Here is a 134,865-nt window from a genome sequence, read left to right on the forward strand (position 1 = left end):
ACAACAACACTGAAGATAAAGGAAACGGCATAAATAAAAAAAAAAAGGTTTTCAGATGCAAAAAAAGCCAAAACAATCATGTTGGTGAAATAATCGCAAACTATGCACGAAACCAAATTTTCGCAGGATTTCTATGACAAATGTCACGCGTGGCACGTGTGACATTTGCGTAGGGGACTCATTGAATAGTAGACAAACCCTTTCTTGAAATCTGTCTGGGGATCTGACAGGATGGTCTGTCCAGAAACCGAGAATCGCTGATCGGCACCTTGTAATTAAAGCCATTTTACACGCGTGTCGCTCGCGTAGCACGCGTCCAGCGCGTTTACATATCAATAGTTGTTGTCACTATACGTAAAAATGTGAAGCTCGATTTTTATCAAATGGCTTTAATAACAAGGTGCTGTTCAGCGTTTCTCGGTTTCTAGACAGACCTTCGCGTCATCTGCAAACAGATTTGAAGAAAGGATCTTTCTACTATGCCACGAGTCCCTTACGCAAAGTGATCGAACAGAAGCGTCAATTATTATCGCCTGCAATTTTACAAAGGAAGCAACCACAACCCTCGCGTGGTACGCAAAAGCCAGATCGTTTTAATGCCGAGCTGAAGCTTACATCCCCCGGGGAAAAATATTATGGAAGAAGCACATCCGCCGCCCCACCCCCGCAACAAATTTTGAAGACGACGACGTAGGTGACGCATTTTTCGTATTTTTGATTCCCACGTTGCTATGACCACCGTGACGTCTTTCACGAGCCGCGTTTGATTGGCTGTCCGTCCCCTTCGCAAGAGCGGCCGTTCGCAAGGAAAGTTTGGCAAAATACGGAGTTGCGAATTAGTCGAATTCGCACCGCAACTGCGTTGTGCCGCAAGAACGGCGTCGCAATTGCGAAATCGCAGGCAAATTCGCACCATGTGAATCAGGCATTACCGAGATTTTGTCTGCACGTCGAAGGACTCCCAGCTGGTCCACATTCAGTGGTGAAACTGCTGCGCCATTTGCGGCAGACTGCGCCAGAACAAAACTCCCACTACATGCTGCTCCAAAGGTTGTATTTGTGCACATTTTGCGCCATGTCTGTACCAAAAAGGAACTGTTCTTCAAGAAGGAAACTGAAATGTTTGCAATGACAGTAAATATTAAAAAATAAGTTTTTCTTTTTTTCCAGGATGATAAAGTACTATGTGCGAAGAGTAGGGCTGTGGGAATATTCGAATTATCAAATACTAGTTTCAAATTATACGCTATCTGACATTCGCTTTAAAATTAACTGCAATGTTCATACTTTTCGAAGTGTTGATCGCGGCCGGTTAGCCTCCTTGAGTGCGCTTTTCGTCAAGCAACTATGCGCTACGGAGAAGCAATACCCACATAGCTGACACCGCGATCTTGCGACTCGCTTTGCCGCACCGCAGTCACGCACTTAGGCAAAAAACACATTTTCAAAGTTTTAAAACGCGATCGCGCGCGCCTGGTGCAATAAAAAAAGAAAACGTTGTGATTGTTGATATTTATATTGCAGTAAATTCTTCAAAATTTAAATGTGACTTTTATGCAGGGGTGTACGTTAGACACCGAGGCTTTAACAACCTGGCTTTGTTTTAACTCAGAATTTAAGAAATTCAAAATTTTTAAATCCCCTCAATTAGGTAGGGCGGTGCTTCCTTATAGGTTTAATTTTATGTCAAATTTGTCATTTACTTGTCACACTAATGTAGGCATTGGACTTCCTGAGACCACAGTTTAAAAATATAGCTAGATTCAATTTAAACAGAGCTCATAAGTGGGCAATTAGAAGCTTGGGAACAACCTTTGCGAGGTCAGCTGAATTTTTGTTTGAGCATGGTGTAACAGTAGGGAAATGCATGGAGAAAGGCGCAGGAACTATTCAATATTGTATTAAAAAATATTCGACCAAAACCACTCTTCACTTTGAATTTGCTTTCAACCCAAAATTCGTTATTTGCACATTATTAACGAAGAGTTATCGGTTTCTGTGAGAACGGTGCTCACATCGATTGCACGAATAGGTAGTGCTACTCGTAATCAGAGAGCATAGCAATTTGCTCCGCTTAGGCGCTCTAAGAACAGTAGCAGGTTGAATACACGCGAGGGCAGCGTGAGACACATTTAACGCAAAAGTGTCTGTTTGATGTCGAACTCGCGACAATTAGCTCACAATAATGCAAACCCTACAAAGTAGCCAAAGCTGTGTTTTTTACATCAACCACAAACCAAAGACGCCGTCGGTACCTTTAATAGGTTAATTGAGACATCTAGAAAATTACCAGCGTATGATTTTTCAATAAATAAATAATCTGTAGCGGCCAGGTCCCCTGAAAGCTATACCTTAAGTAGTCTCACAACACTCCAGAAACTGAAGATTTTCGACAGGATAGCTTTTAAAAAGACAGTATAAAATATTTAACATGAAAGCTCAATATTGTCTGCTCCAAAAGTGGGAATTTCTGCTCCAAAACTCGTTCTTTCGTGCTACAAGAGCTGCTCCAAATCACCATCTGTCATTTCCAGCACTGCACATTAATTGTCAGCCTTCAGAAGGGGTTGCACCAGATGCCATTCGTTGGTTTAGCGTGTAGAGCCCCCAATTCGATTCATAACAAAAATGACAAGAAAAATTGTGCCCCATTCTTAACAACCGAGTGAACTAAAGAGAGAGTTAGAAGATAATTAAAAGAAATACCTTTCTGAAAAAAGTCTACTTGAAGTATCTAACGATTTGAGAGGTTGGCAACCTCGAATTACATGTTAATTTATTTTATATTGTTTACATTCACGATGAGAATACTACATGATAGCCTTCATTTACAGCTACCCACCCGCATGCGTTTTATTGCTTAAAGGTTGAGCTCCATGGAGCGTATTATGCGACGAATAACTGACGAACGTCGCCCGACGGCACGCTCACTTTGCGCGCGACGTAGCAGCCACTGCTGATTCCGCTTGCAGAGCAAAAGCCGCCGGGCAAACTTGGTCGATTTTTTGCACCATGTTCCTCCCATGAGGTTCAGCCTTAAAACAAAAACCCGGTTCGCATGGTGCGATTTTATTTGTGATTTTGCAAGTGCGGTGGTGAGCGCTGCAGCTTCCACCACGGTTTTGATTTCTTTTTTTTTGCCGCACAGGCAACTGCGAAATCGGAAGTAACATCGCACTATGTGAATCAGGCTTTAGCAGGCACTTTTGTTTCGCCGTTAAAATTTAAGGCAAAATTGCTCTGGGACGAAAGCATACTCCACTTGTGCAACTAGTGAAGCATATCTTTTCTCTATAAGGGCTTATCTAGTAATATTTTATTGTCATGTCATGACATTTATCTCTGCACAGCTTGTTCACGCAAGGCGAACATCGAATTCAATTCGATGCGCGTAATTACCGCACGTAATCGACTCGGGTGTTAACCTTTTTTATTGTTGATTAATTTGTGTTCACTCAACTTTATGTGTTTTTTGTTATCACGTGATACTTCAGCGATTATTCTAATACAGAAAATACTCTCCTGGCAGAGCTCGAAGTATGAAGTCTGGCTCGCCACGGTCGGTGATTAGGGGCAACCTTAGTGAACTCTTTGTAACAGATCACCACGGTCAGTGATTAGGGGAGAACTGAGTGCACTTTCTGTAACAATAGGTCTAATGTGAAGCACAAAGTGATTCATATTAGCCCGGGGTGATGTTTTGCGGTTCCATCTGGGATGCTATGAAACACATAGGAGGGAATGCGTCATGGTAAAATACTTTTTTGACACATCTACTGTTCAACAAGTTCGTAGTGAAGCAGCCAGGGTTCACAAGTCGAATATTGAGATTCAAGTAAAAATGCGCCCTATTTCAATGGTTGTTCCGAGTAGAAAACAAAAAGGTCATCCAATGTTTAGCTAATAGTTATTTGCAACGTTATAAAGTGTCAATACAGAAAGCTAGGATAAAATTAAGAAATACCTTTTTGAACAAAACACAACGCCTTACAGATATTGACATAAGGTTTTTTAACAAGTTGGTAAAAACACACAATTTCTTAATATGTTACCAATACGAACAACGTGCCATCGGATAGACTATGTTTGTACCTATACGGTCTGATAGCTTTTTTTTGTCATAGTTTTTAACGGTTAATTCTGTTCATTAATCTGGATGTGAGGCTGCTAAAACAACACGTCTAAGGTGTTTGTTAAAAAACATATTACACACGTTTTTTTTTTATTTCTTCTAAAGATTGTGTGTGAGCGGCAACGCCGGGGCGCATAGCCTTCGATACATGCTGCGCTCCCTCGAGCCTGACAAAACAGTGTAATGGAGATGGGGGCTGCGAGAGTGCGCACATCGGAGTAAGCGCGTACTCCTTCAGCCCCCTCTCCATTCCACAGTTTTATCAGTCTCGAGGTAGCGCAGCATGTATCGAAGGCCATGCGCTTTGGCGTTCCCGCTCATACGGTTTGCGATAGTACGGAAGAAAATACTAGCAGCTTGAGTAGAGTCGACACTTAGAATAACGGCAAAATTTGCGAAGGAAATCAAAATTTCCCTACAAAACTGTGAACCTCAGACTTCTTTAAAGGGGAGTTTTTTTTTATAAAAATATTGTGCTGACACGTACATTTTTTTTTGTTGAAGTAATTAAAACAGGTAGACACTGTTGGTGCCTAAACCCGGAGGTTTTTTTTTCTTGGTGTTTAGAAACATAAAAATTTGAGTTGCTGGGCGACGAATTTTTCCTTCACAGCAATCTTATTTCGTTTCTTGTGCCTTACTATATTTTTTGCCTCATTGAGATCATGTTATCAGTAAATGATTCGAGTAAAGTTTGCGAGTAAAAATCATAAGTTAATTGTAAGAAGAGAGCGACCTGAAGAGAGAGACTTGACACGATCAAGCCGTCCTGTCTGTTCTTATTATCTCAACGCCACGTTATCGCACCTTATGGGAAACACCGACGGAAGGATATCGTCATTGCATCATGAAGTGCGTGTCCATTAAGAGGGTACGTATTTCAGCGACCTGACACAGGCTATATCTTAAATAACCTAGATGTCTCTTTCACTGAGTCACTTCGCACCTCATTCTATTGCTTCATCGAAAGTGTCGAGCATACTAGACAGACTGACGAGTATTTCTCTAATTTGGTTCACATATTATACAGCTATAAATATGTACGTACTCTTTCTTACGAACAGTTAATAATAATAATAATAATAATGTTTTATTTGGTGCCCAGGAACGGCCTTGTGACCTTGGTACTGGCAAACCCAAAACAACAAGGTACCCAGAAAGTACAGTAAAAAAAAAATCAAAATTGAACGAGCGTAGATATATGCATCGCCGCATAAGAACATTAAAATGATAATAAAAGAAAAACGCATATCAAAAAAGAAAACATCAATAAAAAATAAACGCGCACACTTCAAAACAGATATAATTTGCACATAAAATATATCAATGCCGACGTATTTCAGGCCACGCACAATAAATATAGTTGGAAGAAAAGTCAACGGAAATAACATTTTCAAACTGATGAGCATCATAGCAGTGTTATGTTTGAGGAGCCAAATATAGTGTGGATAGGTATTTGATGAAAATCGCTTGGCACGCACCAAAAACATCTGACTCCAGCATGACCGTTGAATGCCCTACATATGTGACAGAGTGGATCATGAGTACGCGAACTGGGAACACTGAATGGTGTTGGAAAGCGGATAGCCACGCATAGGACTCTGAGTGATAGTTGCGTCAGCAAGTGAGGACAGTCAAAAATACCGTGAAAGACTGAACAAAAAGTGAAAGCCGTTTACAACTCCCTGTAACGCCGAATTAGAGCGCAGCTCTTGAGGAGGAGGAGGGAAGGGTACTGGGGGGGATCAACTGACCTTGGTGGGGGTCACGTGACCTAGGGGGGGTCACGTGACGATGACGATGCTGATGACGTCATCAGTAACGATGACAATGCGGATACCGACGACGTCATCAGTGATGATGACAATGACGATGCGGATGCCGGTGACGTCATCAGTGATGATGACGATGACGATGCGGATGCCAGTGACGTCACTGATGACGTCATCAGCGATGATGACGATGACAATGCGGATGCCGGTGACGTCATCAGTGACGTCACTGATGACGTCATCAGCGATGATGACGATGACGATGCGAATGCCGGTGACGTCATCAGTGATGATGACGATGACGATGCGGATGCCGGTGACGTCCTCAGTGACGTCACTGATGACGTCATCAGCGATGATGACGATGACGATGCGAATGCCGGTGACGTCATCAGTGATGATGACGATGACGATGCGGATGTCGGTGACGTCATCCGCGACGTCACTGATGACGTTATCAGTGATGATGACAATGACGATGCGGATGCCGGTGACGCCATCAGTTATGATGACGATGACGATGCGGATGCCGGTGACGTTATCAGTGACGTCACTGATGACGTCATCGGGGGTCACGTGACCCCGGGGGTCACGTGACTTGGGGAGCCACGTGACTTTGGGTGTCACGTGACCTTGGGGAAGGGGTCACGTGACCTTGGGGAGTCACGTGACCCCCGGTGACCCTTGGGGAGGGGTCGCGTGACCTTGGGGTGACCTTGGGGTCACGTGACCTTGGGATGACCTTGGGGGTCAAGTGACCTTGGGATGACCTTGGTTACGCCGACGGCGACGGCGACGGCGACGCCGATGCCGCTCAAGCCGGGAACGGGCCCCTAAGAGCTGCGCTCTAAAAGAACAAATTGGATTTGTTACCGAGATGATATAGACCTTCCCAATGTCTACAGAATCACATTCCAGCGTGCGATCTTCACAGAACAGCACATGCGCGTTCGTCGCTTCGGAAAGCGAGGAAAGCACGCGCCGTACGCGCGAACACTCACGATGGCACCGGCCACACGCTCTTTTAGAGCGCAGCTCTTAGGGGCCCGTTCCCGGCTTGAGCGGCGTCGGCGTCGGCGTCGCCGTCGGCGTCGCCGTCGGCGTAACTGCAACCCTCGTAACCCTCGTGAGGGTTACGAGGGTTACGAGGGTTAATCTCATGAGGGTTACCCTCACGAGGATCACGAGGGCCACGAGGGTTACTTACCCTCGTAACCCTCACGAGGGTTACGAGGGTTAGTTACCCTCAAAAGGGTTACCTTCACGAGGGTTACCCTCACGAGGGTCACGAGGGTTATGAGAGTTACCCTCAAGCGGGTCTCGAGAGTTACCCTCACGAGGGTCACGAGAGTTGCCCTCACAAGGGTTACTAGGGTTACCCTCATGAGGGTCACGATGGTTACCCAGGTCACGTGACCCCCCGGGGTCATGTGACCTGGGGATACCCCCCGCGGTCACGAGACCCCCGTTGACGTCATAGCCACTGATGACGTCATCAGTGACGTCACCGACGACGTCACCGGCATCCGCATCGTCATCGTCATCATCACTGATGACGTCATCAGTGACGTCACTGATGACGTCACCGGCATCCGCATCGTCATCATCATCATCACTGATGGCGTCATCAGTGACGTCATCGGCATCGTCACGTGGCCCCAGGTCACGTGACCCCCGACGTCACGTGACGCCCAAAGGTCACGTGACCCCCCGCCCCCCGAGGTCACTTGACCCACCCCCCCCCCCAGTACCCTTCCCTCCTCCTCCTCAAGAGCTGCGCTCTAATTCGGCGTTACAGGGAGTTGTAAACGGCTTTCATTTTTTTTTAGAAAGGTCTCTAGGCTACACAAATTCAAGTTACACATGACAGATTTATTGCGCAAATGATTTCGAATGTCGGAACAGTAGCGATATCGATAGATTGATAGAACTTTGTTCTGCACACGAGTGCGACCGAGCGCGACTGCAACGGCTTGCGACGTGCGGTTTGCTATGGCAACATCTGCGTGGGCTCCAACAAAACGGGGTAAATCCCGGTTTTGTTTGAATCAACGAAGCTGTTGCCATAGCAACCCGTACGTCGCAAGCATTTGCAGTTGTATTTGGTTGGATTCGACGCAAGTGTGTGAATCGCCCTTTACTGAGGCGGCCGTTCCAGACTGTGGAGGCATAATCTACAAAAGAGGTAAAGTGTCCGAGTTGGAAAATTTTTGAGTCACTCTGCAGGCAGCAGCCAGCGTGCGAAAGGCAAACAGGAATAATCTAGAAATATGTGCTTCAAAGCGCAGGGCGAAGTCACTCCCAGGTCCCGAATATCGCTGACACAACGCAGGGCCCCGACATAAATGTTGCGAGGAAACCATATGCTGTCTGTTTTACGCGTGTAAGACATTACCTTTATTTTAGATTTATTCAAGAGCCGATTATTCTATAAACACGAGTCACTGAACGCGCACACACCCATCATAAGCATCTTGCAATCGCCAACATTCTGAATCTCACGAAATAACTCAATATCATCTGCAGGTTGTAAAACTTAATATTCAAAACGACCTTGGCAGCCGTCAAGTTATTATAATGTACGCTAAAGGTTGAACTGGCGCTTGTGTGCTGTCTCAAATTGAACCAGAGAGAAACCAGACTGAAATTGGCTTCCGGTAAAACATTTAATGTATTTTAAATAAAATAAAATAAAAATAAGAAGGGCAAGTATCACGAATAATTCTTACTTACTAGTAGACGAAAATAATTCCTGGAGGAGGGTACGAGGGGGGCACAGGACAAACACAATTTTGGAGATATTTGTGCTTGTCCTTTGTCCACCTTCTTCCCCTACTCCAGGAATTATTTTCGTCATTCTTGTACGACTCACTCGCAGCTTGCATTGAGTTGCATTATCATTCACGGCATTGAACACACTGCTAAAACAGCTTCATACGTGCATTTATGTGCACTGTCGAACACTGTTAGCGCGAACACGGTGTTGACGCGTTTCAGCATGGGGGATATACGTCCCAAACGAACGCAGAATACCTTGAAAACTGAGAGACGGCGAGAACTGCGCATTAGGACGGCATCAGGAACTCTTTGCGCATGTAGACGATCAAAATAAATCGAAGACAACAGTCCGATTCGCAATAAACAAGTACTGCTTTACTCTTTCTACTCATGAACAAGTAAGAAGATGCTTGTTCCATATTCAAAACTGCACCCGCACGCTTGAAATCTTTGAAAATATGGAGACGCCAGAGAACAAGTACCCGATAAAACCTACCAGACATAGTAAATAATAAGAAAAAACATCTTTCATAGCCTATGTACTTTATTCTTAAAGTCTAAAATGTGTTTAACCGCTCGTAGACATGCGCGACGGAGTCATTATCATATAGTGACGGGACGGGCACATCACCAATATATAAGCCACCAGAATGCTGGCGAACATTGAACACACTCTATATTCCTTTCGATTGTTATTTTGCTTAGAATCGTCGCTCCTTTTTGCAGATCTGCTATGGAAGAGAGGTTGATCCTGAAATATAGCTAACATCGTCCACCGGTAAAGAAAAACACTGTAACTAAAACAATTACACCCTTCCAGTGATAATAAAGGCACAAACTATTCTGTACGGCCGAAATAACCAAAATGAGTCATGTTATATTCCGGCGAAGAGACAAAATGCACGCGCGTTTTCTGATATGAATGCTCAGGAGCACCGGAAAAGTATACTGGTTGCTGTGTGCTTCAAGTTGCATACCGGAAGTCGCATACAGCGATTTCCCTACACACTTCCTAGGGGGATGTACACCCCCCTCCCTCCATTGTTTTTCTGAAGGCACCTCCTTAATTCGCAACGACTCCTCCATTGTCAATGCCCCTCTAACCCCCCCCCCCCCCCCCTATTTTCAATTCCTGGGGAAACCCCTGGCTGCAAAGACACGAGCGCCAGTTGAACCTTTAGCGTACATTAGAATAGCCCTATGTTAGCAGCATGGTTCACAACGATGGAAAAGTGGCCCCAACACTGACCCCCGAAGAACACCCGACGTGACTCCATACCTCACAGAGCACGTGCGTTCACGCGAACGAAGAATTCTGTGCACGTCAAGTAGCACTGTAGCCTTTTATACAACGTCCTCCAAACTCCGCATTGACACACTATTGGCCCACAGATTTCTCTGCCTAATAAAAGCAGGGAAAAAAGGGATGATTACTACATTGACTATCGATCACCGTAGTCAACGGCCCGCAGATTTGTCTGACTAATAACATCATCAAAAAAGAAAAAAAAGACGATTACTTTACTGACTATCGATCACCGTAGTCAACATATGTAGCAGTAGCAAGCGAGCTGTCATGGCGAAAATAGAGCGGGCCTCAGCGGGCCCGTCAAAATTGGCGTCGGATAGTTGTCGGTCTCTTCGAAACAGTTAGCGTCTGATAGCTTTACGAGGGCCGCCAAATTGCTTTGGCGATCCCTGAACCAGGCGACAACTCTTGCAGTCCCTTCAATGGATTTCAACAATCGAAATCCTCATCGAATATATATGTGCTCGTGCTGTCGAACACAGCATTTTTGCCTGCCTGCAGGCATGTAGCCAGGGGGGGGGGGCATGGGGCCCGGCCTCCCCCCCCTCCCCCCCCCCCCCCCCCCCGAAATCTTCTATTTTGCTGGGACCTCCTCCACCCCTCCCCCTCATACCGCATTCTGTCATAGGCGCCCTCCCCCCCCGAAAACAAATTCTGGCTACGTGCCTGCCTGCCTGATTTGTATAGTTCTTTTTTTTTTTTTTTTTTTTGTTATTGCCTGTTATGTTTTAGAAGGGGAAAGTGGAGAAAGCATACATGCAAGTTGCAGATGACCCCCGACGAAATATAAGAACGGAGATGAGAGATGACTTTTATCAGAAGATATTCGAAACCTACAACTTTAAGGGACTCCTTATTGAGTAAGAACTCCTATCTAAACAATGTTTTAAATTACTAAATAAAAAGAAAATACCTGGCACTTTCACCCCACCTGCTTATTTTTTCCCGCAACACTTATTAAAATAACATTTGAGAAAACCTCACTCACTTGTTCCAAATTAGCAGGTCTCAAATGTTTATCAATTAGATAGACAATTGAATGAATATATGAAATATACAGGTCGAATCTGAAGGCGGCCACACTCTGAAATTGAGAGCCATATCGACTTTTTAAACAAATTTTGGTGTAAATAAGCACAAAGGTAAAATAAGGTGTTGCATCTGTTAAGTAAACGTATGGAATGGTTGGTTCACTTAGTAAAGGAGCATAGAAACAAAAATCTCTATTTTCTATATTCCGATCGCGTGTAAACAGCAAATGATTTTTGGGTCACTGCCGTGTTTATTTTGACAAACTAGGGAGGATATCTAAGTACATTTTGTTTAATTTCTATTACATATTTCGCTTTCTTTATAGACGCCACAATGGTCCAATCTGGCTATTGACGATTTCGCACAAAAAGGCTCAGCCTGGATTCGTTCAGAGGCAAAAAACAAAGACAAAACAATCTCGAGCGTTTTTTTGTTTGTTTTTTTGCTTGAGGAAGTTTGTATTTTTATTCAATGAATTCTGTTCTTTATTTTCACTGCAATCGTGAGATCTTTTTTTTTTTTTTTTTCACCTTACACTTGGGACCAGTTGTTCCGGGAGCATTATCTTCTACACCCGCTTTCACTGCTTCAGAAAATAATAATACAGATGTGTCCAGACTAGCCATAATGAGGTATTGGCGACCGATCGAAAGCGTTGCGGTGGTCGGCCCCCCACGATTGACCCAATGCTGACTTTGACGTCAGCGAAGGATTCCTCATCCACGGAAATAAGAGTAATGGAAGAACTTCATTTTCCACGGTGCTGGCAGTATTGGTTTAAAAGCGCAATGATTTCCAGCTGCCACCATGCTCATTAGAAACACCATCGGACTTGTTGTTCACCGGGGAATGACGTCACGAAAGGTCACCATAGGAGGGCGCCACCCAAACATCTCGCCGCTAATAGCGTGTTCTCACAAATGTCCTACACTCCGATGATGACCCCGAGTGAAGTGAGCAGACTGAAATTCGGAAAGGTTCCAACTCGTCAGGCAGAAATATCTTGTTTTTTTTGTTTTCTCCATCCTACCAACCTTCGGCGTCAAGTTAAAAAAGAAAATCTCGGGGGGGTTTCAACTCCCCCTCTTCCCTCTGTCGGTGCGCCACTGCTCTCGCCTCGTTCAACTGGACGTGGCTCGGGATACAGTGTTTTAGAGGGGATTGTGGTGGCAAGAACGGCGGCCGCTTTGTGAAGATTTTGCGCGTAGACGACACCATGGCGCTGCTGTTCTGTGCCCTAGGAGCGCGCCCCAGTCAGCCCCATCATCAGCGCTGTTAGGCGCTTACTACTGTGGTTTGACTGGAGCTTTTCGCGGTGCGAAACAACTGCTAATGTTGTTCTGTATACTCTGTTTCACCTTATGATCTACCGCAGGAAAGGCTACAAGCGCAAGCTCTTTGCTCTGGGGCACATCTCGGCGGCCCACGCTCTCGTGAATTAAGAGCAGCTGCCAACGCTATGAGCTCGCGCTTCTAGCCTTCGCTGCGGTACAACATAAGGTGAAACGAAGTATTAGCGCCGAGATGTTTTGGTGGCGCCCTCTTATGGTTTCCCTCCGTGTCGTCACGACTGGGATTTGCCTCGCCGTGACGTCACCAGTTGTTATTCTGGCTACTTACCACCGGGTGCGACGACGAGTTCGATGGTGTGTTTAAAAAGCACTGTAGAAGCTAGGAGCCATCGCAATCCGAAACTAACACCGTCAAAGTTGACAATATGACAGTGCTTATATGCCCGTGGTTTGGCCAATCGTGGAAAGCTGACCAAAGCGACGCTTTTGGCCGCGTACATCGCTAATAGTAAATTGTAGTTCTGCCTTTGGACTAATGCCTCTAGAGTGTGTGCTATCCTCTACTTGAAATATTCCCGTGTTTTGAGGGAGATTATTTAATTAATATCGACTCCCCCCCCCCCCCCTCCCCTAGTACTGACACATCGTTCAGCAACGCTATCACTTGGGCTGCAGGCTTAGTAGCTGCGAAAGAAGCTCTACGGTGCTACAATTCGGAGAAGCGTACCGCGTCACCCTCGTCGTCTTCTTCGTTCATCGCACACGTGCCATTAATTCTCCTAGGGCACAGAACTCCAGCGCCACTCGCGGTATCTACATCGACCGTCTTCACGCGCTTCATTGTAAGCGGGCGCCGCTTTTGCCACTACACCCTCTAGAACACTGTACTCGGGAGGCTCCGTGTAAGCGCACCATTAAAGGGGCCCTGCAATGACTTTTTGACTGGTTTTTAACTTGCACTGAACCTGAGCGGACAGAACGTAGTAACTTAATCCAACTTTTCTTTTCTCAAATTTCGCTTTATTTTAAAAGTTATAGGCAAATTAGAATTACAAAAACAAGCAAAAAATAACCTCCTTCGTGACGTTGTAGGTCCTGGCTTGAGTTGCCTTGAACTAGAGGAGGAGTAGTGAGCTGAGTGAGCTCATCGAGCGCACACGGCTGCCGCACTCCGTGTCGACGCCTCGAGAGGGCGCTACTAAACCACGTGTTGGATACACTGTATGAAGCGGGCGGCTAGGGCAGCTCGCATTGCAATTGCTGCGCGACTAATCACTAATTCGGCATAACATTTCATTGGCCACAAACTACAGCAAACAACGGGGTAAAGATCAATTCAGAACGGGAGCCACTTCGCGCTGACGCACCGCCAAATGGCCAAATCGCCAGCAGGGCCCGCGCCGAAGGCCTTCGAAACGCTCGGAACCGGTCGGATTCTTGAGCCGGTATATGACCACAGCGCCGCCGCGTACATCCGGGACCTTTCTACGCTCCTTGTTCGACGTAGCCTCATCCCACCAGCCTTTTCTAGTATGCGCCGTTTTTCTCCGCCGCTTGGTGGCGGGTATGTCGACGGGTCACTTCTCGTTTCCGTACTTTCTAAACTGCATTTGTTTCTTTTCTGATCTAAAATAGTGAACAAAAACTACTTTCATACACAATTGAAACGGTTCGCGACACTTTTATTTTGTATCTCGACTAAAAAAAAGCTCTTAGCGGCTTTGACCAGTGACAAGCCCAGGACCAAAGACGTCACATTTTGCGCGCTTTCGGTAACGTGGGTCGCCCTCGTCGGTGGAGGAGGTTTCCGCGTCGTCCGGTTAAAATATGACGCACTGATATTTAGTTACTCTCTCCGTGCCCGCTGGCTTGCCCGAACCCCAAGAGACGTGGAAACCGGAAAAAAGGTAGATGCTTAAATATGATTGCAGGGCCCCTTTAAGCCGGGGTCACACTTTTCATACATCATACAAAGGACAATCTTCAGACACGAGTCACTGCAATATCCGTCGTTCGAATGCGACGTGCTAAGTTTTTTTTTTTTTTTTAAACTCATTGCCATGCAGCATTTGAAGCACGAATCTCGCGGTGACTCGCATTCGAATCTGTATGCAGACCGTACTTCGTACGACATAAAAGCAGTGTGACCCCGCCTTTAGGCTCGTTACGGCGCCTACGTTTGACTCTATTTATTTAATTCATTTTGGTAATCTTATATATTTTTACATTCATCGAGGGTTCCCTAAGTTTAAAGAATAAAAACGAACGAAATGATTTATTTTCCTCGTTCCGTTGTTATAAATAATTGACAACTTTGAAAAACGTCGAAGGGAAACATTAAAACAAAGGAGAAGAAAAGAGGGCTAAAAGATTTCAAAATGGAGTAAGGTCCAATCTAAAAAAAAAGTCCGTTCTGAGCGATAAAACATACCGAAAAAAACTATAAATCGGAATAATATTTTCCTACAAAAAAACAACAAAAAGGCAAAAGAAAAACGTCCTTGAAAAACAATCTGCCTTAACATATCAAGGCAAAAAGCAGGAATGAAAAACTAAAGAAAAGAACGTTTTGTTTAATGAAGCCTTAGTATGACTGACCTCGAAAATGATATTTAAAGAAAACTCTGTTTGTTAATAGAAAGTGGATGTTCATCGACCAATGGAAATAAATTTCCGCATACATCACTTTACAAGGACTTGAAGGTTAAACTCCTTGTAAAGCTAACTTTTCTTAAAGCTAAAAAAAGAAAATGTGGGAGGTGGAAGACGACACGGAATGTAGGAATGAAAGAAGGTAAGAGGAATTCCGACGATGAGAGCGGCGCTCCTGTATCTGGCCTGTCGGGCGAGCCCACACTAGAGCGGAAATATTTGTCCGTGGAAAAAAACCGGGGCCTGTGTCGCGACGCCGCTGATATGTAAAGGGCCAGCGCCACGTTCACGCCGCTCACTCCTTTCCCTCTATACCAGCCCCTTTCCCCGTGATGTCACAGACGGCCTCTCGCACGCTCGCGTCGCCCTGTCGTTTACCGGCAGCACACCCCAGACAGTAAGGCCGAAGCACTGGACTTACTACGTCACCTGCAAGGGACAAGATCGAGGCACACATCAAACACGGGTGTGGCGTCAGCGGAACTTGGAAGCACCTCGACCGCGAAAAGCGGACAATTGTCATTCTTAATTTTGGAAAAGTCATAGAGAAGCGGGCTAGGCTGTGCTAACATTAGCTCAGATGGACACACACTAAAGACACAGATAAGAACAAATACAGCATCCGGACATCTTGTAGAAGAAGGTCCGCATTAAGGGGGGGGGGGGGGGGGGTGCATTTGTACCTTGCTTTTAATGTTTTTGTCCACTCAAGGTTTTGTTTTAGTTTTTGTTTTTCGGAGAAAAACCAGAGTGGGCGGGCATAGCTTTGATGGGCGCTCAAGATGAGGAAGCGCACCAGCGCCCATAGCTTCGGCTGCATAGCCAAATAAAGTTATCCAAGAGTATAGTGCGGTGACTGTGGCTTGGAGCAACCGCAGTTAACTGTGCGTGTGTAACTATATGGCGTATACATGGCTTGCACGTGACGTCACTCTGCCGCTTTTTCTGGTGACCAGAAGCCTCGTGAACGCAGCAGAAGCTACGTTCACACGTGCCCTTTCCCCCAAGTCCGCCCCTCTTTCGGGTGGCAAGACGCGCCTTGTTAGCGAGGCGGAAGCTACCCTCTCAGGCGCCTTTTCCTCACTTATATCTGATCAAGTGACGTCAGTGCAAGCTATGTATTAGACAACTTTCTGTAGCTATACAATGAAAGCTGGTGGTCGCACGTGCGCTTGCAAATTTTGAGCGCTCATCCAAAGCTGTGCACGCCCACTCTTTTCCTTCGGAAAGAGCTTTGTGGTGAAGCGCAACTGCAGTTAAGTTGAGCTTACGGAGGTATACGGTTTAGAGAAGCTCGTTTTAGCGAACGCTATTTTACCGACCGCGGTTTATCGAATGCCTTTATAAAGAACACAGTTTAGAGAAAATGGCGCTGAGTCTTCTTTTAGCGAATTCGGCCGCCGCGAAGCGGCATTTACCGGTAAATCAGGTGAGTTAACATTTTTGTAATGAGCCGCCGCAGACTGCCGCCGCGAAGCGGCGGGAACGCAGCGGGGGGCATGGCTTAACACGCGCACCAGTGATACACGCGAGAAGTAGAAAAGCCTTTTTTTTTAAAAAGCGTCCCCTTTTCGATAAACGGCGTTTCTCTAAACTGAGGCTCTGCTTTCTTTAAACCGTGCTTCGATAAAACGTGCCCATTCTCTAAAACGTGCTTCGATGAAATGGCATTCGATCAACCGAAGTAAACCCACGCTCTTATACAGGTTCGTAAGTGCGGCCATACGGGCGCCGCCATCTTGCTGCCGGTGTGTGTAGATCGTCTGATAGTCAAGCCTTTCCAAGGCGTGCCCACGGTTGACAGACTGGCGACCCGACTTAGTCTTTCATCCAGTATGGCCACATTAGCGTTCGGAGCGTGGCTGCTTGCAAACGTATACAGGTTGCTTCCGTTCCATAGCTGGATGTGCACAAGCAATGTGTACTTACCGCTACCAACCAATGAACGGTGAAGACGAATCTGTCTTATCTTGCAGTGCATTCATTTTTATAGGTTCAAGCTGGTTTGATTTGTGCGGTTTCAATCCTCCGTCGGTTTATGGTGGCGTTTGTCAGTGCTCATGGTCGCTTGTTTTTATTATGCACTCGGCTTCACTTGGCCAGATGCGGTGGCACTGCTTATACTGTATTTCCGGATTATAGTCTGCGGGCTATACATGTTTGAAAGTTGAAATGTTACCTGATGCGGTCTATCTACAGGTGCGGAATATAAAATAATTTGTTTTTTTTTTCTAGATCGTTCACTGTGACAGGGCGGGAAGAATTGTATGAATAACGGAGTAAAATAAGGTTGATTTACGTATGATACAAGCTTATTTGTGAGCTAATACAGCAGGCATTTGTCAAAGTGTGCTGCGTATGATAAGTTTTAGGTTCGGACTAGGCGCTAAGTGCTGACTATGCACGGCGTGCGGGCTATGTATCGGGTGCGGACTATAGTCCGGAAAAAGCGGTACATGTTACCTGGTGAAAGATGGGGGTCCTTCTTGATTAAAAATATCCCGTGTCTCGATCATACCCAACTAAGAACGCACCAACTAATGCAATATTTAATTCAATTATAATAATCATTAAAATTAGTGGGAGGGCATGTCTATCAATGACAAAGGTCAAATAATTTTCGGGTCCAAAAAATGCCTCTTGTCCTGTGAAAATCAGCCAGACTTGAAGCTACCTTAAATATTCTACTCAGGACATTTTACTTAATTTTTGTCAATATTTTTGTGTCTCGAAGATATGTTCAGTCAGGAATTTGCTCAGGAGATAACTAGTTTATAATTCGGTCATCCCAATCGAGGAATGGACAATAGTAAAGGCCCGGTTTCAAACCGAAAGAAACATTTGTCGTTTTTAAAGGAAAAGTAACTGTTACTTTTGTGAGTAACGTCCAATTCCTTTTGTTCTTAAGTGATTAAGTAATCTGATTGAATACTCTCTAACCAAGAGAAATTGCAATTGTAATCGACTACTTCCTTCGAGTAATGTGTACAAGACTAACATAGAAAGTTCTCGCCAAAGGCGGTGCAGCTGAAGCTCCTTCATGGCGTTCTTACCTCGTCATAGCGTCTTTCAATGGCTATTCTTTTGCGTAGTCTTTCAAAGTAAACTTTGGAGTAACCAAGGCGTTTCAAAAGTCATAAAGATCAGCAGAGGGAGGGCTTTCCAGCGAAGTGACCACGAATAGAGCACCGCAATTTCTCCATTTTATTCATATATTACCAACTTGATTCTTTTTTAGAAGTATCTTCAAATGCTATTCAATTATTTCCCGAAGTACCCGCACTTTGCTCAAGATGCTTTCTAGGAAGGTCAACTGGAATTCTTCCCTAAATGCATTTTCGACTGGACATTTAGTGTTTGCTGTTTCACCCGAGATACTCTTGTAGATTATTTCGCGCAGCACTATAATAAGCACGACTCACAGAAGCGTCCCAGCGTGAAGATCACTCATTGTTAGATAAAATATTATTTTTAACTTTGCATTCGCTAGCTTCGCTAAGCACCTCCTGTAAATCGTAATGATTGGCAAAACATGGACTTGGAGTTAACAGCAGTAGCAGCAGCGAAATTGTAATAGCCTCGAGGCGTGACCGGTCTTCTTGAGAAGAGCAGAACAGGAGAGGTACATATATATCTTAAATATTGGCGAAAAATAGTTTTGCTATTATATTAGGAAATGAGATAGAAAAGGCTCTTTCAGTGTCGAGGGAACGAAAAATTATATACATTGCTTTGGCTGTATTTTCTCAGGTGCCACGCGCGACGAGCTAACTTATCTATTTTACCACGAAACCGTGCAAAACAATAATAAAAACAGTTACGAAACCCGCATGCGAGTTTTGTGGGTCGCTCTGGAAGGACAGCAGCGCTGTTCCTTCCACTTTTTTTCATTACTTGGTTTTGCAATTAAGAGATTTCTTCAAAAGGAAACGGCCGCATGAGCCCGTTTGCAAACGTCCTAGCAAATGCCGCTATTCCCAAAGGCACGTATGTGCCGAGAACATTCCTTTAACAAACAAAATAAGTACCACCTAAAGTCTTTTTCTTTTTTTTTTTTTGTGGCAGCTATTCAAGTTTCGCAGCTAGAGCGTGATGAATGACGCCCATACAAAAGCATGTACACTTGTGGAGATGTGCGTCATTTACATAAGTAAAGACCCTAGATTTAAGAGAGAGAAAGAGAGAGAGCAACTCAAACCACGTAAAGCTTTTGCAATTTAATGGCGGACGCCCACACTTACCATTTAATGAAATATAAATGAGCGAAGATTAAATATCATTCTTTATTTGTCATGTTTTCGCCCTGATACACTCTTTACAAAGTCTACTCATTATTGTCATTTAAAAGTCGAAGCAAGCTAAAACGTTTTTTTTTTTTTTAACAAAAGTGGATTACTTGCAAAGTCGAAGAAACTTCTCTATTCGCTTTTACCGTTAACACCAGAAACGCATAAATTACTCGCATTCTGGCTTTGCAGGGCGAATCTTAAATTTCGTAAAAAATCGCGTTTTTTTTTTTTTTTTTTTTGATGTTGGTTAAGTCTTTTTTTCTAAGGTATGGGAAAATCTAGGGTAAAGACCCTAGATTGAAGAGAGGGAGCAACTCAAGCCACGGATAGCGTTTGCAATTTAATAATGGACGCCTCCGAGGCAGCAGATTGGTCGCAAGTGCACATGCGTTGTGCTGTCACGTGGCGAGGAGGAATGGGGGCGCAGAGGCGGAGACACTTGTCGCAATGCCTACAGGCGATCTACATTTTCGTCACCTCCTCCCGGCTCGCGCTGCCAACGCGGCCTGTAAACTATGTGATCTCGATCGAGCAGGTGGAAGCACTCCCAAATCTAGGCACACCAACAAAAGGCGTTTCTGCCAACGCCCTGTTGAGCGGATGCGTGGGAGGGAGCAAATGGAAAAGTACTCGCCGCGGCGGAAGATGGTCCCTTTCCCTTTTGCTTCGCTCGTGCAGCCTTTTTTTATTATTATTTATTTTCATTTTGCGTCTCATGTGCACGCGCATGCTGTGTCTGCTGTGGTGCGGTCTCTGTTCGCGTAATTCAAGACAGCGACGTAGCGCGACTGGAAAAGCCCCGTCTCGACTTGCTGTTGGTGCCTGCCGGGGCAACGTCTTGGAGCAACCCGCGAGCTGCACTGGGTTTCCGGTTGCTCCCGGAAATTGAAGGAAGTCGCGTTGACGGGGCATCCCGAAGGAAGGAGAGCCCCTCGTTCGAGCGACACTTAAACCGCGGTCAAACTGCTCATTGGGATGCTGGAACGAACACAATAGTAGCAGCACCATCTGGCGGCCAATTTCGCGTGGACCCTCATAGGAATCCCCGTCGAGGCGAGAGCCACGTTAGTGCGCACAATGCTCTGGAATCTTGGGCTCTGCAGAAAATAAATAATTGGGGTTGCATGGTTATTTATACAGCGTGTAGTTGGTCAGCCATTTTCAAAGTTGCGACGAGTCAATCGCTGTAGATGAGCAATTTAACCAGTGCAGTACACAACTGCTAGCCTGGGGTCTTTAACGTGCACCACGCTCTGGAGACCTTCAGTATTGGATCCAGCGTTTTGGCAAGAGACGTGCCTTTTGTACTTTGTAACATTGAAAAAGACAAAGCGTACACTACTTTCCTGGGATCGATCTTCAAATCCATCGTTCTTACCTCCTACGCTCAGCCCTCCCCCTCCCCTCTTTCCCTACCTATCCTTTAATAAAATATGAACACGTAAAGATTTAATATCACTCTGTATCTGTCATGTTTTCGCCCTGATACACCCTTTAAAAAGTCTACACAGTATTGTCATTTCAAATCGCGGCGAGATAAAACGGCGCTTTTTGAAACAGAAGCTGATCACGTGCAACATCAAAGACAGCTTGTCCATTCGCTTTTACCGTTATCATCAGAAACGCACAAATTACTCGTATTTTGGCTTTGCAGAGCAAACCTCGACTTTCGTAAAACATAGCGAGCTTTTTTTTTTTTTTGTCAAGCTTCTGTTTTATTTTTACCGAGAGCCTAAAAATCGATTAAAGTACCAACGTCCTCAATTACGGTCTGCGACTGAAGTTAAGCCGGGGTCAAACTGCTTATGCATAATGCATCATATAAAAAACAGCCTGTATACAGATTCGAACGATAGTCACACCGAGATCCGTGCTTCGAATGCTGCATGGCAATGAGTTGATGAAGAAACTTGGCAGGCGGCATTTGAACCACAAATATTGCGGTGACTCGTGTTTGCAGGCCTTCTTTTGTATGATGTATAGGAAGTATTCACTGGCGGCCATAGCTGTGTGCACGTCTGCTGAGCGCGTGCTGATGGCGAGCTTCCACAGTTCTTTTGTAACCTCCATTCCGCACCCTCAAGATTGCCGGTGTTAGCATCCTATTCATGCGGACTCGTTCAGAGCATGCGCTCTAAACAGCATGCACAAATATGGCGCCCAGTGAATACTCCTTATAAGCAGGGTGACCCCGGCTTAAAGGACTTTGGTTGGTACGTGCAGCCGGTGGCTTTTGAAGGCCTCCGCTCCGAGATTGTCGGGTAATGTGCATAGAGAACGGCTATTGTCATTTTCCCTTTTTTATATCAACTGGACTCCTGAGCCACATGGAACGAATATGCTGCGAAGAAGCGACATATTTCTCCCGGCGTCAGAACAGTGGTGGCTTCGCTGCGCACAATGTACACGTGCCGCCTTATGAAGTTCGTGGATTGCTTGCCGCACGTTCCTTCCATGGATCTTTCAGTAGATTTGTTACATCATATTCTAGTTATTAGAACTATTCGTAGGGTCCATCTTTATGCATACCGTGTGCGTTGCGTCACCACAGTTGGCCCACTTGTAGCATAGTTGTGATCGTGGTAGAATAACAAAAAGTCAGCATTTTAATTCGCTCGTTTTGTTGTTGTTTCCGAACGTTTTGTTGGCCCTTTGAAAGGGTCATGAAACCTTTGGATTTATTCCAGAGATTGAACCCTGTGACCCTGAGCTATTCAATCCCCATCCCCGAGCTTTTCGATCTGGATGGGCATCGTGTACGGCGCGCGGACGTCTAACGCTATACTGCGCGATGCACGTTAAATATCCAAGGCTAGAGTAGTCGTCCTTTACCGGCTAATGTTTTCATCCAGAGTGGGCAACAGTGTCGCCATATTTTTGCCTTAAGAGGCTACGCTCTTGCGCACTAAACTTGTTTTATTACCGCGATAGCTGTTAGTGGGACACTTCGCGGGTTTCGTGCCGTTGACCGCACTCCAAATGGACGCTGCCCATTTTCAGAACTCCGCCCAAAATTTCCACATTGACGTCACGCCGCTCGCGCTGACGTCACTCTGCGCATCACGTCACCTGATACCTGGCGTCTGCTGACACCATGACGTGACATTGTCATGTCAAGTTACGTCGCACAGTGACGCCACGCGACTTAATGACGTCAGGTGATGTCACGACGTCACGTGACAATACGCCGTCATATGACACCATGGCGGCATGTTGAAATATAAACATGAAACTGCTGATAATGGAAATATTAAAAACAAAGCCTTTTCGCTAATTATGCTAGAAAGGTTTTCGGGCGATAAAACCAATAAAGCTAGGTGGGTGTTAGGCCGGAGAAACCACGGGCGGGAAATCAGGTGGAGCTACAAAGGTTGAAACTTGATTGCGCGAATTTAAACGTGTTCTTCATTGACCACAAGGCTCTGTTAGTTTGTGTCCAACAACATTGCATAAGACGTTTAGACAGCCACAAAAACGGCAGGGAACGGTTCATGCATACAGATGCAGTTTCGTCGTTTTCTGGATTTCAAACTTGGGAGCGCGATTTTCGAAGTGTTTTTCTATTACCACAAGACAGTCCTAGTTTGTGTCCAATAAAATTGTTTTACAGGTTCACGAAAGGCTCTTTATTGAATACACCCTTATTATTACAGAACCAAACCTCATTGTTCAAAAACTCCATAAAAGTTTGGTCCGGTGTGCTACTCGGTTTAATACGGCACGCCTATGCGGAGTCTGGTGCGCTCTCGCACACCGTTCACAGTCCATCTGCTCCGAAATGTCACCTTAGTGGCTCCGACGTGACACCTCAGCTGTCGCTTTGTTTCACCTTACGGGATGCGAAAGTGTTTACCAATGTTTGTCTTGACGTGACAACGTCTTACCCGAAGGGGTGGATGTTCGGAGACTTATTCAACGGAAATATCTCACTAGAGGGCGGTTTTACGTGTCACACTTTCTGCTCGGAATTTGGAACCCCCTCTGAATGAGCGACCCGTCGATCGCAGTGACGTGCCATCTTATTGACATCATTTCATGTCAAAGCAAGCATGTAAGCGTCTTCGGTTATGTCCCGTCGGATTCAAATGAAATGCGAACAGTGACGGAACTTCGAGCCCTCTACCGGCGCAGCTTCCAAGTTTGGGTTGTGCTTGGTGAATTTCAAACACATCGGCGTGGGACGCAGGTCGCAGCGCCCTACTCCGTAGTGTCTGGGCCTCGCCATGCACAACCCAAGCTTGGAAGCTTCGCCGGTAGAGGGCTCGAAGTTCCGATACTTTTCGCATTTCATTTGAACCCGATGGCACACTCAATCGACCACTCAAATGTTTTTTTATCGGAGAAGGAGAATGAGGAGGAGGAGGAAGAGAAGAGAGGAGGAGGGGGGGGGGAGGAGGGGACAAAGGGGAGGAAAGGAGGAGAGGTAGAGGGGAGGGGTTGGAGGGGCATACCCTCCCCTCCGTACCATCCCTTCCTCCTCCTCCAAGAGATGCGCTCTAATTTCGCATTACACAAATTTGTAAACGTCTTTCATTTTAGAGCGCAGCTCTTTGGCGCCCGTTTCAGGGTTTCGCAGCGTCGGCGTCGCCCCCGGGGTAACCGTTCCTCTAAGTTTAGAGGAAAATGGAATTGGTGTTGAGCTTACGTGACGCCTATTTTCCCGCTAAATTTAGCGAAAAAATGACATCAGATGACTTCGTGTCCTGTCACCCGTGAACAAATTGAGTTTCTCCGCTAGGTTTAGCGGGAAAACTGACGTCACGTGACCTTAACACCAATCTGAATTGTATGGAGGAGGAGGAGGAGTATACCCTCCCCTCCTCTTCCTCAAGAGCTGCGCTCTAATTTCGCGTTACGGAGATTTGTAAATGTCTCATTCTTTTTTTTTTTAATTGCAAGTCAAAGTGATAGCACATACTTATTTATTTAAAAATTATTGGTGGAGGCAAATTTATAGAAATTACAGGGTCATTATTTATGAGTGCGATAGCATTTATCCTTGCACACACGGGCTGGTGTCCGGTTCCCCGTTAAATTTAGTAGAGAACCTGTGTGCAACTTAACGTAAATGTTCCGCTAAATTTAGCGGGGAACCTGACTTGGTAAATTTTCTGCTAAATTTTACGGGGAAACTGAATTGGTCAATTTTCCACTAAATTTAGCGGGAACGTCAATTGGTGCATAGGTACCGTAAAGTCAATTTCCTCTAAACCTAGCAAAGGACCTGATTCCGCTGAATTTAGCGAATTTCACATGACCTGCATGCAGGTCATGTGAAATGAATTTTTCGCTATATTTATCGGGAACCTGATTCCGCTAAATTTAACGGGGAACCTGGATTGCTGCATAGGTCAGGTAAAGTAAATTTTCCGCTCAATTTAGCGGAAAATTGACTACATTAGAGGCGGCATACATAAGCAGAAATTTGTGATGAGTATTTTAATAATGCTATCGCATTAAAAAGAAAAATCATAGAACGATTCACTAAATGGAAAATTTAAAATGGGCAAGTTCGGCTTAACTGTCCTGGGAGTTATTGATGATGGTTGGATCGTAAATGGACGAGAGGTTACTCGAGCTGAGTTCTGGAAACTTCTTACCGCACTGAAAGTTAATTCTGGTCAATAAACGACGTTTTTCCTCGGGCGAAAGGTTGAGCATAAATTCAGATACTAGTTGCCTCATCGTTAAACCAAAATCTCAGTTTTACGGCGCCTGTATCGCAATAAGCCTCCGCCACATTGCTGGTTCCTTGGCCAGGATCTCGGCTCACTTATTCGGGATCAACGATTGCGGACATTGCTTATAATTTATTGTTTAAGATAAAAATAGAACCACTACTTTAGAAATATCATTTTTTGGACGTAATTTAGGGCGAGCTAATTTGTGAAGGTTCTATGAGCCTTGTAACACCTCTTGAAAACAAGATGTGCTCATTCTTTTTTTAGTGTATTAGCATTAGAACGCTCGTTTTGACGGCTCTGACAAACTTCTGTTTGTAAGCCCGGGGAGAGAGGGTGAAAGAGGGGGAAAGGGTGACGCGTGCGACACTCCGATTGGTCCGAAGCACTGAAGTCAGGACGCGTCAACCTCTCCCTCTAACCCCGACGCTGACAAACTGACAGACACTGCCGGGTTTTCGTCAAAACTAAAGCCACTTGATCCTGGGAAAATAGCGTCAAGCTCCCCGTATGGTCGCCATTTTGGTACGTGAAATGAGCTATTTCTCCTTGACCCCTCCGTTCAAGGTGAGCGGATCTAAATTAGCTGGTCACGGGTAGCTTTATTATCCACACACCGGCGAAACAGGCGTACATCTTTGTTTTTTGACAAGAGGTTATTTACCCTTCTCCACACTTTCCTATGATCATTAAACATATCTTAAAACCTATTTTGATAATAGGTAGTTCTTGCTCGTTTAATTTCAGAGTCTTGTTTACTTCTTATTTCCTTAAATTCAGCCTGATAGTCCGGACGTCTCTTTATGAAGTAGTGCGTACATCTTAACATGTTTTTTCTTAAAGAAGTGTGGCATTAATTTAAGGCCTTTTTTATTTCTTGTTTTTTCTAAATTTCACTAGAGTAAAGGCTTTCTCATAAAGCTTTTTTTATTTTTATTGAAAACAGGTTGTATGATGGAATGGGGTTGACCAACTTAAGAGAGTCATTCCAGTTTTTTTTTCACTAAGCTTTGGGACAACATGATTTTAGCGTCCTTAGTCTGTTTGTACGAAATGGGCGTGAATTTTAAGGGCCGTTTGTGCCGCGTTCAATTAGGCATAAAAACATAAAAAAGGCAAGTGGTCACTAAGATCCGTTACCAGTACACCCGCTTCAAATTAATTCATTTGACACTTCGTAAAACAAAAGTTCAGCAATGTCTGGGACACATCAGTGACCCTAGTGGGTACATAAATAACATTCACATAGCCAAAAGGATAAAATACATCAAGCAGTTTTCTCCTGGCTGGGTCTGCGGACAACATATCTATTGGGTGGTTCAAGTCACCAGGCTTCATCTAAAATGGACCGTAAAAATCGACGCCTGCACGTAGCCATCTAAACCTTTCGTCAAAGGTGTATTTCACAGGTCGGTTTTTTCTTATAAAATTACAAAGCGTAGTTCTCTTTCTGTAAAAACATAGGGCCAAGAAACTTGCCAGGGTCTACGGCGGGCAGCGACTCAGACGACCAAGTCCAGTAGTGGGGTGTGTTTGGCGTTCGTATTCATAGGTGGCGTCGGGAGCAGCCTCTGAAGGTGCAGCCGACCAGCGAAAGATAGCAGACGACAGGCAGACGAAATCCGTTGGCAGCAAAAGCGCCGCCGTTATGCAGGCGCGTTTTTTTGTTTTACTTTAAGTTTTGCTCTTATTGTTCGCATTTATTTTTTAACCGAAGTTGCATTTCAAAAAGATTATATTGGATTTAATAAACCACGGTGGTCGCGAGCCGTCGCGTTAAGGAGGTAGCGCCATCTATCAATACGAACGCCAAACACACCCCGCTACTGGACCCCTGTCGTCTGCGTTGCTTCCTGCCGTAGACCCTGGCAAGTTTCTTTGCCTTATTTTTTACAGAAAGAGAGCTAAGCTTTGTAACTTTACCAGAAAAAAACGACCTGTGAATTACACCTTTGACGAAAAGTTTAGATTGCTTCGTGCAAGCGTCGATTTTTACGGTCCATTTTAGATCGAGCCTGGTGACTTGAACTACCCTATATATTAATGTCACCACAAATAATGGTATGCATACCGATTTGAGAGCAATGTCCTAGCATATTTTAAATAAAGCCTAGAAACATTGTTACTGTACAACAACAAATACGGTACTCGCACACTTAATCGCAAGTGATTCATAATGTGGGCTTAATTTTGAGTATTTTGAAATGAATGGGGAACTTATAGATGTTTTTTTTTTTACATATAGCGTCACACTCCTCCTCTCATGCTGTTTCGAGATACTGGTGTGCATTTACATCCCTCAAAGCGAACATTGTTATAATCAGGGATGGGCCGTATTTTAAATACACGTATTTGAAATACGTATTTCAAATACTTTGTGTATTTTGCATTTGTATGTAATTACAAATTGGGTAATGTATTTGGCGTGTGTATTTAAATATTAAAACATGGGTATTTCAAATACAATTGTCATTAAATACAATTTTGTGGGCGAAAATACATCCCTCAAATTTATTGTCACTGTCCAGAGCAGGAAGAAAGCTACGTTCTGCACCGAATGACGTGTCTCTCAATCAAGCACACCCGTTTAGTGGCTTCATGATTACGGTGCTAGTCCAGGGCAAGAATAGTGACGAAATCGACGTTCACAGGCAGACTGGCTAAATAAGTGCCTGTGACAACTTGTGATGCTTTGCAGCCTGATTTCCATTCATATTTTTGCCTGGAACATTCTAAATGCGCGGGTCGTCCAGATGTTCGTAACTGGTGCGAGTTGCAACAATAAAACCATTCTCTAGCTAGTGCTGCGCGTCTTGGTCGTCTCGGTTCTTTGTTGGTCTATACCAAATGTAATCGACAAAAAAAGCTGCTTCAAGCTCTGTACTTTTTTTCACCTATTACGTCCAAGCTTATTACATTTTTTTGTGATTATATTTCTATTACGTTACTAGAGCCTCGCACACTAACTCCCGAGTGTGCGATGCAAAATTAAAATGAGATACCCAGAAACCCGTTGTCCCGAAGTTGTCCGTTGTCCGTTGTCCATTCAAGTTGTCCGTTGTCCCGAGGTTGTAACCGCTGCCCTGAAGTCGGGCGCAAATTTCGAGGAATGTATTAGGAAAAGTATTTGGAGGAGACCAAATACATTCGGTTGTATTGGTATCTTGTACTTAAATGCTTTTTTTCTTTTGGAAATGTAATTTGATTTGTAATTAAATACATTTTTGACGAAGTATTTTGTATTTGTATTTCGATACATATTTGCATGTATTTTTCCCATCCCTGGTTATAATCATTTAAAAAGAAGGTTTCAGTGAAGGCTAAAGCATCAAATTCATAGTTCAAATCGTTTAAAATCATGTGGACAGAGTCAATTTTAATGTTTTAAACTTCGCGCATTAAAATGTAGCAAATAATTTTTTTATCACACATAACATTATAGCGCTTGAAGGATTCAGAGTCTTGATAACGGGACTTGGGAAAATAGCTTGTCATGTCTGAGGTTGATACCGTAAACTAACTGCAATTTGTTTTCAAGACGCCAGTGTATCGTATCTGATCCAGGTCTTCGGTCGTACCGATTTTGAAGACTCTATCACCAGGATTATACGAACATTTTGTCCTTCTTTTGCCAAGCAACTTTGTATTATTTTTTAACGGCTTTCGACTTCATTACACAGAAAAGCTTCTTATTCTGTGCTTCGAGGTTTTCGTTTAGGTATATTTTGTCTTTTGCGTTTCAAAGTTCACCCTTTCTTCCGACTCCGAGCCAACCGTGAGAAGCGAACAAAGACAGGAGCAGTCTTCTCAGCTTTCGAGGGAAGCGGGTGAACAGCCTGAGTATCCGTTTCGCAAAACTTTGCAAGCTCGAAGTCCTTGACCAGGCTGTTTAGTTCTTCAAGCAGGTCTTACTCCGGATGCTAGGCAACCCATGCACCTCCAGATTTTGCCGCCTGATGAATTGTTCCAACTCGTTTACTTGCTGTTTTAGCATCTCGATTTCTTGCTCCTTAAAGGGATACTGAACCGAAATTTCGAGCTCACTAAACAAGGCCGGGCGGATAGGCGGGAAGTAGCAAAACCAAAAAATATCATCCATACGGCGATATATCTAACGGATCGCCGTATTTTTTTGGAAAAGAAGTGCGCGATTGAACCCGGCCGACGAGGCCAACGAGACAAGGCACGTCACGATTCCCATTTTCTCTCCTCCTCGCAACGTCCCGTCAAGCTGGTGAACCGAAGCGAGGAGGAGAGAAGCGAGGCCGCTTCTCCTCATTTTCAAATTCTCCCGGAGGACAGTTACGTCAAAGAACTCGCTTGATCGCGCCCTTCTTTTCCAAAAGTACGGCCATCCGTTTGAGATATCGATGTACGAGGGATGTTTTGGAGTTCGTAGCGTCCGGTTTAACACTTCTGCAGCCTTACTTTGCGAAATCCAAATTTCAGTTAAGTATCCCTTTAACCTCCGTAACCTCAAGCTTTTTCCACCTCGTCTCGGCAACGACATCATCATATTTCTTAGACATTCCTAGCATCGAGCGTCCGATGCTGTCACCTGCTTTCTTGATGCTTAGAAGCATATTCACTTTCGATTTCGTTTTTAATATCTCCGAATGTTTGCGATGAATGTCAGCGATTTCATTTTGAAAGAATCACTAGCAGAGCATTGCCTGGTTTGGCCGCGCTCTGGTTGCTTCGCCCCTTTGCTGCTCTGCACGTTGCGCATTTCCATGACTTTTTCTTTTTCTGTTTCTGTTTTCTTTTTGTACGTGTTTTCATTTGATCTTGAACACGTACTCATGTTTGTTTGTTTGTTTATTTTATTTTTGACACAATTGTCAAGGGGGTTGGGACAAACGGCGAATGCAATCACCTGACTGGGCCCCAACCCCTGTAACAACACTCATCAGCAGGGCACAAATCGAGATAGAGAAATAAAATGAAAAGCCAGCTCGCAGCACAAGTCAAGAGAGAAATTATTTCATCCAGCTAAAAACTCTTCAGCATTAAAAAAAAATATTAAACACTGATTAATAACACTAGGTATCCTAGGTATAAATAAAAAACACTGATTAATAACGCAACTCACTAGGTATCTAGGTATCACTAGGTACTAGTTGAATCTGCACTATAAACAAGACAAATAAACTTCAACGTTAGGAAGTAGTTCATAACAAGCAAGACATGTGTTCGCCATCATCTTGGAGAAACAGGTTCGTACATAAGATAAGCTTCACTCAGGAGCAGTAGCTAACAAAAATATGATAATATACGAGAAAGCAAAAGCACCAAGCTGTAAAAATTAGAAGGCAGTTTTTAGGAACCGGCCAACATACACCACGATGCTACCGGTGCTGACTGCGTGTGGAAGAAGTTCCCGACGTCAAGATCCTTTTTGTAGAATTCGAGGTTGTGACGTAGTGATCCACGCCATTCAGGGTCTAATGCTCGTCCTGTTGGTCACGAGGTATGCTGTGATGCACTAAGCAAAAGAGAAAGCCAAAAGAGAAAGCCGAAAGAGAAAAGTGAAGGGGTCAGCGTTAGCGTTTCCCTAAAGGGGGACGTGTATGACGTTTCCCAGGGGTCATGCTAACGCATGCATTCGTCCATCCATCCATCCAGGCTGCAAAGCTTCGCTATCAGGTTATCTACACACATTTGCAGCAAAGTGGCGGCGCCACGGTCGTACTCGCAAAACGTGTGTACCGCCAGCTCCTTGGTTTTGATCGTTTCTCGGCTACACAAACGCTCGTGCTGCAGAAGCAGTAGTCAAAGCTGCCCACTCCCCCTTGTAGCCCTTGCGGTTAGTCCTATAGAGCCACTAGATAAGCTACGCTCAGAGCAGAGCCACATTTAGAAAGAGTTTGGCTATTTATTGGGAAGTATAGGAGGCAAATGAGGAGGCGCCATTGGCCGAAAGCGTGCTGCGCGTGTTCCAGGGCGTCTTCACAAATTCAAATCTGGCCAGCCAGAAGCCGGAAATAATACCTGGCGGTGGCAGCGAGAAACGAAATTAATAAGTGCGTCTGAGTAACTCGTGGTGGCTGAAAATATGGTGCACGTGATGTTTCAATCACGGTCATCAAAATTCACGGTGTTAGAGCGCAACTGGCGGAACGATCAACATAATCCGTACGTCAGGCGCCGAGGGCTGCGAGTCTGCCATCCGAGCAGTCACACTTTGTCCGAGCAAAATAGAGTTCGAGCGGCACATTCGATTCTTACACCTTTTCTCATGATCATAATTGGAACATCACGTGCACCATATTTTTAACTATGAAGAGTTACTACATTTAATCCTGATGCTCTTATTAAACCTGGTTCTCACTACCACCACTAGGGGATTCTTTTAGGCTTCTGGTTGGCCAAGACAGTAGGCCAAGCCCTCTATCCGCGTCTGGTGCAAGCCCTGGCTCTGCCCGCTCCTCCCATTGACCCAACTCTCTCTAAACTCGACACTAGCTCAAAGTATCGGCACTCTAGTCCCCGATAATCTTGTAAGCGCCACCTATTTGGCGCTTAGTGCAGAGCGGACAAACTTCATGAGCTTTAGATACAGTGTCGGACAACTCAGAAGATATCGTTTCGACCAGTAACGGACTGTTTCAAGATATCGGGAGGGCGGAAAGGCATTTCCGGAGTTTTCAGGTAAAGCTTATGAAACCGTGATTTCAAGCACCAAGTCTAGGTTTACTACGGCTGATTGAACGCCATTTCATCGAAACACGTTTTAGAGAACGGGCACGTTCTATCGAAGCTCGGTTTAGAGAAAACGGAGTCTCAGTTTAAAGAAACGCTGTTTATCGAAAAGGGGACGCTGTTTAAAAAGTTCTTAGCGCGTCTTAACCCACCCGCCCTCCCTCGTTCTCGCCGCTTAGCGGCGGCAGTCTGGGGCGGCTTATTATACAAAAATGTTAACACACGTGACCCATCCGTGCACGCCACTTCGCGGCGGCCGATTTTGCTAAAAGGAGGCTCGCCGCCATTTTCTCTAAACTGGGTTTCTCTGTAAAGGAATTCGATAAACTAGGGTGTGTAAAACGGTGTTCACTAAAACGAGCTTCTTTAAACCGCATGCTTCCGGCTAGGGGGCGCAAGCTACCGCTCTTTTTAAAAGCTACAGCCGTTATTACCCATCCATTATTGAACCATTCGATGGCTGAAGTACAGTTACTCTGAAGCGTACAGCTAATTTACTGACTCTAGGCATGACTATCAGACGATCCACACTGGAACAGTTAAGATGGCGGCGCACTAAAGTCGTACTTGCAGTTTACGAGCACGGTCTCCTCGCGTTTAATCGCCCCTCTGCTGCGCAAACGCTCGTTTTTTTTTTGTTTTTTTTTGGGGGGGGGCGGGGGGGGGGTGGAGGAAGGGGGCTTAGCATGGGCAGCGGTCAAAGTTGCCCGCTTGCACCTGGTCAGTCAAATCTCAAGAGACCCCTAAGTCTAATACCCTAGTTACACGGGAGCTTTCAACTGCCATTGAGTCAACGACAGTTGACTCAATCGCGATCGGCCGGAGTTACACGGCGGCGCCAACTGTCATCGAGCCGCTAATGACAGTTGAGTTCAACTGAGCTCCCCTACCTCAGTTCAACTGAACGGACTTCCCCAACTGAGGTAAAATGGCGCCTGTCCGCGGGACCGCTGCCGCCGACCATCGTTTCCGAGGCACTTACTGTTTCGGAATGCAGGGGGAGGCGTCTAGAAAGAATCGTAGCAGCAAAATATCCGGGAAGGAATAGCTTTAGGCGTCCGAGCTGCCGCTAAAACGATCCCGGCTAGCCGGCAAGCCACCAAACGAGCGAAGATGGCGGCGGGACCAGCTGTGTGAATGGACAAATAGTAATGGGCGCACCTATCGTAGCGGGTGGTAGCTAACACCACCTAGCGTAAAATATGCGCAACTTAGCCCTGAATCTGCTTTGGCACTGATGTAAACGCCGCTAAAAAGCAACAAATTATTGAACATAATGTACGATTTGCTTAAAGTAAATTAAATATGTTTCTCCGAGTAGATTACTTTAACAATTAGACTGATCACGTGGCACTAGAACTAGTTTCGTTTTAGCTTCAACTGGGTTCTAGAGAGCCGTGTAGCACCATCTCAGTTCAGTTCAGTTCAATCACAGTTGGGGCCGATAACTGGGATTGAACTCAACGACAGTTCAAAGTGCCCGTGTAACTAGGGTATAAGAGCCCCTCGCGCCCTGCGCTCCGCCGACGAAAATAAGACAAGGTCAACGAGGGATCTGTTTGGTGGCTGCGTCGTTTCCTTTTTCACGCACTTGCAGCTCGTTAGCGCGAACGGCGGGAGAACAAAGGGATGCCGCGCTGTACCCCCAAACCATCGGGGAACCGAGAGGAAGCGGCGTGGGCTGCTGCGTGCCGCATACAGCCGGTGGTGGATACGTTTGCTGTCCACATCTGTACCGCAGCAGCAATGAACAGCTGGGGGCCCTCCCAACTGCACGGGGTGCCATTAAAATAAACCGTATATGGCTGGTGTGATAAGCTCCGAGGGAAATTTAATGGGCCTTTCTCGGGGTTGCCTTCGCGCATGCGTATACGTGTAGCTGACTCGGCCGTTCGCCATTTCACGGCGCTAGAGCTGCCGCACCCTTTCCGTCCGAGCCCGACGGCGTTCGTACGCGAATACCCACGTGATCGCGTTGAGAGGCGGTAATCGGTTCAAAACGGTGCACGATATTCTTATTTTTTGTTCTGTGAATAACAAAAAAAAAATATATATCTTAGAGTAAACATTTGGCGGCTGTATTTCTATGTATTAATAAAATCGTCATACACGTCATACATATACACAGACATTCTGGATTTTCGTGGCGCTTTTGTTTTGGTACTATGTTTAATCATGTGTCATTACGTGTCACTTGGTCACAAGACGTCACGGTGTCAAGACATGCTGTCAAATAATATCACGTCATATGGCCCTTGACGTCAGGTGACGTGGTCACATAACTCACTACGTCAAATTGATTCAAATTGAATCACCAGATTCGTTCGCGTTGTTGATATCGTGACGTCACATGACATCATGACTCCGCACCACACATCACGCGACACGGTGACGTGCTAGATTTTCATGAGCCCAAGTTTAGTGCTCGAGTTCATGACAATCAGCCTTTGAAAACGTTTGAGTAATCGCTCGTGTGCCCAAACAAATGCATGTAAAACTGTATATAACATTAGCCTTCCAGGCAGTATTTTGCGAAGTTTCGAGCTCATACATGCTGACGTCCAAGTGACTTGTATATTAGGAATATGAGAATCTTCGTCTGTTCTTCGAGCTATGCGTAATTAAAGATATCATTGCATGTTTACGTATTTCTTTTTCGAGTAATGCATTCTGTATAGGATTATTTAGAAAGCTACAATTTATTGTCTCCTTCTGTGTGCACATTTCGTGTATCTGCCTTGGGACCTACCTTGTGAGCATAGAGTGCTTTTTTGGCAAACCCGCGACCTGGTGTGACACACTAGAGAGTTTTCGTAGATGATTTCCGCTATCACGCAACATTCTCCGAAACCCGCCACGGGATCCGAGACTCTGGAGGCAAGGCTAGCGCCAAACATGCGCAGTAGAGAAGTTTTCGTTCCGGAGAGCGTACCGGAGGTGGGAAAACAGTCTACGAAAACTCCCTAGTGCCACAAATAGACACGTTTCCGCAGAGTGGCTCAAAAGCTGGCGCACTTTTGAGTATCGATCTTGTCACAGTTCAGGGTTCAACCAATGGAGAAGAAAAATAGTGCAGGATGGTGGAACAAATAAAGCTTTGTTAAACAAAGAAAAAGAGAGAAAGCACTAAGGAACTAATTTGCAGATGTACAAAAGTTATTAATAGTCTCATGTGTACGTTCGTACGGGACGATCTGATGCTGCGTCTTGAAATACTCAGTTGTGGGTTCTTTCTGAATAACTGCCGAGAGTCGCTGCCACTGGTTTGGGTCACCGAATGAGTCTCTTCTATCTTCATCGGCACCCACATGGTTGCTCGGGTCGCTACCGAGGGTCCCACGCCAGCGTCGAGTCAATGCCGAGGTCTCCTTTCCTCTTCTTCGGTGGTCCCCGAGCCTTCTCCGGGTCATTGCCGGGTTCTTTCCTGTGGCTTCGGGGCACCATCCCGAGGCTTCTTCGGGTCGCCGCAAAAATCTGGGCTCCGTTGCTTCAAATGGCGTTTCTCCTCCTCGCGCATTTTGTCCCCTTCTTACTTTTTTTAGCTCGGCCGCGAAACGTGAAAGTCCACCCGTGTTGGTCTCAAGCGGTTATGTGAACTTCATACACTCAAAGATATCGATGACCATAAAAATGTATTTAATAACTTAGTGAAGATTTGAGAAGGTAAATCAAGGGCCGATCACCAATATACATAAAAAGTGATTGCATCCCAAAATTGAAAAAAGCTCTGCAAATCTTGTCTGGCGTTTTAATCCTTGATAGGCACGTCTATCACATATTTGAGGGAGCCTTAAACAAAATTTGATCTTAAAGTTGATTTAAATAAACGTGTGTTCCTGACACAGAAATAACTTTTCCAATATATAAAACCTGCTATTGCCTATTTTATGTGATGAACAGTAATTTTATGTGCCTGTGGACTAAAACAAAATACACTCGGGCGCGTGGAGGTATGACGATTTAAGCACGCAGACCGCCAGAAAGCAACGAATTAAGTAGTTTTCATATCGAGTAGAGCATCATATACCACTTTGTTCTATTTAACAAAAAATCATCAATCAGTTACCAAGGGTGATGCTTGCTTGCAAATTAAATTGACCGGCGGGATTTTCAAGAAGAAACCTCAACAGCCAGGCTATGCCAGGTTATCCCTCTATAACAAAATATTCAGTTGGGTCTTCGATCTGAGTACGAAGGTGCGTAAAAATGAGATGTGAACAATTTGGAACACCCATTTCAGCGTGATTCTTTGCCCACATCACTGTTGGTGAGGAACGCAAGCGTTGTGATTGCCGCTCAGTGTTTTAGACTGAAACGGCTTGTCCTAAAGCTTTCGAGACATTATGAAAACATCATCGCTTTTAGCTCAGTCGCGTCGTCATCGTATATATTGTGAAACGTGTTTCGTAAACTATATTTCACAACATGCTTGGCGACGATGTGCGCATTACATTATTATATGCGCAGTAATTAATACCATTAGTTCAAGGGCACAACTATGATTCAACTTTTAAAACTGAAATGCAATGCTGTATCAATCACGGCCAATGCAGGTGACCTACCTCACTCACTTCGTGACAATTTTCGGACTCGAGTGCAATATATGTGACTGCACTATATAAAAAAAGAATATGGAGGAAAAAGTTAGCAACGGCGCGGTCTTCCTCCCTTCTACTGACGCGCCCCCAAGCGGACACGAGAAGAAGGGAGGAACGAGACGTTTTTCTCCTTCTCCAGGAAGACGGGAGAAAGCCTCCGCCCTCCCGACTCATCCTCTTTCGGTTTCGTTTTTGCAGCACATCGCGCACGTTGTTTTATAAATGCTGTTGAGTTGATTAAGCTTCAGCGGCAGCGAAGGCCGCCTGTAATTCCGTCTCCCAGTCCAAACGTGCATAACAGTTCGGTTGCATTGACGTTTTTTTTACCACTAATTTTATCAAAGGAGCCAAGGAAGCCGCTAGAAACGGCGAAGTTCGGGAGCAGTGCCAGCAGCGCTATACCAGGGTGTCGAACCAAAACGTTTTAGGGGCGAAGCTCCTTAGGGGCTAGCCATGTCCGTATGTCCGTCCGCCGTCGGGTGCACGTGCTCCTGCTTGTGAGCTCACACGCTCACGTGCTCACGCGCACGTGAGCACGTGCTCTCGTGCTCGTGTAGGGCAAAAAGAAAAACGCATCTCCACGTGGGGAATGATGTTGATTGGGGCGAAGCTCTGGTGGTGCTTGTCTGCGTAGACGGTGAGCCGCAGCATACCGAGCCTTTCGTTCGTTTTCTTTCATGTCAGAAAGAGAATGTGTGGTATGGAACGTGGTTATAGGGAGTATTCACCGGCGGCCATAGCTGTGTGTGCGACTGCTGAGCGCGTGCTGACGCCCGAGCTTCCACAGTCCTTTCGCCGCGTGCATTCCGCACCATCAAGATTGCCGGTCTTAGCAGCCTATTAATGGGAGCTCGCTCTGAGCATGCGCTCTAAAGAGCACCCACAAATATGGCGTCCAATGAATACTCCCTATATACGCATTTGAGCGTTTGACCGCAGCGTGACATGGATGAAAACGAACAAAAGGCTCGGCATGCTGCGGCTCAGCGCCTACGCAGACAAGCACCACCAGAGCTTCGCCCCAATCAACAGCATTCACCACGTGGAGATGCGTTTTTTTTTTTTTTTTTTTTCGTTCCAGTTTTCGTTCCGGTTCAGGAAAGACGGTTCAGCTCCGGTTCGACTCCGGAGTGAATAAATAAAGGTTCAAACCCGTTCGAACCGGTTCGTACTCGTATGCTGCAAAAACAAATGACGACAGCAAAAGATAAACTATGCATATTTTATAAAAGTGTTACATATAAAAAACAAAGGCTCACATTACTGTGTGGAACGAACGAGCTAGTGCTGGGGCACCTCGGGACGTGGGTGAAAGCGCAATTAAAGCAGGACGTCGTGATGCACATCCAGGGAAAGACGGCGCCTCTGAGATGATAGAATGAACTTCAGTGCAGGAATGGCTTGCTGCACGCTGACCTGGGTCGCAGGCACTCCCAGGGCCGCTTGCGCCAATGGATAGAGTTCTGGACCCTGCGTTCCCTTCCCTTTTTCCAAAACTGTAACACGTTAGCGTCCCTTGAAAGCAGCAGCTCCTTGTCTAGCAATGCTCAGAACAGCTGTGCGCCTTGATGTTTGTGTTTCTGAAGAGAAAACGTTTTGGTCCTTGCAGTCTCTGCTACCAGAGATCGAAGCTGGTTTGATTTTTTCTGTAGTTGTAACTGTTGATTGAATTCGCCCTCCCCTTCCCGGTGCTAAACTTTAATTTCGAACAAATTTTTAAATCCGCTGAGTTATTTTGAAAGCAGATTAGATGCGCCAGTGTATGGCAACCAGTACAGGTTCTAAAATATCCATCGGCCTTTGTATCGCTTTCTTATCCGATCAGTTGTACTATCGGGGAAAAATGAAATGCGAACAGAGGAGCGCGTGGCTCGTGGTACAGGCTGCGCCGCCTGGAAGTGAGCCTAGGGGCGAGGGTGCGTGGCCTACTTCGACGTGTTCACACCCCTCGATTGGCCCTCCCCCAGCTTCGGCAGTGCGCCTCTGAGTGCGCTGAAAGCTGTCACTGCTATCTCTGCCTGCTCGGCGAGTGCGGCGAGCTTCTTTGCACCGCACGCGGTGAGCCAGCAAAGATAGCGGTGAAAGCTTTCAGCGCACTAAGAGGCGCACTGCTGAAGCTTGAAGAGAGCAGAGAGAAGGGCATGAACACGTCGGAGTAGGCCACGCACCCTCGCTCCTATGCTCACTTCCAGGCGGCGCAGCCTGTACCGCGAGCCACGCGCTGCTCTGTTCGCATTTCATTTTTTTCCGATAGTACAATGAAGGCTTCTAAAGTAAATTGCACACAGCTCTACAAAATTGAAAACAAGAAACACCAAACAGAGCTTAAACTGAACGCAAAAAAAGAAAAAAAAAGAAAACGAGGATAAAGAGAGGTATAGACAACACTAGGAGTGTTGTCTAGACCACGTTTTGTCCTTTTTTTGCGTTTAGTCCGAGGTGTGAAACCAACTAGCCCAACTCACCGTTCTGCCACCAAACAAGCTCATTAATTGCTGACGTGCGAATTGGGTATGTCCTAGTGGTAAACTTTCTTTGATAAGCCATTTCCGGTCCCTAGAAAAGGTTGGGACGAATGCGGACATCCGGAAATACATATTACCAGAAACCCCGGAGAATTTATAGTTACTGTGCTCATTTCGTTTGAGTTCTCGAGACGAACTTTATAAATTATGAAGACGACCGATATGTAAAAACTTGATAATAGAACGTTGCAGAGCTTTCCGCTACCAGTTTTTGCGCTTTTTGACTTTCCACATGAACGAAACACCGCAAAAAGAATTGATCAGTTTTGTTTAGAAACGAAAAAATAACTATTTAGGTTCAGTTCAACTCCGGTTTACGCGAAAATAATGTTTTTTCTTTCATTTTTTGTTTTACTTTTTAAGGTACTGTGTTTTTCGCCACGCACTTTTCAAGCAGCCTAACTTCGGATATGAACCGAAAACCGCATGGAAAACACATTGGTTCCGCTCCGGAGCGAGAAAAATGATTTCGTTCCGGGTCAACTCCGGTTTTCGCGCAAATAGCGGTTTTTCTAGTTTTCGGTTTAAGGTTCGGGTTCGGTTCAATACCTTGAGCGCTACGTACACTGGGCTAAAATGGCCATCTCCGGATTGCGGAACCCACAATGAAGAAGCATACAGTGGTCCCGCTCAAGGCGACTTCCGGTAATTGCGCAGAGGCAGCGCCCCCCACCACATATCGCGAACTAAACCACTTTTTTATGTTTCTGATTTTTTTGGACAGAACGCAGTGTAAAAGTAATCGTTATAAAACAAAGTTATTACACCAGTAATTCTATTTTCTTAAAGGAGCGATGCAACAATTATCGCACTTTGCGCAAATACCGCTTAAAACGGATCCCTAACGTTAATGACCTATGAAACACGCGTTCGTTTTTCATCCCACGCAATAGAAGTCCCAGAAAAAATTAAAGAAAAACGAGCAGCGTTCACCCCCTCAACTCGCAGCCAGAACAAGCGGCCACGTGATCTGGAGCCGATTATATGCCTTGATAGACGTGCTGCGCTGCGAAGTTCTACAGAACAAACGCGTGATTAAAAAATTGAAAATGAAAACGATGAGTTTACATTGAGATGAGGAGAAACACAACGAACACAAATGGGCGCAGAACTAACAACTGTTTATTCTTTTCTTTTTCCTCCTTCTCTATGCATGAGTTTCCCAATGCGTGAGTTTGAAAAGGAGCGAACGCAATGAAATAATGGTAAATGTCTTCATGAAGATGTGTGTACTTTCGATTTTTGTGGTGTTTTTCCCGTTTTCTAATAAACGTTCGGTTTTTGTGGTGTGAGAGGGGACCTTGAAGCTGGTGCTGGTTTCCGCCTCGTTATGTTATGTATTGTCTTAGCATCTCAATTTCTTTTTTGTTCAGAGCTATGGAAGGATCACTGACACACTTGCCGTGCTTCCCTGATGCCATGTGGAAGGCTTCTATGATTTCTCGTTTGTTTCTATTTTTTGATCTGTCCATTACTGATGTGTCTTCGAATAGCGGTTCGCAGCTGCATCTCGCGCAATGCGCTGCTAAGTTGCCAGGTGCTTGCAATTGCCCGCATGAATATTTATGTTCTCTGAGTCTGTCGTTTAAGCACCTCCCCGTCTGCCCGATGTATGAGTTTCCGCACGTCAATGGTATCTTGTAGACGACCCCTTCTACGCAATCGACAAACTTGTTTTTGTGCTTTACCCGACACGACGATTGACCCGATGTGTCGCCTTCCTCTTCGTTAACCTTTTTGCACAGTCCTTTAAGCTTGAATGGGGCGGATAGGGCTACTTTGACCTCGTGCGTTTCGGCGATCTTTTTCAGTTGGTGCGAAAATTTATGAATGTATGGCATCACTACCAGAGGTTTTTTGACCTGATCCTTTTCCTTGGTTTTGTGATTGCCTCTGAGTGTTGCTATGCATTTTTCTGCCACAGATACTAGCAGGGACTCTGGGTAGCCGCTTGCTTGTAGTCGGGTGATTTGCCTTTGTAGGCCTTCTGACATTCTGTGGTGGCAAGATTTCTTTATGGCCTGCCATACGCACCCAGAGGCGACGCTCCTCTTCACCAATTTGGTGTGCCCAGAGTCGTACGGTAGTATGCCTTTTGCCCCTCTTGTCTTGTACATCCAGCATGTGTGCTTTTCTCCAAATGCCATCTCGATGTCTAAGAATTGCAGCCTGCTTCCTTCCGGTAGTTCAAATGTGAATTCTAGGCCTCTGTGCACTTGCTTGAAGCTCTGCTTGACCTTTTCGCACACGTGGTCTGTCATTTTGTTCATAGGGAAACATACCAGGAAATCGTCCACGTATCTAAAGCACTTTTTAACTCCGATCTCCTGGAAAAACGACACTAGATCTCTGTTTCCTCTTGCAAGGTATATGTCGCATAAAACTGGTGCGATGCACGAACCTATGCAAATGCCCTCTTTTTGCGTGTAAACACTTCCTTCATACTTGACGTGCAGGGAGCTTAAGTATGTGCGGAGGAGATCGAGGAAATCGGATGTGCTGATCCCACTCTGGTCGTCGTCTACAAGATACCATTGACGTGCGGAAACTCATACATCGGGCAGACGGGGAGGTGCTTAAACGACAGACTCAGAGAACATAAATATTCATGCGGGCAATTGCAAGCACCTGGCAACTTAGCAGCGCATTGCGCGAGATGCAGCTGCGAACCGCTATTCGAAGACACATCAGTAATGGACAGATCAAAAAATAGAAACAAACGAGAAATCATAGAAGCCTTCCACATGGCATCAGGGAAGCACGGCAAGTGTGTCAGTGATCCTTCCATAGCTCTGAACAAAAAAGAAATTGAGATGCTAAGACAATACATAACATAACGAGGCGGAAACCAGCACCAGCTTCAAGGTCCCCTCTCACACCACAAAAACCGAACGTTTATTAGAAAACGGGAAAAACACCACAAAAATCGAAAGTACACACATCTTCATGAAGACATTTACCATTATTTCATTGCGTTCGCTCCTTTTCAAACTCACGCATTGGGAAACTCATGCATAGAGAAGGAGGAAAAAGAAAAGAATAAACAGTTGTTAGTTCTGCGCCCATTTGTGTTCGTTGTGTTTCTCCTCATCTCAATGTAAACTCATCGTTTTCATTTTCAATTTTTTAATCACGCGTTTGTTCTGTAGAACTTCGCAGCGCAGCACGTCTATCAATGTACAACCAACTAGCCCAAACCCAAGTCCAAGCTTTATTAATCTTGATTATATGCCGCCAGTGTGGGTCATAGCCACGCGCTGGGGCTGGCAAAGCGCAGGACACGCGCTGAGTTCCAGACATTGTTATGGCTCGGCTGTTGTCGTCGTTGCAGCGATTGGACACGGGTCACTACCCGAATGCTTCTCGAGCTAGCAATTATCACGAGCCTAAGTCGAGTGCGCACGCAATGCTCGGGTCCAATCTATGAACCGCATTCAAATATCGTCACTTGGGTGTACTGCGATCCCCACGTTACGTCATCAAATTTTGCAAAGAAGAGATTGAATGAAAATGATCGCTTTTGTCCTTGAAATTACACCGCAACAAAGGAGTTTCTTGGCCAGTGGCGTTGCGTGTGAGTATCCTTGAGTCCCAGGTGTGCCAGTAAGCTCGTGTCAAGTGAAAAAACATTCCAATTGAATATCCTTGCACAGCTCCTTTAAGATATAAGAGACCCGCTTATTTTCGGGAAGGAATAGAAGGATGCTTGACCTAAAACCGTTGCATAATTACCCAGGGTTACGACCAATGAGAGGAGGTGAGGCACCGGGCTATGGGCTGTGGCGGAGATTGCGGAGTACGAATGTGTTTTTGGCGTTTAAATTCGAAACATTCTAAACTGATAATAAAACACCCGCTGAGAATCTTGTAAGTTTTCTATTGTAAGCTTTTTTGTTGCAAAATAGCAGAGTGTCATATATTACGCTTCGCTTCTCCGATAGTCGTCGTTTTCTTCCTAAGGCTTATATCACCTTCTCCATATCCAGCTCGCCATGTCCGTCTGCAGAACCCCCCAGCCAAGCACTACCCTCCTTTGAGCCAAACCCGCCACTTCAGCACGTGACGACATCGAGCCAGCTCCTCCCAATGTAAGTTGTTCTCTGTTTTGATTTGAATTCCCCTCCAATCGTGTTTACAGAACGAGAACAAGTGCACGGTCCGTATCGTTTCGTCGACTCTCGTTTCATCCAGAGCACGTTTCGTGGAAAACTTGTTTCATTGACAGCACTCTTAGGGAAATTTCATTGCACGTGAGAGAAATTGCGTCGCACGTGCATCACTGGGACCCTCGTTAACATATATGCTGACTACCGGTACACGGCGCTTCGATGTAACAAACTTTCGATGAAACTATCTGCCGTTGAAACATCGTTTAATGAACTGATTTCCACCAAAGGGCCTCGCATTGTGTATGCTGCATGATCTAGATGTGGCCAAAGTTAGGATGCCCAAGAGCTGCAAGCGAAATTAGTATACTTTGGTAGTAGGTGACACAAGCCGCTAGATGTGCAAAGTATTTAGTCAACTTGTTCCGTAGAGCAGTGAGCCTGGTATTTCAATGTACGACTGCATTGCTTTGTACAAACAAACCCAATAAGCAAATGTAGCTGAAGCATTGATGTTGAGCTAAATTCCTCCTCCTCAAAGGAGGAATTTGCTCAATACTGCTTCAACCTAGCACGCGGAGAGGTACAAAGATAGCAAATTTAAATATTAAGCTCACGTTTTCATTCCATTTGCCCCTTTTGACCATTTCGCGCGATTGTGAAATGCTTGTCGACAACGAAAATAAGATTTAAGTCTAGTACTTTTTGTATGTCATGTTTTCAGTCTGTTTACCCATGTAAAATCTTTATGAACAAGCTTTGGGTTTGACCCCAACTGTTCTAACACAAACACGCACACAGATAGACGCACTCGTAAGTCTATTACGAGAGCCGCACTTAGGGGCGTAAAGAACCGCAGTTTGGTCACCCATGACTAGGGTTCTGCGTTTCCGGAGTGTATTTTTTTCCACAAATTCAGAGTTTTTCAGAGATTTCTTTTATGATACGCTAATACTACCAGTTTTTCAAATTTTTCAACCTTTCAAGCAATTGAAAGGTTGAAAACAGCATTTTGCAAATTTATTGAGCAGCCCTTTTTATTCTAGACGTATTCGACTGTGGTCGTAGGGAGGCCAGTTGATTTTTATGATAAAACCGAAACGGCAATCTTTTGTGACTCCTGAACACGGATGTTGACGTTGACACGCAATACATGTTCGAAGACTTCACGAAACACAAAGACCGGTCGGGTTCATAACAGCTGGCAGTCCCAAAAAATCAGAGTTTTTCGGATAAATCCGAATCGGGGAAATTCTTACCGGTAGGTGTTTTTCGGATTTGATCGGATCATACCCGAAAACGCAGAACCCTACTCATGGCCTAAACGTTTTCCGAGGGCTTATTTCACGTTTTCCATTTCACCTCCCCTTGTCCGTCTGTGGAACACGTCGGCCAGTCGCCATCTTTCAGAGTAAGACTTCAATTGATGTTCCTTGAGAATTTGTAAAAATAGCACAGCTGATTCTAAGTACATGTTTTTTTTCAACTGTATCATAGGAATGGAGCATTGCCAAAACAGCATTCGCCGATGTGATCTCTAGATATGGCGCTTGTATGTGCGCCCTATTCGCTGGTTTCATGTTTAGACAGTCACACACCGTGATTACCTCATTAGCGCACGCAAGCAGGCGAACAAACCTGCCCTGACAGCTTTGCGTTTAGCCACGAGGTGGCGTCAATTCGCAAACGTCGGCAATAGGGGACTGAAGATTTTTTTTTTGTTGTTAAAGCCCTCTAACGAGTATAAACCGAAGCCCTAACAGACATGTAATCAGTTTCGTGTATAAGGTTGGGTGAATCCCGGGCAAATAGTGTTCAAATCGAACAGCTTATAACTTATATCCGCCAGAAACACCAGCATGTCATGGCTTTCTTTGCAATATAAATACTATGTCTGATGCAGTGCTATTTCATTTGATCTGCTGTTCACCCTCTCTAGCCAAATAATGAAAAAAATATGTGCATCTACATTCTCGTAGAGCACGCAGAAAACCAGTCATCATGTTTGGAACAGACCGCACTCTCACAAAAACTAGCTTTCTTGAGCTTGATATGTTTTCTTTGCTGATTCGATAAAGCACAATAATTGACTGCATGTGAGCACAACAAGGAAGTAAACACGTGGATTTTGTTCACGAAGAGTGCATTCATTTTAAGTGAATACAGTATGTGGGACACTGTAGCATGCCACTTTCTCATGTTGAAACAAGACATAAAAGAAATTTCCTCTCTGGTTCGAAAGCATTCCCCTGTTTCACTACCTATTTTCACTCTCCGCTCATCACCCGAGTGGAGCAGGTTGGGCTTTTGTCTCCATATATTTTCAAACAGAGAACTCAAGGGGCATGTTAATTTCTCTGGTTTTCTGCCTTGCTTCAAGTCGAGCTTGCCATATTAAGTTCTATTAAGTTTCTATAACATGTTTGACTCCCATGAGTTCTAGATACTTATTTATGTATTGTTATTTTTTTCCAGCTCTGCAGTACAGATAAGCTCCCAGAGCGGAGCCCGAAAAGGAAGGCACCTCAGGAAAGCAGCGGTGGCAAGCGAAAGCTGGTGACGCCGAAGACGAAGCTCATCCGGAACCTCCGAGTGTGGGTCAGCAAGCTCAAGCGAAGGCTGACCTTCAGTACCGAAAAGCATCGATTCAGGAGCCGAATGCTGGAGGAGCTCAAGTCTTCCGTGTCAGTCAATAGCTACAATTTCATCATCAGCCAGGTACGGGCATTTTCTGGTCGTCCTCGGGGCACGAGGCGGACCGCAACAGATAAAAGGCTGGCCTTTAACTTGTATGTAAAGAGCCCTGCAGCATACAGGGTGCTAAGGAAGTACTTACAGCCACCATCAAAGTCGACATTGAAGCGCAGCATTCTTAAAATTGCGAAGGCTCCTGGCTTTTGTCCAGTAATCCTTTAGGCTTTTAAGAAGGCTGCTGCCTCAATCCATAATGTGCAAAAGATGTGCATATTGTCTTTTGATGAAATGCACATCAAGACACAGCTGCAGTATTTAAGCGCTTCTGACTGTCGTGGGTCTCAAAACGTTTGGGCAAGAACACCCTCCCCGGCCTGGGCAGAAGCCTGCCACTGGAGCGCTCTGCTTTATGGTACGAAGTTTTGCTGGAAAATGGAAGAAAATGCTAGGCTACTTTTTTTCCTCGTCGTCAACACAAAGTGACATTTTGCAAACGCTTGTATTTACTACTCTACAACATCTTACAGAGTGCGGCCTCAAGGTTGTGAGTGTTGTTTGCGGTCAAGTACCAACAAACCAGAGGTTGTTTTCTTAGCTCGGCGTTTCGCCTGAAAGGCCTTTCTTTGTTTTCGGTAAGTCAACCATCTTTGCCCTTTTTTATCCAACACACCTTCTGAAGTCTACGAGGAACATCCTCTCAAAGTACAACATAAGGTTTGGTGAATTAAAAATGGCAAAGTGGTCTGCCATTGAATATTTTCATGCCAAAGATTCCCAGAATGTGTACAAGGTTAACCTAAGTTAACCAATCAGCACATAAATATAAAAAAACAAGATGAGGTAAAATATGCAGCACACGTTCTAAGTCATAGCCTAGCTGCTGGCCTGTGCATGATACAGACAGGCAGCAGCGATTTTGACAAAAAAATCTAGAACAGCGGAGTTCGTCGAGCAGATGGACGAGCTGTTCGACATGCTGAACTCGCGGTCCTTTGTCGCTCACGAAAGTGTTTGCTCGGGCCATTACTGCAATCTCTACACATGTTGCCGCACTAGAAACGAGGCAGGACTTCATTAGGTCGTGAAAGCTCCTCACAGTAGAAGGGAGGCTAGCATCATCGCCCCTTGCAAAAGAGGCTGGCTCATCACCATAACCGCAGTTTTGCAGACGTGGGAAAAGCCTCGGGTTGAGGGGCTCAGCTTCTTAATGACTAACCGACTGAATCAGGACTGTCTCGAAACCTCCTTTTCTGTCATTCGCCAGAAAAGGGGTTTCCGGCACAGCCCTGACAGAGCAGTTTAAAGCCTCAATGAAGGCACTCATGACTGAAAACCTTATGCGGTCGGGCCAGGTCATCAACTGCGAGGAGGACTTCAAGGAAATCCTGCTTTGCGCAGGTAGTTCCTTGTCGTGCGACCTGCCATCAGAGGTGATTATTGAGGAGGGCGCAGGGGAGGGTGCAGAGCAGAGCCAGTTGGATGACCCTGTAGATGCTGCTGAAGGCATGGGAATATTTTTAAAAAATACCGCAGCCTACCTAGCAGGTTACTGTTTATATCGCGCAGTAACCAAAGTTGGACAGTGCTCGCAGTGCGTCCGTTTGATGACCATACAAAAGGTTTTAAGTCCCCACTTGATGCTCCTCTATTTCAAGGAATAGGAACCTACATTGATGGCTCAAGGTCTAAGATGGCCATCTCAAACTGTCGTTGCATTTGTGGAGCAGTGTGCAGAAATTTTTAACACTGCAATTGCTGGACACTTGCACGAGGCGGTTTTGTAGAGGAAGTTTTGTAGATAGGTGGACCTAGAAATGCTCTCTGCAGTATGCTGCCCGGAAGTAATGGATGTTGCTGCTCAAACTCTCTTGCAAGATCTGTTCATGGTATCAGCAAATACTTTACTAGGGGGCATACCATTCCACTCCTCGAAAATACAGTAGCCTCGGCGCGGACAGGTTTTCTGGGTCGAATGGCTGGATGTCCCGCAGCCGTGACGTTTCTATCATTGAATTCGGGGGCTTGGCGAGAGCCATCTATCGTCGGAGAGGTCTCGGCTATCGGGCGGTATATGATGATGATGATGATGGTGGTTCTTGATTTTGAGGCTGACTTCTCCTTCAAAGGCAGTGCCCGGTGGTCGCGCCGCTGGCCGTTCGATTGTGTGTCTTTTTATCTAACTTATATTATTTATACATACCTGCGCGTATAAATAAAAAACACAACGGCGACGACATTGAGAGGATGACACACCGGGCGACGGCGGTGTCTCAATCTGAGCCCTGGGCCTCGGTTCCTCGGAGGCGGTAGCTTCTACTTTGACTGGGCTACCTCCTTGGAGCCTAACGTTTCGACCCGAGTGGACCCCAGTGAGCAACAGCGCAATCATATTCCAGGGGCTCCTTCATGCACCGATCGAACGGCATGCCAGATCCTCATGGTTCGCTGCTGACCCGCCCAACCCACCTACACGGAATCTGGACTTTTGCGAATCGGACTGCCATTCTCCCCCATACCAACAATCTATGTCGTCGTCGTCATGCATGTATATACTCATCATATTATCATGTTCATTAGACGCGGCACCGTGGGCCTCCATGGTACGGGCTGCTGCCTTTCCGCGGTGCCGCGGCTCTCCAGAGGCAAATAAATAAAGATTAAGGACTGAAGACAAAATGAATTGCTGACCAACAGCCGGTAGCGCCTTGAAAGAAATAACTATAGTGTTTCTTCGTTTATAGTATATAAATTTCAAAACTACACCATACACCACTGAAATAACATACGCAATACAGAAAATAACAGATTGTCTCTTGAACGGAAAACGGCAAAATACACATAATTTGGGAGATTTTTATTTCCAAAAGCCAAATTCAGAAACCGAGACTAAACTGATGTTTGCTGAAACTCGAGGTATATCGTGTGCATCGTTTAGAAAAAGTATCAAACGAAAACACCACACAACACATTTGACGTTATTTGACACCTCGAGACACTAGCTTGCACTGGCGCACCGACCGCCGGCGTAGCGTTAGAGTATACCAGAAAGGACGAGTGGGGCCACCGAAGTGCTATTTCTGCACCTCCGCATGTGAAAAAAACGGCTAATCCAAAAAGGGATTAGCCGTTTTTTATGAAAAACGTGTGGCGTTCCAACGCCAAGCTCGACCGGCACACTGGTGGAGATCAAGTAAAAATAGAACGCCGGGCTATTTTTACTATGGCCTTGACGTCTTTACCTTTATAAAACCTAGATGTCCGGCGTCACGTCAAAGCATAACGTCACCGCGACCTGACTTGTCGTCACGACCTCACGACGACGCCTTGACGTCAACGTCATCATCGACGTTGACAACGCGCGTTACACGACATCAAGACTGGGTTGTGACGTTATATTGCGTTGACAACGACGTCGATATCAAAGTTGACGTTGACGACGACGACAACGACGTCACGCGACGTCAAGATGACGGCGTCCTTCTCAATGCGACGTCATAACGACACTTGGTGTCAGGTCGTCGATGTCGTTATCGACATGACGTCACACGACGTCCTGACAACTTGTCGACGACGACGACGTTACACGACGTAAAGACTTCGTCATGACGGCGCGTCGACGTTGATGTTTGCGAAGACGACGACGTTATACGCCGTCGAGGCTTCGTCATGACTTTGTTGTGACGTTGACGTTGGCGACGACTTCAAGACGACGTTAACGTGACGTCATAGTGATGTTTAACGTTCCATGGCGTGTCGACGTCAACGTCGGCATCGACGACCATGTTCACGTCGTCCTCGATGCGGCGCGACGTCATGACCGCGTCACAACGGCGACTTGATGTCGCGAAACGGCGTAGTCCTCAACGCGACGCGATGTCCCGACCGCGTTACAAAGGCGACTTGGTGTCGCGAAAGGGCGTCGTCCTCAACGCGACGGGATGTCACGAACGCGTTACAACGGCGACTTGATGTCGCGTAATGGTGTCGTCTTCAACGTGACGCGATGTCACGATCGCGTTACAACGGCGACTTGATGTCGCGAAATGGTGTCGTTCTCAACGCGACGTGACGTCATGACCGTGTTACAACGGCGACTTGATGTCGCGAAACGGCGTCGTCCTCAACGTGACGCGATGTCACAACCGGGTTACAACGGCAACTTGATGTCGCGAAACGGTGTCGTCCTCGACGCGACGCGATGTCGCGATGACCTTACGACAGCATCTTGGCGTCGTGTAACGTCGTAGTCGACGACGACGTCGCTGCGTTGTCGCAACGTCACGTCGTCGAGACGTGGCGTTTTGACATTTCCTCTGACGTCAAAATCATAAAAAAATACAATTTAGCAACATAGCCCCTAAGGGGCCATTTTGCCCATATGACCCCTGCTCTGTGTGATCGCTCGCTTCGATCGCAGCAAAGGTGGCGCTGCGACCGAAGTGCGCAAAATGCGTCGGTACATGAAGCACGTGCAACGTGCAGCCCTATAGGAAGACCATGGCGGCACAGCGCAGCACTGAGCTAGAGTGTGACTGAGCTAACTGAGCTAGATTTCCGACGTTATGTTCTTCCCAGAAGTGGTGCGCGGCACGTGTCTCAAGCATTTCCACAACAATGAATGGCGCCACTTTTCCCAGGATAGAGGGGCTTTAAGTAGATTAGTTCCATTTGATCGCTTTCCAGATTTTGAGGTGCAACTGAATGCATGAGCGGAGCCTCTAGCTCGCCTCACTCAGTCGTTTCTAGTTTCTAGTCGTTTCTACACGTAGCGCGTACTCGTGAAATGTCTGCGACTGATTATGATGATAGCTTATTTGCCCCCCCCCCCCCAAAAAAAAAAAAAAAAAAAAAAGAAAAAAGAAAAAAGATTCGGCGCGGCGCGGACAAATCCGGAGACGACAGTGCCGCGGCCGCGGCCGCGGTCGACCTCCCTTCCGTCAGGGCTGGATTCGGTGCTGTAGGCTTTCTGTCTAATGCAAATGAGCGGAGTGGAATGTATTCCCCCTAATAAAGTATTTGGCTGCATTGCCAAGAAAAGTTGTCGTGGAGTATAGTACACTGTTCTATAAGCGCGCAAATGTGTCCCTGAACAACGCTCGCACTGCGGGCGTACGCGCGCTTGGCGGGGACGCAGACACTGCGGAGCTCGCTTTTGCAACTTAGGCCGTTTAGGGCACTGAGCTTTTGGCTTTAAAATGTGCTTCCAGTGCACCAGCTTGCATGCTCAAGCAGCGCCTCTCCTGGTTTTCAGATCACGCCCGTGTTAACTGTGCTTCAAGCATAAGCTAGCGACAAGAGCGAAAACAGCATTTTGAGCAATCCTGGTCAAAGCCCCTCGATGTGTTTGCGCTTGTTTTGCAAATAGCGTAAAATGCCCCAGTACGCGAGGCCCGTGTCTTGAGCGGCTCTTGGAAGCAAATGGCAACGCAGCAATGAAATGAGCGGGCTTTGGAAGCGAATGTTGGCGGGGTACCCGGCTCGTGGCACGTGTCTTGCGCGTTTAAAAATACAATGCACTCTAAAAAAAAAGGGAGTAGTACTTCCTCCCTTAAAGGAGGAACTCGCGTGTCCCTTATATTGCTCTATAAAGGGAGGAAGTTTCCTCCTACAAAACGGGGAGGAAATTTGCTCCCCTAAGAAGGGAGGAAAATTGCCACCTTTTTTTCTCCCAATGGAGGAAACTTCCTCCCCTCGTGTAAGTGATAAAGCTTTCAACAGATGGCGCTCAAAACGGCAAAAAAAAAGAAAAAAGTCGAAGAGACGTTGTTTTTTTTGTCTTTCTTTAGGTTTCGCCGACTTTCGAACGCTACATGGTAGAGATGCACATATATCACTGAACATACAGAATACACGGAACACACGCAGATCAACCACGCACACAACAGCAACAACGCAGCAACAACGGGGCCCCTCGTCTCTCTACGTACACCAAGTTTCCACTAGCTCTATATATGGCAGTCTTATTTTTGAATCCGACTTTTTCGGTGACTGCTATCATTTGGCACATAAACACGGAAAGGTGGAGTAAATATTACTCTTACTTAATACGTTATCTGAATTGTCCTGTGGAATAGCCCCCATCTCTTAATTCAACACCCCGAGCAAAGCAAAAGTAGATCATTAGGCTAATTAACTAAAATTTAAAAATTTTCTTCAGAATAAGTTCGATGAATTATCTTGAAAACGTAGTGCTGAAATGCAGTACACTGTGCTAAACATTGCAATCAAGGTATTGCTTGATTGCGGTGTTCAGTGCCAGTGTAATTATTTTCAGTTTTGGTGGGGTAATAAATCATTTTAATTGTTGCACAAGTTCAACGGCTTTTTAAACAAACAAGATTACTGATTTTAACAAAACTTCTTGAAACAGCAGAGAATATATCTTGGTTCATGCTTTGTCACCGGTGTTACAGAAATTTAGAATTGTTTTAATTTACTAATCTGGAGCGTTTTTCCTATAAAAAGTAAGTGCCGGGCGTGATAAAGGCCCACGAACCATGACTTTGGTATCCTCAGCAGACAACCAAAATAAGACTGTCTTTGGTGATATAATGCGACCGCTTGAAAACATCACATTGCCCGAGTCAGAAAGTTCAAAAGCCCGTGTTGAGAGTTTTAATAGATCGTTTAGTCACTCCCGCAACTCCATACGCAATCCGTTATGGCTTCCGCTATATATACCGTAGGTGAGCCGCGTTTTCGTGTTCTAGTAGAACGTTTGCAGCCCGGTGCAGAACATAGCGTTCCGAGAGCTAACGCAACGGAACTCTTTCTGACACTAAAGCTAAAATAGAGGTTCGTAAAGCAATTGTTAGTAATCTTCTATTCATGTCTCTATCTAAATAGTATTTAAATTTATTATCGAGTGCTTATGTTCATGTTTGCTTCCTTTATAAGTACGTCCAGTACGTTTGCGACGAGTTTTAGATCCAGGTTGTTGACGCCGGGTTAGCTGCGCTCGTTTCGCGACACAAAAAGGATCGCGTGATAATAGACTAAGTCAGCCGAATAAAAAAAAAAAAAGTAAAAAATCTTTTTTTTTTTTTTAGTGCGAGTTTTGACATGTAGCAGGAGATGGGGCGCGCAGCGCAAACTAAAAAGAAGCAGCGGTGAACCGTTGGCTCTGTCGAATCATGCGTTTCTTCAAGCCCGCGGATCTGCCCTCCGCCCCCCACTTTGCCCCGCAACGAGAATGGAATGTCTGTACTACCCTTTCTTCCAAGTGGACTCTTCCCGAATGCATAGTTGACCTTGCTTTCCGGATCCGTTGCCTAGTCCCTTCCCCGAATCGTCATTGCAGTGTCGTTTCTTGTGCGGGGATATGGTTTTTGAAAAACGCGTGTTCCCGCATGAGGACGGACTACAGCGTGTGTCGGACGGAGTCGCTCGCCGCAACGCAGTGCTCGTTCCTATCGACTGGATATGCTGTTCTGTTTTATACAGAACTGAAATAAACGCCTCACGGATTACCTTTCGCTGTATGGTACGTACGCTTTATTTCAAGAGTATACGTTTCTCGCGGAGGTGACGGCAACCAAGCTACCAAGCGCTCAAGTTGCCGTCACCGCCATTAAACAAGTTTGCGGTGGCAGCGGCGGTTCGACCGCCGCTGCCGTCACGAATATAGAGGAGGAACTTTCGTCCCTTTTTCAAGCGCCACTAGGTCGCGCTGCATGTGGATCGGTGAAAGGGAGGAACAAGGGCAATTTCCTCCCTTCCGTTGGCGACAGGGAGGAACATCGTTCTTTTCCTCCCTTTCTCCTCCCTTTTTTTTTAGAGTGTGGTTGGCAGGACTTGTAAAAAACGCCTTTATCAAGGGGCTTTAATCTTGGTATGAACATGTAATACACTCGTGATGTAAAAGCTTAATACAGCATGCTCGCAATCCAGCGCGGCGCGCTATGCAGACAAATCTGACGGCCATATCACACTGACCATAGACCATTGGCGTGGTTCTTCAAGCCTTTTGCGAGCTGGTTATTGTTTGCATGTATATGCCAGCATAGAATGTTTGCATCTCTGTTACGATGGAACTTCGTCGTCCTTTATTCAGCAAGTGCGAAGACTCGCGGCCTCTCGGGCCACGCCCCACGCACTGTTCCTGATCGAGCTAGCGACATGTTCGCCGGGCTCGCAGTTTCTCTTGTAAATAATATGTAAATAGACCACCACGTAACAATCTCTTAACGTTGACAGAAATAAAGCATTCCGTTGTACAAACGGAAATTAATAATCTGGAGATAAACAATATTTGAAGGCAACAAGATGAACGAACAAGAGCGACGTCGGGGAAAAAAAAAAACGTTAAGGTTGCTCGAGCCACTCTTCTCGAGCTGTCGTCACTCTTCCAGATATCTTCGAACGGAGCATCGAGGATATCACCACCAAGCTGTAAAATCCTTTCGTCGGGTGCCTCCACGCACTGGCCCTGGACGTTGAAATCATCCGAACCATAAAACAGCGGCTTGCCAGTGTCACCGTAACCCACGAGCCATCTAGAATAGCATCAGTCGCTGGTGAGTTTCGCAACCATCTGGTGGGTTCGTCGGAGAATGCGCCCAAAGGCGTTATGTTACGCCAATACAAGCCTCGGCTACCTGAATCTGTCTTATCTGGTAATCGGCCTACCCGTCTTCTTTATGGCAACGTCCGCCTACCAAGAGGAACCGGTACGCATTACCTTACGACTCGATACGCTGTTCGCAGTCTGGGTGTCCGGTGGTTCCTTCATCGTCTCGATCCTCTGCTATGTCTCGTGTTGCATGGACCCTGGTCTGGTGTACCGCCACGTTTACCGCTTAGCGGTTGCTTGGATGGCCGCCTCTTATGCGCTCGCCACCTCCGCCTTCGCTTGCCAGGAACTGTTCGTGGGCACGACAATACATGGAAGGATATCGGCTTCCGCGGCCATCGCTAACTGTCTCGTCTACATTGTGGCGGCGATTGTTTCCTTTCAGCCGACTAATATTTAAGAAACTAGGTAGTTCCTAAGGTCTTCGGAGTGAACGTGCGTGCTTCAAGTCAAAGGCCGACATTCTGCCAGTCTTCAAGAAGTGGAGGGCTGTCTAGGGGTCTTTCTGTCCTATCTAGTCTAGGGGAAGGAATGAACCCCAGACTCCAAGCCGCTTCTATGGACACTCGTCACCTTTCCTGACCCCTGACAAATCACAAAGTGTTGTTTCAGGACCATGCGTGAAGGTGAATTTATAGAGTGTGGGCTGAACTTCAGATAACCCGTAGGCTGCAAGCGGGTTTACCCAGTCCTCTTACTCACGTGATCTCTTTCGTGATCTCACTGCAGTCAGTACGAAATATTTCGCTCGGCAACCGCGGCGTTAGTATTTAGGGAAATGATGTCATAAAGTTAGCATCAGCTGTTAAACATGATTTGTTAAGCGGGTACCACGATAATACGGCGTTTGCGGACGTTCTTATACGTACATAGGGGTAGAGAAAAAGAAAAAGAAAACTTTTATTTTCGCTCCGAGTCCGGAGCTTCTACATAGGAACAGAGAAAAGGCTGGCTTTACCTTGCTTTTGGCGGTCCAGTTTATCATTCGTTGTTTCTGCTGAATTGCTTTCTTCTAAATAAAAATGTTGAATATGGTATTTTTGAGGAATGTTTGTCAAAGAATTACTCAAGTACCATGAATAGCTTGCATTTATATGTAACATTACTGCCATTTAAATAAAGGAGGAGGAGGAGAAAACTTTTTGTCTTAGGGTGATTGTTGAGCGGGCAGGATGGAAAGCTTAGCCCCGCCTGGTGGCTATAAAGTTCATGGACCTCGGCGACCCGCTCAGCCCGTTGGGTGACCCTGTCCTGGAGTACGACCTACTCTATACTTACGACCACTCCATCTGGAAACACTCTAGCACGCACCTCCCGGAAAGCCGAGTTTCAGCGGCGCCTCGTGGGGGAGCCTGGAAATCGGTATTCTTTTTGGTTTTTTTCCTCGCTGCACCAGGTTGTATTGGCCTCTATGGCGTTAGCGACGCGCGGGCGCAGCTATTACCATCTGGAATTGGCTGCGCTAACTAAAAAAAAGCAAACTAATAAACGAATTGGACTCTTTCAGTATCCTTTACATATAGAGAAAAACATTTTACAGCGTGAACGCGCTTGAAATCAGAAAGCGCGACCAGCTGGCACTCACCCACGGATAACAGAAGAACCCGACGAGGTGGGAGTTGCGTAGGAGGACCGAGTTTTCGTGCTGCCTAATGAGAACACCTCTCACCAGGTGGCGCTAAAACTCGACCCTCAGCCGGAAGCAGGCTCTTCCAGGGAGCGCTCAGATGAAGTGGTCGTAAGAGTTGGTCGTGTCCTGGAGGACCGGCCCCGAACTGAGCAGCACGGCCTCCCACTGCCCAAGGGTAGCGGTGCCAGGCCCGTCGGACCAAGGGCCCTTTGGGCAGTTCCAAATGATATGAGTAAGGTCTGCCCTCCCATGGCATAGCGCGCAGAAAGGGGATGAAGAGTCCTGGGTGTATATGGGAGTAGAGCACTGGATTGGGGTATGAGTTGGTTTCGAGCTGTCGCCACGTAGTGGCTTGAGCTCGAGGTAGGGAAGAGTGTGGGGGACGTGATGCGCCCAAAAAGAGCGCGTCGTACATGCGTATTACAGAACTACGTATGAAGTGGCTCTCAAATTTTCGGACAATTCCGAAAAGACTACTTCCAAAATCCCTGAATGTAGCACTGCGCGCGTTACATTATGGGATCCCTTTGGCCATGGAGAGGAGTAACGTAATTTCCGTTTCGAGTGCCCGTTGAGGAATTCGCGTATCTCAGCACTCCATGAAAATAAAGTCGGCGCTTTCTTGCATTGCACCCATTCATATTCGTGAAAGCCCCCGATGAAATACGGAATTCTAGCGGCTGTAAAGACCTGCCTAGACTTAGCGATGAGCAGAGGTACGGCCGGCCTCGTCCCACGCCTTTTTGGTGGCCTGGCTACAACTCCAGAGTTACCGCATGACCCTCCCGGGTCACGGATCATTTAAGAAGCCTCGAACATTGAGACTAGTGCCACTAAATAAGCTACGCTTCAGAGTAACGACACTTGCCCACATTGTGGCTTAAAATTATAGTTGCCAGTTCTCTGAAACTTTATCTGATATCACAGGAAACGCTTTTCCGCCCTCCACAACTGTTTAAACAGTTCGCAAGAAAGCAAAGCAAGATTACATGAGCTTCCTTAAACCGAATCTAAAGCTGAGGAAGTCGCTCTTTTGAATCATGACGATCGGAAGTTGCGTTTGCTCTGCATGCGAGCCAAAATGGCGGCGCCCACAATAATGTCGGGGAATGGAGTGCCGATACTCTAAGCGCAGCTCATTTAGTGGCTCTAATTCATACGTTGAAACAGGTTGACCGGCCCAGAACACTTCTTCCTATGTTTACCTGCGCTCAAACTCTGGTGAATCAAGCCCCCCACCCTCCCCCCCCCCCCCCAAAAAAAAAAGAAAAAAAAAGGAAAAAAAGTATTGCAGCATTTTGTTTGTATTGGCAGGAAACACCTACAGTATTATAAATCGAAGAAAATTCACCTATTTGAAAATGCATGCATTGTATTTGATCGGACGGAATGCCTTCAATTGAGGTTAACAAATCGAAACCGAATCCGTGACCACCGGGTTCCCAACATACTCTGCTCGGTACTAGGCCACTATACTTTGTTTCAGCTTAAGTCCAGATGCAGCCAATGTTAAAAGTGCGAGCTCCGGGCTTTCAGCGTCTCTTCCAAGCACGCGCGCTCGTGCAGTGCAAGTACTGTTCAGGGCCACATGGTCGCGTTTGCAGCATCGGCTGCGTCTGGACAAACAAAGCATAGGATCGCTTAGATTTGGAAAGAGGTTTATCAGCGACAATCTCCTTGCGTATTACAGGTTTGAAAAGTGCACACGCTCTGTTAGCTCTTGCCGCGGGTACATAGCTTTGACAAACGGATGCTGTTTTACTGTAAAGTATTTTTATTGTAGATCTATTTCCATATGCACTGGCGAAATTCCCACGGAAAAAAGTCGTGTCCACCCTGGCACAGACATCCAAACACCCTGCCTTCCACACATCCAGATCGCTGTCTTGTGGAAGAACAATGCACCCGGGAAAAACGTTAATTACGTAGTTCGTTTCGTGGTCCCGTTTGTTTGAAAGCACTGGTCCAGTGACTGTGCCAGCTGGCCAGTTCTCGCCGCGCAATGCCAGGATGTATACCCCCAGTGACAAAAATTAATTGCAAACTGTCTGGCGATGAAACACTAAAACTTTATATTGCAAAAAAAAAAAAAAAACTATGTAGCATTTTGACACGCACTAGTCTCCAAAACGGATGTGAGAAGAAGACGCCGTTCTCTTCGTAATTTAGTTTACTTTTAGGACACACACTTCTTTTGCCCCTGGTGTAACCGGTAGACGTGTCATTCTTGACCGCGTATCGTCCAGGGTTATCATATCATGTAGTACCGGCAGGTCACAATGTTCGAAATACGAAACAAAGTAGTCACTAGTTGTTTAGGCAGCAGGAATCTAGTCTGCCAGAACGTGACGAAGTGTTGTCCACCATATGTGAGAAATTTAGCCAGTGCATAACTACGGCTAGCCTGGGGATTTTAACGTGCATCGCGGACTTGTGATAAACGAACGCACGCCGGTACAAAGCTCATCTGGATTGAAACGGGCAGAAGGGATCGTCAGATTTTCATTATGCACTAAAAGTGCCAAAAACAGGGTGAGAGTAAGGACGGCGACAAGACAAGTCGCACTCGCAATTGAAATTCGATTGAATAAACACTGGCAAAAAAACCGGTTACAAAAAAAAAAAAAAAAATCACACACGACATTTTATACCTTTTGTTTGCTCTAAATATGAACGTTCACTTTCAATCAGGGCAAAAAAAAAGAAGAAAGGCTTACTTGAACACTTATCAGCACACCTTGTTTCGATGAAATATACGGTTCACGAATTTCCCTGGTTAACTTTATTTCCCGCTGTGTTGTCTCTTGGACCCCACAGGATATTTTAGTGCCATACAGAACGCTAGTTTTACGATTTAAAGGGACACTGACAGGATATTTACGCTCACCGAAGTTTTTATTTGTACATGACAGATGAGAGCCGAACTACCCGGAACAGAATTTGCGGCTCGATTTTCGGTTTCTTTCCGCCTGAAAAGCGCCGATTGAGAACTGGCCGGTTTGAGTCGCACTCACTCTCTTCTCCGTGATCACGGGCCGTTTTCTAAGGTTTAGACACAACCACCAACTTTAATCAAAGTCGTGGGTCATTGAAGGCACACAGTCAATATCAACAACAGGAAAAAGATGAAACACATTTTTTTCTGGCTTCTAGAAAACTGCAAATAAGTTGATTGAAAAAACAAAAAAAGTTGAACAGAGGACAAGAAGCATTCTGTGCGTTCACTGTGTAATTCTCAACATGGCGTCGTATCGCGTACCGTGGGACTCGCGGGCTGGACGGCGATGGCGGCGGACGACGGGCGTGGGATCTTTCTACTCCAGAACTGCCGTTCGCGGTACCGGCGAATTAAAGATGTCTTCCTTCAAAAGAGAACAGGCCCGACCACCAAGCCGATTCGCACGAAGACGTTGCCGAGTCGTCGCCCCTTCTCGTGACTGAAGACATCGCTCGGGCACTTGTCCCCTATTGGGATCGTGTACAACGATTTGTCAAAACGACTGTTGAAAACTGCAGAGTAGCCCAGTGAGCATTAAGAAAAGAAAATCGAAGTAGCTCTGTGGAAAGGTGTCCGCTTCACACGCAGTGGACCCAGGTTCAGTCCAGAGCGTGGGCAGACTGTTTTTTTTTTTTATTATTATTAATATTTCGCGACATTACATCCTTTTTTTTTTTTAATTATCACTGAAAAAAAAATGTAGCGGACGAAAGATCGCTTGACTCAATGGTATGGGATTCCATTTTCGAAACCTGCGAACTCAATATAGTCACTTTCCACAAGATGCAGGGAGCATATAAATGGGGTAGCGTCCGCTTACCGAGCTGCCCCTAAATGTTCTGCCGGAATTGCAGCCGCCATTGGTCCCGATCCCGTTGATCTTTCGGATACTTGTACAGACTCTGCCGTACAATGCCACTTTTGGATGCAGAACCTGTGAGCCAGCTCTTCACGCAACGTCTTGGGGGCCTTCTTTTCGGAGCCGATCCCGGGCGTTCACCCCTGGCCACTCGCTACACATTTCCAACTCTTCAATGTACAAAACAACTCATCTTGAAGTGCAGAACAGCGAGCGGGACAAACATAGCTGCAAAGCAATCGCACGGCAAACGGTACCCGCAACGTTGTAATGCCGTCCGCTGCGGGCGTAAAAAAAAAAAAAAAAAAAAAAGATAAAGCGCGGTTGCGTGTAGACACGTAGCTGCAGGTTTCGGTTTCGGTTTTGAGCAGCTGTGTTTCTAGGCTTTATTAAAAATATACGTGACTCCGTAGCAAAATATTAATTGGGTAGTCTTGTGACACCATATGTAAATCGCGTGGCAAATATTAAGAAATAAAAAATGTTTGGGGGGGGGGGGGGTTCATTTCTTCCATACTCTGTTCACCATTCAGCTGCGACTAGAAGCTCCACCTTCAGCTTGTGGAGATCTGGCTGCCCTCCCCCGCGCTAAAGTGAACTAGAGGAGGGGTAGTGAGGTCAGAGCGCGCTGACGGCGGCCGCACTTCGTGTCGACGGCACGAGAGGGCGTCGCGAATGCATGGGCTGGATGAAGCGGGTGGCCAGGGCGGCTCGCATTGCATTTGCTGCGCGACTAAACACTCTTTGTTGGAGCGTTTCGGCTCGAAATGTTTTCCGTTTTAGGTCCGAACCCCATAAAAGAAATACGCGACACAGAATTGACGCAATTAGTCTGGCCGTGTTCGCTTTAATGCGCGGGGTACGAAGCGGAAATGCGCGACGTGGAAGGCGAACACCGTCAGTTCAATTTCCCGGGCGGCGTTTCAAAACCAAAATGTTCGTGCAATTTTTTTTTCTTTTTTTTTTTTAAAGGCGGGTGGGTTTTTGCGGGTCTCTCATTAGAAACAAGGTGAAGCTATTTAATGGTCAAGGAGTCCTTCACTCGCGCGCATAAATGGCTAGATGTAATATTGAGACAGGATCATATTGATGTTTCCTAGACATTTAAACAATCACGGCTCAAGCCTCAAAATGGCATGCAATCGTTAACAGGGCATTCCTTTTATACCTAGTATTGAAACCGTGCATAGCTAGCCCCACGGTTTAATCTCCTTTCTTGATTCACCATCATGTGTCTCTTTAAGCCAATTTCAAAGAAACCTGTTGGGTAAATACTACTGGACAAAAGAAATTCGTGTGACAGCAAATCCTGTTATTTATACATGAGTACACTTTTTATTGGTTAAACTCAGCAAAAACGTAATACTGTAAACGACGTATTTTTCGCGGGCTCAATATTTCGCGATTTAGGTCGAAGCTGAAGTTTCGAAATAATTCGCGGGTTCTAATTTTCGCGACGCGGTGGGTTCTTACTATAGGTTCCAATGTGTTTACATTTTACCAGAATTGTCCGCAGGACCTATTTTTCGTCGGCACCGCACCTCCACAGAGACGATAGGAGTCAACGTCTCGGAGAACCTCCGCTTCCTCGCAGCTGACGACGCGTCCTCCTTCAGCCATGCGGCCACAAAGATGAACAGCGTATACTACACCAGGCATGCTGTCTCGTGAAAAAATCACTACTCTCTCGGATAAAGCTTCATTGTCACACATTTTAAGTTTGCAATACACGAAACCATTGAGGCTCGGAACTCGGTGACGGCTCCAGTACTCGGAGGGGACACGCAGCGTGGAGTATTCTTCGGGCATACAGGCTTCATCAAACGCCCCGGTATCGGCTGCAGCCGGTGTGGTGCTGTCAGTGCTGCTGCAGGCAGTTGGAGAGGCAATGTGTGGCCTTTTTTTACCGTCAACTGAGGAAGCATCGGCGTTTTTTCGCTTTCTCGTGGGCCTTGGCTGCGACGCTTTCTTTGATCGGTAGCTCGGAGCATTCGGATGCATTGTCGGTACAACGCCCGGCAAGTGCTGCGGCTTTCCACGCGGAATGCGCACCTCTTCATCTTTTATAATGTAAACGATTACTCGTAATAAACGATCGATCGAAATGAAGCTCACACACCGAACACGTTTCGTCCAGGAGCTTATCCTTGCGATGCAAGTTCCGTTCCCAAACGTTTCCTTGCTCTTCCTCCTAAGGCACTGAGAACAGCTACGGCTGCTCACCTTTCCGCCAGCTGATAGCCCCTCTGGCACCCCGGAGCGAAGCAGTGGCGTTGTCGACGTCGATTCGGCATGGCACTTCAATGACCACACGGGGTAAAGAGCGGTTCAGAATGGGGGCCACTTCGAGCTGCCAAAAACGCAAGCCAACTGTCCTCGGCCAGGGCCTTCGGAACGCTCGGAAGCGGTCGGATCCTGCAGCCACTACGTCCGCAGCGCCACCGCGTACATCCGGGACCTTTGCACACGCGCCGTTACACAGCAATGCATGGCGCGCCTCGGCGCCTGATCTCACTACCCCTCCTCTAGTTCACTTTACACGCGCCGAACCTCCGGACCCCAATTTCCGGCAACTCGCACTCGGTGCCTCCGACATGCGTCATGCCTCGGGGGACCGGCCATGGCCTCGCGCAGCACAAGGTCCGGCTGGACCACTCCCCTAAGCCGTCTGACATCACGGGACTGGCTTCCCAGAAGAAAGGACCCAAGGCTTGAAAAGGGGAAGCCGGACAAAAGAAGGCCTCTCTTGGACGGCAGCGCTCTCGAACGGTGGACACGGAGACAGCGTGCAGCGGTGACAGGAGACGAAGACGCTGGCGCGAGATTTGGCGGGAGACGGACGCAGGCGCGGGGAAAGTGCGGGCACTACGTCGAGCGGCGGACTCGACAAACGGACCGGACAGCGACCCTGGACGACGACGTCCCCATGACGCGGTGTGGACGACCACCGCTGGGACTCGGAGAAGCTGCTGTGGCAGCGGACTCTCCCCCGGCCTCGCTGATGACCGTCCCCCGATCCCGAAACCCCCCAAGGCAATGAGTGAGTCAATAGACCCTTTTGCCGAGAGCGAAGTATTGTAGTTTCATATTCATCCGGAGACAGGGTCTGTGGGAATCGGAGCTAGAAGATGCCCGCAAGCTCAACCTCGCTGGCTTCCGCAGTGCTTTGGTTGCACGTTCCTGAGCGTTCACAATTGTGTTAGCAAAGGCAGAAAGCTCGCGCTGAAGGCGGAGCGACTTCGCCCCCCCCCCCCCCCCCCCCCCCAACTCTCTCGCGAATAGTTCCAACGCTTCTGCTTCTATGCCACAGAAGGTTGTCCCCAAGCAATCGCCGGCTACGTGAGCGAACAGAGGTGCCACTGTGGTTGTACTGACGATAAGACACTAAAGTCACAACAAGTGCCACTAAATAAGCTGCTCATTTAGTGGCTCTAGTCACAACCATTGAGAAGGAACATTCTGCTGTCACGGGTATAGAACCAGATATTGCTGCCACAGAAGCATCACGCCTGGTCGGAACAACCAGCGCTTTAATTTCACCGTCAAAATCACGAATGGCCGTGCGCGCTTTTCCTCCACGACTTCTCGAACAAACAAATCACGCTGCAGATATAATCCCGTGCACTGTGAATTGTGCTTTGCATAAAACATAAATGCATAAAATGAGACTGCAGCTTGCATGCCTCGTGCAGAAACGCAGAATGCAAACGTCTACTAGAAGCGTTTTAAAGTCGTCACTCTACAGAACACGTGCCCAAGAAGGCATTGTTAAAATTTATTTGATTGAGTGCCAAATATATCGTTCTATGTGTCTTTTACATTTAAGTGCGAGCGTGGCAGAAGCCGCAAGAGCGAGCTCCGTGCTTTCATCGTTCCTGCCAAGCAGGCGTTCTTGTGCAGTGCCACCATCGTTCAAGGCAGCTTGCTCGCACTTTTAGCTTCGGCTTCGCTCGCACTAAAGCGAAAACAAGCTATGATGAAGTGCTTCTGGCAGCTGTCATCTATTAGCCGAGAGTTGTTTTGGTAGCGCCCTCCTATGGTGTCCTCTCGTGACGTCACTACCCTGCGAACAACAAGTTCGATGGGGTTGTAATTAGCATCGTGGAAGCTCGAAATCATTTTGCTCTCAAAGCAACACTGCCAACACCGTCACGATTAAAGTTCTTACATTCCTCTTATTTCCGTCGATGGAAAATCTTTTGCTGACGTCATAGTCAGCATTCGGCCAATCGTTGCGGGCCGACGAGAGCAACGCTTTTGAGGCAAGTTCCCACAGCACCGCCTACGTAAGCTGCGGAAGCTTACGCCTGGTTACGTCGAAAGTCACCGGGACATCTGTGCTTCCTACGGAGCGTGAAAACCAACTAAAAAAGTAGCCTTGCACGCGACATTCGAGGAACGGATGTTTCGGAGAGTAACGTTGCTTGGAACCGTGGTTGGAACTAAAGCCCCTTCATGTTTCAAAAGTAGCGCAAAGTTTGTCGACGCACGAGGCACGTGCAGCCCTTGGGAAGATCATGGCGGCAGAGCGCAGCACTGAGCTAGATTTCAGACGCCTTGAATTTCCCAGAAGTGGCGCGCGGCGCGTGCCTCGAGCGTTTCTAAAACAATGATTGGCGCCACTTTTCCCTGGATAGAGGGGCTTTAGTTGGAACTGGTTGGAACGTTGCATGAATAAACCAATAAACTCGAGAGCGAAACTTCGCGCGCTCGCATGCTTTCCGACAGAAAGCTCGTGCAGGCTCTCGAGCGCTCGAACAAAGGGTAGCAGAAAAGAACGTGAGAATCGAAGCCGTACTGTACATGTCTGTGGTGGCTAGCGTCTCAGTACACAGCACCGTGGTACTTACATAGACACGCTGCCTGACTTCGTGCTTTGTCGATCTCTGCGATCTCCGCGTGGCCTGCCGCCTGACGTTGCCGCTTGCAACTTCAGTAAGTGCATTTACGCTTTCTTGGCATTGAATGTGCCCGTTCTTAAAGGGGCCGTGAAACGATATGGGTATGAAATGTTTTTCGCTTTACACTGGCTTGCTCGTTGGGTGCGGCCAAGCATTCGCACCCAACGAGAAGCCTATTTGTCCCGGTGTGACTCGACGAACATTCGGGTACTGGCTCGTGTCCAATCTCTGCAATGACGGGAATAACCGAACCCTAACAGCACATGCAACTCAGAAAGTGCTCTGTGGTTTGCCAACACCAACGCGGCGCAATGATGGATATTAGCGGCAAATAGTCGGTAGAGTTTAGGGGGGAACTCTGCTGCTCGTTTTTTTTTACGATTTTTATTTTCTGCGGCTGACATTGCGTGGAGGGAAAAAACTGATGTGTGATTTGTAGGCTAGGAATGTAAAAAAATAATTCTAAGCGAAATTTGCTGAAAATACTAGGCCCGTCACACCGCCCCTCGGAACACAAAAGGCCTCGCGAATCTGTTGCGTTTTCAGACACCACAGTCAAAAAGCTCGTGTTTAAAGAAATGCTTTTTTAAACGTACGTTAAGGTAAGGTGTTAATCAGCGTTCGAAGCAGCATGAAATTCGAATGCGTTTTCGAAGCGTGCTTTTACGTTTCATCCTTGCTCTTGAGTAATGCACTGCGCTACAACGCTATCAAATGTGCACGCATATAGCTCCTATCAATACTATGTTTTGATAGGAGCTCTGACGAAACATTCTTGTTTTTATTGTTTTCACAGAATGAAAATGGCAGGGCCAACGCTCTTAGATCTATCAGTTGACGTGCTTCACGGAAGAGCGTCGTTCGAAAACAGTTATTTTATATTGCCTGCACACGAGCAAGCACGGCCGGATAGCGTTCATATAGGCCTGCAGCTCTCAAGTTTTGAGCAGCGACTAAAATCGAATACCTTTAGGTCTCGTTTCCATTGCGCCTTCTTACGCTCCCTCGCGTTGCTGAAAAGCTATATGAGAAGAATCACGAATAAAACAGCTGAAAGGAATGCGTTCTTGGTCATTCAACAAAACGCAAGGGCCACGAGTTATAAAATTTGTGTTTATTTTATTTTGTTTTATTTGACTGGCATGAGCAGACGCTGACAGCCGCCAGCATTCGAACGTGGCTCGTGCATAATAGAACGCTACAGCGCCGCCCTTACACCCTTAAAGTGTTCCACCTATATACTAAGCGTAAGGATATGACACGTTTCCTTATACATAATTTTATGAATAGAGGGTGTTTTCGATAGACGTGCTACGCATAGTATGTGTTAGACAAATGCGCATTTCCTTACGCGTATATTTATGCGTAAAGAGTTATTTATAAATATCTGTAAACACTCACAAAAAAAAAAAGAAAAAAACAATCTATGGCAACAGTAAGACGACGAGGGTAACGCCGAGCGTTCCGGTCGCTCTTTTATTGCTTTTTATTCGTTCTGCTCTTTTTTATCTTCGTTGGATCGTCATCTTTCAACCATCTCGCAGATTGCTTTTGCGCCGGACACTTAAAAAAAAAAGTACTCCTTTAAACACATGAACAGTTATTTCAATTTTAGAGCATTGGTAAATGCTCGACTGCTGGTTTCTTTTGATTGTGATGATGCCATTTACACGCCTATTACGTTAGGAAGCTTAAAGGCTGGTTTACACAGTTACGTTACGTTACGTTACGTTACGAAAAGTCACGGGAAATCAGCGCTAATGTTTCGGGGACGACGAGCTAGGACGGCGAGTTAAGGTGGCAACCAAAGACATAAGGCTCGTCGTAACGTAACGTAAGGAGTAGAGCTCGATTCAACATTTCCCACTGCACCGTTTTCTTACGTTACTTCTAAGCCACCGAAACATTCGTGTCTCGAATGTCGTGTGCCAGGCTATCTCCTTGAGTTGGTAGCTACGCCTAATACGAAGCACAGATTTTCCGGTGACTTTTTGTAGCGTAACATAACGTAATGTAACGTTAGAAAACGGGTCTGTGTGAACCAGCCTTAACGCCATTTTGAATGGTAAGATTGAAGTCATATTTGATAGGAAGACATGCAGCGTTGTCGCCATGAGTTTTAAAAGATATAAACTTCGTTTATATGAAAAGTATATTCTTAAAAAAATAAGATTAACAGAGCTCATTGTTAACACTTGACTCATAGTCATAATATACCGGGTGTCCCCCCCCCCCCCCCCCCCCAAATAGAGGCCAGGCTCTTCAAATCGACCGCAAAGTTCGGTTTCTTAACCTATCGCACTACGATTCTGTGCAGCGCTGCCCAAATATGGTGCATTTGTTTGGTAAAATTTTCAAAGAGGGAACTTACCTCAGGAAAAAGTAAAAAAAAAAGAAAGCTGTTTACAACTCCCTGTGACGCTGAATTAGAGCGCAGCTCTTGAGGAGGAATAGGGATGGGTACTGGGGGAGGGTATACCCCTCCTTCCTCCTCCTCCTCTCGTGATCCTGCCTGTTACTACTCCTCCCCTCCTCCTCCTCCTCCCCTCATCCTTCAACCTCCTCCCCTCGTCTCCTCCTCCTCCCTCCCCCTCCACCGCCCTCCTACTCCTGTCCTCTTTGGGAGGGGTCACGTGACCTGAGGGGCCACGTGACATGAGAGGGTCACGTGACCTTGGGGGGGGAGGGGGGTCACGTGACCTTTCGGTTACGCCAACGGCGACGGCGACGCCGCTCAAGCCGGAAACGGGCTCCTAAGAGCTGCGCTCTAAAAAAGAAAAAGGCTTAACTCCTATGGAAATGCAGCGAAGTCCCCGTTCTTCAAACAATAGGGAACCCTATTGTTTGAAGATTGGTGACTTCGCTGCATTACAACCAGAATCACGCGCACTCTACATCAATTTATTTACACAACACTAGCATTCTGCAAGCAGTAAAACAAAATTCAAAGTGAATACATGACGCCATTTAACGCACCGTGCTTAAAACAAAGCACACACACATAACGTTGTAGGTCTAGCAGTTCCGAACGAAAATTACTGTACATTTGAATGAAACTGAAACGGCGCGGAAACATAAATACGTATTCTTGTTGCACGTCTCAATGAGAGCGAAATGTCGACATGTCTGGAAGCATCTCTCAAACTGTTGTCCGTGTTTTACAAAAAGAAAAAGTTGGCAAAGTTTTAACAATTGTCTACAGGCGAAGGGTAGTTAATGTTATTTTTTATGTAATGCACTGCCAGGAGCAGCATGAGAGCTTCGGATTCTGTACAGTCGTTCGAGAGAGCAACGACTTGTGGATTTATTCCGACGTAGTAGGTGCTATTTTTTTTTTTCTTGACCCATACATATCTTTGGTCTAGGGCACCGAATTGACCCTTGAGGCAGGTCTTCCAGCATCTGTTCAAAGATCCGTACGATCGATTTATCCGTAAAGTGACTGTTGCGCTATAGCGCGCTTCCAAGAAACGGCTTTGGACTTCGGGTAATCTGTGTTCCGCCATGTTGATAAACAGCCCCCCGTATTCGTATACCACCTTTACCATTCATTTGAATGAAGACGCTTAGTTATTGACGTTGTTTGTGGTGTGATTAATCCCGCTTCGCTCCTGAGGTTGTGGCTTACTGGAAGTTTATTTGCACTTGCACTGGGCCAGCTGCCACATAAGTGACTTGGATGACCCGGAATTACCTTGGAAGCATTTAAATATCACTTGGTATAACTAATGAGTAGAAAAATTATTGTTAATATTGCCAACTCAAGGTTTAGGAGCGTGTTTACCATTTCGTTTTACTCGAGTTTATATAAATCATGGGAGAAACGTGAAATCCAGACCTTGCGCAATATCGGTGCATCAGGCCTTCTGCAGAACACTTCATACGATTTCTATTTTTAAACAAACAAAAAAAAAAGTCCTAAAAATAATAAATGCACATAAGCGACTTTGGCCGGGGAAAATACATTAGTTCCCTCCGCCTCTTAAAACAGCTGCGTATTGTATTAAATTAAAATATTACCTAATTCCCTCAACCGCGCAAAAAATGTAAAATCTTACCTCACGTTCATTTTTCACTTGATGGAATTATACCGCAGCACTTAAAAAAGCCACGAATGTGAGGCTCTGTAACATGGGAACTCGCATATGAAGCATGTGCTACACAGGTGGAAGCCCGCTACGAAGGCACCTTCCCGCAGGGCATTCTGTGTATCCAAAAGCGTCTCCACACGTTAGATAGGCCCCGCGTGAACAGTTGGCGAGAAGGCACGAATCCCGACTTGAGCCGGCAAGATTACGGTTGGTTAAGCCGGGTTTCATCTTTTGCTGCGTGACAGTTTCTAAAGAAAAAAAAAAGAAAAAAAAGAGCCATTCTTTATGAGGACACACGCGCCGATGCCAACATTATTAAAGGGGACATTTTCGAGCACTTCCAAGTTACCAAGACTTATGTGCACTGTCTTGTTCATCGCCGGACCTTTGCCGAATTCAACAGGCCTGCGGACGTGAACAGATTCGTGCTGAGATAGCAGTGCGCCCAGTGTTCTAAAACTTCGTTTTTGTATATCACCCATGTTATGACAAATAACAAAAAAGTGAAGCTGAATAAAGAAATTTTATTATTTATAATGTTTTAGGTATAACCTTAGCCGTTATACATAAATGCGACATTGTTATCGACAGCCCGTATTTTGGCTTGTTGGTACACGAGTCAGGCTGGTATCTCTCGGCGTGCTTTGTTTTCTTTTAAATCGTGCTCGTCATCTTGGACATTCGCAACTGTCATTCTCATTTATGAAGAACCGGCGCTCTAGATATTACAATAGGCATAACATTTTTATAGTCGCGACTTGCAGACTCCGAAGCCAACATTACATGGCCGCGTCTTGTGGACGTGCTCGAGCCCCCTGGTCGAGTGCAACAGGCGTATACGCCGAGAAACCGAGGGGGAGGAGGAGACGAGAACGCGCAGAGACGCTATAGAACGCCGAGCTATGGTTGGAAGGATTAGGGGGTAGACGCAAAGCTAGCGGCCTTTGGCTCTAGTGCACTCGTCGAATCCGCTGGAGCGCAGAACGCCGGCGTCCGGTGTTTGGCGTTCGAGTTCAGAGACTGAGAGACTGGATACTGGGACGGTTTTTTTTTTTTTTTTGAGACTGGGACGGTTTTTCTTTAGACCTAGAAGAAAAGACGACGGTGCACGACTTCGGTCCCCGTCTGTTTTATCACGTTTTATTCTGTCACGCGCAGAACTTCGCTCAGATGTCTGATAACAGCATGATGGCATCGCCTATTCCTTTTATTAAAGAAAAGAAATCGAATATGTCTGGTAATTATAGAAAATTAAAAAAAATATATATATATATATGTGTGCACATGCTCTGCTATACAAATGTCTATGTACCTGCCCAGCTACGCCGTCTCCACTCCGTTTTACTTTATAAAAGTCCGACCGCAGCGGACGTTCCGACGGAGCCAATCAATGAGCAGCGGCAAAAGCGCATCGTCATGGCACTCATCGTGTTTGTGCGTATGCCATCGCCGGCTACACCAACCAAGCGCAGAAAAGAAAAAAAAAGCGCACGATCGCCGCGGGTAGTCACAGTGCGCGATTGGTTTAGTCGGTCATATATATAAAACGCACAAAGGCGACGAACTGAGTGTCGATGCACCGTCGGCGCCGCTCGGTTGGTGTGCATCGAATGGACCTTTTCCACACACCGACGGCACCAGGCGGTGGCTGCACGAACTAAAAATCGAGGAAGTGACCTACCTGCGCTACCAATCGATAATGGGAGTGTACGCTACCAGTTTCTTCGCTCTCCGAGCTGCGGCGCGTGCCCAACGCGAGTTTAAGAAGGGGCATCCGTGGTGTCCACCTAAGCGTCGTGTTTTTCTTTCCGTCCACTTTCTTTTTGTGCAGCACAATTATATATATGCTGAAATTACGTGTTCTACTCGCTGATCCACAGCCTCTTTTTGAATTTCCTCGATTTTTCGTGCCGACTTCCGCCGCTTGGCATCGGGCGCTCGCGCGTGCGCAGAACGCTTCTCGGAAAAGGTCCATTATATATCTATGGAGTTTACACGTATATCTTAGACGTTCGTAAAGGCGAATTTTTCGTGCAGGCAAACCGGCTCAGTAAACGTGAGAAGACAACGACCGAACAGCACGAAGAAATGCTTTGGCGGCAACGCTCGCTTACAACGCTGCTGGCCTGCGCTACGATGCTAATCACGTGGCTCGCACTCGCCGATGGTGTTCGGTCGCTCCAAGACGAACAGCTGTCGGCAGATTTGGCAGACCTGAGGAGCAAGTACAGCGCCGCAGAGATTGTTCGGGACACCGAGTAAGTCGGAGCTGGATAACTGCGTATCACTCTGTTCGAAAATGTTCCCTAGCGGCGCAGTAAAAGGTGCGCATGCGCGTGCACTCATTATATAAGACGAGAACTGCACTTTATGTCGTCATTGATGAGTCCGCCCCAAGCAGCAAACACGCTGAAGTTGGCCGAGAGTCGCCGCAAAGTGGCAGACGCTTTCGCTCGATGTGAGACACTGCAAAACTTGCTGGCGGTGATGCTGACGCGAGATGGGTGTCGCTACGAGGGTTCACCGGCGGTTTCGTTTGTGGGGAGGAAAGGCGCAGGCTTGTAAATGGGATAGACCCCTTTCGAAAATCACGTGCCGATTATTAGTAGGTCGGAACCCCTGCACAATGGCGGAACAACTGCGCTGAGGAACGTGCAAGTCATTCCGTACGATAGCGAACGTCGAAGAAGCGCGGCCAACACAACGAGCCGACGAACCATTCAAACAGCGTCGAAAGTGCAGCGTCACTGCGCTCATCACATTTTTTTTTTGCTGTTTTTTTTTCCAGTGTGCCGTGACGTTGAGGTTTAAGTCCGCCATTGTGCAGGGATTTCACGGCTGTGCACGCGGCGCGCGCGTCGTTTCTTTGGAAGGATTACAGAAACTTGTCCCCAAGTATAGGCCGTTCCGAAAAAGAGTTTCTGGCAGGTACGCCCCCTATAGAGTCACTGAGTGTTCCCAGAGTACAGAATTCCATTCAGTCCGCTTACCGTAAGTGAATCCTTGCAGAATCCAGTTTTGATTGGTTGGTTTAGCCCATGGCGGAAGTTATCAGTCGTCAATTTGGAGATGGGCCCAAAACAACAACAACAAGAAAGTACGGAAATAAAACGTTTCCGCTTTACCACGGGTACGGCTTGTACCAACGTTAGAACACTCAGTTGGGAAACTCGCCGTCGAAACCTGGGCCGCTGGCGTCCACCGAGACCGAGCTAAATACGTCAACAGCGCCACTCTTTATCAGTTGTCTGTACTGTGGTCACCTTGAGCTTTTAGAAAGCATGTTTCTGCGTAAAAACAAACGGAAAAGACTCTTTTTATAAGGGTGTTTTTTGGAGTTTAGTACAAAATGAAGGGCGCGTGTTTTTATAATCTTTAGTTTGCAAGCTTTTGCGGAACAATTACTATTGTTTTTATACAACCTTGCCTCAGCGGTCCTTTGAGGTAGCGCGTCCCGACCTAGGTGCATTTTAACTTCGGTAGTAATTCGCGGCGCGGCCGCTGGGGAGACGGCGGTGGCACACCTGTAACCTCTTCCGCTGTATCTGTTTCGGCGCTAAAATGACCGATTGAAGCAAAAATAGAAGTAAAGTGCAGTTCGTCGAGTGGCCGCTCCGGGAGAAATGGCGGCGTTGTGTTCGCCATTAGCTCGGTTCTGGTGGACAGATTGGGGCCAGTTTTTCAGAGCAGTCTCTATGGCAGTTTCCAAACTGAGTGGTTCTAGTAACGTTGGCTTGTACGGACCGAACGGAATGTGCGTTGACTTTTCTCTAACATTTTGTATATAAAGTAGCCGCTATCTGGTTCGCAGAAAGAGGGTTGCCGGCTCGTTTGCTCGCTCCGGTTGCGCTGGTGCCGTGTTTCAAACTCTACGCCTCAGACGGTAAGCCTAACATTCAACTTCGATATGTTTCGAGGCTAAAAAGGGAGGCGAGACTACGAGGTGTAAGTCACGCACCGCGCAGAAAGAAGGAAAGAAATTTATTGAAGACAAACGAGTGTCGCCACAGACAAAGAAAGTGGATTGAAGAGCTCGCACGAGAACGAACGCTGCACTGTACGCGCTTTGTTTCGACCGCACAGTGCAGCGCCATATTGGGGATCAATTGGAGCGCGACTGCTGCGCCGCGACTCAGTTCTGAAGCGAAGTTTGATAGTTTCGGTCACGACCGGCTTTATTAGAAGGCGACCAGGTCACCCGAGGCAGCGCGAGCGCGCCGCATTTGCTTTTACTTGTTTAGCACTTTCTCTAGTTCGCTGAATCGCCACCGCGTTTTTTGGCTCTGTAGCTCACCACACTAGCAGACGCTTTCGCGCGCGTATCTGTGTATGTCCGCTCCACTACCGGCGACGTTTTGAGGATAATCGCCTGTATTTTTAAAACTTTTCGCATCGTTATTGCGATTGTACGTTCGGTAAAGGGCTACAAACTGATTTAGATCGCATTCTTCTCTGGTCAAACGGTAACAAACTTCCCCTAAACTAAACCAAATGCGCTACCATGCAGATCACTGCCTCGCACCAACCTTCGACCCCTCCAACACTTTACTGAACCGAGTGGAGATTCCAAGAACAACGAATATCCACCTCCTAGATGTCATCACTGACCAGCATTTCGATTTCCATCGCTATGTCCAAAACGCAGTGTCCCGGGGAAAGGTGACTCCTTGGCTTCGTCATTCGGTCCACCAGAAGAGCTAGTCCCGATGTGCCCAGATTGTTGTTCACAGCACTGGTGTTGCCCATCTTGGAGGTTTGCTGCTCGGTGTGGGATTCGGCAGTTAGGCAACTTGTTGCCTCCCTCGAGTCGGTGCAACGTCGCGCTTCCTACCTTGTTATGAGGCATCAACTTGGCCTCCGAACACCATCCTATATCGAGCAGTGCACCTCCTCCGTTCAGTCGGCAGGGACCCGCTTCAACATCGACGTCAAGTAGCGACCACGCGGCTCCTTCTCACTTTTTTGCTACCGGACTCCTCGCTTCCTTTTGCCTCCTCCCTGCGGCGTACTCGCGCTGGTGGAGTGCAGCCCCTTTTAATCCGTTCGCTTCGTCACTAGAACTCCTTCGCACTCAGTAAAGTGGAACTTTAAAGGTACCCCCCCCCCCCCCTCTCCCGCCAGTCACTAGCTCCCTACCAATCAACAGTGCCTCACTTCGAACATTCACCAAGAGCGTCACGGCCCAACTGCAGAGCATCTAACTCAATTTTTTATTCCGATCACGGAGTGGGCTCCAGCAGGCGGACTGGATGCACCATCCTTGTACACCCTACTGATGCTTAGCTCACAATACTATCTATTCTGCTCGAGAAAACTATAACATAGTGACCCATTTTAACTTATTCTATTCAGAGCATATGCTAGCATTAGCGTCTGCCTATTAAATGCGACAGAAATCATCTGAAACCAACGCTATTTTCACACCTTCCCATTGCCTTCCATAGCGGCCGCCGCACTTTTGGAGTTGAGCTAGGGCGGCGCCTAGCAGAACACTCAGTCCCTCCAAGCCGTTCACGTGATATTCCTTGGCCCGCGCGCTCCCATAGAGAAACGCGGATTGACCTGGTGGTTTCGTTACTCTGGGAACATTCAGTGCCTCTAGTGCCACGTTCAGAGTTCCTGCGTTTGGTGCGTGCTTTGCTCCCTTTCCGAAGGTGCACCAACACGCGCGTGCCGGCCTGCGGATTTGCAAATATTGGTAAGTTGTATAACCCGTTGCAGTGTTCACAATATCACCGCCCAGCGTGCAAAATGCCGCTGTCATGCTTTTGCGTGATAAACATGCCACCGTGCGTGCGCGAGGACGTAAAGTTAGTTTTAATTTTTCATTTCGAATTCAGCTCAATTTGACTTTCCAATCTTTTGGAATATTGACTAATATATTTAATAACGTTATTTAGTAAAATATCAACTTCGTGCAGAATGACGGATGTCTTTGAGGCCTGCCGAACCACAGTGATTATTCACCGCAAATCCAAAAAGCGACCGGGATCCTCACGCGTGCTGCTATAGCGCGACATCATGAACAAGTGGCTTGCACTCGATCACCCACTCACCTACCCCTCCCCACGAACACACACACCCATCGACCGACCGACACTCCCCCCCCCCCCCTCCCCACTCCCCTCACACACACACCTTTGCAGTACTGACAAAGGAACTTGCTCGTGAGCCGCCCTCAGCCGAAGGCTTTGTGTGAACGAGAACTCGCGCGCAGAAGTCACATTTCCGAGTCACGAACACGCGCCTCTCTCTTTGTCAGCACTACGCAGGTTTGTGAGATGGAGTATGCGTTCGCGTCTCTAATGTAGACTAAAAGCACGCTAACTGTATTTTGACCTTGACCTGATAAAGCCCTAATCTTGACCTTCATAAAGAATGGAATAAAGCTGTAAGTGAGCCCCGCAACCATTTTCGGTAAGGTATGAGTGGGGGAAGGGCGATTCGGCGGAGTGCAAACAAAATTATATTGGCTGTCACGTTCGATGTCCAAAGCGCAGACGGGTGTTTTTTGTGCGTTTTCTTATTCATTGTACGTGGTTTCCAGAGAGGTGGAAAGTCCGCGGGTCCCCGGAGAATGATGGTTTTTGCGTGTGGTTGCTATGGATAGTATCTAACAAACAACTAGTGCTCTTTTCGGGCGAGGCTCCAACCCCCACCTTTGTACTTTTTCTAAAGCTCTTAGCTTGATGTTTCTCACTGTCGCGTAGGAGTTGCGTAAACATTGTAAAATATATGTAAGCGAGAAGCCAAAAAGGGTGGGCAAATTTGGTTTATCCCTGAAACATGGTTTTGAGCAGGCCCCTGCGTAAGCAGGGGCAAATTATAAAGTTCAAAGTTGTTTGGACTTTATCGGCTTGGGGAAGAGCCAAACAATTTTGGTCATATCTGCCTCGGTGTCTTCAAATGAGGCCATGACGGGCTGGTGGTCTCATCAGCAACGGAGGTGCATTGCGTTGGTTCGCGGGGGCTCCAGAGTACCTAAATGCGTCTCGAGTTCAGTAAACCCACCGCCGTCAGGGGCGCAGACCAAAGTGCTAAATAACGAGCGAGACTGGCGGTCACTCGAGCATAGCGATTGCACAATGCTCAACTGACTCGAATCGCGCAAAGCATGGCATGTGCTGCTGGCTCGCTGCCGAATCATCAGTGACCGGACCGAGGTTAAGCAAAGAGTCAAGTCGTCGGCTGATAGGAGCCACTTAAGACATTGAACCGTTTAATTCCACACTCTAAGCGGTCCACACTACGGAATTTTCGTAGACCGCGGTTCTCCCTCCGCTAAGCCCTCCGCAACGGAGATGCAATGTTGTGCAAGTTACCGAAAATAAGTAACGAAATAGCGTTACTCGTTAGCTTGGGAACGAGCTAACGCGTTACAGAGCTCCGTTATCATTTTGCAAATGTAACGAACTACCGGTGTCGTTACTTGACATGACAAAAGGACGTTATTACGTTTACGTTAGTTTATCGTTACTTTGCGTTTCACTGTTGGTATATGACAGCCGTTTATAATAATCCGTCTCTATAAGCTTCGGCTACAGTACACTTGTTCAGAGTGAGTATTTATTTATTTGTACTTCGCAGCGCCGCAGCATTACAGCAAAGGAGTGGGGGACAGACCACATTTATACGTTGGCAATTCAATCAAACACCACAAGCCAGCAACCAACACTATAAATAAGCAATTCAAAGCAACACACAATAATAAAATTTTGAAAATTTCACTAACGCCAAAAATACTAACAAAAAAAGTCACATTGCATTGATCAAGTTACTCAAAGATTCACTCTCGGCAGAATATGCAATGTATATCCTCGGACACGTGACGCTTCGCGAGCGCGATTAGAAGAATTGAACCTTGGGACCATAGCACCTGCCTTAGAAGAAGAAACCGCTTTGAAAATAACGACCGGGTGCAAGCCACGTAACGAACGAAAAATAGACCTCTTTGTGTAATCAAAGTTAATCCAGCAAAATAAACGTCACCTTGTTTCTTCACAAACCAACGTCGCATTTCCAATTACAAACACGTCAGCACCCGGCCACCGCTGACACATTTGTTTTGGTTCAAAGCGTGGGGACCTCAACGCTTCCAAACTTAGAGTTTATCCTTTCTGTTGTTACCTTGACAGGACGATAACTTATTTGTGTTGAAAATTTTCATTTGTATGAGAAATTTTTGTGTCGAATAAACACATGTGAGTCATACCGGATATATAAGAACATATAATAACCACATAAGACCCATATAAGAACTATATGAGAAATATATAAGATATATAGGAACATATAAGGAGCCATATAAAAAACGTGTGTGAAGTTTCTTATATGGATCTTATATGTTCTTATCAGGGTTCTCACCAGGAATTTCTAAGGGGTGGACATTACCCGAAAAGGTAAGGGGGGGAAGGGGAGGGGGGGGCGCTCGTTTTTTTTTTTTTTTTTTTGGGGGGGGGGGGGGTTGTTGCATTTGTTTATTGAACCCCCCCCCCCCCCCCCCCCCTTTTCTGGGCACTGCCGGCGATGCGCCGCTGAGATAGAGGAAGAGAAAAAAAATAACGAAAAAGAAACACGATGAGCGCCCGCGCTCTTTGTTTGAAGCAGTGTGGCAGTGGCGGCAGTCAGCGATGCAATAGCGAACGATAACGGGGCGGTGCGCGGACCTGCTGAGCACGATGGCGACGGTCTGCAGCCATGTGCGCAAGCAAAATCGCATCGTCAACCCGCGGCACTAAAAAAAAAAAAAAAAAAAAAAAAAAAATTGAGCGGCGGGCGGTAAGTTGGAGCGGTGGGTGGTCAGTCAGAGCGGTGGGCGGCCAGTCGGAGTGGTGGGCGGCAGTGGGAGAACCCTTTTTCTTATATATATTATATAGTTCTTATATGTTCCTATATATCTTGTATGATTCATATGTGTTTATTGGACAAAAGAAATTTCTCATACAAATGGTTTTTTCACTAGAGGGATGTCACCAGCTGGGGTAGCTGGGACGCTGAGGAAAAATCCTTTGAGCGTCGGCGGACTGCTGCCTTCTGAACGGATGTCTATTTCCAGCGATACGGCCGCTCAGGGTACGGCGACGGTGATCTTAGCAGCTTCTATGTGGAGAGCAAGTCTTCTGCTTCCTGGCTTGCGGTAACGTCAGAACGACGCCATGCTCTGATTGGCTTTGATTGAAAGCAGTGGCGTACCAACTTGTTTTTGACTAAAGAAGGAAACCAACCCCCTCCCCCAAGGGCCGGGGCCCTTGGTATCCCTGGGCGCCGCCGGCCAGTGTTTGCCCTGGCCAGGGACGGCTGCTGCAAGGGGGGCGAAACACATGCCTTGCCCCCCCACACACTTTGAGAACTGGTGGAGGGGAGCCTCCCCCCCCCTCCCCCCCCCTTTTGGCACGCCCATGATTAAAAGGATTGTGGGTGGACCTCAATGCTAGATGCCTCGAGGTCTACCCACTATCCTTTAATCGGAGCCAATCGGAGCTCGGCGTTCTGACATCATCCCAACCGCTGTGCAAGAAGCAGACGAACTTGCGCTCCGCGTACAAAAAGACTGCACCAAGGACACTTTGCGCTCAGCGATAATCTCGGGCCTTTTGGGCGCGGCCGTGGGAACGTTAAAAGTGTCTTCCGAAGGAGTTTGAAATGACGCAGCTTATACATAGCTTTGTTGGCGTTTCTCAGCCACTTTTAGGTAGTATACAAAAGAAAAATTATCTTGTTTTCAAACATTCATCCGGCCATTTTTAATCAAAAGTCAAGAGTAACGAGTAACGTAATTTGATTGGAGATACCGTAAAATTATAACTACATTACTTTACTCTTCAGTCATCTGGGATTCTAGTAAGTACGTTAGTTATGAAACTAACATGTTATCAGTAACGTCGTTAGTTGTAACGCGTTAGTTCCAACGCTGCGAAGAAGCCGCTACTGCGCCTGCGCGCCGATGGCCTTGACTGTGGAGTTGCGGGTATCGCAGCGGGTTGCGGAAAGCGTTGCGGGACGGAGAAAAGGACCTACGAAAACTCCCATGTAGGAGCGTATACCGAACGAGCGACTAGGGCTGACGCCACACAATACACGATGTCAAATTTCAAGAAAACGCAGGCAATTGTTTTTTGTTTGTAATGTAGTCATGCACAGCACCCAACGGACGGGCAAGTCGGTGCCACTTCATAATTAGGCCGTTATTAGGGAGTTTTCGTAGATCGTTTTCGCCGTCCCGCAACTCTTTCCACCCCCCACCCACTTCCCCCCCCCCCCCCCCCCCCCCCCAACCCGCTACGATACCCGCAACTCTAGAGTCAAGGCTATCGGCCCGCAGGTGCAGTAGCGGCTTCTTCGTTGCGGAGGGCTTAGCGGAGGGGGAAACGCGATCTACAAAACTCCCTATTAATATCGACGCTAATCCCCTAAAAGAAGGAACGTGATACTTTGGTGATATAATGATAGCATCTTGCGGCTCTGTTTTCAGTCACATCAGGAGAGACCTCTCCCGGGTGCTCCATTTAGCCCAGCTGGGAGAGCTGGAGACCGAAGAAACCACCTTCTATTTTATGAGGTCTGTGATGTTATGGACGAATAATTCGCTTTTAAATCAAACTGTGAATTGAGTGGACATATAAAGACTGCTTCAGATATCTGCGTTTCGACCACGACCGGCTGTGTCTTGACCGCTCACGTGTGCTTATAACGAGAGGCTACTAGGCGTCGCCATGGGAACCGAGTACCGGGTGATAGAGTTTTAGGGAACCGTTTTAGCATGTCCGATACTTTATGATGGGTCCTCCGGTACGCACTGCGCATATGCTAGTCTTCTGTTTTAGCGTATGCGCAGTTCGTACCGGGGTGCTCATCGTACCGCATCGGGTGCGTAAAGAAGGTTCCCTAAAACTCTCTAATGGGTCGTAATGGAATGCAACGCAACGCAACGCCACGCCACGCAGAGCACTCAGCGCAAATGTCTGAATCAGCCTTTATGCTCCATGCGACAAGTAAATTTAGTGACGAGCTATGGTTTGCAATGTCGCAAGAGAAGCGCTTTCCAAAAGCTTTTATACCTCGAATTCCCTAACCCTTTCAAAAGGTATCGATGGACTCTGAATGCCTTCATTGAATATAGGCATATTAGGGGTTGCGTGTACATTCCGACGCATCGGGAAGGGAGCTAGAATAATGGGCGCAGGCGGATAGCAAGCTCAAAGTTTCGACTCTAGAGGTCGGTTATACCAGGTTCACTTTTGAGGCGTCTCTGCATATCAGCGATAAGACGGAACAAAACCACGACAAATACGAGCGTTGAACGCGAACGGCAGACCTTGATGTTTAGTTCCCCTGTCGAGGGGTGGCGCCACGTGTCACTGAAAGCAGAAAACACAGAAAACGTTTACGTCGAAAGCCAGTTTGTACAACCGCATTTGCTTGATAACATTTGCGTACATCTTTGACATCGCTGTGATTTAACTAATATCGCACAAAGATCACCTCCATTTTGATTCACCGCGGTCGTCACGGCATATTTCGGGCACATACTTTGAGTTTCAGGGTGTGCGATTTGGTACAATAGCCAAATTTCGTTACCTCATCATTTTAAAATAAAACAGAAGCGCCTTAAAATTTCGTAAGGTTTAAGCGACCGCTAAAATACACCGGTGTACTCGATTCTCCTCTTGCTCCCTGAAGCGCCTAAATTTACTGCTCATTATACTATACGTCCTGATGTCGATGCCATTCTGTGATTTTTCTTCGCGTAGGTATTAAAAAGTGCGCCGTACTCTCAAATTAAGACCAACACACGATTGCAGCCTCGATGTGACGGGTTGTGTGTGATGCACTAGGTGCTGTAATTGAGGCAAAGCAAAGCAATTGGGAGTCGCCATTATGTTTGAGGAATAATCATTTTTGTGTTTTTGTAATCATATGGTCCAGCATAGACAAAAGAACCCAATTAACACAATTCATAAAAAAAATACAAAAGCGCTTTTTTTTTTTGGTAGGGGGAGGGGGGAGAATGATAACAACGCAACTGCAACCATACAAAGGTCAGATTTCTTTGTAAGTGTACCTAAGAGCCCCCGGGTGGAGTCATCCCCGAATTAGCACACACCTAAGTATGCCTGGTTATGGTTAAAAACCCAGGAGCAATTCGTTCATTTATGAAATGTACCCTTACAAAAACCCGGCGAATCTAGCAGACGACGTGAGAGAGGCGTTTTTCAAAAGCAGGACCGTGGCGCCATCTCTGTGTAGGATGCACGACTACGACGACAACGACAAGCTGGACGGTCTGGAGATGATGCAGGCTTTCGGACATCTTATGGAGCACAACAACGAGACAGCTGACGAAACAAAATTGCTCGGTAAGGGCTCTATGCAAAATACCTTTACCAGAATTTTACAAAAAAGAAAAAAATGTATGAAAGAGAAAAAAAAGCTGATTCCACTTTTTAGGCGCCATCCATTGGCCTACCGTGTTCGCCCTTTTCGTCTAAATACGAATGCAATATTGCTAAATTTTGGTTTAACGTCATGTGGAACGTGAGGATCATATCGAGGGTCCGCATGTTTTGCATTAATTGGTGTTTAGGGTTTACGAACGCAAGTGTATTAATTAGCACTGCAGATGCCCTCGAGTATTAGCCGCATGCACGCTGCGGTAAAGTGCAGAACTGCTCTCTGCTTTGGCTTGTATTTGAGCAAAGGCAACGGGCGTGCGTGAGCAGCGCCTTTCAAAAGCGTACTGAACTTGTCTGATAGATCGTTCAGTGAAAGAAAGTTCCAACGCTTAGAGCTCGTACTCTAAACGTTTCCCTCGGGACCATGAAACGAGAAATTCATTAACAATTCCTTCGCAGGAAACGAGATAATTTATGTTATCTTTTATTTTTTTTTTTTATTTTTTACGTTTGCTACATATTGGTTTAGAATTAATCTGTGGGCACGGATTGGTTTCTTGATGCGCTAATTGTCTGCAAAGCAACTCGGGGAAAATGAAGCAGGGTGGCAAGTTCTGGCGCGGTGTCGTGTGTCGTTATTCATCGGAGCCGGTCCCCTACTGGGTTCGAAATGCTCAGTGCGCCTGCAAATGTGCTGGTATTCTCACAGTTCGGCTCTTTTATTTTTTCCCCGCACTATCTGACAACGATTGCGAACCAAATATCCCCCGCCACGTTGATGCACCCCAGTGGTGGCCGATCCAGTACTCGTGCCCAACCCGGGAGCCGCTTTGGGCTATAGCGATTTAACGTCACATTTCACTACACGGACTTAGGTGACCCGAATTTCATCACTGTCATGCGCTAGGAAGTGTCGTACAAGATAACGCAAACTTCGAAAAATTCGAGCAAGAAATTATTGTAGGTTGCTTTCCCCACCGCATTTCACTCCCAGGCGAAAAATACTGGGTCACTGGGTTGGGGCCGCAGGCGCGGTGTTTGGTTTATCCCAAATAGAGCCATACTGCAAATGCACAAAACAAGTCATGTGCGAAAAGTGAATTTTGAGCTCGAAGCCAATTCGTAGCGAATAGTGGTTTTGGCCGAATATTTTCGAATCGAAATATCGAATAGTTTCTCTAAGACCGCGCACCCTGCTTAAACGAAAATTCAGCTGAACTCGTGAAGGGTGTTCCCAACTTTCCATCTGTCCGCCTCTAAGCTCAGTTAATTTTAATATAGCTATATTTATTAACCATATGGCATGCAAACAACAAAATTGTCGCAGCTATCCTAATCGAGGTGGTTTATTATTCTGCTTGCTATATGCAAATATTTGTTCTTCAAATACAAATTTGACAAAAAAAAAACAAAAAAACATCAAAACAAGCACGAATGATGAGCGCGGGTTGTCCAGGCATCACTGTTTAAAGCCGCAATCAGACTGCTCATACATCATACAAAGGACAGTCGGCATACGGATTAAACGCGAGTCATCGCGAGATTCGTGCTTCGAATGCCGCATGGAAATGAGTTCAAGGAGAACACTTGGCACGCGGCGTTCGAACCACGGATACTGCTGCTACTCGTGTTTGCACACTGTCTTTTGTATGGTGTATGAACAGTGTGACCCCGGATTAACTATCATACCCCATTCACGCGGCAGCATAAAGGTGCTTTCAGCTAAGGTCTTTTAGCTAGAGGGTACCTTTAGTAAAGGGCATTCGGTATCGTACGGTGAATAAACGGAGGATCAATGCAAGGATTGATCCTCCGTTTATATAGCAGTTTATAGCAGTAACTATTTGCGGCATGTGAAATTGCATGAGAGAGATAGAAACGCATTTCTACATGACGAATTGAGCAGGACGAGCTTGAACGAGCCGTGCAACGCACACTTCAAGGCGGTTCAATCAAGAAGCTGAAGTATTGTTTCGTAGTGAAAGTTGCGTCTATTTAAAGGTTCGTTCCATGCGTTCGGCTACCTCGGATAGGCGGAATATTGCGGCAACACTTCCTAGAATCTAAGGCTTTAGCGCTCTTCTCGTGACGACCGTCACGAGAAGGTCATGGAAGGTCATGGAGGCGCGCGTCGAAGCGCCAAAGCGAAGACAATGCGTGTGAATCGACCGTCGTAACAACGCGCATTTACTCACATAAGCCTGCCTCATTAGCTAAAATGAAAGCTTCTAAATAGCATCTGGGCTAGTAAAAGCTTTATAGCACGGGCAAAATATTCCACCGCTAAATAATTGGTATGAAGTGGCACGAGGTATGCATATAAACCGCCTACAAAAAAAAAAGAAAAGAGATTGTTCTAAGTCAAACACATTGAGTCACGCAATTATTCCGTTGGGAATGCATATTTTATACAGAATTACTTCGACAAATTGGCGAGACACGCAGTGATGGACACAACGAAACGGATCACAGTAAAAATCAGGTAGAGGTAGTCAACGAGGACATGGCTAGACAAGGGTCACTTCAATCATGTGAGCGATTTTAACGCATGCAATCACTGAGTTTTTACGTTATACCCCAGCAACGTGCAAAAGTAATGTAATTTCCATCGAATTACATTATGGGGTTGGCAAATCAGCTAGTGACGCTCGTATAGTCGCTCAGGATGGTGAGCTGGTTCAATATTAAAATATAATTTAATGAAAAGATATTAACGTTTTCGTGTGGAAGCGATACTAAACTTACTATTAACTATCAACTAATCCACTTCTTTCTATCGGCTCCAGCTGTCTTAGAACAAAATATAATTTATTTTTACACAATAATGCTATTTCTTTAATACAGTTGGGATTTTAGTAGGAACGCCGTAGGAGGCAATAAAATAACATTAGTATAAATAAATACATTAGCCCAAATCATGCACTTTCAATAATAGCACATAAGATTGTTATTCACCTTCCGGGGAAAACCTGAATGTAACCACGCATATTTACAGATGTCGACGCAATTGCACACGAATGACGACGGAGAACGAGGTTCCATTCTATCATGAGATTAAAGCAACGACTGAAGCACCCTACTCGCGTCCTATACATGAACAGCAAAGCCCGTAAATAAGTTATTTCTCGCCTTTCGACCGTATAAGCGCCCCGTAATATCCGCCACGAAAAACTTTTAACAGGAACTCCAAGAACTTTTTCTCCCTGTTGAGGAAGAGAGGTCGATCCATAATCGACCAGTGCCATCGTTGACTACTGGCCACACATGTCACTCACACTGTAACAGGACCACTAATCCACGTAAATGTTGTAGTGTCAAGAGAACACAAAAGAACCACACACAAGAACAGCGGCAGAAGCGTGGGACGAAAGGCTTAACTTCGTCGACCCATCTCTTACTCGTGTGCGCTCCCTGCGGCGGTGACTGAATTTTTTTTTCTTCACTTCACATCTTTTTGTGAAAAAGTATCGGCGTTCCTTTGCAGACATTCAGAAGCTCACGCACAACGCAAATTTATCAGAATCGAGACCCGTATGAGGGAAGAAAATGTCTCCGCCGGAGCAGGTTTATTCGAAAAGAGTGGGGAGCTGCGTGACTGCATTGTGGACCCTCGGTTAGGGGATAATCATAAATATAAATTGAGTGCTTTCAACCTTGGCAACGCGTGGTATTACGCTTATATATACAATAAATTATACAAGACTGCGCATTTAAAACGTATATTAATGCCGAATAAATGCGCACGAACAAGTCACGCGACCTGGGTGAGCAGACGACGCGGCCGGAGTAAAGAGCACCAAAGTGGGCACCTTCTCTCGACTTGGCCTCCCTTCTCCGGGCCAATCTGACGTCACGACTCGGAGAGCTACGGCCTTAGCTTCTAGGAGGTGTTCATTGCGGCCGCCATGACGGGGCCGAGATTCCAGGCAGTGCATCTCAATAAACACATCGAACTGCTAAAATATATTGCTTTCAAGGGCCTTACCTAATTCGTTGTAGTTGCTGTTGTTTTGCTTCGTTATCCATGAAACCACTGAAGGCAGGCATCGTACAAGCTAACTCTAAAACGAGGGGCTTTCCTTCGAGACTTCTGAAAATCAGGGCTGGGCAGTATCGCGATACAAATGTATCGCGATAGTATCTTAGAGGCGCTTTCGAGTGTCTGTATCTCTGTATCGAAATACGTTTGAAAAAGTATTTGTATCAGCAGTCAAATATATTTATAATGTATCGCTTGTATCGCAATACTTTGCCAGACCTATGTATCAAGTTGTTACATTTGTTGCCGTTTTTACGATAAATATAAAAGATAAAAATGTGAATTTGGAGAAATTTCCTTCATAATTTATAAGATGAACCCACCCTATATCAAAATCCATCGCAATAACAACCATGGAGGAAAACCTGTGGTTTAAAGAAGGTGAGTTTCATGAAAGCCCTCCACTCTTTTCAACGAATCCCGGAGAAAAGCTCACCGGAGATAAGCTCACCGGAGAAAAGCTCACCGCAAAACCGGCGGATGCGGAGAAAAGCTCACCGGCCATTGAGCGTATGCGGAGAAAAACTCACCGATTTTTCTTCCTTTTTTTATATGGAGGCTGTTGGACCATGCGTAACATATATCAATTTATTATCATTAAAATTCGCCAGCTTTGTAAAAAATAAAATGTTCTTTTTGTAATATTTGTTAAGCTTATTGGGTATATTGCTCCCAGATCAATAATTGCGGGCGAGTGTTTTCTGTGGTTTATTCTCTAAGCAAAAAAAAGCCTAACTGAAAATTTTATAAACTTGAAGAACAGGAACAAGTTCGAAAACTTAATAATGTCTGCCTAAAACCTAAAAATCAAAACTGTAAATGCCGAAAATCCGAAAGTGCATGCGCAACATCGCGGTGCCTGAAATTCTCTTCGAAGCTTTCGTTAACCTTTGAAAACAGGATAAAACAGTCAGCAATATATCGAGGCTCCTTTCTTTCACGCACATGCACGTTTTCTAGCCGTTCGTGCTGGTGTTTCGACACGTCTCCTTTTTGTGATAGTGCCTTTCTACGGTGAGCCACGCATAATTTTCTGAGCTGCACACTGGCACCATTGTTACTCGTGACCTATATAAGAAGTAGTCTTCTGTAAGGTAGCGAATAGGGCGAGTTGGTGAACGTTACACATGATGAAAACCGCTCAAACGACGACTACGGAGTGAAGACCACAAACACGACATGACGGAGCTGTTCTCGCAACTAAAGGTTTGTTAGTGAAATTAACAGGAAGAAAACAGCGTAGCCGTCAGCTGTCAATAAAATGTTGCGTGTTTTACCGGTCTACGAAGTTCTGATTTCATACTTACGGCTTCATTAATAAACAGAAGGGGTGCTTACTAATTCCCGAGGAATTAGTAAATATTCCCAATGGACTTCAAGAACATTACAAAAAAGAGGACATATTTTAATGACTCGACGAATGCGAATTGTGCTAAATTGGCACGTTTAACGCAGAATCCGCTGAATTAAAAAAAAAAAAAATCGTTGAGCTTTCTTCCTTATCCGCTCAAAGGCCGGTGAGCTTTTCTCCGCATCTGCCGGTTTTGCGGTGAGCTTTTTTCCGGTGAGCTTATCTCCGGCGAGCTTTTCTCCGGTGAGCTTTTCTCCGGTGAGCTTTTCTCCGCCGCCACTTTTCAACTTATAATAGAGAACGTTTTAAAGGAGTTGAGACTAGAAAAAGTATACAGCCCTGTTGTCGAATCTCCTCACACTATGGGTGACTCATAAGCATATAAGACAACAGTTCAAGATGCGCCGTCACGGCAAAACAGAGTTCATTTCGTGCAAACGCATTTTGTCAAGCATGGCACGCTGTCTTTACCGCTGTAAACTGGTAAGTAGGGAGAGTTGGTAAACGTTGAACGAAAACGCGCCTGTCTGCGTTCTGTGTTCTTTCCTCGTTTGTCCTTGTCGTTTTGTGTACGATGTTCACCATATTCGGGCTTTACCGTTCAGCAACGATGTGGTCCACCGGGCGTGACGTGTTTCTTTAGCGGCACTAGTTCGAGATAAGGGGAAGTACATAAAATGACACAAAAAGAGGAGCACAAACATAAATTGCCAGTTGCATTCGCCACGGACTACGCCCTCCCCACGTAGCACCGTTCAAGAACAAATGTATTTCTGTGTGTATCTGTATTCCGGAATACTCTTTCGGCGTTTTTTCAGGAGTATCTTAGGGATATCTCGTTGCATATAAGACAAATGTATCGTAGTATCTGTATTTTGGGCCTTAAAAAGGCATGTATCTCGGTATTTGTATTCCCGAATATATTTTGAACTATCTCTGACCAGCCCTGTTGAAAATAAACCTCCAACATCGCCAAACATGCACTTGTAGATCCTGATGCCAGTGCTTGGAAGTCAGTAAGCTAACATATAGACTTTCGAGCTCTATGGTGTTCTTTTCGTAATCCCTCGTGCTGTTTAAGTGGGCGTAATTTTGAAATAGACACGTTCATTGATGCACGTGATGATTGAACCTGCAATCGTGAATATACGTTTCTTGCCAGCGTATTTCCTAACGTTTGTGTTCAGAATTAATACAGTAATTACTACTTAGAAATATTAAATTTCTTTTATCGCATTAGACACCAGAAACTTATATATCTGTCATTTTTATTTCAGGTTAATGGGCCTCAGCCTACTCCCAGTAGCTGTAAAGGGAGGTTGGCAAGTTCCCTTTAACACAGGCCCTCCCTTAGTTAAAGGGACCTTTACGCTGTCGTGTTGAATGGGGCATATTACTATCGCATAATAGCGGCGCGTAAGCCCAATTTAATGCGCTTCTCTCCGAGCACTTGTGCACTGCGGAGAAGCAACACCCGCGGAGCCCGTGAGCTCTGCGGGTATTGCTTCCACGCAGCGCAATAGTGCTCGGTGAGGAGCGCACTCAACGATGCTAACTCGCCGCGATCAACATTTCCAAAGGTACGAATATCGTGGTTAATCTCGAGGTGAATATCGAATAGCGTATTATTCGAGACTACTATTATAGATTCGAATATACGCACAACACACGAGAACATGCCCTACGGCCTAGCAGAAAAAATGGCAGCGAGCAAGAGATAACTATTAGAGTGGGTAGACCTCTCCAATAATCGCTTTCTGCACATTTTCGTCTACTGGCCTCTGAAACACGTTCTGAACATGCGCACTGACTTTCTGGCGCGGAATATTCATTTTAAGTTTTACATTCAGTTTCATCCCGGTATATACAGTTTTATCCCGGGTGATAAGCGCGTAGAGGCATTTACAAATACATTTTTAGGGGATGGTGGCAACGATAAAATTAATTGCATTGTGTCTGTGTTTAGACAGGGAGGAGTTGGAGTGACGTCTCCGCTGTAGATAAGATATTTTAGCGGGTGCAGTACGAGTTCTAGCCTCAGGTCTTTTTAAGCTGCATCACGCAGTAACAATACACGACCGCACGCCGGTACGATGCTCATCCAGGCCGAAACGGAAACGCGCGGGGAGTGAACCCAGGATTCATATGTACCGTAGCGCGAGGTTTGGGTTTACGTTCTCCGAGCTAAGACGCGCTAACACACTCGGCCTCCGAACGTCCTAGCACTCGGTGATTGAATGGCGTCAACGGCGGTCTAAGTCACTTTGTTTTACAGGCATGGTGGATAGCCTGCTGTCGGTGGACGTGAACTCGGACGGGTACGTCTCGTACCCGGAGTGGATCTCGTACGTGAGGAGCGCCAGGAGTCCGCAGACGCAGCTCCCGAAGCAGGAAGACTCCAAGGAACGATATGAGGCCCGCGAGGCAACGCCTCATCCTCACCGAGAGCAGTGAAAGCGCCATCGAAAGTGCACGCCGAACATGAAACGACATTCGTCACCGACTCCATTTTTTCTCTTTTCTTTTTTTGATGACGCATTGAATAGTGCGCGCTTCAGAGCCCGCAGCTTTGCAGCGTACACCTTTGGACGAACACACACACAGACTGCGCAACCAAGTCGATCTCAATGTGTATATACGCTTATGCTTGAAAGTCTGTGATAGATCCGGTACCGCACAGTGTATATACGTAAGATTTTGATTTGTGATTTGCTTTTTTATATTAAGTACGTAGGAATCGCTTATCCTTTTCTTTTTTTTTTTGTAAAAAGCTTAATAATAACAATGTTTGAAAAAGTAATTTCCCTATACTTCACTATTTTTATGCGCACGGAAATTAAACGATACCCTAAAAATTTTATTCGTTTACATTTTATTCTTTTACGCTTAGGACACTCCTTATTCCAGTCATCGAGATATCAGTTCCACAATTTGTTCGTGAATGACCGTGAGTTTTACCACCGGTCGTTTGTTTCCATACTTATTGTTTAGATACAAGAGTAACAAATCGCCTTCTCATAGGGTTTCCTGAGGAAAGGGAGCATGTCTTGGAAGCCAGGAACTTATGGCGAATTCGGGTAGTCAGTCGTCGGCAACTTAGTTTGCCGGAAAACGGGCAATAGTGTCTGCGTGGTTACGGCAGGCGCGCACCGTTCGGGTGGTGATTCTCTGGCGAGCACCGGCAACTTTTCGGCGCTTTTTCCGCCCGAGCTCCGAACGGCCGGGCGAGCGGGCGCCAGACTGTATCCGCTGTCGTCACCTCCGGAGGAAAGTGGAGGTCAGTGAGGAAATAACGTCTCTGCGTGGCCTAGTGAGTAGCGTGTCTGGCTCGCAACCGAAGGGTCGTGGGTTCAAATCCTGCTTAGAATTATTCAATCTTTTTTCTTTATGGCAAATGGATCACCTTACGAAGTGAAATCATTTGAGACTTGTGGCGACCTTTAAATCCCATTACAAGTCACGTTGTAATCACTTCCATTCCACTCGTGACGTCACGTTTCACGTGAGCGTTGTAGGTTCTTTGAAATTCCCGCGCAAGGTCATGAGGCTGTGACGTCATGACCCTATTGACCAATCAGGATTTTCCCGTCAAAACGCCACCGACCAACACCGACGCCAGCTTTACTGCGAAACAACTTTCTTAACCCCATCGCGTTAAAAAAATGAGCGAAAGAACGAAAATGATTTGAAGCGACTTCGGGAGCTAACACTCGAGTCAATCCAAGCCGTTGGGACCATACCTCTATGGAATTAACGGCGAGAAATTTGGGTATCGCCACTTGGTGGAAAAGGTTTCACAACCCAGAGTGAGAATACTTTAACTTTCTCTACTGACGCACGCACATGCAATGCCAAGCTTCTATGCCCTACGAAAATTAAAAAAAAACGCGTGGGTAGCACGTGTACTACCCAGAGACGAAACTGCGAACTGTCGCGGGAGACTGGTCAATTTCCTGTTCGAACGCCTCTTTCCACGCAGCGAGAGGGCAGCGCCTTGGATGAAATCGCAGGGAGCGCTGCGTACAATAAGCGTGTTGTTGTAGCGGCTACCCGCCTCACCCACTACCTTCTTTAGTCTCAACAAGTTTAATGAGAAACGCATTGTTGACTTCTCTGCCCTCTTGGCAAGAACATATTTACCTTTATTAGGCTGTGAGGTGCACGCGGTGGAAAATAATGACAAAGCCTGGAAGATCGTCACGTGACGCGGCTGCCGAAAGTGAAAAGGTAGAGCGGCAGAACAAGATTCGGCCGAGGGGTCTAGCGCACACCAGATCGGAGCACTTGGAGCAAAAGCTCGCGCTGCAGAACCCAGGGATCCTGGGTTCGAGCCCCACCCCTGCCCTTTTCGATCTGGATGAGCATCGTACCGGCGTGGCGGTCGTGTATCACTACTGCGTGCACGTTAAAGACCCCAGGCTAGCGGTTGTACCGCACTGGCTAAATGCTCATCTACAGCTGAGACACCAGACGCCCACTGAGGCAGACTAACTTTCGGCTGTACAAACATACACACAACAATTTTTGCTTTCGGTATCTATTAATGAGATGGCACCTTACTAAAAAAAAAACAGATGCACGAGTGTCTTGGGAATGGAACGAGTGAAAATGCTGGTGTTAGAAATTTGTAATCGCTGAGTCCCTGGTGATATGGATTTGTTTTGGAGCGCCTTTTCCTCTGCAGATCTAGGCGCGTGCAAGCGCGAGCCTGCATTTGCTGCAGCGCTTAAAAGAGCGAGCACGAAAGGATCACTTTAAAATCACCTCAAATCAGTTCACGGTGAGAAACTCGCTACGGGAACCTCCGGTTTCCTCACTATGGGTAGTGCAAGGGCTACCTACGCGGTTATGTTGTAATTTTCATAGTGGTACATAGATGCTTGGCTTTGCACGTGCTTGAACCAGCAGAGGAAGTTGAAGTATCCCCACTCAGTGTTGTGAAAAAAATTTCACCAGGCGGCGATCCCCCAAACATCTCGCCCCGAATTAGTACCTCTGGTTGCCTGACGGCTGCAACCATCCAACGGCCGTTGCAAACGCATCCGCATGGTTTTAAGGTGGGACGCACGTTAACGATGCTGCTGCTCACATATGGCATCCCACACGTTCGGATCTGCTTATATGCTTTCAGGTGTTCATCTCAAACTATCGTTCACGCTTCCCTTTCACGTTGCGCCATCTGTGAGCAGCAGCGTCAAACAGACGGCTTGTTACCGTTTTGCTCTCGGTGGCAGAGGAATAACAGGACTTGTTTCACTCGAATCTTCAGTCGTGAAATTGAAGTATGATAAATTCACCACCTAAAGACACCTTTTTGAAAAGTTTTATCGCACTCAATTTATTGGCTTATTTATATGAATTGTATTTTCGCCGGTATAGCAGTTGGAAGCACACTGTAGAGTAGAAGCTCTGTGAGCGAAGCTACTGAGTGACAGACATACTCATATGGCCAGTTGCTTCTCAGATTGCAGTACGCACAAATGACACGAACTTGCACGCAAAACGGAAACACTTTGTCTCACACCGTGAAAATTGTGACTGGAAATCAATAATCCTGATCGAGACGTAACAGATGGGAAGTATAAAGGCCGGTTCTCACATGCAGCGAAGCGCTGATGTAGCGCTGCTCACGTCCCGTCAGATATTTATCGTCTGCCATGAGCAACAGTTTTGACGGTGCGATACAGAGCTGGTGGACGCTCCCGTCGGCACGTGCTTAGCGCGAGGTCAGCGCTATGCTTGTAGCGCTCCGCTGCATGTGTGAACAGGCCTTAAGGGGGAGCCAGCGAAACATCTCGTCGCCGGTAGGGAGTAGCATAGAGATCAGTGGAGTAGCCACTGGACGCCATATTTGGATGCGATGTTCGCTGCGCATGCTCAGAACAAGCTCACATCTATAAGCTGATAAGACCGTCAATCTTGATGGCGTGGAATGCACGTTACGAAAGAACTGTCGAAGCTCGCCTTCAGCAGTAAATTCGACGCGTATCGTTGCCGTCTTAAGGTGTATCCACACGACGGACCAAATTGCTGTTTTGGTCCGCGGGCCGCGCATCACGTGATCTTTCGTCACCGTTCTTTGAGGTCCCCCGGCGGTCCGCGGCCCGCGCTTCTGAGAAATGCCAAGCGACTTTCTCGCCCGTACCTTGGCGGCGGACCGCGGCGTTTTTAGTATAATTGAAGCGCTAAGTCTGGCAACAAGCTTACTTTTGTTGTTTGGATTGGAATCCAAAGACAAAGTCGTTTTCTTTTGGCGCCAACTGTTGAAGACGAAGAAGACGAACCTTTTGTTGTGCGACGATGCAACTTTTTACTTCATCGCACTCATGGAGCAATTCCCCGCTCTGTGGGACAATAGTCGCGACGACTACTCAAATAATCATCTAAAGATGTCCCCATGGCTTTTTCGGTTCACTTAAGTCCTCCTCGTCCTCAGTAGTCAACGCCAGGACCACCGCAGCTAAACGTCTCTTTCGTTCAACCTTCATCTTGGCTCCTTACAAATAGCCTCAAAGCAGCTCGCTGCATGCGTTTGGCGGAGTTGTGAGGTCGAGGGTTAGACCGGCTCGTTCGCTCTGTCGTCTGCTCTTTTGGTCCGCCGTGTGGATGCTCATTGCAGCCGGGCGGCCCGCGGGCCGCGCATCACGTGATCAATCGGTCCGCGGCCCGGTCCGTCGTGTGGATACACCTTTACCAACACCAACTTCATGTACCCGCCCGCGCCCTATAACAGAGATATCCTTAGAGAACAGAACTGGGATTTGCAGTAAGGTGTGTTTTGATGGATGTGAGCATCGTACCTTCATGCATTCGTGTAATCACTGGGACGTGATGTAAGTAGGGTGTCCCCGAAAACTATTTACAGGGATTTTTTTTTTTTTTTTCACCGCAAAAATAATTTGTGCATCACCGAGCGATTATTTTCCGCCCAAAGGTAGCGCTAGAGGTCCGAACCAAATGCCGAAGTTTCAGCACGAACCGATATTTTATTCAAAATTTATAAGCAATTTTCTGGAAATTTCAATAGGAAAATGGTGGCCGCCAGATACCGAAAGCGGGCGTAAATGGGCCCCATTTTCCCATTGAAATTTTCAGAAAGTCACTTTTATCTTTTGAATAAAATATCAATTCCTCGTAAAATTTTTGCATCTGGATCAGACCTCTAGCTCCACCTTTGGGAGGAACATTATCGTTCAGCGATGCATAAATTATTTTTGCAATGAAAAAAAAAAAAAGAAAAAAAAAAAACCTCTAATGTTTTTCTTCTTTCGGGAACGCCCTGTACATACCATAAAGAGAGCTGACTCAGTTGCGGTAACCTCTGTAAAATAAACGCCTAATTTATTTTCCACTCTTTTGACGCATTTTAGTTTCGCGTTTTTCCAGTCACTGATAAAGACTTCGTAATCAAGATGAACCAGTGACTTGCAATGGGTCTTGAAAGGTAGACATGTCTAACGGGCTTTTTCTTATTGTGGTACTCTGCGAACCATACCAGAAAACTGGCTAGGATATATATATATATATATATATATGTCACGGAGTGGGTGGTTAAATTAATAAAAATAAAGCAATGATCCACTCTGAGGATAAACGAGAAATTACGGAAAAAGAACAAAAGAGCTAAGTTCGACCGGTGACTAGCGCTAGGTCCACGCCAGGTGTAAAATCAGGAAAGAGAGACGATGACACAGGGAGGATAAGCAAACAAAAGATTAAAAATTTAATAAAGTGAAATACTACGCCGCGGACGGCAAAAGAGCACTCTACACAAACCTCGCTCCAGTTAAACGCAATGGGGTCCCGCGGGCCAGAAACTAATACTAACAAAAGTCACGACACTCGTAAAACAGGATCGAGCCGACAAAACCGCGACGAAATCCCAACACTAACCAAAAACAAGGGCAAACCGAGACGGAACTCGAACGTTACCGCTACCCAAAAGGGACAATCCCCCAAAACAGTCGCGACAGAAAGTAGCGCTGCGTATAAAAACGTCCCAAAGTTCAACAGTTCGTACTTCAGAGCCGGAGGATGAAGTAGACAAAACAAACAAAAAACAGCTTAGCTTTCCGGTAGGTGCTGAGTCCAGAGCAGTCCGTTGTCTGGAGATGTCGGCCGAAGAACGATGTCTCGGAGTCAGGCGGTCCGGTTAGAAGCTTGATGAGGTCGACACCGCGCACCACACAGCCACGCACGCTTCAGCACAACCAACTCAAACACTTGCCCGACAGGCAGGGCAGAAGCCAAAAAAATTAAACGTTCAAAAACTCACGTGCAGGGAGTGACTGCGTCGAGCAGCACCCCGGCCAGCTCCGGGGCTCGACTACCTCCTTTGTTCCAGAACCCCTTTTTATAGGTTCGACTACCGACCAACCTCCCGTTTTCCCGCCTTTCGGGTCAGTCCACTTCCCAGAAAAGCAAAGGTATCCGGCGCCGACCCAAAAGGGAAAACATACAGGCCATCCATTTCCCCCGTACGAGTCCAAAACATCAATTAACGTCGATACGTAGAACCCGACAACAACGACAGGCGCCAGACTGAAGAAAGTCGCCGCCTTCAAAAGGCGCGCCAGCCAGCTTAGACATCTTTGTATCCCGGCGTCGCCTTCGCGTCTCAAATCGGCACCAGAGTCCGCAAACGCACCCCTCCGTCCGCGAAGGCCAAGACACAAATTAACTTTGCCCCGGGGTGAAGCCTAATCTGAGTCGCCCGTCCACAAATACCTACCCCGAAAACGAGCAAACCCGTTGGGGACGTAGAAAGGATAATACGACGGGACGAACTGGAGATTAAAAGCGGCACGGCACTCCCCGTTCCCGGACCGTACCGACACTTAAAGTGGTCCGAGAAAAAAAAAAATAATAATAAAAATGAAAAACAAAATCAAGAAAAGCCTGAATTTGTGACAATATATATATATATATATATATATATATATATATATATATATATATAGGTGAGGCAGAGTAGCTTGAGAACAATGGACCGGGAAAATGTAATAAGTCAGAGATCCGTACTTGCGGAGTTGCTATGCTAGGAGTTTATTGCATGTATTTCGACAGTTTCGCCGAGAGGCTCGGCTTCGTCAGGAGATGGCATACCATCTCCTGATGAAGCTGAGCCTCTCGGCGAAACTCTCGAAATACATGCAATAAACTCCTAGCATAGCAACTCCGCAAGTACGGATCTCTGACTTACATATATATATATATTTGTTGATAGAATAAAGCTGCGCGACGCCAGAAACATGATAATAATAAAGCGACAAAAACATATTTAGAGAGAGAGAAAGAAAATAAGGCACGCTTGACTCGTATATCCGGAGCTCGCAGCTGTGTCACGTGCAGAGTTGTAACTCAACCAAGGATATGCTCCAGGTGCGTCGCGAAAAAAAAATGAAATAGATAGATAACGCAAAAACAGTATAGATCTGCGCGTATTCCCGAGTGTGGGAGGGTAGGTGGAGCGAATAATGTGGTTATATCGAAATAACAATCTAGAGAACTCAATTCATCGTCAACGTGGCTTTGTCTAAGCACAGTCAAGGCTCGTCCGTTTTTAACTCTCGCAGTGTGTCGCGCCCAACATCTGCGACATCTTTTTGCGTTCTTTTTTTGCTTGTTTTTTCGCGGAAAGACCGATTCTCGTCTGGTTATCGTCTGCGGATCTCTCCCTTACAGTCTTATCTGTCTCGACTGACGTGGCCAGCTGCAGATAGAGGAACCTAACGTCGTGGCGTGCCAGGAGTGTAAAACGTATATACTTTCCCGCGACCACCTCGCCCCAGGAACCCCAAATTCGCAAGATAAGGGCGTGCGTGTGTGTGTGTGCTGTGGTCCGCGTTTTGTCGAGGAATCGAATCGGAGTGGATCATAGATGGCTTTCGGCGTTCGGAGTTGGTCGGGCCGGTTGGCGGCATGCTTCCTGTGCGTGCTGTGCATCGTGGGCTCGTACCGCGCCGTCGCCGAAGCAGGCACCCCGGAAACATCCGACGACAAGCTGGCTACGGTCCGCAGGAAGTACGGCCGAAAAGACATTATTCAGGACATAGAGTGAGTGCCTTTGGTCTTGTTTCTTCTAAACCTATAAATGTGTTTTATCAGATGCAACCCTCACGTGCAGAGTTCAAGCGGCAGATTGAACTTCGCTTCCCCGCTATGTTTGGCGGGGAAAGGGAAGGTTACGCAATGTCGTGGAGTCACGTGACCCGGCGACGATGGTGTGACGTACATTTCGCGTCTACGCTTAGGGGGGAACTCGACAACACAGTGTTGTCGTCATGTCACCTCACGTGACAGAATTAAAATTTCCCGATAAATTTAGAAGGTGAAATGAACGTTATGTGATGTCATCGTTCGCGCTCGACGCATTCGGTGCACCCCGATGCTCATCAGCATAATGAAACTTGTATAATGTTTATTTTTTTTTTTTTCAAATTTAGAATTGGTTGAAAGAGGCAACATACGGAAGATAAATTGTTTCAGTCAAATTTTGTTGTCCGTACCTAAAGATTCCTTGGATCGCCGTTCTTCCTAAAGGGGGCTCAACAATTACGACTCGTCAATAGACTACTTCCATAAAGTCCTACATGCAACACGGCGCGCGTTGCACTCTGGGAACTAGTTGACCAGCCAGGGAGGAGGGTGGCATGGTTTCGGTTTCGATCGACACGTCGACAAGAGATTATACACAGAGCGTGGACTATTAACGGCCGTTAGCTCATGTTTTCTGGTCCCGAAAGCGTCATTTGGGGTCTCTAAACTAATCTAAATGGCCAGACCTCGAAGCTTTAGACAAGCCCGAGACGTATAGCTTGTCTTAGCTCATGCTTGTTGTATTTTTGTAGTTGAGCCTTTCTCTTAGCGTTCCAATCGAGGTATGTGGACGAGCCAGTGCTGGGAATTTCGACGCTGCGAAGCTCGGGGATCTTGCTTGTGTACGAATTAACAAGCTGTAGCAACCAATAAGTATGCCTACATCGAGCTCGCGCCTTTACATTAGTGTTGTTGGTCAGGAAGTTTGTTTGTTTCGTGCGTCCATAGACGAAATATCACTTTTTGCAATTACTGTTTTTTGTAATACGCCTGAGTACGCGAGGTAAAACTCGGAGGCGCCATTGAAAAGCTCAATTTTAGCACACTTCTTATCTCTTATCTGTACTGACCCGCAGCACTGCACGAAGTGAGGTCCCCACCCGCTTGCATTCCACTAATGTTCAACATGGCGTATGCGCATAAGGTTATCCTGAAATCATATAGGCACATTCGCACAAACAGACCGGTTTTAGAAAGCAAAAGTCGAGCACTTGCGTGAAGAATGTCGCACCGTTCGCCGGGAGTGCGCCGGACGGGCATGAACCCCTATGCGGTGCGCCAAACGAACGAAATTATTCAAAGCGCGTTTGACGGTTGCTAATGGCCATAATATTTGCTATGTGTTTGCTTTCTTCCCGCCTGAGTACGTCAAGATAATTTCAGACACACCGTTCAGGCACAGATCTTGGGCGTCAGTTAAAGCTCGTCCAAAAAGGCTTAGCGAGGAGTAGGGGACGCTTGTTAGGGCCTCCGTCGTAGCTAGCCGATCTCAGCGTTTGCGAAAACTTAATCTTCTATCAGCATAAAATTTGAGTGTGAAATATGTGATGACACGAGGAAGACATCATAGTAACTTTTGTGCAGTAGTGAGGTCGAATTTATTGCGTTTCCTTAAAAGTTCATGCGTCAACGCTGGGTTCAACTTTGATACTCCTGTGAGAATGCGGCTTGCTTTTTGCCCGATGAAGTAACAAGAAGCGGACGTTTGGCAAACAAAATAGGTGAAAGGCTCCAGATTAACAAATTTCAGTTCTAGTTCACTGGTACCAGACGGGATTATTGAAATTGAACTCAAAGATGCACTCGTGGGGGGTGAGGTGACTAAGCTACGTTTGCATACACACTCATAATATCTAGTGTTTCGGGGACCAAGAAAAGTGCCCCGGTCTTCGTTTTGTATCGCTCGAGAATTAGTGTATTGTACGTTCGTGAAAAGTCAGATAATCGAAAACGCAAGCAGAGCGTTCGGTCGCGGCATGATAGCATGAGATGAAGCTGCTCAGTCGAAACCGAAACTGAGCGGCCAACTAGTTCCCAGAGTGCACTGCGTGGTATTTCGCCGCGATGGGGCGCGTCGGTTTTGGAAGAAGTCCATTGATTGTATAGACAATTGACCCCGTAAGTGAGACGTCACCGTTCCACACAAATTGTTGCTAGGGGCGTTGTAATGGAAGAATTCGTGGGACTGGATTTTGGTCCGAAAGAACGATCGGTCAAGAATAGGACCGATCGTTATATAGGGTAGGATAAATAGGATAAAGGAAGCCTAGCGATTTCGCAATTATCACGACACAGAGGTTTGTCGAGAATTGGCTGTTTCTAAAATATTTCCGACGATAACTTGGGTCCTCGAGACGCCTCGAAGTGCTTGTTGCCGACGACGAACGCATGACGAACGCAAACGTAATGACTGAAATATTCCGTCTGCAATAGTTTTAATCGTTTGCACAATGTTACAATTTTGGTTTTGTATTTATTTAGAATATGGCAGGCCTAAGAAAGCTAATCAGATTCATAAAAACGAATTTTATTTCCGTGCGATACGGGATAATGATCGACTGACGAAAATAATCGCACGCATAGAGATCTGCTAAAAATACAGCGAGAAAAGCATCTGTTTAGGACATGTTACCAAAGCAGCGTCAGGCCATCTTTCCGATTTTGCAGTTGGCGTGCGTTGTAACGAAGGAGCAATTATTTTGACTCTAACATGAACGGTTCGAGACCCCAAATTTTGTTTTTTCAGGCTCGCAATATGAGTGTTTCGTGCCTGCTTTGAAACCATCACACTGAGAAAAAATCCTACTGATTCCTCAGTTTTAAGCAAGACCCCAAGAGTAGTAGTCTGAGAAGCAGCGCTTCTCCGTGCCTCTAAAAGATCTGAGTTTACTCTTACACCGAGTGTAAAAGATAAGGATGTCAAAAGTGACCTTGCCAGTCTCGCCCTTGCTCACTAACGAACATTGTCGAGACCGAATTTTTGAGATGCAAAGAATAGTAGATGAAGAGCTGAGCGCGACTTTGTCGACCCAGAGCCAGCTGTAACGCCGACGCATCGTCGCGCTGCTACCCCCGTTGACGCTCATCATTTCTTTTGTTTCTAGGCACAAGATCAACGATTAAATCTTTATTTTTGGCTCTACGCTTGTCGGTCCGGTTCCATCTGCGACAATTTATCTGTTCGCACAGTTCGTTTGATCACACAGATGTGCACTGAAGCAACTGTGCTGTCAGCACTCCTTGAAACGTGTGCTGATCTGCACTTTGACCTTGATACACTTCACGTCGTCGTGATACGCGATTCGGCTTCACAGTGTATTCACGTACCTTCTCAAAAATTGCGAAAGCGAGCTCCACAGGAAGGCGTCCGCGCGCTCGCGTACCTCGAACGTCGATCAAAGCTGCGCATGGAGACTCTTGGCTTTCGATATCCCGCAGAAAGTTGACCCCGAGAATAGAAGTTTCGTCGATTGTCACCGACCTTTGACGGAGTAGCGCGGTCGCGTACTCCGCCAAAAAAGAGACACTGAACACGAGAAGCCATGTGTTGTCTGCTAGAAAGGCCAAACCGGTTGTGAAACTTGATTGCGGGCCTTTGTTATCGCTTTATGGCACTGAGGCGATAGAAAAAGTGTTCATGATAAGATATTGAGAAGGCACAATGCTTTCAAAAAATATTTACTCTTTTATCACACAGTTTCTAACCTTAAGTCAATCCCCCATGCATTTGTGAATTACAGCGGCCAGCAACGTTTTTCTGGAGCGGAGCGTCATGTTGTGACGTCATCACTTACGGGGTCAATTACAAGCATGGCGAACTGACTGGTGCTTTATGAGTGCAAGCACGTGCGTCTTGCCCGTGAGCATGGCCATGGCAATCTTGAAATTGCCCGTGCTTCTCCACACGGGCAGAGACATGGCGGCGTCCTTGCTTGCAATTGTTTGTTAGCGGCGAGTTGTTTTGGTTGGACTCCCCCACGGTGGGACTCCCCTATGGTTCCCTCTCGTGACGTCATTACCTCGCGAACAACACGTTCGATGGCGTTTATAATTAGCATGGTGGCAGCTTGAAATCATTGCGCTCTCAAAGCAACACTACTAACACCGCCAAAATTGGAGTTCTTACATTCCTCTTATTTCCGGCTATGAGAAATCCTTTCCTGACGTCATAGTCAGCATTCGGCTAATCGTAGCAGGTCGTCCACAGTGACGCTTTTGATCGCGCACGCCGCTAACAGCAGGGATAGCCAACCTGCAGCTCGCTATACTCTGTTTCACCTAGGGTGCCTCAATGTCCTTCTGTTTAGGGTGATGCCACCCTTTGTAGTACCACATGCCGACAGCACGCGCTCACGGGAAAAATACAAAGAAATTGACGAAAACAAAACGTCGCCATAGCACAGTCAGCGCCACAAGCGCGTGCAGGGACACGCTCTGTCACGCGCTTCTGAACAAAAAATAAAAATAAACGTGTGTGACAAAATGGCGAGATGCCACCACCCTAAGCAAAGCGCACATGAAGGCACCCTAGTTTCACCTTATGTTGCACCGCAGCGAAGGCTAGAAGCGCGTGTTCATAGCGTTTGCAGCTGCCTCTAATGCACGAGAGCTTGTGCCGCCAAAATGTGACCCAGAGCAAGAAGCGAATCTGAGTGGGTACTACGTTTACGGCAACGATAAGAACAAGCCCAGGGTCGCCACGCTCGTCAATAAGAACATCACGGTCATACATCACGAAACAAAGCAAGAAGTAGAGAACGTTCTGACGGAAGTGGTGCCTAGCAACAAGGGAGGCAAGAGCACATTCGTGCTAAACGTGTACGCGCAACACAAGGGCTACAAGACCGAGGACCTCGCGGAAATCATGGAAACGGCATGCAAGATGGCCGGCAAGGACAACGCGATAGTCGTCGCGGGAGATTTCAACTCGGCGCATACGGAATGGGGCTACGTAAAGGACACGAAGAGGGGCAAAGAGTTACTCAAGCTAATCGAGATGCACGAACTAACGATCATCAACGACACAGACTGCCACACTAGAGTGGGAAACAGCGTGAGTCGAGACACAAACCCGGACCTCTCGATGATCAGGGGAGCCACGGCGGGATGGATAAACACGCAAGAAACCCTCGGAAGCGACCACTGCATCATTAGGATCGAAGTAGTGGCAGACGCCAAGCGTCGACGCATAGGAAAGAATCAGAGAACAGACTGGAGAAAGTTCAGACAGGAAGTGGAAACAAGACCCATAGACGACCTTGCGCGGTGGACAAGGGAACTAAAAAGAGCCAAAGAAGACTACACCAACGAGGTAGAGCTGACCGAAAAAGTCACTGCAGTTGACTCGCGACTCGAAACGCTGTGGAAGAAAAGGCGCAATTTGACTGTAAAGTGGAAAATCAACAAACTGAACCGGAATTTGAGACGTCGAGTGGCGGAACTCAACGAGGAAATAGAAAAGTACGCCGATGACTTGGCGCGACAAAACTGGTGGCAAAAATGCGACAAACTGCAGAACACTTTGGAAACAAAACAGACCTGGAACCTGCTCAAATACCTGGCGGACCCGGCATCGACAAGAGGCGAAACCAACCGAACTCTCACGAGGATTGTACACAAATTCCAAGGAGACGTGCTAGAATACATCAAGAACAGGTACGTCCCGGATCAAGGGACACCCGAAACCGGAAACGAGTATACGGGACGAACCAACGAGAGTCTTGACAGAGACTTTGACGTTGGGGAGCTGGTGGCAGCCGCCGCCGAAACGACCAACAGCACACCGGGGAGGGACGGCATCACCAACGCCACGCTACGGAATCTACCGCAGAAGACTCAGAAGCAACTCACAAACTTTATTAACGAGGTATGGAACAGCGGAAAAGTCCCGGAAGAGTGGAAGCACTCGCAAATCAAGCTCATTCCCAAGCAAGGAAAAAAACCGCATATAGACAACATGAGACCTATCTCGCTAACGTCGAACGTAGGCAAACTCATGGAACGCATGGTGAAAAACAGGCTACAGCGCTACCTGGAGGAAGAGGGGCTCATGCCGCACTGCATGTACGGTTTTAGGCCACACCTGAGCACTCAAGACGTGCTACTTCAGATCAGGGAAGAAGTGCTGAGCGGCAAAATCCCCGCCAAAGGGGAGCACATCGTGCTAGCCATAGACCTAAAGGCGGCCTTTGACAACGTTGCCCACTCCGCCATACTAGACAACTTGAACGCCACCAACGGAGGCGAAAAGACCTACAACTACGTACGCTCCTTCCTGGAAAACCGCAGCGCCACCATCCAGATTGATGACACAAAGACTAAGACGTTCGACATGCCCAACAAGGGGACGCCGCAAGGAGCGGTGCTGTCACCCCTACTTTTTAATATAGCGCTCTTCAAGCTATCCGAGAGACTGGCAAAGATCCCGAACATAGAGTACGCGGTATACGCAGATGACATTACGATATGGATCACAAAAGGGTCGCTAGGAGAAAAGGAGGAAAGGCTGCAAAAGGCGGCAGAAGTCATACAAGAGGTGGCAAAAGCAAGCGGACTCCACTGCTCGCCCGAAAAATCAGAGATTCTGAGGATTCATGGACGAAGGTACGACAGAAGCATACCCATCAACGTCACGATAGAAGGCCACACAGTGCCCGAAGTGAAAGAACTAAGGCTGCTGGGTATGTGGTTACAACATAATGGGAAAGCCACGCTACAATGGGAAAAGATCTCCAAAACCATAGACATCATGGGAAGGATGATTAAGAGAGTCACCCACAGGAAGTGGGGTCTAAAAGAACGAGACGTGGCGAAGATTGTTCAAGCCGTCGTCGTAAGTAGGATCACTTACTGCATGCCGTACCACCGGATCACCAAAACAGAAGAGAGAAAGATCGACTGCAAAATGAGGGGAGTGTACAAGCTAGCGCTAGGACTACCCATTACCACATCAACCGAAAAACTCATGGCCATGGGCATCTCTAACACGTACGGAGAGCACAAGGATGCCATGCTGACGGCGCAGAAAGAGAGACTCGGACGCAGCGAGACCGGAAGACGCCTGGCGACCAAACTCGGCTTCAACGACGTGAGGACAAAGGCGACCAGAACGGCCGACCTAAGCGATATGGCGAAAAATACGTACATCGTACGACCCATACCAAAACACATGAGACCGGATACGCATGAACAACGAAGACTAGCCAGAGCCAGGTACTACGAAAGGATAGCCAAAAAGGGAGAGGTGGCGTATGTCGACGCTGCCGACTACCCGGACCGGGATGCAAAGGTAGCCGTATACCTGGACAAAAACAAGATGGAGAAAAATAGCTGCTCGATGCCCAGGGCAACGACGGAAGAGGCCGAAGAGAGAGCCATAGCGCTCGCCATGATGGACGGCTATAGGAAGGGCAGTAGCATGCTCATCCTGTCGGACTCTCAACAGGCCTGTCGAAATTTTCTAAAAGGCAGGATTGGAGCGAGAACCGCCAAACTTATAAATAAGGTCACCCCGAAAAGTGCTGGAGTAACGCACGAAATCGCGTGGATTCCCGCTCACGCGGGCGTCACGGGTAACCAGGCAGCAGACGACCGAGCCCGTGCTCATACCTTCCGGGCCGGTCTGACGCAGCCGGGGAAAACCGTTATCGTGAACCCGAGCTACTCGGAGCTACTTGACCACTACAAGGCCTGCCGATTCCAGTTTCCGGAGCCCGCGGACAGGTTCGACAGAATAGATGCCGCCCTATGGAGGAGACTCCAGGCGGGCAACTTCCCGAACAAGGTGCTGGCCAGACACGTGGATCCGGACAGGTACGAAGACGACAGCTGCCCCTGGTGCGGCTCCCGAGCGACACTCTACCACTCCACGTGGGAATGTACGAATAACGACGAGCTTCCCAAGCTCCAAGACGAAGAAAAAGGCCAAGCCGGCTGGGAGAGGCTGCTGCGGAGCAGGGACCCCGGAGAGCAGCTTAGGCTGCTCGAAAGGGCCAAACTTGCTGGCCAGCTTCTAGGGATCCTGGAATGAGGAACCCTCCCCGCTAAGGCTCCACTTCCGTCATCATCAGCATCATCCCTCATGTTCCAATAAACGTTTTCCTCCTCCTCCTCCTCCCGCGCTTGTACCTTTTCCCGCGGTACATCAGAAGGTGAAATAGATTATAGCAGCGTGCGGCTCTTCGCGAGTCCAAGGGCGGCTCGCATCTCCCCATAGACCGACACGCGGGCTTGACGTCACGGAGCTGCGGCGGCGCTGCGATCGCGCCGGAGCCGAAGGGTGTAGGCAAAAGCGCGCACGTTTCGCATGGGCGTCATAGCATTTCAGCATGCCGCGAAGCTGTGTTGTCGTTAATTTCACCGAAATGTACAAGAAAAGCAGCGGAGTGAGTTTCCACAAGCTCCCGGCAGACTCTGAAAGGCATAGAAGGTGGATAATATCCGTTGATCGAAAAGAATGGTCTCCTCGCGTGAACGACCGTTTGTGCGGCAAACACTTTCTTGAAGGCAAGTGCGGCTTCCATTTCAATCTCCGTCCCGAGGCTTGCTTATGTGCAGGGAAGCTGTTGTCCGATCGAGACCAACCGGGTTTTGATCCCATGGTATTCGCGCACAAAGCATCGGCCAAGCACTCGTCGGAGGCTCGCTACGCCCGTGCTACCCAGCAGAAGGGGATCGGCGACAGAACGGCAGTGTTGTAGGCGTTACCGAAAGAAAGTAACGAAATGCGTCACTCGTTACTTGCAAATGAAAGGTACGCGTTACTGAGCTACGTTACCTAAAAATAACGCGTTACCGTTACCTCTCCGTTACTTTTTTTAAATTATGATTTAACACATTTTACGGTTTTGACGCAGAAACTGAACATAATTACTTTTTCTCTTTTTATGGTTTCACCTAAATACTTACGAGAAAAAGCGCAAAGAAAAACATGGCTTGACGCCTGAAACACGGAAGAAATTAAAGTGTAATTTCTTTAAGACTTGGGAAGTGGTAACGAGTAACGTAACTACCATACCCGTTACTGTGCCGAAAACATAGCGAGTAGGTTACTACGTTACTGAAAAAAGTGACGCGTTGCGAACAACGCAATTACTTGTAACATGTTACCGCCAAGACTGCAGAACGGACAAAGCGTTACTGCTTGTCATGCCTTGTGGTCAGGAGGGTAGAAAAATGTCATACCTTGACTTGAAGACGCTGTGTGTATTTAATCAAATAATGAATACACACACTTCCGCAGACCCACAGTCTGCTGATCCCGCCGGCAGTGCGGAAACCGACTCGAGGTAATCGTAGGCCTCGAGAGACTTGTACGCCTGCACCGTGTCGGCCGTGAACTAGCTTGGCGAAAAAACTAAAATGACGACGTGAGCCGTCGACTTCGGTGACAGCAACTTTACGTCGGAAGTCCAGCAGGCCTTGTTTACGGCGTACGGATCCTCGTAGGCAACGCCGTCCACGCAGTTTGTTTCGCTACCGCTCCCGTTCAGGCTCGGGCAGCGAGCTCAAATAGTCGGGCATAGCATAGACATATGTTGTCAGGAAATACGACGCACAAATAAAGATACAAGCGTCCCTACAACGTCAACAACGAGCGCACGCCATAGAACGCAATGGCGAAAACACGGAGAGCCGGGCTGCTTTTGCCCACATATATCTACCGCGCATGCGCGGCCTTCCGGCCGTGTTGGTAAACAGAGCCGCTCTGCGTGTCGGTCTATAGGGAGTATTCACTGGCGGCCATAGCTGTGTGCGCGAATGCTGAGCGCGTGCTGATGGCGAGCTTCCACAGTTCTTTTGCAACGTGCATTCCGCACCATCAAAAGTGCCGGTCTTAGCAGCCTATTGATGTGAGCTCGTTCTGAGCATGCGCTCTAAACAGCACCCACAAATATGGCGTCCAGTGAATGCTCCCTATACTCCGTTTCACCTTATGATGTACCGTAGGAAAGGCAACAAGCGCGAGCTCCCTGCTCTGGGCACACCTCGGCGGCACATGCTCTCCTGCAGTAAAAGCAGCTGCCAGATAGAAGACGACGATGACGAAGACACAGGACGTGTGTGGACGCTGCTCCAAGACCATCAATGGGCGGCAGCAATATATTGCGTGTACTGGGACCTGCAACCGCCGGTTCCACTGCAGATGCGTGAATATTGCCGCTGCGGAGTATGAACTTCTCGTTCAGAACGGAGTCAGCACCTACGAGTGCCACGAGTGCACCAAACTGCCCGGCCTCGATTCGGCTAAGCTTTGCTCCGACGATGTGCACTCTTGTGTGGATCCCAGTGGTGATGCAGGCGAAGAACAACCTGACAAAGAGGAAGGACCTGGAGACAACGCAGACCTTCGAACGATCATCCTTCAGCTTTGCCGGAAGGTTGATGCTCTGTCGTCTGAAGTACAGGCCCTGCGAGCAGACAATGAACAGCTGCACCTTCAACTGGCCCGTAATGCGGAACTCCTTCGTAAGTCCTTAGGCACTGGTCCTCCTCGCTCTGCTTTGTTAAATCAAGAAGCTGCATATGCAAGTCATATGTCAGCGATTCCGAGTACTACAACTGATGTGACGGTGCCATCTTGTTCGACTTCCTCAAATTTCGAAGCTAGACGTACCAGTTACGCGTCCGCGCTTCGGACCACTACGACTGGTGGTGACATGCAAGCAGGGAGACAAGTACGCCCCCTACCAGTTTGGAACCGTGCACCTAACCTGGAGCATGGGGACCCCTTCGTAGCTTCGACCGCCGGTATCCGCAACAGTCGATCGACTACTGACGAAGACGGATACACCCTTGTGCAAAAGAAGAGGAGAGTAAGGCCCGCCACGGGCACGAACTCTACAAGTAAGCTGACGGCTGTACCTCGACCTCCGAGGAGTAGGGCGCTCTTTGTGTCTCGGCTTGACCCTACAACCACTGTTGACGACATCGCAGCAATACTCAGCAACGTCGTCAAAACATGTGTCTGTACCCCACTTCCCTCTAGACATGTGAGCTATGCATCGTTCCACATCGCTGTAGAGTGGGACGATTTTGACAAGGTGAATGACGCGAGTGTGTGGCCCATTGGCTGTCTCTTTAGGCAGTTTTTTGGGTTGTTGAGGAGAAACGAAGAAGATGCATGATGAGTGTACCATTTATTATCAGAATGTACGTGGTTTGAGGACTAAGGACACCGAGTTTTTTTCGGAGGCTATGTCAAGCACGTATTCAATCATATGCCTAACAGAAACTTGGCTTATAGATGGAATTTCTAGTTCTAATTATTTTCCACCCAAGTATGAAGTATATAGACGTGATCGTGACTATGTGAAAACGGGAAAGAGCTTGGGGGGAGGTGTCTTGATTGCTGCAGATAGGAGCTTGAAAGTTCATCGGAGGAGCGACCTCGAGTATTATCCCGAGAGCGTGTGGATTGAAGTACTGTCTACCGATGGTAGAAACTTTCTCATTGGCAATTACTATTTTCCGCCGATGTTTGATCACATTATTTTCTGTGAGCATATCAACTTCCTGGAAGAAAGAATTGACTTCTCTAAATTTCGAGTGCACATGTATGGCGATTTCAACCTTCCTGGTTACGATTGGGAGTCAGGCAGCTTCTTAGCCAGTCACACGAACACAAGGTTGAAGCTACTTTGTCTGTTAGACTTCGTTCATTTCAATGGTTTTGAACAACGTAATACTGTACGCAACTGTTGTGGAAACATACTTGACCTTGCCCTGGTCACTTCGGCTGTTGATATCAGTCTTGCCAAAGCTCCGCTATCTCGGGTGGATAACTATCATCAACCTTTTATTGTATCATTTTTCTTCCCACTTGCCAAGCGAATTTTCCATTCACAGTCATGGTTTTCCTACTCCAACGGTGATTACTATTCATTGTATCAGTATCTTCGGGACTATGACTGGAGTAATGTTCTAGCTGATCAGTGTGTTGAATCATCAACTTCCACACTTTCGACTATTGTCCAGGAAAGCATGCGACTCTTTATACCAAAGAGGGTGTCTCATAAAAGTGACTATCCCATATGGTTCTCAAAGGAACTAAGACATTGCTTAAGGCGCAAGCTACACTATCATCGCCTGTACAAAAAAACTGGCAATGTCGTTTGGTACACGAGATTTAGTCAATGTCGTGCAGAGGCGAAACAATTGTTTAAGCGAGATAAACAACAACATGCTGACATCGCCGAGCAATCATTGAGCACACAGCCACAGTGTATGTGGAAGTTTGTCAAAGAGAGCATCAAAGAGAATGTTACCACGATCACATTGCGAGATAATGAGGATTGCGTCTCTGACCCTGTTGATGTAGCTGATCTTTTTGCGCGCCACTTTAGTGCTTCTTTCAGTACAAATAATGGCCTAATGCCTAGCTCGAATATAAACTGCCTGGATTTTTTGACTGTTGCTCCAATTAATGAATCTGAAGTCTTGGAGGCAATTAAAAAATTGAAACCAAAGTTATCTACGGGAATAGATGGAATTCCCAGCTTCATAGTAAAAGGTTGTGCTCCACTCCTTTGTCCAGTTTTGGTTCATATCTTTAACTTATCACTTGCATCTGAAACATTTCCTACCGCTTGGAAGCGCTCTGTTGTTGTTCCATTACATAAATCGGGAGATCGATCCATGGTTAACAACTATAGGCCAGTCTCCCTCCTTTGTAGTTTTTCTAAAGTTTATGAAATTGTTTTGCACACCCGCCTTTACGCATATTTTTGTCGGAAAATTATTCCTGAGCAACATGGTTTCATGAAAGGCCGCTCCACAGAAACAAACCTGTGTTCCTTCCTACATCAGATTGTACCACCTGTCCATAGCGGAGGACAAGCGGATGTAGTCTACTTTGATATGAGCAAAGCTTTTGACAAAGTTAATCACCGATTACTGTTGAGTAAACTCTGTAGTTACGGTCTGTCCCTTAAGTACTGTCGTCTCCTCGATAGTTACTTATCTCATCGGCTTAACTTTGTGCGAGTATCCGGCCGATTATCTGCTCCTTTTTTATCTACTTCTGGGGTTCCTCAAGGCAGTAACCTCGGTCCTCTGCTGTTTTTGGTTTTTGTAAATGATCTAACTTCCAGCATCAAACACACGCGGTTTTTGTTATTTGCTGATGATATTAAGTTGTTTACAGCGGTTAAAACGGTTGACGATTGTAAATGTCTTCAGCGCGATATAGATTCTATTTCGGCGTGGTGTTTTTCAAATGACCTACTCTTAAATGAGTCAAAGACGAAAGTTATGTCCTTTTCTAGGAAGCGTGAAATTCTGAGTTTTCCCTATGTATTAGATTCCACCAATATTACTCGCGTTGAGGTCATTCGTGATCTAGGCGTTTTTATGGATCCTGCAATTAATTTCAACCATCACGTGACCACAATTACGAATGCTTCCTTTCGAGTGCTGGGAGCCATTACACGAGTGACACGCGATTTTTCTAAACCACTTTGTATTTTACGTTTGTTCTCTTCACTGGTGCGTAGTCGTGTTGAATATGCCTCAGTTGTCTGGAACTGTATTGGAGTGACAAATTCAGGTTTAATTGAGAGTGTTCAACGTAGGTTTGTTCGTGTTTTGTTTGATCGTTATTTTCAACCGAATTATTTCTATAGTTATGAGAGGATTTGTGAACTCGTGAAGTTAGACTCGTTGCATAACAGGAGAACAATTCGTGAACTGACATACTTGTATAAGATTGTAAATGGTATAATTGACTCCCCAGAGCTACTCGGCCACATCTATTTGCACGTTCCTCGTCAGTCTTGTAGACTTCATACTTTGTTTTATCCTATAGACTTTTATCATGCTGCACCCATTACACGCCTACAATTGACTTATAACCATTTAGAACAGATTTGTGCGAATGCTAGCCTTGATATATTTGATGAAAAGCGTAAATTTCGACAGTGTGTTGAGGCTATTGTTCTTTCCTAACGTTTCGCTTTTATCCTGTTTAGCGTTGTATTTCTGAAGAAATAAGTGCACCACTAAGGAGGCGTCAAGCTGTTGGTGGGTCACTGAAAATAAGAATAAACAATAAACAATAAACAATGCTATGAGCTCGCGCTGGTAGCCTTCGCTGCGGTACAACATAAGGTGAAAGGAAGTATAGTATGCGTGCCCTCCTTCCCCTCCAGTATCCCCAAAACAAAACTAATTCTAGAATTAAAAAATGAAAAAAAAATCAGCTTTGTTAGCCTTGCACTACACTACGTACATACAGCTGGACTGCTTTTTGACATATAGATGTCTCCGGTGACCCTGTTTTCTTTATTGTTCTAGAAATAATTTCAAACCGTATAGATGGTATTCAGTGGACGCAATATTTGAGGTGACTTCGCACAGCGTATGCTCGGGATGCATTCGTATTTATGGTATCCCAAAGAATACAATCTTGATGGTGTGCAATGTGCATGATGGAAGCGTTCTGAAAGCTTGCTGTCCCACGTGCTCAGCAACAGCGAGCTCAGCAATGGCCGCCAGTAAATAACACCTATGGACATTTTCTGATTCCTGTCGTTCTGACTCGCGTGGTTTCCGTATCTGATATACGTGACGAAAAAAATAATAAAACATTTGAGCCTGGAATACGCGAGAAAATATAGGTGAGGCAAAACAAGAATGTGTGACAATCACACATTTTTCGTAGACACTTTCTAAAGGCGTGGAGAAATCAAAGCGATGTTTTACCGCATACCGGAAGTGAGGACATTCAAGAGGACTGCGCCCTTGTGGAAAAGGTGTATGCGCATAACGGGCGTCATGGGCGGTGGCTGGCTAGCGAGCCATGGATTAATTTTTGCTTTGCGGTTGAAGAAACGTTTTGCCGCCTGGTGTTATTTGTTGTAGGCAACAATTTTACTTGTCCTCTTTGGAAAGGACTGTTCCCTCTCTATTGTTCGTTGTTAAAAGTGTTGCCCCCCCCCCCTTTTTTTTTTCTTTTTCCTGCGGCTTCTTGAACTTTCGTAGTTTGGGCTGCGGCTCTTACCCCATGTCGCTCTGGCCACCCCTGCTTTATAGCTTAGCAGCCATAGGTCGCGTCCAACGTTCATAGCGTGACATTGCGGGAACGCAAAATGACAAGCTTTTTTTTTAGAGCGCAGCTCTTAGGGGCCCGTTTCCGGCTTGAGCGGCGTCGCCGTCGGCGTCGGCGTCGCCGTCGCCGTCGGCGTAACCGCGCGGTGCATCATGGGAAATGTCCCATAATGCACCGCGCGAGCCCCCCACCAAGGTCACGTGACCTCGTGGGGGGTCACGTGACCCCCCGAAGTCACGTGGCCCCCTCCTCGAGGTCACGTGACCCCCGCCGATGTCGCGTGACCCCCCGATGACGTCATCGTCACTGATGACGTCACCGGCATCCACATCGTCATCGTCATCATCACTGATGACGTCACCGGCATCCACATCGTCATCGTCATCATCACTGATGACGTCACCGGCATCCACATCGTCATCGTCATCACTGATGACGTCACCGGCATCCGCATCGTCATCGTCATCATCACTGATGACGTCACCGGCATCCACATCGTCATCGTCATCATCACTGATGACGTCACCGGCATCCACATCGTCATCGTCATCATCACTGATGACGTCACCGGCATCCGCATCGTCATCGTCATCATCACTGATGACGTCACCGGCATCCACATCGTCATCGTCATCATCACTGATGACGTCACCGGCATCCACATCGTCATCGTCATCATCACTGATGACGTCACCGGCATCCACATCGTCATCGTCATCATCACTGATGACGTCACCGACATCCGCATTGTCATCGTCATCATCACTGATGACGTCATCAGTGACGTCACTGATGTCGTCACCGGCATCCGCATCGTCATCGTCATCATCACTGATGACGTCATCAGCGACGTCACTGATGACGTCACCGACATTCGCATCGTCATCGTCATCATCACTGGTGAAGTCATCAGTGACGTCACTAATGACGTCATCGGTACCCGCATCGTCATCGTCACTGATGACGTCATCAGTGACGTCAGTGATGACATCATCGGCATTGGGGGTCACGTGACCCCCAAGGTAACGTGACCCCCCCTGGTTAGTTTAACCCCCCCCAGTGCCCTTCCCTCCTCCTCCTCAAGAGCTGCGCTCTAATTCGGCGTTACAGGGAGTTGTAAGCGGCTTTCATTTTTTGTGTTCCTTTGTTATGTTACTGTAAAGTTTACTGCCGCAAAACGTCTAATAGATTGTACGAGAGCCCCCAGACAAGCTACGCTTCAGAGTAACGACACCTGCCTATCTTGGTGCTTAAAATCATGGTTGCCAGTTTCCTGAAGCTTTAATGGAAACACGTTTCCGTCATCCACAAACGTTTAAACAGTTCGCGACAGAGCAAAGCAATATTACAGGAGCTTCCTAACACAGAATCTAATGCTGATGAAGTCGTACTTTGAATCATGACGATCGGCAGTTAAGTCTGCTCTGTACTAAGCACCAAGATGGCTGCGCCCACAACAGTATCGGGAAATAAAGTTGGGATACTCTAAGTGTAGCTCATTTATTGCCTCTAAATCGTACAATAGATAAAAGAAAAAGAAAAATCTTTGTGATTAGGTTTCGGCTAATTGCAGCCTCGCGTAACGCATATTAACCCGTGATTTATGTATCGTAAATGTAAGCTCTTGCTAATAAATAATTTATGGTCTAGAGGTCTAGTAGTCAGAACGAACAACCGGTAATAACAGGCGATGCCGCTTCTCTTTTTCCAGCACTCTCTATCTTCTCTCCAGGTGGTAGTGCCTAGAAGAACGCATCGTAGTTGTTGCTTTTAAAAGAAACGTGGTGACTTGTGTATTAAAAAAAAACTAAAAATATAAAAATATATTTGGGACAGGCGTGTCAAAAAATAAATTTTCGCGAAAAAAAAATGAGAGCAATATTGATGGCGCGCGATTTATTTTATATTTTGTGCGCAAAGTCGATGACGTCAGGAAATGGTCATTCATTCTTTCGACTTCAACGACATGGTCATTCGCTCTTCCCACCTCAGCGTGAACGCGAAGCCGATCCACCCCTACTCCACGCGTCCGAAATGCCGAGAGAGAAAACAAGTGGAAAGGAGGGGACTACCCACTAAATCGCGTCTCGCGCCGTCAATATTGCTCTAAAAACATTTGTCCAGACAAAAAGGTAATGGTCCCTGACCCTTTCGTTTACCCATCTCCCCGTCTGCCCGATATGCGCTCTCCCGCACGTCATTGGTATCTCGTAAACCAGAGAGGTTTCGCAATCTACATATTTGTTAACATGCCTTTTTTTTGCATGCATTCCCATGTAAACATATATGTAGATTGCGAAACATCGCTGGTTTACGAGATGCCAACGACGTGCGGGAGAGCGCATATCGGGCAGACGGGGAGATGGGTAAACGGGAAGATCGGGGAGCGTGACCTTCTTGTAAGGCGGTCACCTTCGGAAAACTTAAACTGTTCACTGTGACAGGTTTCCATGTTCACCTGTACTCGATGAAACGCCGATCTTGGGAAGGTATAAAATAAAAACAAAGAGAGAAATGTTCGAGTTTTCTAAAATCAAGGAGAGGGGCGATGTAGCATGTATCAGCACATCGTCAATCCTTTTATCAGATAAGAAATTTGAGTTCATCTTGCGAGAAGCTTAATTGTTAGCTAATGGTTCGCTTGGGAATGTATATATGTTCGTATTTTCCGAATGAAAATGAAATTGAGAGTACAGTTTCGTTCAATTCTGCGTGTTGTCCTTTTTTTTTGAGTTTAAGATGTTCAACTTGCCCAGCTACAAATTCTTTTACTAAGACATCTGGTTTTATGTAATTTTTTATTTCGCAGACATACTAGCAGGGTTCCCATTTTCTTAAGTGTGCAAGACGTTTAGATTTTGAAATGACACTTCAGTGGAATGAATGTACCGAGTGTATACACATTATGAGAACAAAGGTAACATGAATAAATCAGTAAGTATAAACATCCTGTCTACTAAGTAACAACGACAAAATAATTTCGCAGTAAATTTATATTTAAGATCACCAAGTGAACCTTCCGCGGTGATATATTGGCGTTCATCCGTCCCTTTCGAACATCTCTGGCTTAATCGCAGTTGCTAAATGTATTCGGTTTATAGACAGCAGGAAGCAACTTCGCGTACTCCTGATTCCACTTTTCTTTCTAAAGACATCATATGAACAGAGTAAAAGCATAGCCACTTTGTCAGTTTATTTTCGCGAGAAGAATACACGCGCCCGTGAATTTTGCAGACATGCAGATTCTGAAAAAACTATAAATGCACTCTTTTTTCGCAGAGTTCTAATTGTCCGAGGGCGTAAACACGACGCGTGAGTGCACTGTTCGCACTGCATGAATAACATCTTGCCGTCTGAAAATTTATGTAATGAACTTTACCGTCTAGCTCGTGCTGATGAACATTAAAAGAACTAGTCACAGGTGAGACGAGGGACGAGGTACACTTTCGTTCACAAAAGAAAGATGGATGAAAGAAAGCGTACGTCGTCCCTCGCCCTACCTGTGTGAAAGAAAGTGTACGCCGTCCTTCGTCCCACCTGTGTATTATTCTTTTGGGAGTTCCTCAACTCAACCAACATGCTCGTCCGTCTACAATAACTCGTGCCTACTTGCTTCTCTGTTCCTTTGAACCCCCCCTGGATCGTTGTCAAAACAAGGTACCCAGCGCCCTTGAAAAGTGTACCTCTACACGTGACGATCGTGCCGTTCTGGCATGAGACATTGGTACAGTCACTGGCCTGGTGAGAATGGCAGGAAGGAGATTTAGCTGTCCCGCCTTCAGCGCGAGCTTGCTAGCTTCAAATGCGCTTCGACGTCTCGTGCACCTCCAGAGCGCGCGCGCAGCACGACGGAAGGCACGGAACGCGTGCTAGAGGCCGCGGGCGTTCTCATCCTGCAACGTTGGCGCTTAGCGCACGATGGTTATTTTGACGGACTGCGGTTTGTCTTTTCAGTTTCTGTGAACGCAACTGACAGAGGGAGTTTGAACCCGTTCTTATGGGTTGATTTGGTAAACGTAACCAACGCTGCCAAACAGGTATGCATGGGCGTCTATAAGGTGTGCTACAAGTATGGTGTGCACGTGCATTTTCGCAGGCATCTCAAAGAAGATCTGAAGATGATCACGGATCTGCAACTGGAAGGCAAGCTCACGGAAGACGAGACAGTGTTCTATTTTTTTCGGTGAGCCTGATTATTGTTTTTTCACAAATAATTGTTTTGTTTTTTAGCATAGAATTACGCGAACAGAATCATTTATTGATGCAAGCTCTATCATTATCTTAGAACTTACATAACGTTATTTATTACCCCGATCTTTGATGGAGGAATGGAAAGAACGAAATTCAGTCATGGTGGTGCTCTTAATTGAAGATGAATTATATTACATTACACGAACGACTCTTTTCCAAGATATATATTAGAACACGATAGATTGTTCTTACGTTTTAGATTATTTACAGTTGGCTATCTTCGACGGAATTTACAACTAGCACCATGATCAGTTAAACAACTAGCCTACACTACAGTCATAAGATCGCAACTTGAATACGCGTCATCCATCTGGTCCCCTTGGCAAGATTCATTGATAACAAACACAGAGGCACTTCAGAATCGCGCAATCAGATTCATTTTTTTTTTCAGATTACTCACAAGACACCAGTATCATTCTTTACGAATGAAAGCTAACCTTGATCTGCTCTCATCCAGAAGAAAATTATCACGCTTGTCTCTTTTTCACAAGATTTAGTATCATAACCATGACGTCAGAACTCTCTATTATTCCCGGCCACTCGCATATTTCCTCGCATTGATAGCGTCTGTAAAGTTCGTCCAATTTTCGCCTCGTCAGTTTCGTTTCTTAACTCCACCTTGCCATTAACAATAACAGACTGGAATAGACTGCCTAACAGTATAGTGACCCAGAAGGTCATAACACATTCATATCCCAACTGACCATCCATCTGTATTTGCACTAATAGCAAAGTCAATTTGTGTTTATAGAAATGTTTTATTTGTGTATTTTTCTGTTTGATCAGCTGTTTTTCCTTAAAAATGTTTTGATTGTTAATTTCTTTCCTGCTTTGATTGCTTTATATAACAATGTTCTCCAGCATGTTAACCACTTCTTGTTTGTTCCTTTATATAATGTTTTTTCAGCAGGTACCCTCACCTTGTGTAATGCCCGTAAGGGGGCTTCAAGGTTTAATAAATGATGAAATACACTAATATCTGAATTAAAAAAAATAGACATGTAGCTTACTTTTTTTTGTGTGTTTGTGTGCTTTCAGGTTTGAAAACAAGTGAAATCGGAATATGTGTCGACACAGTATTCTTGAAAGTAAAAAAAGCGTTTGATCAACACACGGACCATCTGACGACATAACTGTTATAGGACTGCTGCTATTTTGACTGTACTTTCTGAGCAGAGAGGGTTTGCCCTAAAAAGTCTTTGCGAAATCACCCTTTTTTAATTAATTGGCGCTTTATTGTATGCTTCTCGTAGGATGCACGACTTCGACAACAACAACAAGCTGGATGGTTTAGAGCTCCTGGCAGCCATGCAACACACGGAAAACCACGACCATTCGTCATCCAACACCGACTCTGACAAGAAAGTTGACATTCAGCGGTTTATAAGTAAGCTCAAGAGTGCGTGTCTTTGTCAGTGGTGTACCCGCTAATAAAAAAAATAATTCGCTGTAATTAAAGTGAGTCCAGTTAAAACAAGTTCTGGATTACATGTACTGATTACATCTGTAGCTCAACTTGAGGATTGTTATTGGATCTTGTTTGCTTATAGACGCTTTCCGCCGGCGTCATATTAGATCTTCATCACCGACCTTTGCCGTATGTCCTCGAAAGGGCAAGCGAGTGGAGCTGACGATAAAAAGCCCAAGCCCACTAAAATACCTGCGTTTGTAGTAACAACGCCTTGGCAGAAATTTCCCCAGGAAGTCAAATTAGGGGGGGGGGGGGCGGTTAGGGGGGGGGGGGGGGGGTGCCTTCAGAAAAACAAGGAAGGGGGGGGGGGGGGTGTACACCCACCTGAGGGGCGTGTAAGGAAATCACTGCGCCTTGGCTTCTAGACGTACAATGACATCACGTGTGACCATGGGAACAAAGTCAAGTGCCTAAATAAAAAGGAACAAAAACTTAATATCAGTATTTTACTTTGGAAGAATAAAACACCGATGACAAGAACAGACGACTATTTCATTATTATCTGAAGCATCATGAATGAGAGTGGTAATATCGCCTTGTCCTTGCTGTTTTAATTCTTTCAAAACTAATATATTCCTTGCACAACATACTCGCATAGATTAAGTCAAGTCAGTATCAGCTGCGTTCAAGGCCGCCTCGAAGCGCTGGCCAGGGCGTAGCTGATGCTACGATCCAACAGGGCTAATCAGGGAGCACCAGAACCGCAACGTCACGATGTTTGTCAATTCTACGTGCTTGTGCTATTATCGGTTAAACCAAACAAGCGAAGTGAATCCGCTGCGGAGCGTTTAATATCTACGTCCGTGTTCGTTTGTCTTGTAGCCTTTGACTGTGCTCTAATTACACCGAAACGGAGAATTCTTGTTTATTTTTATTATAATAAATAAGAGACAGAGATTGAATGGTGGGCATTTTAACTTTACTATAGACCTTTTCTATATTGCGTTGAATTACAGCTCTAACTAGTCCTCGACTGTAATAAAGCGGTTTCATACTCATGCTTGTAATTGATTGTTAGTTTTTGTTTTATTGGTTCTTTTATAGTAGACTTCTTTTGGGTGATCTAAATCAATGAAGAGTCTCAACAACTCAACATATATCAAGATAATGAATATTATCGGAGCACATATTTCATATTATTCGCAAAATTTTCTCAAAGTATGCAGCCTGAATGTGCAACGATTAACCACTCAGGCGAACAATTAGCAAATGGGAAACGTTTAGAAATAAGTCAGTTGCCGCGAAAACCGAACTCGGATTCGTTTTTTGAAGCTTGTTTTCTGGAACTCTGTTCCAGAAGCTCGTTATATGGAACATGCGGAATCATATCGACATGGCTCTAGAAATCATCTCAGCATGAATCGTCGCGTGTCTGATGTATCTGTACTAAAGACAGCACTGTATCTTCTGCATCAGTCAAAAGACTAAGTGAATAATATAAAAGTGTACTTTCCCCATCTACCACGAGGTTTTCTAAAGTGTACACGGCGATAATTAAATCTTAATTCGTTGCTCATTCTTGTTTCTGATTTGTTCACATTGGCTATCGAGCTGCAGTCTGGAACTACAATAATTTTGCCGAAGTGAAAAAATACTCAAGACCAAAAATATCAATGTACAAGCAGTGATATGTTGTCCTTCATGTATGTTTCAGTGTCCGTGGACTCCCTTCTGCTGCTTGACAAGGATAACGATGGATTCCTTGAGTACTCCGAACTGCAGGCTTCGGCCGACGACGAATCCTAAAAGCAAGCTTTGCGCGCGTGTTCAAAATGAGCACGGCACGCCTTTGGAATGTGCGGTACCGAGTCCGGGCACATTTATGTCCTAGTCATTCTTAACCCGAGAACCGTGTGAACGTTACGTGTACTATTAATCAACCGTGAGATTTCGGATGGCTGAGCTTGCAGACCAGATCAGTCACGTGGCACAAGGCTGACGGTTCATTTGTTCCGTACATTCTAAAAAAAGCCCGTGGATCCGCTTTCCCGCGCAACACCCGGAGAGCCAATCGCGGCATCTTACGAAGGCAGCTCGGCGAATGACGATGCGGAAATATATGTTTAGACCAAAACACGCAGTCTGAGTTGTGACATTAAGCAATGCAAGCGTGACGGTTTGCATTGCTTAATGTCACAACTCAGACTGCGGTTTTTGGTCTAAACATATGTTTTGGCATCGTCATTCGCCGAGCTGCCTTCGTAAGATGCCGTGGTTGGCTCTCCGAGTGTTACGCGGGAAAGCGGAAGCACGGGCTTTTTTTTTTTTTAGAGTGTAGGTGCTAACAGTTTCACTTCATTGGCAGTTTCTTATTCGGAAGACCCATAGTGTTTAAAAAGAAAAGTTGGCAACAAATGACATCACCTGGTAGCAGAAGATCAGATTATAAACGAACAAAAAACAATAGGTTCCGTGTTTTTTTGTTTTTTTTTTTAGCACCAGAAATGTGTGCTATGCTACGAGTATTACCGATGGCAATACGCAAAGAGATCAACTAAGATTTCCCAAACTGCCAGTTCGAGCGCAAGCTATTCTTGAATATTGAGGGAAATCGCATGGTGGGGCGCTGGTTAAATGTGGTTCGAGTTGTGGTGGTCCATTGGTTATTGATTAGGGTTATAAGGGTGCTTCTTTAGCTACATAGATTGTCATTTGACTTTATACAGAGTGGCCGAGAAATATATTCACTGTATAATATTTGCCACATATTTATTCTCGACGAATGTCTTTTGATAATGTTTAGCATATGTTAACAAATAACAAATTGGTCGCCCTTTTCGACATCGATGTGCTATTTTAGAATGTAGGAGTTTCAATATTTCTAGTAGGCTAATGCCAATTCGCATTTTATACGTATTGATAATGAAAGTTGCTTCACCCTTGTGTTTTGCTTCATTTACACCGAAGGAGTGAATGTATTCACAAAACAATAAACCAGTTTACTGAATAATATCGCCCTATTATTTGTTTTTTTCAAAATTTTATTAGGAGGCATTTGGTTAACGAGCGAATCTGGAATTTTTGTTCCCGAGTGACTGTCATTAGAGAGTTTTAGTAGATCGTGTTTTCAGGCCACGCTATCTGTAGCGGGAGCTCGCGCTGCCACTTTGACGTATGCTTTGTAGCGCGCGCCCGTACCGGTAGCGGGCCTTTGAATACGATCTACTAAAACTCCCTACTATAGTGATATACGCTAGAATCACCACTGTTGCTTTCTAATCACATTTCCAAGAAGATATAAAACTGGAACAAAATAATGTAATTTATAGACTCGTTGAACTGTGTCGCTGACGTGGGAATCTGGCTAGTGTGGAAATCAAACCTAGGATTCCACAGGTTCTGCAGCGCGAGCTTGCGCTCCACGCTCTCCATGTTGCGGTGAGTTCACACACTGTCACCGACTCTCCCTCGTCATGTTATCCAGTCAGTTGTTTAAAAAGGGGTGTCTATAGACCAGTGTCCGAACTCCTAGCCCCCGGGGATAAAAATGGGAGATAATAATCTCAAATTAAGGTGCATGTGAAGAGAGGGGCGGCGTATAAAACAAGACTTTTGCTTTTGACAGCCCTAATGGCGTCGGTGTTGTTCTTGAAGATTTGTGACTATGCATTTCTGACGTTCTTACAATGCGATATGTGTGAAGATTTCTAAAAAAAAAAACAGAAAAAAAAACGGAGTCTTGCAAAAAGCGCAGCCCTCCTATACTGAGTCATGGCGGCACCCGAGGAACAGAGCAGACAGTAGTATATAGGTCTTACTGAATAAAGCGCTCCTGACAGGCGCCATCGTCGGTGTTTGTGTGTATAGCATAGCGCACGTTTTACTTGCTTGGCTATAAATTTGGAAACATTAAAAAGTGTACCGTGACTGTTTATTATGCTTTCCTGTGCTCAGCCAACTGTAGATTACGTTCTTTGAAGCATGGCACGCAAGGAGTACTTGTCTTCGTTAGTCTAAATTTCCCCACCGATATATTCACCTTTCCTCACGGAGCGTGTGACGATAGTAATAATTGTAATCGTGTTGTGTGTATGTCATACAGCCGCAAGTTAGTCAGCCCCAATGGGCGTCTGGTCTCTCAGCTGTAGATGAACAGTTTCGCCAGTGCAGTACCACTGCTGGCCTTGGGTCTTTAACGTGCATCACGCAGTAGTAATGCACGACCGCACGCCGGTACGGTGCTCATCACGATTGGCACTTGTGGTATTCGAACCCAGGACCCGTGGGTGCTGCAGCGCGAACTTGCGCTTCGCGCTCTTCGTGCTAGGGTGCGTTCACACACGGCCACCGATCCTCCTGTGAAGATAGAGGTTGGTCCAACGAAATGAATGAAGCCGCTGAACATGTGAGGTATAAATTTGATTGGCTATAGAGGTATAAGTTTGATTGGCTATAGAGGTATAAATTTGATTGCCTAGAGAATGCCAAGAGCCTCATTTACACGAATGCGACATCAGCGCATCGACTCCAATCGTCCTTCAAATGGAGTCGACGCGTGAGCGTTTACATGGATGCGCGTCAAGTCCTACTTAGGGAGGCTCAAGTGAGGGTGGGTGCAACTGCTAGATCGGCGATCACGGGACATGGACGCCATTTAATTGCTAAATTTTGCTGGGAGTCTATCGGGCAAAGGGTCGTTTTCTTTCCTAACTCAGGTCATAAAAGCCCATTAAGGTGCTTGAATAATTTACACAAGGTATAAATTATTACTTTTCCATAGCCACCAGTTTTGTTGCGATAGGTTAAGTATTTTTTTAACGCGAAAAATGGTAAATTCCGTCATCTTCGACGTTGCTGCTTGTCTGGCAACCTTGCTTTCCGCTCGACGTTTGCAACTCTCGGAGCGAGAAGGAAGCGAGAGAGGCTGCGCCAAGGCGCTCGTTGCTTGCAATGGGAGGCGAGAGGAGGAAAGGCGCATGGAGCAACAGAGTTGCAACAGAGCGGGCGCCTGCTCTCGTGCAGGCAACACTGGCGCATATCCTTTCTCGAATCCTCTCCCTCAGTCCCCGCCATTATATTGCAAACGCTCTCCAGGTTTTGAGTTGCGCCCACCCTCACTAGAGCCTCCCTAGTCCTACTACGCGAAGGTTGCGCCACACCGTGTAAATTCTCGAAGTTAAAGCCGAGTTTCCGGCACAAGCCGCATCACGTGACCACGTTTCGCGGTGCTTCGCGCGCGGAGGCCCTTTTGACGCTAGAAACCTTTTTTGCACGTCGCCAGGGCGCAGTCACGTGACCACTTACGTTCTGCTTTCTTTTCTCTCACGCCGCCGGCGTATTTCTCTCTGCGTTATTTTAGAGCGCAGCTCTTAGGCGCCCGTTCTGGCTTGAGCGGCGTCGGCGTCGCCGTCGCCGTCGCCTTTGCCGTCGGCGTAACCGCGCGGTACATTATGGGTAAATTTCCCCGCTAAATTTAGCGGAAAATTTTTCCCGCTAAATCTAGCAGAAAAAATTCACCGCTAAATCTAGCGTAAAAATTTCCCCTCTAAATTGAGCGGAAAAATTTCCCCACTAAATTTAGCGGAAAAATTTGCCCGCTCAATCTAGCGGAAAAATTTCCCTGCTAAATCTAGAGGAAAAAGTTCCCCACTAAATTTAGCTGAAAAATTTCCCCACTAAGTGTAGCGTAAATATTTCCCCGCTAAATCTAGCAGAAAAAATTTCCCCGCTAAATTTAGCGGAAAAAATTCACCGCTAGATCTAGCGGAAAATTTCCCCGCTAAATTTAGCGGAAAATTTTCCCCTAAATGGGAGGCGAGCAGGAGAAGAATAGGGGAATAGCCTCCTATCTGTACCTTCTCCTCCTCCTCCTCAAGAGCTACGCTCTAATTCGGCGTGAAAGGGGATTGTAAACGGCATACATTCTTTGTTTGTTTCTTTTTCGCTACGAGTTGGAATTTGGGCAGGGTGGTAACCCGCAGTTTCCGGCTAAGCAGTTAAAATCCTCCTCTGTGGTTGCGGGCCTAAGAAGCTTTTTTTTTTTTTGTTTTTTTTTACGTATTTTTATTTCCACGGCTTTTCCACTTCAAACGTTTTTTTTTTGTTTTTTTTAGAACACATGAGACTGATGAATACATCTTAGTGAGTGGTGACATGCAGCAAGCTAATGAGTACAGTCTTCACATTTATTTTCAAGGCGATATTAAAGCGATAGCTTTAATATCGGCATTTCGTTTGCCGTGCCGTGCCGCGCAAAGCGAGCGAAGACAAGCGAAGAGGGCAGCCCGGGCGTCCTGCCATGAATTGCGCAACAAAGGACGATTCATCGTGTCGTTTGCTTGCAAGACTCTAAAAACATTTCTCGCGTTATGCGAAATCCCACTTTGGCAGTACTTAACTACTACGCTTAATGCTGAATGCTTTTCAAAGCTTTCACCGCGCTTTCAAGGATCACTGGGGGCAGTCATGAGACCACGACGGCTATTAAAATTAACCACGTCGCACCTCCTTTCTCAAGTATGTGACGGCGCCATTCCACCCGCATTGCGCGACCGTGCTGCAGCTTTTGCTTTCATCTCTTCGCACACTGTGGACGAAAAAAACGACCTCTTTTTTTCTACTTGCGCTTTCACTTCTGCCTTTGGCATATTTTATTGTTATATTCTAAATGGTGCAGTGCAATACATCTTTTGGGGCCGGCACTTGCGCTGCAGTTATTACGAGAGATGCGCGCAAAACTATTTTATGGAAGTACGTTTTCCACCAAAGCATCACGGATCATGGATAGTGCGTTGGCGGGAATTAAGTTCCTAAAAGTGAAAGTAAATTTATAAATGAAGGCTCCGTCATTGCGCACGCGATTACACCAACGTGGTTTTACTTTGCACACTACCCGCCCGTTCAAAAAAAAAAAAAAAAAAAAAGAATAATACGGACGAGAGTAAAGGTCACAGAATTTCAGTCTTTCCACTCTACTGAAGAAGGAAGAGCAGCGGAGCAGTAGCTTCTATCTTCGGCGGTGGCTTTCCAGTCGAGCGATCTGCTCGTTTTTCGCAAGGAAATCTGAGGCGCTCGACGCAATGGAACTTTAGGCGATAGCAGCTTCACGGCGGTTGCGGAACCATTCGCGCCGCTGCGCACATCGCCGCTCGCTCCGCTCCCGCTCTTCTTCCTACGAAGAAAGGTTGCCGCCATCTATGAGCGACGGCGGCAACCAGTTGTCTGGTTGTCGCCGTCGCTCATAGATGGCGGTAGCTGTCCAGAGGTCGGTGTCATCATTTCTAATCCGGCGGACACGATCCTGAGGAAACTAGCCATTAACAGCTCCGCTGTAAAAAGCAACGGGAACTTTGGGTTGGGGGAAGAAGGGGTACGTAGACGGTCACGAGGGTTTTGTTGACACGTGACTGTGCCCTGACGGCGTGCAAAAAGGCGTCCCTTTCGAAGCTCGTAAAGATCGTGTCCGCTGTCTTCGACGCCGTGCAAGAAGTTACGATGCGAGAAACAAAAACCCAAGCGCTTTGGGTCCGAGCTGGGTTGCCGGGCCACAATGAGACCAAGGCGATGTGCGTGCGCTCGTGCTGGCGAGCGATGTCGTTTCCAACCGCTCTGAGGACGCCATCGTGTTTCACCTCACCAAAAGTTGCCAACTACGACCGGACCACCGGACCCCGAGCTCAAAAGGCTCCGGCGCCGGCAGGAGTACGTGGCACCGACAGCGGCGTAGCCAGGATTTTACTTCGGGGGGAGCGGTGGGGGTTCAACGGTATTGTTATCCCCCCTCCCGACTCATAAACAGACACACACACACACAATTCCGAAGCAGGGTGAACTCGTCGGCACGGACGTTCAGGCAAAGATTAGGGAGGCGCTGTTAAGATAAAAGGGATTACGCTGCATTGTCATCTTTCAAAACGGAGCAGGCTTCATTTACTAGAACACGGGTGTGGTGGCTCACTGTTATAACTGTCGTCATAGATGCGGCCCACGAACTTTAAAAGCTTCCTCAAAACACACAACTCCCTCCACTTTTTGAGGAACCACTGCATTACCAACGCGTGCCGGCCAGACAAAACAAAAGAATAGCTATGCTGTCACAAGAAATTAAACGGCAACACACACACAAAAAAAAATATGTACGCTGAAAAATCATTGCAAGCGTCCATCCACAAACACAACGGATATTTCGAAACATCTGTGGGGTGAAGAATGGCAATTTCAAGGTTAAGTATAACTAACTATCCTCGCTAAAATACACTGTTTAATCAAACCAAAGCTAACATAATAAAACGAGCATTTTGTGATTATATAAAACAATATCAGTAATGTAAGTAATATTGTATGATTCGTAAAAACAACTGCAGTTTATGCAACGGGTGGCGCTGCGCTCATGGGCACCTTGTGTGCTGATCAGAAGTAGGTGCTTTCGACTAGAAATTATTGCGAATAAGAAAGTAACTGGGACTAGTTACTTCAGAAAGCAATTTACAGGCTCTCTTGATCATCTCATTTACGCCAAGCGCCTACACATTAGGATGCAGCCGCCTGCTTTCACAGCAAAGAATATCTAGACGTCCTCCGCTTGAACTTCAATGTCGCGGTGAACATTCAAAAGCGCTGGACCGAGCAGTCGCTCATTTAAAGTTGGCGCTCTCAGGTATATTTTCGACCTTCGTAGTAAAGAGAACGTCCGCTCAGCTTCCGTCATTGTTACGCGCAGAGTCGCTAGGATCTTGAGGAAACGATGGACGTTTGGGAATAGAGGCTCTGGACAGAGGGCGGCCGCCTGTAGCGCATACGTGACGGGCGTTTCACATTTCTACCTCTTGCATTTCGCAGCCCATATGAGCAGCTCGCATTGGAGTACAGGAACTGAAACCAGGCCTGAACAGAGCTCCAAAACTCACCAGTGACGGGAGCTGCCCCGCTTTCCAAGATCTTTGCAGGCAGAAGCGACGAAAGTAATTGCAGCGTACGTCGGTGCTTTTTAAATCTCCCATATCTAACTGTGTGATCAGGTAATCCACGAAAGAAAGGAACACGGAGCGCTTAAAATGCTCTTCCGTACTTCCAGCGGGAACGTTAGAGCGGTGATTTGGCCGACTTGCTACTCGCGGCATCTGAATTTCAACTTCTGCTCTCTTGGCCATTTTAATGGCGCGGCTTGGAATATTGCCTATAGGCAATATTCCAAGCCGCGCCATTAAAATGGCAACTCGGAAAGGGGGGGGGGGGGGAGGGGGGGGGGGCGGGGTTCGACCCCCCCCCTCCCCTCCCCGCCACTTGCCAAGGCCACTGGGCACCGAGGCAGGAGTTGTTCGTTCTGCGCAGTGTTGTACAAGTTCCTGAAAAAAAGGAACGAAAGGTCGTTCCTCATTCCTTATAATTTTTGGAACGCGTACCCGTTACAAGTTCCACCTGTGAGAAAGGAACTCGTTCCCGTTAGAGCTAAAACATAGAACGTATCCTTATGTATATGGGTCATTCCACGTGAAACGTCCGAGACGTTGCGCTCGACCATTTCCGATTTCTAAAACAAAAATTAATGGGCTTCGGCCACAATGTCCGTAGCCATACTTTAAAATAGTTTTGACGAAATAAAATGTGTGATGACCTGAGCGCGATTTTAATTTTTGAAAACAGCGTGGAACTAGGCATCATTCAATAATTTACGAAAAATCTGCTTTTTTATAAAACACCCAAAAATATTTTTTCTTAAATTTGCACGGTTGTCGGCTTATAATGTGGTTGAGTTTGTGCAGTTTTGTTTAATTTAAATGTTTTTTAAAGATACATAATTTTATTCAAAAATAATCATTTTTGTCATTTTATTAAAAAGTATATAATTGCTCCCGGGACCTAATATAACTTTTTACTGGTTGCCCTCTAGGTGTATAACCTATAAAAATATTTTAAACCGCTCAATTAAACATCTTGCAGTAAAAAAAAAATCCTGAAGTTATAATTACAATGCAATTAAATGCAAAGGTGCAAGCGAGCTGGACAAGAATGACGAAAATAATCCCTGGAGAAGGGGAACAAGAGGGACAAAGGACAAACATAAATCTCCAAACACAGCTAGGTAACTGGTGAGCGACCGAAAAAATCCGCCTTCAAGCGAATATATTCGCTTGAAGCAATTTAAAAAAAAAAGTAATATATGAGAATTTTTGCCTTTTTGATAGTTTGGTTACAAACTATCTCGTTGCTGCAGGTGATAAAAATTCTTATTGGAAACCCTGTGAATATACTGCACAAAAAAAGTTTCGGGCCGTACAACTAAATATCTTGCAGAAAAAATAACTTAATTTGTGCAAAATTTCGTGCTGCCGTTTAAAGAGCCGTCAATTTTGCCTTGAGGTGGTCGAAAGAAAAATGCGAAACATGGTGACTTTTACAGAAGAGTTTATTACCTTTTGTTCTTGAAAGTTTAATTAAAATAATTTTGTTCTAAATACAAAAAAAAAAAAAAAAACTTTTTGAAGTTGAACTTTTACGTCGCAACCTGGTGTCGTTTCTTGTGCCTCATCTCTGCACAGCACGGCACCGTCGAGCCCGACGAAGCGTGCGACTGTGTAACGGTGGGCCCACGCAGGTAGGGAGCAGGACCTTGGGCTGTCGGGTACATCTCGGTGAAAAGGGGCTGTTTTTCACTCTTGTTGCTTTATGGCTTTTCTAATTTCGACCGTTTTACGCTGCGATGTCCTCCTGTGATCTTCCAGTGTCTTGATGTCAGGAGATGCTTAGCGCTGCCGGTTCAGAGCATCCATTAGGAAGCTCGCTGTTTCCTACATACAGGACCCGATCACTCTCTCTTGTTAACGTCAGGACAGATGTAAACAGCAGCACAAAAGACCCGTGAACGGGCAATCTCGAACGACAAGGTGATGTGGTGTTGACGAATGCGCGCCGATGAAGGCTCACGCGTCGTTTGTGTTCAAATCGGCTTTGAAATGACAAATTCTTGCGTTGCTGAATAGGACGTAAGTCCAGCACGTAGCGTAGATGGTGACGCAGATTTAAAGTGATGGTAACTTCTTGTCCCTTTGACGGGGACCGCTGAGCTAAACCTTGGAGTGAGTTGAGCTCGTTTTTCTTCAACCATTTCTTTCGGCACCCAAAGTATTGTTATGCCCCCGATGTTATTTTTGGCCCAGGTAAAGAGCTGCTGGGGGTCATGATTTGGTTCTCGAAGGGACTTCGAAGACTGGCCCTTGCTGCCAGACGCTTCACTGTACCCCCGACTCCGTCACAAGCACTTTTCCCGTGGGACGTTGCGAAAATATTCCATTCAGCGGAAATGCCGAAATCATTTTCGTGCTGACAGAGGTTTGCAAAGTTTTTTTTTTTTTTTTAATTTTTGTACTGAGAGGACGCACAATCTGAAAAGTAGTGAATTTTTCTAATTTGCGGAAGGTCTCGCTTCAATATCTTAATTACTTCACTCTGAAATACAGAAACAGCCACCGTGTCGTGTTCTAGGCAGTCAGAAATAAAACTTAATTATTTTATAGAAATCTCTTGGGTGGTGGCTTTTTGTTTGCGAAAGTAAATAACAGCGGGGTGTACTGGTGCCTGAGTACTCACCCAGTGATAGGATTCCGGGGCGTCCTGCACGATGAAACTATAATTTTCAGCGAAGTCCATGAGTACTATTGCCTCGTGTTTGCCTATGTTTGCTTTGCGCTCCCGCAAGTACCGGGCCTGTTGTTTGCTCACAAAGTGGTGAGCCTTCAGTGCCTTCAGCATATCTAAGAATTTTTCGCGGAACTCTTCTGGTGTCAGAACAATGGTTTCCAGTTGGCAACGCACCCCGCTAACCCACTGTTGCACATGGACGCAATTCGTTTCTTCCGGGTCAAGAAGTGGAGTGCTGCGTAGCAAAGTATCAGCAAAATCGGTACTTGGGCATTTGGCACACCTGTCAAGCATGCACTCTTCATTGTGTATATCACATACTGTAGTGGATAGAAGTTCTTCGGTGCTTTCGTCTAATCCTGTAGCGTGAGGCATGAGCTTAAAATTTTGGTGTTGCATGCACACGCAAACTGTGTGAGTGCCGCTCCCCTCTGCTAGGACACAATGTGAAGGCCGCAGACTTGCGAATGTTGAAAAACCGCACCTGAAATCGCAGCTTTTTTTCCATTCCTCGTGCATTTCTTTCAAGTTTAGCAACAACAGACGCTTTTGGCGACCACGTAGCACCTCCTTTTTTCCCGGTAGGCAGTACGAGACAGCGTCGTCCTGATAGAACTCCATGATGGAGGCCTTAACTTCTTCGCTGACCGGGCGGCCTCTTCTTTTTGGCACGGTGCCCAATATTCCTGATTCTGACCTGACCTTTACGGCTTGACGCGCTTGTCGTTCCGAAGCTCCAAAGAAGTTCATAATCTTTTCGCGAGACCAAGAGGGTGGTGGCCAATGTTAGAAGTTGTAATTTTTTCTCTCTATTTTTCTCCAGGTCAAACTTGTTTTTTACATCTTGCATGAGTGACACGTAGTCACTCAAGACAAAATCTTCATCCTGGTTCGGCTGAGAAGTTCGTTTCTGCTGTACACCCAAAGATGTATAAATTCTTCTTTCGGCAGAGATTTTAAGTTGTCTAACCTTCTTTCGGGCGTATGTCTCGCGGCTTATTCGCCCCGTTTTTGTTGGAGAGGGCTCTCTCCAACGGCTGCGAGGGCCTCGTTCACGCTCTCAAGTGCTACCTCGGGGTCATCATGCTCAGAAGGGGCATCACGAGCCAGAGGTGGGGCTGGTGCTCGAAAAGTAGGTCTCTTCTTCAATTCGAAACAATTTGGCCGGCATGCTTGACAAAGTCGGTTTCCAGGAATAAGGTTTAAATTGGGGTGCGCATCTGCCAAGGCTATTGTAATTACAGCTGATCCACGGCGGTTTTTGACGTGTTCATGGAAAGGGTTAGAACACCACTTAGATGCAATCAGTGAGATGTACTTTTTAAGGTATACTTGATAATGATGTGAACACACTGTACGGATGTCACCTTGTGGGCGCCCGGAACGGAGCGAAAGGAGCCGCCGATCTGTGTGCGTCAGGTCTTGAGCGTTGATGAGGGACCGCGTCTTGGTCTGTGTGGTCACATGGCAACTCCTTGCACCCAGGGAGCACGGAGGAAGTTCGGCTTCTGCAATGAAAAAGAAATGTAAATGCAACATGACTGCTTCTTCATTCATGCGAGCCATATCTGCGTGCTGCGCATGAATGACATGTCGGGCACATATGCGCCTTACGTGCAGAAACTAGCCTTGTACGCAAAACGCCATTCGGATTTGAACTTTTATAACGCTAATTGGTTTGTGACAGGTATAAGGCTAACCATGTGTATTTAATATAAGCCAACGCATCCTTCCCTAAAGCTTGGGCTTAAACATGTCTAACGTAACACATACTACATGTACGACAAACGGCCAGCTTTAACAAAAATAGCTAGTCCATCTGGTTTGAAAAAGTCATGAATTGAGCGACCGCAACAATACAGATACTGTGACAGGGTAGGCACGCGTAAACACGAAACAACTATCATTGCATTGTAGAAAATAAAGCCGGCTTTCCTACGTACCCTGATCAGCATCCACAGGAACCGTAGATTGACTTCTTTCTCCAGAGGGACCAGCTTCATCCATCGTTACACCACCGTACAAGGTACTTGACGAAAAATGAAGTTCTTTCTTCGACAGATTTCCGATCTCAAATGGTCGTTCAAAAGCCAACTTCTCGCTTGTCAGCCCTTTCTTAGCTTACTAGCGCAGAAGCGGGTTCCTCAAAAGGCAAGGAATGAGACTCGATACCCAGTGTCAATAGTGCGGGCACGTGCCTTTGTTTATTCAATATTTCCAATGGGTCATGTAAAGATTCCCGCACTGACAATATGGACCGAAAATAATGCTAGAAGCGCACTCTTGGCTTGTGACAATGCTTCAAGCGTCCGAGTTAACATACTGAATCAGCGCGTTTCAGACTTTGATCACGCGCCTGTAGCCTTCACTGCGCTCCAACTAAGCGCGAACCGGATCATAGTTCCGCTTTTCACCCCAGCATGCGTGACGGCTAGATTTCGCAGCGATATTATCGCGTTTCAGACGTCCAAGTCAGCTGATGCCGCCCGTCAATTAGGCATAGGGTTTCGGAGTGTGAGGAGCCGCCCTCGGGTACAAAGGGCAAAGCCGGCCTGCTATGGCGACGCACTGGCGGCACCCCCGATTAGTACACGATACCCGCCGTTTCTTCCCTTACAGCCAGAAAAGAGGTACCAAGGGAAGCGGGCAGCAAACTCCGTTGTTTCTTTGGACCTAATCGCTTCGGCTATCGTCGCAGGTGGCGTGCTGTGCGGCGAAGAGGCGTTAAAAAGCGACGCCGGGTAGTGGTGCGAGAGTTCAACTTCAAAAATTGTTTTCTCGCTTTAAACAAAAAATACTCTGATTAAACTTTTAGAATCAAAAGACGACCAATCGTTCTTCCAAACCCACCATATTTTGTATTTTTACTTGGACCACCTCAGGGTGGAATGAACGGCTCTTTATGCGTCAAAACGCACTTTTTGGCGACTTCAGAATTTTTTTTTTTTACTGCAAGATGTTTAATTGAGCGGTTTAAAATATTTTTATAGGTTCTATACCTAAAGGGCAGCCAGTAAAAAGTTATTTTGGGCCTCGGGAGCAATTATATATTTTTTTAATAAAATGACAAAAATGTTTATTTTTGAATAAAATTATGTATTTGTAAAAAATATTTAAATTAAACAAAACTGCACAAACTCAACCACATTATAAGCCGACGACCGTGCAAATTTAAGAAAAAAATATTGTTGGGTGTTTCATAAAAAAGCAGATTTTTCGTAAATTATTGAGTGATGCCTAGTTTCACGCTGTTTTCAAAAACTAAAATCGCGCTCACGTCATCAAAAATTTTTTTTCGTCAAAACTATATTAGGGTATGGCTACAGACATTGTGGCCGAAGCCCATGAATTTTGTTTTAGAAATCGGAGGTGGTCGAGCGCAACGTCTGGGACGTTTCACATGGAATGACCCATATACGTTTCATTTGTATCTGGCTGACTACCACATTTAGATAAATCGAGAAAATATATTTTTTAATATTTTATCAAACGGGAACATACGAATTTCAATGCCGTAATGGAGGATCACCAGGAGAAAAAGACAAGCGGAGGCAGGGTTTTATCTGTCGATATATTCACCTTTAAAAATCGCAGTTTTTAACCATATCCATGTTTATGGTGGGCGATTCAGACGAGCCAAATTTACTGTTACTTCGCATTGCACTAACGTTTTACAACAACCTCACAAGTGTAAATATAATGAAGTCCCTTGTTCGAACTTAACAACGGTTGCTTCTCGAAGATGCTATTTGCAAGACGAGCAAGAGAAGAAGAGGTTGGGCCTTTTGGAAGGCCAGTCTTGAAAGCTACAAGTTCTTCTTCATGAAGGTTGGATTCGTTGTTCAGTTTGAAGACGGGGAACAAAGGGACAATAACTACACGTTAATTTGTGTGTACCTTTTAAGTGACCAAAGTTTGGGATGCAAGGGTGTGTTCGGTGTCTGGCAGCCTGTTCTTTTGTTGTAACTGTAGGTCTCTTCGTGGAAGTTAAGTGATGGCTGTAGTGAACCTTAGATTTCTGGGTATGTGAGGAATCGTGGAAGCAAAGAAAATGGCTAAGCTTGAAACGACCCTCTTTTGTGTCTTTTCTTTCGACTAAAAATTTCGCTTTGTTACCGCAGTCTCAGGCACTGGAAAAAGGATCGATATCCACTAGCTTTCATGCACCCAACTCTTACCAAGCGAGGACCGCACAAAATAAACCCTAAGATAAGTAACCAAAAAGTTAATAAGATGCTGCTCTTCGTAAAGATTTATTTATACTTTTGGAATCTCCCTCTGAGAAAAAAATAAATAAAAATTACCCACTGAACGAATAAAAAAGAACGCCGTTCCTTTTTCCGTTTCAGTTCCACCGATGCAAAATGGAACGGCGGCGTTCCAGGAATGCCCTTCATTAGAACACCGGTCCGTACAACAATGGTTCTGCGGTACCATGAATCTCGGAGCTCTCGGCGTCGTTCGTGTTTGCGCCGAAGTCTCTAGGGACTTCCGCGGACGCGCAAATCGTAATTCATAATGCTCAGTGGACGGGCGCCGCCCTCACCGAGAACCTCAGCTATATTCTGTTCACTTATGATGGAAAAAAAAGCTAGAGTTTCTTGTCGCAAGAAATCTGCGGGCGACCAGATAGGTCCTCTTTCCGCCGTCGCCGACGAAGTTGGCCACCGCAACGTTCTCGGCTGTTCACTGGCTCCCCCCGCCCAGCGGGCGCCTTCCCATAATCCTCTCCGTTCCAAAATGCGATGCTACCTCCCTTTACATGGGCTGAATGAATGCGCTTTCGCCATCTCGATTCACCTCTGTCTAGAGCAGGGGTCTCAAACATTCGGCCAGCGGGCAGCATGCGGCCCGATAATCGCTGGGACGAAGCCCGCAGGCGGTCAGCAACGAGTCCCGAAATGGCATGCGCCATAATGATCTCCTCTCGTCGAATCATTTTCGCTCGTAAAGTAGCTCTGTATTTTTTTTAACATATTCAAATGGTTTACACCTATCTGCATTCATTTTATCTCTGTTTAGTTTTATTTTCTGCTTCCCAGTTTTTCATAATATTCAACAATTCCGCTACTAGGCTGCAAGCGCGAGATACTCGTTGAAGGATGCATCTCGGGTGCGCGAACTGTCGATCAGATAGAGCAATTGCCATAGATAGAGCTACGAGCTCGGGATCCTCACCTTTAAAAAAATATTTCCATAAAAATACAGGTATTTGTTCGCAGTGGATGAAATAAAAAATTGCCAGGAAAGCAAGAACTGTCAAATTAACTGATTTGCTGAGCTTGATTAACGGGAACGACAGTGTACTTGCTCTCTTGTTCCATTAAAATTGCCAGCACGTTGGCGGAGCGGTGTCATTTTAATTGTTGTTATCATATGAGGTCAGGGCCCAAAGTAGTCATATAAACAAATAAAATTTAAAGTTGTCACTGGCAAAGCTGTGAGTTTACAAAAACGACAGAACACGAGGTCTCTTTAAAATCTTTTGATCGAAAATGAACAAAACATCGCTGCTGAGCACTGCCGACTTCGCGTATGATACGAATAAATTTGATGTGTAGTTCAAAAACATGGGCGCAACAATTAAACGTATGGCTGTATAAAGGTATCTTGATCGGCGGCGTACATACTCCGAGCTCCACACTTTAGACATCTTGACGATTTTACTGGTTGTTTTTATTACAATCGCAGTTTTAGCACCGTCCTGCGAAGGGCTCGATCGCTTGGAACAGTGCCGCCGTTGTAACTCCCCTATTCTCTGGCGATCTGGTGCTCGCCGTCGTCTGCTTCTATTTTGGCGACCACTGCTACTTTTTTTTTTTTCATTAAACGGTTTACACACACATTGAGAGTCCGCGTCTGCCACGGGGGAAGAAGAGGGAACTGAGCGAGAGCGTCTGGAGAGCCGCTCTTTTTTGCCTGTCGGTAGACGCACCTGGAGATCCCGTCGCTCCGTTTGGAGTCAAGGAAACGCTGCCGAATGCGCCTATTGTTACTAACATGCATCAAGAGCCCTCAGACTGAGAG

The 134,865-nt window shown here is 46.2% G+C and overlaps 2 protein-coding genes across 2 annotated transcripts; both read left to right on the forward strand.

The window, feature by feature from the left end:
- The first annotated feature begins 70,701 nt into the window (after positions 1 to 70,701).
- LOC8037430 (multiple coagulation factor deficiency protein 2 homolog) lies at positions 70,702 to 89,200 on the forward strand. The gene is made up of 4 exons (XM_029971887.4): positions 70,702 to 70,871; positions 79,085 to 79,171; positions 80,860 to 80,969; positions 88,671 to 89,200. Exons 1-4 carry the CDS (start codon positions 70,702 to 70,704, stop codon positions 88,847 to 88,849), a joined length of 546 nt encoding a protein of 181 aa, XP_029827747.1. The 3' UTR covers positions 88,850 to 89,200.
- Positions 89,201 to 95,914: 6,714 nt separating this feature from the next.
- On the forward strand, positions 95,915 to 120,211 carry LOC8037429 (multiple coagulation factor deficiency protein 2 homolog). Its single transcript, XM_002404893.5, has 4 exons — positions 95,915 to 96,451; positions 115,636 to 115,722; positions 117,044 to 117,177; positions 118,916 to 120,211. Exons 1-4 carry the CDS (start codon positions 96,276 to 96,278, stop codon positions 119,005 to 119,007), a joined length of 489 nt encoding a protein of 162 aa, XP_002404937.4. The 5' UTR covers positions 95,915 to 96,275; the 3' UTR covers positions 119,008 to 120,211.
- Positions 120,212 to 134,865: the final 14,654 nt, after the last annotated feature.

Source organism: Ixodes scapularis, unplaced genomic scaffold (assembly GCF_016920785.2).
Source record: "Ixodes scapularis isolate PalLabHiFi unplaced genomic scaffold, ASM1692078v2 PGA_scaffold2__306_contigs__length_199485367, whole genome shotgun sequence".
In the NCBI taxonomy this organism is placed as follows: domain Eukaryota; kingdom Metazoa; phylum Arthropoda; class Arachnida; order Ixodida; family Ixodidae; genus Ixodes; species Ixodes scapularis.

Bases quoted from the DNA above. Each gene is read 5' to 3' on its own strand.
- LOC8037430 (XM_029971887.4), top strand. From the start codon at position 70,702: ATGCTTTGGCGGCAACGCTCGCTTACAACGCTGCTGGCCTGCGCTACG. The intron at 70,872-79,084 runs GTAAGTCGGAGC...CTCTGTTTTCAG, and splicing joins GAGATTGTTCGGGACACCGA to TCACATCAGGAGAGACCTCT. The intron at 80,970-88,670 runs GTAAGGGCTCTA...TTTGTTTTACAG, and splicing joins TGACGAAACAAAATTGCTCG to GCATGGTGGATAGCCTGCTG.
- LOC8037429 (XM_002404893.5), top strand. From the start codon at position 96,276: ATGGCTTTCGGCGTTCGGAGTTGGTCGGGCCGGTTGGCGGCATGCTTC. The intron at 96,452-115,635 runs GTGAGTGCCTTT...GCATTTTCGCAG, and splicing joins GACATTATTCAGGACATAGA to GCATCTCAAAGAAGATCTGA. The intron at 117,178-118,915 runs GTAAGCTCAAGA...TGTATGTTTCAG, and splicing joins TGACATTCAGCGGTTTATAA to TGTCCGTGGACTCCCTTCTG.